Source organism: Phallusia mammillata, chromosome 7 (assembly GCF_965637545.1).
Source record: "Phallusia mammillata chromosome 7, kaPhaMamm4.hap1.1, whole genome shotgun sequence".
Classification (NCBI taxonomy): domain Eukaryota; kingdom Metazoa; phylum Chordata; class Ascidiacea; order Phlebobranchia; family Ascidiidae; genus Phallusia; species Phallusia mammillata.
Genome location: NC_137258.1, coordinates 8,414,989 through 8,555,559, shown reverse-complemented (window position 1 = coordinate 8,555,559; position 140,571 = coordinate 8,414,989). Strand labels below are relative to the sequence as shown.

At 41.5% G+C, this 140,571-nt stretch overlaps 10 protein-coding genes across 12 annotated transcripts in view; 6 read left to right on the top strand and 4 right to left on the bottom strand.

Moving 5' to 3' along the window:
* The window catches only part of LOC145239651 (protocadherin Fat 1-like), a 47,122-nt gene extending 4,792 nt beyond the window's left edge, over window positions 1-42,330 (top strand). Inside the window, exons 3-52 of the mRNA XM_080103019.1 lie at window positions 2,706-2,880; window positions 2,961-3,088; window positions 14,342-14,409; window positions 18,507-18,664; window positions 18,735-18,891; window positions 19,043-19,292; window positions 20,186-20,325; window positions 20,630-20,846; window positions 21,046-21,143; window positions 21,385-21,592; window positions 25,303-25,552; window positions 25,623-25,856; window positions 26,048-26,318; window positions 26,394-26,843; window positions 26,912-27,073; window positions 27,158-27,316; window positions 27,400-27,583; window positions 27,796-28,023; window positions 28,501-28,712; window positions 28,789-29,052; window positions 29,118-29,274; window positions 29,364-29,575; window positions 29,689-29,890; window positions 29,965-30,095; window positions 30,187-30,328; window positions 30,760-30,935; window positions 31,034-31,118; window positions 31,206-31,351; window positions 31,422-31,579; window positions 31,694-31,942; window positions 32,018-32,189; window positions 32,253-32,390; window positions 32,466-32,619; window positions 32,678-32,778; window positions 33,027-33,159; window positions 33,238-33,374; window positions 33,448-33,549; window positions 33,714-33,864; window positions 33,934-34,103; window positions 34,192-34,681; window positions 34,761-35,003; window positions 35,339-36,785; window positions 36,929-37,132; window positions 37,318-37,580; window positions 37,778-38,005; window positions 38,124-38,245; window positions 38,417-38,542; window positions 39,120-39,198; window positions 40,230-40,480; window positions 40,647-42,330. Of these exons, the coding sequence (XP_079959145.1) occupies window positions 2,706-2,880; window positions 2,961-3,088; window positions 14,342-14,409; window positions 18,507-18,664; window positions 18,735-18,891; window positions 19,043-19,292; window positions 20,186-20,325; window positions 20,630-20,846; window positions 21,046-21,143; window positions 21,385-21,592; window positions 25,303-25,552; window positions 25,623-25,856; window positions 26,048-26,318; window positions 26,394-26,843; window positions 26,912-27,073; window positions 27,158-27,316; window positions 27,400-27,583; window positions 27,796-28,023; window positions 28,501-28,712; window positions 28,789-29,052; window positions 29,118-29,274; window positions 29,364-29,575; window positions 29,689-29,890; window positions 29,965-30,095; window positions 30,187-30,328; window positions 30,760-30,935; window positions 31,034-31,118; window positions 31,206-31,351; window positions 31,422-31,579; window positions 31,694-31,942; window positions 32,018-32,189; window positions 32,253-32,390; window positions 32,466-32,619; window positions 32,678-32,778; window positions 33,027-33,159; window positions 33,238-33,374; window positions 33,448-33,549; window positions 33,714-33,864; window positions 33,934-34,103; window positions 34,192-34,681; window positions 34,761-35,003; window positions 35,339-36,785; window positions 36,929-37,132; window positions 37,318-37,580; window positions 37,778-38,005; window positions 38,124-38,245; window positions 38,417-38,542; window positions 39,120-39,198; window positions 40,230-40,480; window positions 40,647-41,654 (11,390 nt within the window). The 3' untranslated portion in view covers window positions 41,655-42,330. The remainder of the gene's footprint in view (window positions 1-2,705; window positions 2,881-2,960; window positions 3,089-14,341; window positions 14,410-18,506; window positions 18,665-18,734; window positions 18,892-19,042; window positions 19,293-20,185; window positions 20,326-20,629; window positions 20,847-21,045; window positions 21,144-21,384; window positions 21,593-25,302; window positions 25,553-25,622; window positions 25,857-26,047; window positions 26,319-26,393; window positions 26,844-26,911; window positions 27,074-27,157; window positions 27,317-27,399; window positions 27,584-27,795; window positions 28,024-28,500; window positions 28,713-28,788; window positions 29,053-29,117; window positions 29,275-29,363; window positions 29,576-29,688; window positions 29,891-29,964; window positions 30,096-30,186; window positions 30,329-30,759; window positions 30,936-31,033; window positions 31,119-31,205; window positions 31,352-31,421; window positions 31,580-31,693; window positions 31,943-32,017; window positions 32,190-32,252; window positions 32,391-32,465; window positions 32,620-32,677; window positions 32,779-33,026; window positions 33,160-33,237; window positions 33,375-33,447; window positions 33,550-33,713; window positions 33,865-33,933; window positions 34,104-34,191; window positions 34,682-34,760; window positions 35,004-35,338; window positions 36,786-36,928; window positions 37,133-37,317; window positions 37,581-37,777; window positions 38,006-38,123; window positions 38,246-38,416; window positions 38,543-39,119; window positions 39,199-40,229; window positions 40,481-40,646) is intronic.
* A 29,238-nt stretch (window positions 42,331-71,568) lies between these two features.
* On the bottom strand, window positions 71,569-81,923 carry LOC145238762 (uncharacterized). The gene is made up of 6 exons (XM_080102023.1): window positions 81,645-81,923; window positions 80,160-80,415; window positions 76,728-76,923; window positions 75,432-76,655; window positions 74,009-74,068; window positions 71,569-73,260 (listed from the first exon to the last, which is right to left on the bottom strand). Exons 2-6 carry the CDS (start codon window positions 80,340-80,342, stop codon window positions 73,082-73,084), a joined length of 1,842 nt encoding a protein of 613 aa, XP_079958149.1. The 5' UTR covers window positions 80,343-80,415; window positions 81,645-81,923; the 3' UTR covers window positions 71,569-73,081.
* A 17,045-nt stretch (window positions 81,924-98,968) lies between these two features.
* LOC145238284 (testis-expressed protein 26-like) lies at window positions 98,969-103,490 on the top strand. Its single transcript, XM_080101408.1, has 7 exons — window positions 98,969-100,611; window positions 100,796-101,210; window positions 101,391-101,641; window positions 102,202-102,364; window positions 102,796-102,972; window positions 103,035-103,205; window positions 103,376-103,490. The coding sequence occupies exons 1-7, from the start codon at window positions 100,531-100,533 to the stop codon at window positions 103,417-103,419; spliced, it is 1,302 nt and encodes a 433-aa protein (XP_079957534.1). The 5' UTR covers window positions 98,969-100,530; the 3' UTR covers window positions 103,420-103,490.
* Window positions 103,491-104,359: 869 nt separating this feature from the next.
* On the bottom strand, window positions 104,360-108,337 carry LOC145238286 (mediator of RNA polymerase II transcription subunit 7-A-like). 2 transcript variants are annotated; one of them, XM_080101411.1, is made up of 5 exons: window positions 108,130-108,337; window positions 105,517-105,654; window positions 105,270-105,463; window positions 104,915-105,071; window positions 104,360-104,792 (listed from the first exon to the last, which is right to left on the bottom strand). In XM_080101411.1, the coding sequence occupies exons 1-5, from the start codon at window positions 108,202-108,204 to the stop codon at window positions 104,604-104,606; spliced, it is 753 nt and encodes a 250-aa protein (XP_079957537.1). In that variant the 5' UTR covers window positions 108,205-108,337; the 3' UTR covers window positions 104,360-104,603. The 2 variants fall into 2 exon arrangements, with proteins under 2 accessions (XP_079957537.1, XP_079957538.1); XM_080101412.1 differs by lacking the exon at window positions 108,130-108,337 and adding an exon at window positions 105,839-106,034.
* LOC145238285 (galactose-1-phosphate uridylyltransferase-like) lies at window positions 106,105-107,775 on the top strand. The gene is made up of 2 exons (XM_080101409.1): window positions 106,105-106,381; window positions 106,487-107,775. Exon 2 carries the CDS (start codon window positions 106,490-106,492, stop codon window positions 107,534-107,536), a length of 1,047 nt encoding a protein of 348 aa, XP_079957535.1. The 5' UTR covers window positions 106,105-106,381; window positions 106,487-106,489; the 3' UTR covers window positions 107,537-107,775.
* A 1,013-nt stretch (window positions 108,338-109,350) lies between the features above and the next one.
* On the top strand, window positions 109,351-110,352 carry LOC145239743 (gamma-secretase subunit Aph-1b-like). Its single transcript, XM_080103139.1, has one exon. It carries the CDS (start codon window positions 109,351-109,353, stop codon window positions 110,068-110,070), a length of 720 nt encoding a protein of 239 aa, XP_079959265.1. The 3' UTR covers window positions 110,071-110,352.
* A 19-nt stretch (window positions 110,353-110,371) lies between these two features.
* On the top strand, window positions 110,372-113,855 carry LOC145239740 (uncharacterized). The gene is made up of 2 exons (XM_080103136.1): window positions 110,372-111,843; window positions 112,330-113,855. The coding sequence occupies exons 1-2, from the start codon at window positions 110,622-110,624 to the stop codon at window positions 113,376-113,378; spliced, it is 2,271 nt and encodes a 756-aa protein (XP_079959262.1). The 5' UTR covers window positions 110,372-110,621; the 3' UTR covers window positions 113,379-113,855.
* Window positions 113,850-123,214, bottom strand: LOC145239741 (protein-glutamine gamma-glutamyltransferase K-like). Its single transcript, XM_080103137.1, has 16 exons — window positions 122,979-123,214; window positions 122,678-122,851; window positions 122,443-122,544; window positions 121,688-121,840; window positions 118,498-118,616; window positions 118,320-118,439; window positions 117,479-117,638; window positions 117,285-117,417; window positions 116,990-117,137; window positions 116,363-116,453; window positions 116,168-116,278; window positions 115,536-115,687; window positions 115,387-115,456; window positions 115,100-115,317; window positions 114,471-114,611; window positions 113,850-114,405 (listed from the first exon to the last, which is right to left on the bottom strand). The coding sequence occupies exons 1-16, from the start codon at window positions 123,097-123,099 to the stop codon at window positions 114,271-114,273; spliced, it is 2,148 nt and encodes a 715-aa protein (XP_079959263.1). The 5' UTR covers window positions 123,100-123,214; the 3' UTR covers window positions 113,850-114,270.
* Window positions 123,215-123,789: 575 nt separating this feature from the next.
* Window positions 123,790-135,829, bottom strand: LOC145239742 (translation initiation factor eIF2B subunit epsilon-like). Its single transcript, XM_080103138.1, has 16 exons — window positions 135,076-135,829; window positions 134,775-134,920; window positions 134,376-134,540; window positions 132,765-132,942; window positions 132,547-132,705; window positions 132,322-132,481; window positions 129,655-129,837; window positions 126,394-126,518; window positions 126,240-126,320; window positions 125,567-125,666; window positions 125,350-125,493; window positions 125,012-125,088; window positions 124,586-124,714; window positions 124,207-124,332; window positions 124,023-124,136; window positions 123,790-123,897 (listed from the first exon to the last, which is right to left on the bottom strand). Exons 1-16 carry the CDS (start codon window positions 135,268-135,270, stop codon window positions 123,841-123,843), a joined length of 2,139 nt encoding a protein of 712 aa, XP_079959264.1. The 5' UTR covers window positions 135,271-135,829; the 3' UTR covers window positions 123,790-123,840.
* Window positions 135,830-136,742: 913 nt separating this feature from the next.
* On the top strand, window positions 136,743-138,028 carry LOC145239744 (deoxycytidylate deaminase-like). 2 transcript variants are annotated; one of them, XM_080075624.1, is made up of 5 exons: window positions 136,743-136,866; window positions 136,939-137,038; window positions 137,099-137,234; window positions 137,307-137,423; window positions 137,497-138,028. In XM_080075624.1, exons 1-5 carry the CDS (start codon window positions 136,835-136,837, stop codon window positions 137,673-137,675), a joined length of 564 nt encoding a protein of 187 aa, XP_079931750.1. In that variant the 5' UTR covers window positions 136,743-136,834; the 3' UTR covers window positions 137,676-138,028. The 2 variants fall into 2 exon arrangements, with proteins under 2 accessions (XP_079931750.1, XP_079931749.1); XM_080075623.1 differs by having other exon boundaries at window positions 136,933-137,038.
* The last annotated feature ends 2,543 nt before the right edge of the window (window positions 138,029-140,571 follow it).

Sequence of the window (140,571 nt, the reverse complement as noted above, 5' to 3'; positions counted from 1 at the left end):
ATCGAACAAGAGCCCAGCAAAATCGCAGTGCGCGTTAATCAGGCGCGTTCTGTACCAATCAATGGATTGACAGTGACTCTGCCAACATTATCGATTACTTTTCAAGTGTTAATCGTCAGGTTTTCGCTGATTGAACACGCTTCGTGAATGTGCCACTATGTAGGCAAACGTACCGCAGTGGCGTTTTAGAACCCGAAAGTTTTCAAAAAGCAATGGCTTGAGTCATCGTGATTTCAGTGCTATAGATAACCACACGTTTGCACACGCCTGTGTTTAATCACTCTGCGTCGTTGTCGTCTAATTGAATGATAAAGACGCGACCACTTTGTCCGAACAAAATTTTTCCAGTGCAGATGTAGACTCGCGTGAGGTATGCTATCGCATAATCGCGTCCCGATATAATTGCTAGCCACCAATTGCAATGTCCAGCGTTATACATCACAAATTTGCAATACCGTACTTGTTTCAACAAGCACCGAAACCCTCCACTGGCGATCCCACGGTTCTCTAAACGCTGCTGTTATGATAAACTTTTACAAGAGGTCGTCTTTATCCTAGCACAGAGGGTTGGGTAGTGCCAGACCTACACACAATGCTCTTGATCACCCTTCAGCCTGATAAGCTTACGCGGCCTCGTTGTGAAGAGACACAGCGCGCGCTCTTTCAACCGCTTGCCTATAAACTATACCTCACTGTTTCGAAACGAGATTGTTTGATTTTTGTTGTGTCCATTTTTGATGCAACAGTCAGTTTGGGCAACATTGCGTGATAGCAGGCTTGGTGGAATGCGCCGCTAAAGAAATGCGAAAATATTGTTGACGTCACGCGCCTCGAAGCGTTACTCCAAATCCCCAACTAATTGAATGGTCCGTATATTTAACGCTAACGCCAACAGTTGGCAATGATAGGTACGGGGATCTTTTTTACCTCTCCTACAATGTGTTGATCCTCCTAGTGACGCGTTGGAATAGTTGGTTATCAATTATTAAAACGTCTGCAAACCGTTGCTCCTTTCCGCTTATTAGTTTACATCTTACAGTTGCACCTTGCCCTTTACACTAGTTTGTAAAATTTAAGCGCATGATATTAGATATGCAGTGTGTAGTATAGTCGCCCAATTCGCACAAATCTAGTGAAAAAGAATGTGTAACTATATTTTAGCCGCCGTTGTGCTTTCGGGGTTGCACGCATCGCTTCACCGCCACGTCTATTGTCGCTGCGATCTACATGACCTTTGGCGAAGTCCTTGGGTCGCTTATTGGCGCTTTAGATCGAGACGTACTCAGTCAGTGGAATTCCATTGCGGGCTCTGCCAAAACACTGCCCTTCGGGACCACGGATTCCGTTATATTGTGTCCATGTACCCAACGCAAACACGGTCTTTTCAGATGGACTTAAGCCGCGGGTTGATTTTAGTCAGCCATTCTGGGCTGGGCGTTGGTCTCAACTCTCAATCATTGTGCAGAGTTCTAACCTGGGCGCTTGTGCGAGTAACACTGCCCGGCGGCCAAATCTCGTGTTTGTCTAAGACCATGATCGCTTGCTTATGGGTAGCAGCGCAGGGGAACGCGCAAAACTGTTCGGGTAATTGCATCGTTTCAACTTTCATGTCTCGGCCGCAAGATGCGGGTGGCTCCCCGTGTTTACATGTAGGATTTGACCGGTATCCGTTTACTAAATCCCCGCTGTCCATCTGATCGATATTGATGATTCCCCTTACCCGCATATATCAGCCATCAACAGGCCCATCACCCGCTGTTCAATTTTGCACCTTTATTCGGCGCAACCAGGATTGCCATCAGCAAGTGGGCCACACAGGCTGCTCTGCCACTTGGTCAGTCAATTGATCGGACGACGGCTGTTTACCTTTCCATTGTGGACGCCCAATGCTTTTCGATACGACGGTCAGCGCTAAGCAAATAGATGATTGTTCTGCTTTTTGGTTGTCATTTTATCAGTTAAGTTGTTCTGTGTGGTTAACAGAAGAAACGTTAAGAAATTAAGCCATTCCTTCAAAACGATGCGCAAAATGGGTTTAGTCTGTTAGTATTCAAACTTAGTCAGGAAACCGCGTCCCCAATTAACATACAAAAGATGCGAATCAAGCACATGGTCTTATTCCACCCCATTCTTTGACCAGGTGTGTTTGCCTTGGTTATCAAGTACCCTATTCAAAATACGTGTAAAATTAGCATGACGATGATTATATGGCAGTCAGGAATGTGGAGTTAACAATAGTGGGCATGTTCCATATCGCTTATCGTAAAACACTTTTCCTTGTAAAAACAACTGTTTCATGACTTTCATCAATATAGGTTAGTTCGCAGAACTAGCTTTGGTGGGTATGGATGATCTAGTTAGGTGCTTGGGGTCTTCCTTCTTGCCTGATACTTATATCGTGCTGTTATCTTTGCGCTTAACCAAAACGAAAATGTAATGTGACTCGCGTTGTTTTCTTTCGGCGGCTTACAGCCGATTTGGCTTGTTACGTACTCTCAGAATGTCTCTCCCAAATTGCAACCGGCAATTTTTAGAACGCGTATTGCTTGCAGACGTTCACCTGTCTGTCGTCACATAATTATAAGCCCCACTCGCTGTTAGGTATGTTTATGCTAGTGTTCTTAGGCAAAAAGGGTCTTTGTAACTTTGTTATTGCTTCATTTCTGCTGAAGACAAAAATGTTTATGTATGCTTTTGCAACTCAGGTTCCATTTATACCACCCAGTCTTTGGATCGAGAAAGTCAACGTTATTACTGGCTGAACGTTTTGGCCAAAGACCGAGCAACTATTCCTCTGTCTGGTCACGCCTTTGTGCTGGTGGAAGTAACTGACATAAACGACAATGCACCTTTGCCCGACCAGCCGGTTTACTTTGCAAGGTATGTCCTTCAATGAAGTTATTGTTGAATGTATGTTGTACACTTAGAACATAAAGATACTTAAGTATAAATTTTAACAGAATTCAAGAGAACAGCCCACAAGGCAGCGAGGTGGTTCAAATCAATGCTACGGACAAAGATGGCGACGAAGAACTTATGTTTACATTCACGACGCCGAACAGTTATTTTACGATCGATGAACGTACAGGTAGGCTTTGTCTGATGTACAACTGATTTTTTCAGAACAAAAAAATATATTGTACAATACCTATTGTGGTTTCATCATACGCAATAATCTCATTTTCTGCTCCGGTTCGCTGTCCAAGCGCAACATTGCTTTGCACTGCCAGCTGTGCTAAGTTGCTACGATTAAGGACGACATTCCCTTGCGGCAATTCTAATCCGCCCTTATTTTCTTTAAGCTTTTCAGTGCACCCGTTTGTATTTGGGTTGGTCATTTTCAGGTTAGATTTGTGGGTTTGTGTGTTCCAATATCTTGGGAACGGCCAAGTTGCCATGTCTGCTTTGTCAGTGTTAGTCAAACACCTTTTCTTTCATCTCCGTTGAACTTGTTCGTTGGGCTTCGCCGGCGGCAAGTATAATATTACCGAGTCTGGGGTGGCTTCACGGGGCGGCGATAATCCATTCGTGCCTTAGTTGATTTGGCGTAATTCCGCTTCAAGTGAGATTTCACGCTGTTGCTTATACCGACTCGAACGCGTTTGCGTGCTTTGGAATTCAAGCACCGTTTCCTTATTACGTCCAGGTCAAACTGTGATTTGCGGGTAGAAAAATATGTTAACATTTTGCTCATAAATGACTGGAATTGAACTCAGTGAATTGAGAACTACTTTCTTTGTCGCAAATTTCAACATATACTTTGATTTAACATCAAAAATATTCCATTTTTACATATTACATTTACCATAGCCGTGTGGCCGCAAGTGTCATCTGTTTATTTTGGCTCCGGCAATATTTGGAAACATATCAAATTGCGCCAGGCTCCATACCTCCTGTGAATCGATCTTCTTATTTATATCAGTGGTGATTTTAATTAGGTCCCGTCGCTTTCTAGGCACAGCCTCTCGACACAGGTTGACATATCTTTTATTGACATGGTTCACTTCTCGTCAAATTAAAGCCTTTGTCGCGATTCATAGAGTCTTGCCATTGTCCGCAGCCGGTAACATAATCCGTCAACAACGCACATATATATGACTGGAAATTATCGCGCGCGGATATGAAGGCGGGCATCCGGCCTGTGTTATCTGATTCAACCAAGCTTGTACTATTGTACCCACACACGTTTACAAGATTGTCGGCTCCTCCTATTGACTTGTACGCAGCTTGTTTGTTGATGCGAACCCTGAGCGTAAATCTGCCCCCAAGCCCGGCTTTGCAGCGAACATGAACTTGTGCCTGGCGCTTTTAACGCGTTGCTTCCGACGCGGCCCGTTTTAAGTTTCGCGCGCAATAAATTCTTCCCACGCTCAAGGCGGCAACCGGAACCGATGGACTTGCTGCGATTGGGACGCGGCACATTTGATTAGCAGCAGCCACGTGTTTTAATCATAACAACGCGTAAAGTTCGACCGAGTTCAAGGTCATTGCGGTGACGCGCTGCTATGTTGGTGAAGGTGAAGTTATGGTCAACCAAACCTAACCCTTGTGTCTCAACTATTTCCATTTCCATACACGATATATTTCAGTGTTAATTGAATGTGTTTTAAAATGGAGGTTGTCACAATAAAAAAGTCATGTAACATCACAAAACAATATCGTTGTACAACTGTTACAGTTGTCGTTTTCCAATGTTACCATGTAAATAATGTTCGGATTTTCTTACCTATAAATAAATCGGAACTGGCCTGCTTTATGTCGAAGGCAAACAGGTGCTTGGTCGGGTTGTTTGGCGAGCACCTCCTAACGCGCTTCACATACCAGACAAATTAATATTTTCCCGGGCCCAGCTGCTGTCGAAACAAACAGATCCGCTAGGCTTTGGCACATCCCGACGTGGTAATAATCCAACCCCATCCCTCACCAGCAAACGCGACCGGGGCTCGTTTCGTCGCGTTTTTGTTTGAAAGCTTCAGGTTGATAGATGGCTAAAAAATCGTGGTCTGTTCTGGTATTTTTTGTCTCGGGAACACCGATGCTCAATTTCAGGGACCGCCAGAACAATTTAAATGTCATCGGTTCGACACAGTTCCGTTTGTCATTTATGCGCGTCGCTAACCTGCGCAAAGCAAACTTGCGTTTTCGTTTATGTGCGAAACCTATTGTTCACCCCACCTCGAGACGATCGGGCAAAGGGGTTTTCGAGGAAAAACCAATATTTGCCCGACGCTAGTTACGTGGGCGGATCATGCATTTGTGGAGTGCAAGGAAGCGAGTGTTAATGGTTTAAGCACATATCAAAGCATACAAGGCCAACGGGCCATCACTGCACAATTCCCAAGTGGGGAGCTGGGCTATCGGTCGCTTCCTAATACACGTTCACGTCTGCCTCGTATCGTGTAATCTGCGCTGTGTTTGGTGCGCGATATCTTACGCAAACATTTAATTCGGTGTTGCTTGGCTCGTCAGCTGATATTACCACACAGCCGTCTGTTGTCTTAGCGCCTGTGAGCCCTGTAAGCAAACTTTTTATAGAGCGGTGAAACATACCGTTGCTCGTCGCGCTTTGGTACAGATTTTGTAACGTGCATGTATGAAGTGAACACTGATATAATCCGCCATGTTACACCAAGTCATTGCGTCATAAAGTCTAAAACTCGGCCGCACTTAATTTACAGCGGCAAACGCATTTTTCCGACCGCAGGTAGTTACCTCACCGATTTTGACACATCGATTTGCGGCGCATCAAGCGACCATTGATCCAGAGTCTATAACGCTTGCGCAGAATCGTCTACAGTCCTTACGTAATGGGTTAAATATATGCGGCTTGGAATCTGCCCGGCTGCCCCTCGTCTGCTATCACTTTGTCTTTTACGGGCGATTAGTCACTGCTGCTTAGCCTTTTCGCAGCAGTCTAGCCAGGTGCGTATAACGCCGACTTGTGGTAAGCAGTTACTTGTCAAAGGCTTGCCAAAGAACTTTCGTTGACATTTTCAAAAGGACTGCTATCTCATGTTTGTGTTTTGGGAGATTTTTATTGTTGGGTTTGGTAATGGCCCGGTTTCCTATTGTTTACGTTTAAAAACATGCTCGCTTGTGTATGCCTAACACACGTTTTGCTAAATTTGTTTCACAAATGCGTTGCAGACAATTATCTGTCTGATAAATAAAACAAAAAACATTAAATTTTACCCCAGTTTCCTTGCAGAGAAAAACAATTCAGTTTAGTTTAACGACCAATAGTGGAAACTGTTTACGCGACTGCGCACGGAAAAGCACAAAGAATTTTGTGCCCCGATGAAGATTTATAGCCCCCAAGATGTTTTGTTGCAATGTTAACAAATTTCCTTTGATCTCGCCTCCACACGGACAGTGACAAAGCCGATGTTTTATGAGTTTGTTAAAATATATCCTTGCCCTCGGAGGAATAAATGTATTCGTATAAAATAAAGATATGGTTTTTACTTTGGTTAGTTCAAACTCTGTATAAACCATTTCATCATAACCTTTCATGGGCGGTTTAATCAGTAAGTTATTGCTAAGTGCAAAAAGTAAGGGTTTTATTTTGCGATAGGCCGCGTGTGGTAAGATGTTCAAACAAAGCGTGTTAACACGGTGTTGAAGGGTAATGAACGATGACATGGCAAATGGTTTGTTTGCACTTTAGGTTGCGCAATTTTCTGTGCAAAAGTCCCGTGTTGAAAAACATCTTTACGGCCACATAATAATCTGTCGTATGACTTATACCAATAAGTCGTCAGGAATTTTGATGTTCGTCTCCAGTTTGCCTGCATGGACTTTGCTTTTAATTGACGGCAATCACGTGAGTTACGTCATCACAACTCGGGTATGCGTCGAGTGGGGATGGTACCCACTTTATGTTGGGACTAGTGTCACTGCTGAGTGTACGGCAGTAGCATGGCAAGAGATTACGGACAGCTTCGTTGGTTTGCTAACAGGAAAACCAGTTGTATTTTCCTTGCTTGCCGTGCGACGGCCCGTGACGACAAACGTCCCAACGAGTGGCTATCAAGGGCCCTTATCGTCGTTGTACGGTCCCTGTTCTCCACGAGCTTGTATAGGAACGGTTTTGTGCGACAAGTTTGTCGTGTGCTATTATTTTTGTTGGTCGTTGTAAACTTAATTGTCAAGGCTGCACTGCTAGCAGCATGTTTAGGCATCAGTTTCGTTGTAAAATAAAAATTTTCAATCGGTAATTGTTTTGGATAAGTCATCGTTCCACAAAGCAGAAAGCAATAATTGTAAAAAAGGGTGCGAATTTTGATTACTGTTGTCTACCTATTCACACTCTGTCGGGTAGCACACAGATAAAAGACATCTGAACGAGTTATACCTGTTCAAATAAACGCGAATAAAAGTGGATTCCTTGTCTAAGCAAATTTCAAACGCACCACTGAAGTTGTTAGCATTTAGCTTAAATGCTTCAGGCAATAGCTTGGTCTTTCTAGATGAATATCGTTTTGACGGTCTTAATCTAATTACGCCCTGGTGCCATTGTACTGCTCTCTTGCATAATCACAAGCTGCAGATGTAATCGCGCACGTGGGGTCGTGTTTGTATGGGCCTCTTCAACTCCGCCATTGTTCGTTGTCGCACCACTTCTGGCTTCGTACAGGAAGTGCTTCTGGCGAGCCCCGCGTCAACAGATTCACTCTATTCACACTTTCGGTTGGACGCTGCTGGGGGTGCAACCTTGGCAATCTTTAACCCACCGCAGAACCATATTACTCTTGGTTCTGTAGACCTATTTGATAAATGTTTCTCCTTATGGATGGTCTATCCTCGCACTATCGTGTTTGGTTGGTGCTGCGTATTGTGCAGAAATCCTGATTTATAGACTTCAACCATTTGATAAATAGACAAATGACCATGCGTTAAAGCGGTTTGGTAGTAATTTCTTCATGTTGCATTTATAATTGTACACGGTTACTGTTTGAAGTTACTTAAACTGTTCAGTTCAGAGTACAGTAGGGGCTAAAATATTAGCTGTAACTTCTTAGAACATTTGAAATTGAAGTACCTTATTAAGGATTCAAAAATATAACACGCGTTTGGGTCCATCAATCAAACTTATACGGTTTTGTCGACATAAAAAGCAAATCACCACAAATCGGATTTGCTCCACCGCGATTTTAACTTGGTCTTCATCGGCCAACTCGCCTTGCACCACACCGACAATTATCCACTAATGGGATCAAATCGCTCTACGACTGGCACTTTGATGAGGTCCTCTGCAAAGGCTGTTTGATTTAAGGTGGCCCAACAACGTCAACCTGCGTTTAGTTTGTTTGTTTCCTCTATTAACGTATTGAATTCTAATTGGTTAAGGCTGGTTCAATCCTCCTGCACTTTCTTTACATATAATTGTATTTGTACCCCAAGGGAATAGCAAGAAACATTTGAATATGCGGTGTAAAAGGACACGGCATATAAATAGTAAACGCGTGTTTTTACATTTCCAACTTTAACCCTAAGGCATCGGTTTTTACAGTTCTGTCAGTAACTTTCCAAACTGCCCTCGAACAAATGTATAATTAATTACACGCCTTGTCAAAATTATTTCCGCTGATTATATTTTTGTGGTTCAACAATTTACCCCAATTACAATGATTGGGTAACATATGAACGCAAAGGCCAACTGCAGGGTAAGATTAACCGGGGTCAATTTCCTTTCAATGATTCAACTGTCGTGTAGTTTTCGCGTTCCAGCGAACTTGAATCGCTTCGCTCGGTCGTACAGCTTTCCGTGGATTTTTCTGTCGTCGCAGCCCTGTTCGTAAGAGGTAATTCAACTGCCTCATTTCCTGAGATGCCAACACCATTGTCGTTGCCAGAGAAATGCGATTAGACGCCCTTACACGCTAATTCGTGCATACGCCACCTTAGATACGCATTTCTGTCGGGAATTTTAATCAATCCCTTGTGTGCACTGGGCTGGTTCAGTCTCGGTTAGACTTGATATTGCGAAATGCATTGGTAACCTTCGTTCGTGTTGTTGATTCATAGACTTGGGGAAGACTGTTTATCTTTCTACAGCTAAGAACGCTTTCAGTGGTCGTATTATAAAGCACTTAGCTGTGCCTAAAGCGACAAATGGTTGCAACCCAGCGGTTTAGTATCTGTTTGTCTTGTGCCCGGGTACCTGTTATCGGCGTTTTTGCTAACGCTTTTCGTTTGTGTTTTGCGTATGGTGCAATAAAGCGTAGGGCAAAACGGCGAAAGAATTGCCTGATGTGACTTTTGTATAGTTGTGTGCACTTGCTTTGTAATTGGTTCGTGGGTTAAATACACTTTTTCTATTAGCCACAAACATTAACGCAAATCGTAATTTAAAAAGCACTTGGGCAAAGGGAAATCCCCCGAAGCCTGTCCAAACTCATAATAAACCGTTCAACGTTTTCCGAACGCCCGGAGTGTTGTGATAGCTGTGTATCATTCAGCGAAGGTCGCACGCGGCCGTTTCGAGGGCCCTGCTAGCGCGCGAGGTGCCATTGCGGTGATCATAAAATTCCACATGATAACTCGTCGGGCCGGAACCCAAACGGGAGAAAGTCGTCTGCGCCGTGCCAGGGAGACCCATTGTTTGTTAGCCGAGCGGGTCCGGGGTGTTTTCGGCCTTTGTTGCGTTTAGACGCACAACTGTGCTGTAGGCATTGGCGAAACGACGGATCATTGCTTGCCGACGAATAGAAAACATCACCCACCCAGGCTTTCAATGTCGGCGCAACTGGCTTTCATTCTGCCAAAATGGCCGCATTGACGACATTATGTTGCGCGGGGAAGCTATCCAATATCCCGGCGTGAGAAGAGACCGGCGATAAACGAAAGCAAACATGACAATTAACCGCGGTACGCTAATTCGCGTGCTGATTGATGGCGCTACACACAACGGACATAAGAGTCCCGCGACAGCTCACTTTGCCCCTGATATATTTATTAACGGCCTGGCATCTTTGAAAGTGATACGTCCCTAGGGCGTTCCCATGGACAAAATGAAAGTTGAATGTAGCGTCCGCTTTTGCGGTTTCCCATCATGGCTGCCGTCGCAGTAAAAACACACTAACGATTAAATATCACCTAAGCTAATCCCCGTAACACGTCTTAGGTTGTTTCTCGACATGAAACGCGCGACGAAGCTAAGTAAACTTGTTGTGAAACTTCGAGCTTAAATTGCAGACGTGAAAATCGCTTGCGACGGTTTGAGTTAAACGAGCACCCCTGGCAAATAAAAGCCTTGAAGTGAGTCACTGAGCAAACGGTGCGCAGCGAAGTGGCCTGTTTACAACCCTTTGGACCTAAACCACAAGGTGCGAAGCCAGCATAATACCATTTCCTATGAGGTCTTAACAATCAAGTTTCTTACCATAAAACACAATTGATTTTATGTTAGGAGTTGTAGCGACTTAGAAGTCTGATAGACCTTGGCCCCATATATCTTTTGTTATTGGCACGTCCGTCGATTCAATACAGTCAAGTGGATGTGTAGGGACGAAAGCACACACGAGACTTGGTAAATATCCAAATCCCCTCTGCGCACGAATGGCACAAATCATTTCCACCTTTGTCCGACGATGACATTTCGTCGAGTGCCTATAAAATACAGTTAAGTATAACGGCGAGGCAGTCTGTTCAGAGTTAACTAGAAAACACTTGGTGAGCAATTTGTGAAAATTGAGCGTTCGCTCGCGGTCAATTTGAAGTCGTGCCCCATTTCCGTTTCGCGGCGCTTCGGACTTTGTTTGTTTACATGGAAGGTCGGAAAAGTGTGAGCGGTGCAATTAAGATCGGCAGTTTTACCGCGTCGTTAGCTTTTCTAAAATAGTGGATTAAATTCGTCTGCAACTGGGCGAACATTTTATGAGCCTTTTCCTCTTCAAACGACGCTGTTCTGATTTCACGCCAACGCCTGTGTGTTGCCCATCGCCACTAATTCCAATCAAATATACACAGCTGGAAGGTACAGGCCTTCTGGCTGGCAGAAGTTTTGGCGATTAAACGCCGTTGTGTGCATGTTTGGGTCTTGTTGGTGGACCCACAACACCGCTGTTTGTCGCTAAACTATAAAACACGGCACCATCATTTTGCGCGTTAGGCTGATGAGATCGTCAGTGCGATTTCACTTCTCCAGGGCACAGATTTGCAGCGAAATGTCGAATCGTTTGAAGTGGAGCGACAGTTCTTCGCAATTGCCACCTATATCGGGTATAAGTAGAGGCGGCTCCTCAGTAAACTGCGCCACACGACCGCGCGGGTTTGACTATCCTTGTATAAACGCTCAACAGGATAAATAAATGTTTTTGATTTTTTCAGGCTGCTTTAAATTGTCACGCTGGTTGATGCTTTCTCCGATTGTGAAAAAATGTGAGCACAATGTTGTTTTAAGGTTGACTTGGGCCACTTGGGTCAAGTCGTCTGTTTATTGCCATTACAAATTACCCGCACTAATCCCGGGTCGTAGTTTTGGCACCAAAGTCGGTGTTTCGCGAACGCAGACCTTAACTTGATCCGGAAATCAAAATGTCTCGATCCCATCGCCTGTGACGACAATGGAGTGTGATTCCTTGGTGTATCGAATTCATTGCGAGTTGATCGTCAAGAAAAAACACGTGGGCGCCAACAATGAATGCCTTTTCTCGCAATGATGACCGTATGGGCGCGGCCTGATTGGCGATCGCGTAACAATGGATCTATCATTCGAAACAATAGCTTATATGTCATCCTATAATGACAGAACAACTCATTTGCCCACTCATCAAAGTGCATTGTTCCAAAATCTCGGGCACCGATGTTCAGAATATACCCTCGTCTTTCGTGTAAGCTTGGGGCTGGGCGGTTGGTTTATTTTCACAACAGGGCTACTGAGACGTTCGATTGTATTCTATGAACAACAAGTCTGCGGCGCTACAAATTGGTCGGGCTTTAGACCACCGTGCTCGACCCTTTCCCACCAATGATCGGCCGTCGGTCGCAAGCTCGACAGCGCATCAGTATCAACTCACGATAAGTTTCTTCTCTGGAAGCGGATACGTTCCCAAGAAGGCGCGATGTGTCGAATCGATAAATGTTGACGGTTTAACACAGAGCGACTGCGGCGTCACTTCGTTTTTTGTCTGTCTTTCATCACCGTCTCGCGGTCATTCTTGGCGCGTGGTTAAACAACTTCAAATTTCGTCTACGTTTGCTGACGTCTTTTTTGTTTTTAGTGCCCAAAATAACCTGCACATTTTTAAGTGCTCCTTAACCTTTTGAAAAGATTAAAAAGCTACTGCACAACCAGCAATAGTTGGTTAGTTTGACTCGAAAAATCGGTGGACCATCTTGAGTCGGCAACAAGATTAGCGTTTGTGTTGCGAATGTTGTGGCAACACTCTCCCATCAAAGCGCGTCTAAATTGCTTGGCGTTACGGCGCAAGCGACAACTTTACCGCATCCTGATCTCCCCGTGAAATTGTGGACTGGTTATCACGGCGTTTTAGGCAGATATATTATAAACCTACTCATACGCTTTGTGCTTAGGAGAGAGCGTGAAACAATTTAGCCGGAATGCGAAGTGCCGTGTTATCTTTTAAGAAAGAGCGATTGCGAGTGTGACCGCAGACGCGGGATTCCTTTTCATCGTGTATCACACTGAATGGCAGGACCCTTCACACTTCGTCTGCTCCCCCGTTATGCTGAGTAGCTGTGATAGCGGGGGTCCGATAGAATCTGGCGTCTTCATCGGACATCGAGTGCTCCCGAAATTTCGGAAAGCTTGTGCGCCCGCCAGCCTTCATAGATTATAATAGAATGGCCTTTGATGTATTCCAGAAGCGTAAAATTGCCTGTAAGCGCGATGATAGGAAACTGCTGTCGAGTTTAAAAGTGATTTTGCACTTTTGGTAGTTTATTGGTCTTAAGTATAACTTGTTTTTAAGCACTACGTTCAGTTTCGGGCTTACGCTGGTTAACGTGTATCATTTTTTCCATAAATAAATCACTTTTTGTTGATTGCCGTAAACCATGCTTCCTATTTTCAACGAGAAATGAAAAGTTGCGACACATACACTTGATGAAGTCCATACAAAAGCTCATTGTCCTGCGCTGTCGTACACACATAATTTATCGGCGTGTTGACGCTACGTCAGCGAGACCGGTTGTCTGGTAAATCAAGATAAGGGCCGCTGTCTGCATTCAAGGCCGATGTGACCCACAACACAGGGAAACATCCGCGAGCTAAAGCATCAATCAAATGGCCGAGTCGCGTGGCACAGGACATCCACTCATTGCCGCCTCATTACGCCAGTCTGTGGTCCGGATTAAGATGTAACAGTCCGCCGCAGTTAACTGTTGTTAGCGTCCACATACATTTGTTTAGAGCGATATTTGCTTCTGATAACAAGGCGCATTTGAATCGCTATCACCCGGTGAATGGTTCTACAGCGGTAGACCAACTCACCGGAGAGCTTCCGCATACCGCCCAAATCAAATATAATCATGATGTTCGTCGCCACTTCATGGGAGTCGCGGCAACTAAACCGCGATAAGACACAAGTGCAATGCACACATAAACTCGCCGAGTTAGCTGTTTCGCAATTTAGCGCCCTAACTAGGTCTTGCAGTTTATGTTATGCCGAGAATATGCAATTTCCTTTGCCGAGGGTGACGGCGCCGCGCTGGGATTAGCCAAAGTGGCTTTGACCGCGCAGGGAAATATGTTTCTGGCATCCGTCTTCATATGGTGCAACTAACGCTTGACGGCTTCGATAAATTTGCGGATGATAAACTAGGCTGTGGTTTTGCTAATGCCATAACAAAACCGGTTACTGGCACTTAAAAATGCGATCAATAAAATTTAACCCCATTGCTTAAAACATTTTTTTGCGAAGGGTGTTTATGAAAAGTTTTCGAAAAGAAATTTATGAGGTAAATATATGGAACTCGTTTGTCGTCTATTTCCCATGGGTTGTGTGGCAAGTATTGCTTGTTGGAAATGACTCGTATAAGTTTGATAGCAAGTATATGTTTGATGTCTGATAGCATGACTTGATATTGATCCAGATTTACCGGTTTATTTGAAAATTTAGGGCGAGGATTGAAACAAACTTTATTGTATGACTTGATTTTTGTCCAAATTTATCTTCCATGTTCAACTTTTGTTAGGACATCATTTTTGAACAATCATTGGTGTTTTAGCGTTTTATGTGCCATTTGGTCATGTCATTGATCCAGCTAAACGTATAATCAAATCATTTTTGGCCTTTTATGTGTCACCAACTTGCGTGCCATCCTTTACCACACACAACATTAAACATATGTCTAACGATCCCATAATTGTTCCCAGGTGTCATAACGACCACAAGAAAACGACTGGACAGGGAGAAAGCCAACGCTGGAAGCCTCACATTGGAGGTAAGACCCCGGTTTAACTGACACTTTCACACAAAGGACAGGACAACCTGTTAAGTCCTACCGCTTGGGAGTTTTACCAAAATCGTGCGCTAAATGTGTTAACAAGGCAAGTGGCCACCTGATGGTGGGATCTTTCTCTCGCTTCCGATTCACATAGAAATCGGCGTCTTTCAAGCCTAGAAAACGTCATTTGCGCTTCAATTACGCTGATTGTGGAGCGGCGTGAATTGGGTTGTAACGAGTTCCCGGCGACGGAGTGGACAAAACGAGGTCGACTGCAAACAAAGGTGCGCTCTCCGGGTTTTCGGTTTATGAAAGATCGACGGTAATTTGGCCAACCGATGTGGTTTCCTTAATACGCATGCAGACGTTTGTTTAGGACCAGGAGATGTTCACGCCTCGCTGCTTCAATACGTACATATTTCCAAGCTGTCACCGTATTTTGCGGCAAGTCAAAAGTAGCACTCATCCACTCGTGTAGGCACGGGCGTTTAAAGGCAATTTTGCGTTACGAAACTGAACTCTGAGCCACGGCCGGCGTAATCGGCTTCATTTTGTGTCGCCGAAATGATATTGGCGCGCGTTCTCACGCGGACTGCAAGACCTGAGACTAATAGTGCGTTTTGGTAAAGCCGAAAATAGACGCTTGCTCGCCCGCCACCTTGAAACTAACTACCGAGTATCGAACAGGCAGTCATCACTGCAGGCCCCACAGCAGAAAATTGGCGCGTAGTTGAAATAAACTGTGTCTAACGGCAAAGCTTGGAATGATGCACCTTTTGTGAGTAAGGGCAATTCAAGGGAATGCCACTGCACCGCTGTAGCGATAATTGGACTGGAGATTGTGCCTATATGCCTTGTTACCGCGTGGGTGTAGGTTCTTGCGGTTTAGAAAAGTGTTTACTATCGACCCTGTGTGCTGTATATTATAGTGAGTAATGTATAATAGTTAAAAATACACCTGTGTAGCGTACACTTTGGGAATATACTAGTCAAAAAACAAAGCTTTTGACTTACTGTCATAAAAATGGTTTGCTGACGAAACAAAATCAATACCCTCTACTGTATTATAGCAATAGTTATTTCCCGGGCGGCAGATCACTTAAGAAATCTTAAACAGGCGCAACGCTGTCAAAACACACAAGAGTCGTATCAATATATATTAGCGTTGGAATAATGTAGCTGAATCCATCGCAACGAGTTCTTTGTGTGTCGCGGCTTGGCTGATACACAAAGTCGTACGTAAAAGCGATATAATGGACTTTCAACCCTTCCTATCCTAATGCTAACATAAACATTAGATCTCCGAATGGGTTTGTGCCATTCCGTTGAAAAGAGTTGATTTAGAGGCATTACGGCGATTTGGCATTGTCAAAAAAGCATTGTGTTGACGCTTCTTTTGCACAGATACGGGTGGTCTGCCCCGCCGGGTCGTGTTTGGGGTAAAAGCCGAGGAACGCATGCCTTTGTGAGTTTTTAAGTCAACGTTGACCAGGGAGCGGCCCATGGCCTGCTCGTATTGCCGAAATCAACACTGTAACATTGCGCTGATGAATACTTTTGGCCGGCGGCCCGTATGTAGTGCGATAGCCCAGCGCCCGGCAATCGGAGAATTTTGTACATCGCTAATCAGTTGATTAGTGCGTTACCGCGGCGAGCCAGCGTGGCGGGGGCTTTGCACTTGCTCGTATTCATTTCAAAGTCATTGTTTTCCCAACCGGTATATCCGACAGCCCGTGTTACAAAGTGTTCAGTTATGACCTACATAGGAGACATACCGACGTCTGACGATTAATGGCGTATCACAAGAATTATTTGAGCGACGGTTAGCTGAAGAGCAAAATGAAGCAACCGTTTATAGCAACGTTTGTTTGCTTGTCTTATTTATCAGAAGACGAATAGTACTAATGAGCGAAACATAACGCCTGTCAAACATACCTCGGTCTGGAATGTGTTAATGTGCGTTTTAACTGTGTAGACCTTTACAGACACGGATTTGGTCTAAAATCATCAACCGTTCATCGCGCAGTCGTTACTTTTCCAATTTGCGTCCAGTCCAACCCGTCAACATGCCAATTTGCGGTGCATTATGATAAATTCCCATCCTAATGGCCTTGAATTTCGCGCAATCGCCGCAAGCATGCTAAAAATGTGTTTCACAGCCCACACTCTTCATTGCATAAAAGCCTTAGTCATTTCAATTTACGTAATCCATTAAAGGCGCCACCAAGGGCGTTGTTGCCACAATACGGAATGTCCTTTCGGCTCTCAGACCTGTTAACGGGACGGGTAAAAGACCCGCGACACTTTCTCTTGCATTTGGGCGTGGAGAGGGACGCGGTAATGACTGCCCGCCGTCACCCATCAATAAAAGAGCACCCTGGGACCCAAGGTCGTACCCCATAACGAAGCACAGTGTTTCTATCATCGCCTGGGACATCACCCGGACGCAAAACATTGAATGTTGCCACCCACGGCGGATAGTAAAATCTGTTAGGCCTTCCGCCTAATGAAAAGCCGCTGAAAGGTTTGGCCGGTTAACATCTTAACATCGGTGTCGCACTTGCTTAAAGCGTCGCGAGCTGTGTACAAAAACACGGTATGAAAGATAAGCCGGTGAAGTATAACATACAGCCAGCGGATGCCGAAAGAAGACTGATTTAAAGTCTCTATAATCCGCAAAGCATAACATCCCTGGCTCGGTGTTGATTTAACTATGTAAGCTGTCCCTGTCTAAGGGATTTTTGCTCGAATCAATATTCATGGCGAGTGGATATATTTGTCACCCATTGCCATGAGCCCTCGACAAAACTTAAGTAAGGCAGTGGGTTATTACAACAAAAGCTGGCTTTGCGTTTCGATCCACCCGTCTTGGAGCAAAAAAATCTCTGTAGATTTTAGGAAAACATCGCGTGCCACGTAAAACCTCGGATTGTTTATCAATTCCCTCTTGGGTAATGTTTAGATTTCATAGTAGATTCGTGAAAATTCGCAATGTGATGTGTACAACTGAATCCTCTGGAAAAATTGAAGTAACCTTTGTAGCAAGTGCATGTAATGGTATACTGGGAATGCATGTCAATCAACACATGATTCATAAGAGTTAAGAGGCACCGTTACGTGCCAATGCGCCTTTTGTTCGTTGTACAAGTGGCAGAAGACCGTAACGGCGCGTGCAGGTTCGCAGTTGCAGCAACACACAGCTCCCGACGTTACTACCTTGTTTTCCGGTTCATTAGATGCTAAGCATTTTCTTTGGGGCCTGTAGACCCGGTGCCAGGAGGCTCATTACGTAATCGCCCCAAGCTACTTACCCCGTTTGCGGTGACGTCGAATGCAAGTGTGGTGTGCTGTCGGGCGACAGGAGCATGTGCCCCTTTGTTTTGACTTTCAGCACAAGACATGTTTAAACCACATCTCGTGCAAGTGTTTCAACCACATAGCCTCAATGCTCGGATTGTAATTGGGTTTGTGGTGTAAGGCAAACAGGCTAAGTGTACTCAGGGAGTTTTGCAGTTAGGGTTGTGGGATCTTTAGACTATTTATTACTGTTCGATTTTTACCTCGTAATATTTCTCTGGTAGTCTTTACGAAAATTCTACAAGTTAAACCATTCGAGGATTAACCGCCATTGATTTGTGTGTAACCCCTTTGCGGATCTTTTACGCGCTGCAGTAAATACTTTGCGTTTCAACCTTTCAACACAATTATTTCACCCGGCACGGTGCTGTTGCAGTGCTGTTTCTATTGTTGATGTCAGGTCGAAGCACGCGTGCCTATACTTAAGTGTCTTGCTGCAAATGGCGCGTGAAAAGATTAAAGAGGCCGCACAGATTTTGTTGAACTTCTCTCCCTGCCTTTGAACCTCTTGCAGCGCGGTCTTGATTCAAACCCGAATTATGTCAAAGGGCTCAGGCCCATTGTAAAGTTAAGCTCCTTTAGTCACAGTAATTCGAAACCTTACTACCGCGAGCTAAGCGGATCCGCAGTTTTGAGGGCCGACGTTAAAATCGACCAATAACATTTACAGCGTTTGCTGTTTTTTTGCAGTTGTCTATAGTTTGTGATTTAACGGTTTGTTTACATTCGCTTTTCAGGTCAAAATCGACGATTCCGGGTCTCCACCGCTCTCCTCGTGGGTGCAAGTAGTTGTCACTATAACAGATGTAAATGACAATCCTCCAGCGTTTCTGATTTACGTTGCCCGTCAAATATCACTTCCTGGACGAAACCGCTCAAGAACATCGTCTATTCTGTAAGTCTTAACTATTTTGGATAACCAAGGCCGTATAAGTTGTGTAATAAACATGGTCGTATATTTTTAGCACGCGAGTTATTGCAAGCGATCGAGACAGTGGGAGTTCCGCTGACATCGACTACAAACTAAAGGAAGATAACATGCGAAGGTTCTCTATTCACCCCAAGACTGGCGAGATTAGCAGCAGTGCTGGGTTCAGCGCTGGTACGCAGAGTGCGATAAGGGTAAGTTCACCTCTTTAGACATGCTTGACACTAACATGGGAATTGGGAACTTAAATCAAAGCAAATTATATTGGCAGCAATTTAAGTCATCTTTTCCATGTATGCAGGACAACGACAAAGAGGGTAAATTAAGTGTATTTTTTGTCCGTAGGTCAGAGCATTTGATGGTGGAAAGCCCCAGCGTCAGTCAAGAATCCATCGACTACAAATCAAGTGGATTTCAATCGGGACTCGTTCACCCAACCCACCTCGCTTCATGCAAGAAACCGGCCAAATGCAACACTACCCAGAGCACATCGATATCGACATCGCACAAACCAACACAGATCGTGACAGTCTGGTGAAACTAATGAGGGCCTTTGATGAAGACCCACAACAAAACTTGTGGTTTTCTATAGTTGGTAAGTTGCCACATTGGCGCCAAATTCCTAAGGGCGTGACCACGCGTAAAGAAAACGTGCCTCAGTGTTTATCAGTAGAATATGTATTTTAGTTTTGCTGTTGCGTTTTGTATAACTACACGTCTGTGAGCAAAATTCTGTACTACTTTGTATCTGAGCATACAAAGATGTGTATGGTTGAAAAGTGGGCGTTATTATTCGTCGCTTTGGGTTGACCTTTACTCGAGCCCTGGAGACCGATGACTGGACGTCAAATCGCCGTCATTCAACGCCAACAGGCGACGTTTGAGTGAGAATCAGATACCGGGCCGCTGACAAGTTCTATCGGCTTAAACAGTCGGTGGCCAGTGCTTAGGGATTGACCACACCGGATCTGACTCTACGTTAGCCTTGCCCAAGTCCCATGTCTGTATATATCATGTTACAAAACCGCTGCCAAATGAGGGACATTAAGGGCGATCTTGTACGATGATGTACATATCAATGATGTGGTAACCATGTGCCCAGTCCCCACATTGTTGAATTCCTGTGGCATCGTACCATGGCAGTTAGCTTATCTTGCCACAGCTCGCAAGGCCAAGCGTCGTTAGTATCAGATTATAGCGATTAAAGTACATCCGATGCGACGGATTACCGACGAGCCGATACAGATTAGCAGGTTTAGGATCGTTTGTGGTTTTCTGTGTATGTTTTCGTATTATTGCGTCGATAACTCATTGGTGACTTGATACTTGTCGTTTTCCTGGCATTAGCACAGGATTATTTTCTTTTCTTACTCACTTTAAATAAGCTAAGCCACTTTAGGTACTTGCCTTTATGTCCCACCGACTTGATTTGAATGCATCGCTACCTACATGTTACAAGTTGACTCATGTTGATTTTTGTATGTTTAGGTGGAAATAAAGACTTAATGTTTCACATCAATACGAATCAAGGTGACCTGCTAGTTGTTGGAACTCCTGATGCTGAGACCAAGGATTTCTACAATCTCACCATTCAAGTCAGCGACGGTTACAACACCGCTCAAACACACGTACGCCAGTTATATCTTTGTCATTGCGTTTGACAACGTCAAGTGTTTACCAAAAGGGCGCCAGTAGAACATATAGTTTTCCAAGTCACCTCCAATTTGGACAATACACTATATAAGTTTTATAGTTGGACACACCTAATTTGTGTTTTGTATACTACTTTCTTGCCGTTCCGCTCCTTAACATTGGGTAACTACTCATCTTTATCGCACAATAAGCGAACCATTGTGACAAATTTATTTTGAGGGCCAAAAAAGTCATTCACAAGGGTATTTCTCCTTTTCACTGCGTCTGGCTTTCGCACAGGTTCCCATTGTCATCGATGACGTCAACGACCATCGGCCAACTTTCGATCGATCGACTTACCGCGTCACAATCGGCGAAGACGCTTCACCCAATACCGAAGTTCTAACCCTTGAGGCGACCGATGGAGATGTGAGCACTAAAAACCGAAACCTTGTCTACAGAATTGTAGGGTCTGCAGATCCTAACAGTTTGCACAAGTTCAAGATTACCTCCGGAGGTACGAATTTGCTTCGCCGTTAAGAATGATTTATCACCAAAGTCCTTTACAGTTGGAAGTTTACCAACTCAACCCACTTACAGAGTTAATAATTGTCTATCGATGAAAGAGTGTAATTGCGTCTGCGACATATGTTTGCTGTGTGATATGCTGATGGTGGGAAATTTGATGTTTACTTGTGTGATGTTTATTGGCACAGGTGTAATCGTCACTAAAGCGCGACTGGATCGTGAAACACAGCGTGAACATGTTCTAACTGTAGAAGTGGACGATCAGGGCGTCACTGGCCCTTTGCAGGTACAGCACTAAATCAGTATTTTTCCAACAATCGACTCATTTACACTAATAAGCTTGTTTTATGTACCCCTGTTAACTATACAGGCAAACCTGGTACGATAAATGTATCGCAATTAGGTCCTACGTGGAAATAAAGCGTTTGATGGCGACAAATAAGAGACTATTAAATCAACGTTACAATTTCAATAATGCAATAACACTTTACAGCTTAAGTAATATGAGCCAATTCAATTTACCACAGGGCTACTGTCGCGTCATCATCACAGTATCTGACGTTAATGAGCACGCCCCACGTTTCACTGCGTCCTCATACTCAGCCAAGGTCACCGTGAGCGGGGCAAGCAGCGTAATAGGCGCAGATGACACCCTGGGTGCCACAGTCGCAACTGTTCATGCCACAGACCAGGATTCGGGTGACAACGCAAGAGTCGTATATTCCATAACCAACGGTAAGTGTGTGTTAGTGTGGATCTGTGCCAAGTCGGCGCGTGACGCAGTTAGTCCGCATTTGTCTTCCTATTCGTCTCTCGAGCGTTCGTGTGGCCTGACCCGGTGCTATGTACAGCGATGTTTTAAGTGCCGAATCGTCACCTTAATCTCTTGGGAGAGTACATATGGGCCTTGATGTGGACATACTAATCGTATTTGGTGTTATATGCCTGGGTGATGTCAGTTTTTAACCACAGAGTGTGGCAATAACTTGATAAATTAGAAAACACCGAAGCCATTAAGTACAATTATACATTAATGCAAAGTTTGTGATGATAAAAATGCCAGTTTTGTTGTATCAATGCAAATATTTTCCCTTATAATCAATTAACAGGCAATACTTATTGTCATGCCAAATCGAAAAAGGGTGTATTGTAGTTCACTTGGTTATTCATTTTCCAAAAAACGGGAACAATTTATGCATGGGCGTTTGCTCAAGCATCTGGCCGGTTCGATCGAAAGGTCATTGTTCAAAGCGTTTGTGTCCAGCGCCAATGCGATTCCCTACAGGAAAAGCACACACAGCTGGCCAGTCGTCTGCACAGAGCCCAGTGATTTTATCTTAGCCGAATGCAGGGAACAAATTCCGAATCGTAAAATAAGAGTCGCTTGCCAGTGCTGGTGATGGGCGGATATCAGCAAAATGGTTAGCATTCCCCAGTGACTGGTGATCTCAAATACGTTTCCTTTCCACGTCTATACTACTCATTACAGAGCACTTTCATCGTCGCGGCCGTGAAAATTAACTTTTGCAGTCCCTTTAGTAGCCAAACTTTAGTCCTATACTGTGGTGCCAGTCGATTTTTGTTGCAAATACCTTCGAAATACCCCGGCGCGTTGTAGTAAACTTTAAATCCTCCCAATAGGGCTCTATTGTGGTAAATAGCAGTTGGGCCTTAACAACTACACCTCTTCAACATCTCAAAGCATTATAGCGGCCAACAACTGTCCGTAGCCATTAATACCAAGTCCCAAACTGTTGTAGGTCGAGTGGGGCGTGGGACTTTGACTTGATCGTCAGTGTTTAAGTCGGATGAAGTCCTTGGCAAATTGTTGTCTGCCTGTTCGGTCGTTTCCCTTGTAATCCCTCGACCGGTTAACCGCGCCCGCAGTCTAATTGGCAATGTGACCGAATACCAGACTTTTACAATCACTGGCCGAAACGAAAGTGAATGCGAACTTGCCCGCGACAACATCTTCGCCTCACGGGTGTGTCTGTATGACTATACGAAAGCAAGTGTTTCGAGTCACATAACCGCACCGTTAGCACCGCACCTCAAATTATTTTCAAAGAAGCTACATTCTGACGTAAGCAAAGCGTTTGAGAGAAACCATACATTTTGTGAACCGTGTTTTAGCACAAACGGGTGACGTGAAATGCTTTGGGCTGTCACAGCTCCGTAAAAACGTTCCATCCACCATGTTATATCTATATGACCATAATTTGTCAAACACGACTACCAATATCACGTTGCGTCAACAGTTACTACGTGATGTCACAATAGCAGTAAAGTTTCCACGTGTGTATGTCACCTTGTTTTTGTTTGAATTGGCAGAAGGCCTCAAAAAGTACATACGTTTCAGTTTATATCATATCACTTAGAAAAAGAAACTAATTTTTGCTTGACTAAACCGCGGAATTCACTTCAGTGGCTGCAGAACAGCGCCAACGTGTCGCAACACCGTCGTCTCACCTTCCCCATTAAGGTGCGGTTTCCATCACAAATCTTTACATCTGTCAAGGGACGTGTTGACACTTTCAAAGCGTTTCCGTCTTAGCGGCAGTCACGCCCGATCTCCAAGCCACGCTCTTTCTGTGCCTTGGCATCTCCACTTCACCCTCACTCGGCCTAATTGTCCCTACTTATCGCGTGACCTGGCAGCCGAAGTCGTCCTTTGTCGTCCGTTTGGCAACTTTCATTCTTACTTCCTATGTAGCGAATCGACTTTCATGTGGTAACCTCTAGGGATCAGTGAATGTGGAATGCGGCTGGGACCCTTCAAAAGTTGGGCAGGTTCCCGATTCTGGGCGCAACCTCGAATCAATGCACAAAAGGGTTAAGGGGTTGAGCGTTACGGTAGCAACGACCTTGAACAGGAGCCAATACAAAATCTTTTTCGTGGGCTTTTAGGGAGGGTACATATTGTATTTGTATCATCGACAAGCAATTGCGCCTGTTGAGATGACTCAGCTTGGTAGGATGCCATACAAAAATCTCGACATACCAAGTCTAATGTTTGGCCATCGCCAGAAAACTCAAACTTTGGTTGCGCGTTGACTTGGGTCATATATGCACACATGTAAGTAGCCCATAAAACTGGCGCTTTATTGGCCAAAAGGCAAACACTCGGGCGCCTGGTAAAAAACAGCTTATTTGGGAACAAACTCTGGACCAATAATAATCTCTTAGCGAACCCGATATCATGGTGCGATGATCATGTGTGCGGACAAAAAACAAATATTGACCATCGGCTTAAGGCGCTGCGTGTCCAAGGGTCAGCTCGGATTTTTGACCCTTGTCATGCCCTGTTGACCATGTCACGGCACGCAAATGGGCCACTGGTATTATAACGCTTCAAAAATTGTAATATTTCCTAATAATATTGGGTAATTTGCTTTGAATCATCAAATGTGTTTTTTGCAAAACTGCTATTCTGTTGGTCCAGCTTTCGAGCTAAGCCTCTCTGTCTAGCGAAACCAGTTTTGCACCTTGTGTTGATTCAGCCTTCTAGGCTTTCTATTGATTTTATCCCTTGTCGATTCAAGTGCTCGTTACGGGGCAACTCAGTGGCGATTACTAACCGCAGCTACGTAGGAACACTTCACATCTATTTGGTCGTGATTTTGACAAATTTGACAGGCCGACCTATAGCAACGCGTCCATCCGCGGCTGGCAACAATACCACGTTGGCGTATACACAATAAAATTCCGATCTGCAACCACTAGCATAAACCATTGGCCCTCAAGCGGCAGTTTCGCTTTGTTTATCGTCTTTTTGTGGGCACTCGAGCCGTTACGGGCGACGGAACCGTCCCACCAGCTGTTTTATGCTGTTTAGTTTGTGCCAAGACGCTGGGCAGTGCTGTGTACACTAGCCTGTATGAACGAAAGGGTATTGTTTATGTAAGTCAACCAAAATCGCGTGCGGCCGAATCGTAGCTGCTGTTCCAGTGCTGCGTGAGCTCAATTTATGGAATTCCATTTCCTTGTGTCGCTGTGGTTTTATTCGGCTCGTCTCGTCTCGGATGATCAGGCATTCGACATCACCCATCGGTTCAGATTGCCTCCGACCTGCCGCCTGTGTTTGTGTGCGGGTCCCTATGCTCAATTGACCACGCGAAGGCGTCCGACGCGAGGCGCCTGTCATCGGTAGTTGCTAAGCTCAAGTGTTAACGCGAGGCTGTAAACATGACGGTCGACAGGAAAGTGTCGTCCCCGTCTCCGCTGAATTCCCTCCCGACATATTGAACTGTGTTTTATTGCCTCTGTCCACAAGGCGCCGCGCCTAATAACGGTCGTGTAGAAATGCTTCAAAGGCCTTTTCATTAAGTGATTGGCGATAGCAAACATTTACGGGATATAATAGCTCATGTGGCGCAATATGGCAATACTTTATAAGGCACCCTCTGCCCTTTTGCCTTTACAAGAAATCGGCATTCCTTTCACAGGAAACGGTGACGGGTTATGGCGAATTAACCCCAGCAGTGGAGAGATCTCCGCGACTCGTAGACTTAATCAACATGATGACAGCGCCACCCAGCGATGGTCGCTTACAGTACAAGCTGCCGATTCATCTCGTCACCCTTTGACCACAGACGCACGAGTGGTCATTCAAGCACAACCTGACCATGATGACCCGCCGCAGTTTCAAGTTGATCATTACTCGGTGCAGATCAAGGAAAATGCTCCAGTCGGCAGGTAAAGATATTTACCGTATTTTGGTGGCTAGGTTAAGCACTTGGATTATTCAATTGCATTTTGTTTGCAGTTTTATTACCACTGTGGAGGCCCGTGCTTCATCTGGAATCACATTCGAGATAACAGCAGGAAACGAAGAAGGTCGATTTGCCATCAATGCACATTCCGGGGTTGTATCTCTCGCCACAAAGCTTGATCGCGAATTCTCCGCCTCGTATGACGTTACTGTGACGTCAAGCACCGTCGAAGGCAAATCTTCCGAAGTCAGTTTGCTGGTGGAAGTCACTGATATTAACGACAACAGGTAATAGTATTGTAACAAACAAGACAACAGATATTTGTCTCTTAAAGCGAAGCGTTTGACTGTGCCTTTAATAGGAGGTTATTGTAAATTTATGTGGTAAAATCCTATCAAAATTATTACGTGCCACGCATAGCTGTTTATACACTGCCTTGTTTTTTTGCCTCGTAAACTTTTAACATGATGCTTTACAGGCCTGTGTTTGAGAAACACAACTATGTTGGTGAGATGTCGGAAAGTCCTCAATTAACTTCCAGTGTGATGGACGTCAGCAGCAAGCAGCCGTTAGTGGTACGCGCGTCCGATGCAGACCAAGGTTACAACTCTCAAGTCTCTTACAGCATCGTTGACTTGTCGGGAGCAGCCAGCGACTATTTCGAGGTTGACGCAAACACAGGCGCCGTGCGAGCCCTGACGGAAACCCATCTCTTTCACTACAGCACACCTAGCCAGTTCACCTTTGAGGTTTGTGGCTTTTGTCCAAGACCTAATACCTGCAGTTGCTTGCGGTGTTGAATCTTACATCATGTTTACTCTTAGGTGAGAGCTGTCGACTTGGGTCGGCCATCGCTTCCAGCGAACCGGAATGCTCATGTGACAATTCACGTGGTCAAGTCGGTCGAGTATCCACCAGAATTTTCCACATCACACTACAGCATCGAGGTCCGCCTTCCCACCTGCCGAGGTGTGGTTGTCAGCCGAAACATCGTCGCAAAAAATCCTGTTCCCTTTGCTCCGAGCAAAATTACTTACTCGATTTCGGGAGGCAACGAGGGTTCTGCTTTCGCCATGGATCCAGTTTCAGGCGTGATTTCAGTTTCAGATTCCTTGCCCATCGAGGATGGCAAAGAGTTTACTCTGCGCTTGCGCGCCTCCGATGGACGAAGATCGACCGCAGCGGTTGCAACTATAACCGTGATGCGTAAGCCAAGTTCTTTGCGGTTTTCTGCCGGTCCCTACAGGACAGCTGTCATTGAAAACTCAACAGAGGTATTTAGTTTGATAAGCTTGACTAGTCTATGCACAACATATAGTATAAAGCTGTTTTCCTCGATTAGGTAAGATCATTGGCGGTTGTCACCGTGGTTGGAACATCGTTGGAAGACAATGTACAATTCTCGATTCTTAACGAAAACCCCAGCTTTCATATTGGTGAAACATCTGGCGTTGTGAGTACGACCGGTATCCCTGTAGACAGAGAGACCAGCAATAGCCAGGAGGTAAACGATTGTATTACAACTTGAAATCATATTTTTTCTCACTAATGTTATTTCTATTGTAAGCAAATACATTTTGTTTGCCAGCTTTTGGTGGAGGCTACCAGTCACAACGGGACAAGAATGGGACGCTGCGTTGTTCACGTGACCGTGAATGACGTCAACGACAACCAGCCTAAATTTGTCGGTCTGCCGTATTACGCGTCCGTTCAAGTCGATGCAACAATCAATACCGTTGTTAAACAGGTACACTTATGCTCCATGTAAAAGTCGGATATCCCTTAGTGTAATAAATAGGGCGTGATTGGTTGACACAAACTATGACGTAGGTTACCGCCATTGATCGCGACGATGGGGCAAACGGGGAGGTTTCTTACGGTCTGGAAGGAAAACATTCATCTTTGTTTGCAATCAATCTAGCAAACGGAAGTATCACTGTGCGAAGAAGTTTGGAAACAACTTTCCCATCCGGAAACGTAAAGTTCAATCTCACGGTGGTCGCTACTGACTCGGGTAAAGGTTTTTACTTTACTTGTGAAATGTGTGTTGTTATCTTTTTTAAGTGAACATTTTACGTTTTTAAACCTTACGTTTAAAAGCATACCAAATAGGTTAACGATAGTCCCATACAGTGCACATAAAAAACAACCACGATTGAAATACACCATCTTGTGGTTTTCCTTGCATCAAAGTGAATGCCAATCTGAACTAATGAATTATTTCAGGTTCCCCTGCGTTGTCTGGCCGTGCCATTCTTCGCGTATCAGTGATCAACCGAGCCACACCAGTCTTCACCTCACCATTCTACGGTGGAATTTCGATCCAGGAAGACGCCCAGAGTCATACAGTTGTAACCGCCGAAGTGAAAGCAGCGAGTCCGGACGCATCAGAGGTCTTCTATTCTATCGAGGAAGGCGATCCACTCCAGCAGTTCGACATTGACTTCGCACGTGGTGGGTTGTTCGCTCTATTGAACATATTGCTGTTGTCAACACACGTTCAATTATCTCTGTAAAGGTGCTGTGTTAGGATTTTAAGTGTTAGAAGGGTTAGTTTATGGCCTGGGTATCTTAAACTTTGCGTAACACCTGGTAGGCGATGTTCACTTTCTAAAAATGCTATAATACAGCAGATTTCCCCATGCTTCATACTTATGATTTTTTAATAAAAAAAATTACAACTACAAGTCATATTCTCCATACGAATTAGCAAGTTATTGCGATTCCACTTCCTCGTGTTTGTTTACTTACAAGCTACAACGCCATGGCGCAACCTGACATAGCTTTGTAATGTTTGTTGATATTTCGTCACCTGTTGTGAAATTCAGATTTTTATTTTTGAGAAAGGACACACTGATGATATTTGCTCATAGTTTCACTTGCATATACTGCATGTGTTTTAATTTAAATGTAAATACTTTTAATTTCCAGGAACTATCACGACACTCGGAAACCTGGATTACGAAGCCACACGACGTTATCGGCTGCGCGTGAGGTCAAGTGATGCTTGGTCACGTGCTCAGGCGGACGTCGAGGTTGAGATCGAGGTGGTTGACGTCAACGACAACTCACCGATCTTTGCTGCCAAACAGTACGAAGAAAATCTACCAGAAACCGTCTCCGTCGGAAGCGAAGTTGTCAAGGTATAGAAACAAATGACCAATCACTAATTAGTATAACTGAGCCTGGCGTTATGTCAAGTAAACATTTTATTTCAAGATTGTTGCCACTGATGCTGATAGCGGCCCGAACGGATATGTGACCTACGCCATCTTGGAAGAGCCTTGGGTTGATGGGAAAAATTTCCTCATTGATTCCGATACTGGTATGATTTGGACTGCAAGAGGTTTGGATCGAGAAACCAGCGCTGTTTTGCGATTCGTTGTACGCGCAAGTGACTCTGGTGTCCCACCCCGACATGCTGACGTCCTAGTGACGATACATGTTGACGATATCAATGATAATCCACCAGTGTTGGGAAAGGTATACCTATAACTTAGGCTGATACTGTTGAACTGACACTTAACATGAGTAATGTGATATTTCAGAAAATGTATGAGTTTATTGTGAGCAAAGAAGCAGAGGCGAATCAAATAGTAGGAAAAGTGGATGCTTCGGATCCAGATTTGTCTGACCAAGGAAAGCTAACATTTGTATTGCGGCAACCTGAACCATCGCCGCCCTTGCTGATTGACTCAAAAACAGGTACTGATTAGGTTTTATCGTCTTTTTACCCGTTCCTGTTTAAGATATCGCATAATGAACACCCAATATTTGTATATTTTGCATTTTAGGTCTTGTTACTCTTGGCCCAAGTCGAACGGCCCTTTTGTCTCCCACTATTACATCACAAGTGTCTGTATCAGACGGAGTATCTGAGGTAGTGGGCACTTTGCTTGTCCATATTGTTTCAAATGACACTCACGTGCTTCCTATCGACTTCGTTCAACCGGTTTACAACTTCTCAATTACTGAAAACACTTCGCCTCAAAAAAGAATCGGAAAGGTAGAAACAATTTTATTCCAAAGTATATTAGAAATTATGTTTTTAAATGGCATTAAACTTCATAAGGATTTTTTAACTTTTTTGTATTTAATGAATATTTCTTGTTATTTAAGATTGAAGCTCGCACAACGGGTGCCGTTATCTACCAAATAGCGACGGACACCTGGTTCTCTGATTTATTCCGCGTCGACAGAGAAAGCGGAAACATTTACGTCCAATCCGCACTAGACAGGGAGGAGTTGGCAAGACGCCAGGAATTGGCTAGCGATTCTGACATCACTGTTGAATTGGAAGCCATAGCAGTAGATCAAAGAGGTGCCTTTGCGTCTTATTTGTTCACGCCCTGTTTGTGGACAAATAAGAATAAAAATCGATTGTGGTTTATGCAGGTCGAATTGCGCGATGCCTGGTGCGCGTGCGCGTCGATGACGTCAACGACAATGCGCCGGTTTTTACGCAGGCGGCTTACGTTACCACCGTGCTTATGGACGAATCTGAGATCGACGATCACGTGATCACGGTACATGCCTATATTCTACTATTTAAAGCCGCTTTGACAGGTTAAAGATTTTCTGAAAAATCAAGTGTTAATTATTTTTGTTCTTTAACAGGTGACCGCCACTGACCTAGACAGCGGTGAAAACGGCCGTGTGAAGTATGCATGGGACGAAGATCCATCCAATGCGAAAGTTTACTTTAACCTAATTACCGACACTGGCGAAATCACCGTCCGCGATCGCCTGAACAGGCTCGGTGCGTATTAAAAAGTGGCCCTCCACTCTTTTATCGCTCCGCCCAAGCGACTGGGCTCCCGGCCCATGCAAATATTTGACTCCTCATTCTGCACCAATTGACCGGGCAAAACGGATTGAAAAAAATGAGACAATTCGATTTGTGTTTGGTGGTCCGGTTTGCGATCGCGCATTACCTGTGTGCAAACAAAGTGGCGCAATTGGGTGCTTTGTACATTGGCATCTTAGCCAGGCGGCGTGTTGACTCGCGGTTTCGGCGTAATGTTTTTAAAGCTGAGGCGCGCCTTTGATGTGGTCACCCGAGAAAGAAACATGGTTGGGTCTCGCTTAATAGCAAAAGCCTTAATATTACAACATCCCCTTGTACATTAATGTATAGATGTAAATCGTGTCGTGTTTAACCATAAAATTAAGCTGTTTGTTTTTCAACAGGTGATTCGCAAGCCTTGACGTTCTTCGTGCGAGCAAGTGATCATAACGAAACCAACCCGCGTTCAAACGTGGTCAGTGTTTCGATCTTTGTCACAAACAACCGAAACATGGTACCGGTTTTTGATCAAACAAATCTTAATGTCCACGTGAGTGAAGATATCACTGTCGGCTCAGAGGTGAGGAAACATGTCAGAAATAAAGTAGTTTTCCGTATTCTATGTATTTGCCTGCTACAAGTTTCTATTTTAAACAACAATGCTTTGCTTATCGTTAGGTAACCACCGTTCGTGCAACCACAAGCGGAGACAACACCGTGTTGTACGATCTTGCTCCAGCGTATGTAGCTACTGGCGAAGAAAGTACGTTATTCGATCAATCTGCAGAATATTTTTTTTTTGACTTAAAGCTTGGTCGTATTCCTGTAACATATTTTTCTACTTTGCCAGAATCTGAAACTGGAATGTTCTCGATTGATCCGGAAACTGGAGTTATATCAGTGGTGCAGCCGCTCGACAGAGAGACGGAATCTCAACATAAACTTACTGTACTCGCATACGCATCTACGGCTCGTGAACTCGTCTCATCAGTTCAGGTAGGATTAGAGAATCGCATTACTTTGTTTCAATATGTTATTTTATTTTGAATTGCTTGTCGGTTCCCAGGTTACGGTTGTTATTGACGACGTAAACGACAATGATCCGGAATTTTCGACTAGCAACTACTTGGCTTCCGTGGTAGAGAATTCACCATCCGGAACATACGTGACTCGTGTCCAAGCGACAGACAAAGACGAAGGAGCGAACGGCATTGTTACATATAGGTATAATGCTCAGACTGTACGGTTTTCAACGTAATTAACCAAATATGCCATACTTATAAAAGGAAACAAAAATAGTTGCTCGGATTAGGTAAAGCAACTTTCATACTTTAACAGTTTCGATGATCCAACTGATGAACTTTCGTCCCTTTTTGCAATTGATAACCGTACTGGTCTCGTCACCACCCGTGCACCTATTGACCGTGAGACAAACAGCGCCATCCAGATCACTGTGAAAGCGACCGACGGCGCTGGACAAAACACCACGCGAACCGCCATTAGTCACGTGACTGTTCAGCTGGTTGACGTAAACGACGTTGCCCCGGTTTTTGCAACACCTCCAAACACAGTTGCTATTTCGGAAAGGTAACTCTTTTGTTTGGTGCTTTTTTGCAACTTAATAGGATAAAACTGTAGCTAAAAACGTGTTGATGATTACAGTGCGCCGCTCGGTTACACAACTGCCAAGTCAATTCTGATATTGGATGAAGACTCACTCGACTGCACAAACCTTCAGGTATTTATAACAAACGGAGACGAGGATAACCAGTTCGAGGTTGTCTGGAAACGTATTCGAAGTGATGAGGGTTCGAACTTTAAAGTGGGCTTAAAGGTTAGTAAAAAAAATATTTTGCCAAATTTTCTGAATCCAACGCATTTATATTATATTTTGTAGGTCATCAAGAGCCTCGACCGCGAAACAAAATCCTCTTACGACTTGACGCTAGTCGTAACTGACGGTCTGTACACCAACAGCACGCAAGTGACTGTAGAAGTAACGGATAGCAACGACAACGCACCGATCTGTGAACAGGTGTTTACAACTGACAAATCTGAGTTATTTAAAAATTTACGACTCGAATATTTACAAAAACGATTTTTGCCACAGTTGAGTTACCGAATCGTTATTTCGGAAGATGCTAACCGAAACACAATGCTTCTACAAGTGAAGGCTTTTGACCCCGACGCTGCAATAAATGGAGTTCGTTCTTACACCCTCACCGGTGAAGGAACTGATTCATTTCGATTGGATCGCAAAACAGGTATTTTAGTTCAGTTTTCAGATCTGGCAGTTTTTTATGCATTGACCTTTTTGTACAGGAAAACTATTTACCGCTGGGAACTTGGATCGTGAAACGGTGGCCGAATACAGACTTGCAGCAACGTGTGCCGATGCTGCTGGTCAAAGTTGCACTAGTCAGGTACTGTCAAATTTGAATAGTATATTTCAGTCATAGGCAACTTTATTCTCACAGATCATTGCGAATTGAAGTAGTTGATGTTAATTGCGTAGTAGCTCCTCGATATTAGGAGCTAAACGAGTTCTAAAAATGAAGACTAAAAAACGACGAATAAGGGTGATACATTTCAGTGAATTTATGGGAGCAGTTTAGTCCAACGATGCACAAAGCCCCTATTCTCAACAAAGTTTTTTACCGTTGCTTTTTAGATCCACGTGATTGTGACTGACGTAAATGACAACGCACCGACTTTCGACGCTTCCTCCTTGCGTGCCTCGGCTCAGGAAAACACTCCAATAAATTCCTTGCTCCATCGGGTGATTGCGTACGACGACGATCAAGGTGAATAAACACAAAAATTCCAAACCCACGTAACTCATACCCGGTTCCAAGACTTGACCATGCGTTATATCTGCACAGGTGCAAATGGCACGATACGATATGAGTTGAGCGACGATGTAGACGGACAATTTTACATCGAACCAACATCAGGGATCATTACCCTGCTCAAGGCCTTGGACCGTGAAACCGTGTCTTCTTACCAGCTGCAAGTTGTGGTGGGTATTATTTGGGATGTTGGAGAAAGCTTTGCGTAGGCGTAAACACTTTACATTTTATTTTTCGTGTTAGGCGATGGATCACGACACCAAGCGTCGCTTAAGAAGCACAGCAACGCTTTTCCTGCAGGTTCTCGACGTTAACGACAACCCGCCAATATTTGAACACACTCAGGTAGAATTTTGACTGTTTGTTTTATCTCAAGCAACTTAACCATGTTTTCTTTCCGACGAAACTGCTTTTTTGAAGAATAAATTTACCCAATATTTCAGATACATAACTTATAGTAGTAATAAGATGAGCCTTTGTAAACTGATTTGTGTATATTTACTTTTCAGTATAACGCGAGCGTTTACGAAGATGCTTCTCTTGGCCTCGAGGTGGTGCAAGTGAGCGCGGAAAGTTTAGATGCTGGTGCCAATGCCAACCTTCGGTATACAATCACACACGGTAACAAGCATGGGAAGTTTTCTATGGACGAAAACTCAGGTAAGTTACAAGCAACACACCGACCTTAAACCGACCAGATAGTCTTGAGAATACGAACTTATTTTTCAGGTTTGGTCACCTTAATATCGGCTGTGGATTATGAGAGCGATGTGAGCTACGTACTGACTGTCTCAGCTTCTGACCGCAGTGACACACCACTTTCTAGCGAATGCACAGTTGTAGTTGAGATTGTTGACGTCAACGATAATTCTCCTGTGTTTGCGAGCCCATCCCACCAGGTAACAAAGACTCTCAATTATTGCTGCCTCAGTGTGGCTTACTACGCTTATAGCAAGTTGTGTAATGCGTTTGTCTCTGATGATTCAGGTTTCTATTCCCGAGGATGCAGAGGAAGGTCGCGTGATCGTCAGCGTAAAAGCCACAGACCGTGACAGCGGGGCGGCTGGAAACGTGACGTACTCGCTCCAAATGCACGACTCACCCTTTGCTGTCGACCCCACTTCTGGGGATATCTCCGTCGCGCCACCTGGCGTCGATTATGAGACACGACGCTCGTTTTCTGTGGTCGTGATTGCAACTGACGGTGGTGACCCCTCGCGCTCGAGCGAAACTGAGGTGTTTGTGGCGGTGATGGACGTGAATGATGTTCGACCGCGTTTTGTGGTAACAGCGCCTCGCAATGGCAACGCAGAACTGGTTGTATGCTCGCCAGAGGGCGCTAACTGCACAGTTCATGTACATGAAAGTGCGAGCGACTCCGTGGTTCATGGCCTTGTGAGTTTAAACGCGACTGACGAAGACGGCGCAGAAAATGGGGCACCCTTCTACTTTCGCATTGTAAAAGGAAATGAAAGAAGTAAGAACATTTTAAGAACATCACATAAACTTATTCCATGTTTCATTGCTTTCGAGTGTCCTAATTTCAATCTTAATAGATCTTTTCTTCATCGACGACCAAAACAACCTAAAGTCCCGCAAGCCGTTACGTCTCAGTGACGTCACAGGAGAGCGCAGCAACCACCGTGCAGTGCACCACCTGGTGGTGGATGTTCGAGACTCTGGCACACCAGTAGCACTTAACGCACAACCGTCGCTGTCTCTTCGTGTTGTGGTGCTGAAGGAAAGCCAATATCCGCCAATACTGACTCCACATCACGTTGTTATATCAACAACCGATGGTAAATGATTGTTCTCAACAATTATTCTATGTGGTATACAATACAAAACCCAGTGTACAAAATAGAATTCAGTTCCTGTGAATTAAGATGCCAAAAAACTTTGGTGAAATATATATTCTTTGCAAACATTGTGATGTCGATTGATTCTGTTTGGCATTTTTTGTACACTATGTTTTGGATTACTTTTATATAGACTACAGTTATCACCGGAAAACTGCGACTGTTGGGTTTGATTTCAATTAAACCGTACTTCATACAATACAATTTAAAATTTGTACATACTAAACAAGCTGATATTTTGACATAATGGTTTTAACTTAATATTATGTTTGCAGCAACATTTGATGGAGGAAAAATCGTAGATCGACTTCATGCTACAGATCGTGATTTGTTTGACGCCGAGCGCCTTCAGTTCTCCCTTGCTTCGCCCGATGACTTTGAACGCTTCGTGGTCATTCCCAAAACCGGTACAATCAACGCAGTTCGGCCAATCTCTGCCGGGGAACGTAACATATCAGTGAGAGTCAGCGATGGAAGCAGGTACAGCATTTCTCAAATTCCGGTACGAATCGTCGAAGTGACACAACAAGCGTTGGAAAACAGCGTATCCATTACATTCCGTAACATTGAGAGCATGGAGCGTTATATCTCACTCCACCATTCATTGTTTGTTTCCAAGCTGGGTGATATTCTTCCACCAGGATTCAATGGCGATCGCGACCTCGTTATCATTTCACTCGTCCAACACGAACGTTTAGTTGAACTTCTATTTAGCGTACGAAAACCATCGAAAAATGGTGTCTCATCTGGATTTTACCTATCCACTATGCTCAAGCTCCATATTGAACAGAGTCTCACTCTTATTGAGGACAAACTACGCACGGAGGTGGACAGCGTTGAGTCGACCGAATGCCGTCGCGCCAAGTGTCAATTTATGTGCCAGCAGGTACCTGTGTTGGTAGATTGGTCAGAGGACGAACGTCCAGCCCCTGTAAGTTCAGATTCGTGGAGTTTGGTCACGCAGAAATTCCACCGAACTCAAGCTTGTGTTTGCCCGCTCGGTCGAGTGGGACCTTCGTGCGAGTCGATTTGCACTGATGCCAACAACCCGTGCCAGCTGGGCCAGGAATGCGTTTTAGACGAAAGTGAGGTCGGAGGTTATCGCTGCAGCAGCGCGGCCGATGAACCGGCAATTCTTGCTTTCGGCGGTCAGGGCCACGCAACGTTCAGACTGAGCAGTTCACTGCGCAAGGAGCCTTTCCACATCAACTTTCGACTTCGGACATTCCAATCAAATGCTACTGTATTTTACGCAAATGGGGCTGAAGACTTCGCCCGTCTTGAAACCGTTAACGGATTACTGCGTTACACTTACAATTGTGGCAGCGGTCCGCAAACCATGGTTCGTGACCTAGTGCACGTGAACGATGGAAAATGGCATGACGTTGATATCCAGCCTCTGCACGACAACTTGGAGGGATCGTGTGCTTTCAAACTTACCCTGAACCACAGATATGTGGCGTCGTCCCAGGCAACCAGCGGCCACAACCATCTCGATCTTTCCACGGTAACCGTCGGTGGTATGCTGGATCGGGGCAGATCAAAGCGCGAGGCGGCGACTGAGGGCACGAAGAGAGAATCCAGATCAGCTCGCGGTTTGCGCTATGGATTTAGAGGTTGCATGGAAAACGTGGAGATTAACGAAACTCCGGTACCTAGTCTGGCTAAGAGCGGCGCACGATCACCAATTACTGTTCAGTCAAAACATAATGCCGAGGACACGTAAGTTCAGCTTTCTTAATAAATTCCTGCTAAATTACTTTTTGATAGCCAAAAATTGCATAGAATTCCTTTTTTTGTCCATTTTAATTTTGTTTGCCAATTATTATGTAATAAGATTTCTATTCATATGTTTGTGACGGCAGATGCGTGGATGATATGATTTCGATGAAAGCATGTGCTGGGCGTCCTTGCAGCAACGGAGGCACATGCATGCCTGTTGCCGATGGTGGCTACATCTGTCAGTGTTTGCCTGAATTTACTGGGGAAACATGTGAACTCCTTGAGCCGTGTGGTCACCTGCCCTGTCAAAATGAAGGGGTTTGTTTGTCTGCTGGTCCAAACATAAGGTACACGGATTTTTATTTCATTCTTGTACAGTAAACCAACGTTTTTTTCAGTTATTTAAATAAAACGCAGACACTTTTTACTTGATATTGGGATGTAGACAATAAATACAGAATTGTAACCTTGACTAATCACATTCATTCTGTTCCTATACAGTCCCAAAACTAATAATATTTTGTATTTTCAGGTGTAACTGCCCAAAGGGTTTCACTGGCAGTCGTTGTGAGGTCTCGGCTGTATGTAGTGCAGTGGATTGTAAGAACGGAGCCACTTGTGTAGTGCGGGGTGGAAAACCGGCTTGTCTTTGCCCAATTGGATGGACGGGATCAATGTGTGAATCGGCAGTTGATTTTTGCCAATTAGAAGAGGCAAAAAGAGAGTGCGGAAGCGCGGAAAAATGTTTTGTCTTACCTGATGGATTTGCCTGCAACTGCACGGATATCATACAAGGTGAATAAAGCATTAAGGTGTCATTTATGTTACTTCTGTTGCAGCAACAAATACCAACGAAACACTTTTTAATTGAAGAAATCACAACAGACTTGAAGTAATTGCAGAGTATTTGCTTTTGTGTAACAGGTTGTTAAAAGGCTCATCATTGCAATATTTAAGAATCAACTCATTTAAAAATGTCTTTTTTTGCACAGATCCGCGTTGCAAGCAGCTTCCATACTCTGTCGACCCATCGGATGGAAAGCCACCGGTTCAGATTGGCCAATTCCCAGTTGTGCCAGTTGTGGTTGCGATTGTGGTTCTTCTGCTGATAGTTGTGATCATAGCTGTAATTATTCTATTCCGGAGACGGCGACGCAACGTCAAGTATGGACAGGGAAGTCGACACAGTGAAGATATTCAACCTGTCAATCGGTTTGGAGGTGAATAATCAAGCAAACCAACAAGTCATACAAAAGTCTAGAATTTTTCATATGCTGACTTGTGAAGAATCTGTGTATAAGTTTTTAACACACGTAAAAATGAATTTGATTTATACAGATTACTTAACAAGATCGCCTCGCGGTAGCAACAGTGGCCCTCCTCGTGTTCCACAAAGACCAGCAGTATACCAAAGAAGTTCACATGGCTCTTTTCACGTTGACCCGGCCAACGAGGACCAGGTACCCATGTTTGTTTCAGTATATGGTCGTTGTATGGAGTTCTATATATCGTTGCTTTGCTACATCTCATTATCATACGCATTACTCAAAGCGCTTAATTCCTTTCCCAAAGCGTAGTAAAATGATTGGGTCAAGGTAAACTCATCTAACTTACTCACGGTCCCCACGCAGGAGCAGAGAGTTCCTCTGTGCTATGTTCGACCTCAGCTTCCCCCAGTCACCCCATCCATGTCAACTTCAGACAACGATTCCATCAAAAAACCGCCTGCATCGTGGCAAGATTACGAGGCGAGCAAGGTAAAGTATTTGTTGAAAATTTACCCAAAAACCTCATACCTCTATTTGCCCGGAGCTGTTACTAGTTGGCGATTGTGTGCTGTGATGCAATCCACTAATCAACCGTAATTGGAAATGCCAAACACGTTGCAGTCGAGGTCCTTTCTCACTTTTGTTGACAACTTTATCGCAAACCCGCAAAAGTCAGCGTGGTTGTCCTGGCGCGAACAGGCACCGCTGATATCAGAAGGTCGTGTCATTTTTTTACCGTAATAGCGCCATTATTGGACTCACGATATTTTGCACCTGTAAATAGTTTGCTGTGCGTGAAACCAAATATGTAACCATCCGACTATCATATTTGTGCAAATTTAAGGTATTAACCTTTACGTGCAACGCAACGTTATATGGTAAGCGTAAAAGTTTTCGGCAATTTTTAATCCCGAGAAAATTTCAATGTTGACGCGACACTACAAACATCTTTGGCGACTTGCTGTGTTGAATGACTAACTTGTGACCTTAACTCTAAACAACTATAGTAAAAAGTACTTCCTTGTGGCCGAATCTAACTAACGAATATTGCTACTAACCTCTGCAGTACAACGACTCGGCGTCATCTTCGGGACGACATTATCCATCGGATCACAAGCACAGCGCCTACTCGATCAATGACCAAAGTAGGTTGTTTGAACCTGATTCAGTAGTTGTCAGTGCATGTTAAACTGAATTGGTGTATTATTGCTATATTAACAGTTACTACGGTGAAACAGTCCTACCAAATGCAGGAAACCTCGGTTAATCTGGACCCGTTTGGGCCGACAATTTGTCCGGATCAGTCGAAAATCCGGATTAACCGAACCCGGTTTAACCGAGGTTTACTGTACGTTTTTTTGCGTAGCAAACTTGGCTGTTGTCTAATACTAAAACGCTTAGTTATGGATGCGCTTATTTAATACAGCGCTACTCCAAAGAAATGTTGAAAAACCCTGCTGGTATAGGAGTGTATTGCAAAACTTTCAGTTTAGGATTATGTCATTTGGTATTTTAGTGCCAAATTATTCTCCATTCCGTCAATCCCCACTGTTTTACCCCTCCGCCGAGCGAGAGAGACCCCGCTCTGAGCAGTGGAGTTATCCCCGAAGAGGTGAATGGCATCACACAGTGTAAATTCGCTGCGTGCACCTGGCTAAGGTCGCTCGTGCTTTGCTCCAAAACACAACGTTTTCGGCCTTTCATTGCCTGCCAGTTACTCGCATGCGCAAGGTTGCTCCAACTTGCACGACAAAATGTTTTTCTGAAACCATTGCTTGTCGGTTGCGCTACCTACATTGGCAAATATGTGCAAACTAGCGTTTTTCATGTCACGCCCACGGTATTCCGGCTATTCAGGTCATTGCACGGTGTCACTCTTCTTTTGTTTCTGTTAAGTTTGTAACTGTAGTTCTTGTTTAAAAACGTAAGAAATTGATGTTTTTTTCCATAATGGAAGCAAACCGTTTTGATGTAAATTGCAGTTGGAAAATTATTGACTAGGTGTTAACACTACATGGACTAACAGTTTATGTCAGGATAAGCCTGGAAAACAAATGGTGTAATCACTGTTTATTTTCATTGTCACAATTATCCATCAGTGAGTGTCGTATGTCAAAGCTTCCTTAGTCATTTTCCAGAGTACTATATGCAATTAACGCTTTCTCTCGTTGCATAGGTTATGACTGGGATGTCACCGACTGGAAACCCGGCGGTTCAGGAATTGTCCCAAGCTGTGTTGCCAGTGTCGCGTGTCGTCGGGCGTACAGCGACCAACCGAGCTCGCCCGAGTCGCGTCGAAGCGTCAGCAGCATCGCCACCAATCGCAGTCGTCGCAGCAACCGCTCAGACGCGCTTCCCGGACACTACGCAAGCAATAAGATGAGACGTCGCGAAAAACAGTTGCTGCAGCTTGTGCGACAAGAAGAGGTAGAAAAATGTTTAGGGGCTTGCTTTGCAACTTGATACTGATTTTATGTCTTTAATGTTTCGTACATGTCTCCTTTAACAATATCATTATGGGAATATCTTTTTAATGATGACTGTTTTTTTTGCACATGCAATACAAAAAAATAACCATATTTAAACCATACAGAGTATTCCGGAGGAGGACCGAATCTGCATCGAACAACTCATCCTTAAATCATCCCACAACCGTGACAGCCGGAACAGCAGTATGAGGAGCGTAGCCTCATCCCAGTGTCGACCTCCGCTGAGCAGAATCAATCATTTACCTGCCGCGCCACCTCTGCCCTCAATTTCAAGTCGGTTGGACGGCAACTACACAGAGAGGTACGATTGCGAAGAAGAGGATATTGCTGACGTAGTACGCACGTCACCATCGGCCGCGGTGACAAGCGACGAACCCGAATCCTCCTCTTCATCTGCACGTCCTGACTCCGACGGTGGTATTAAATCCTCATCAGAATCCGAGCATCTGCCTCCACCTCCATCAGACTACGAGCTCAGAGTACTACGTGAAGACGAGGAGGTGATGGACGAAAAGCTTCCACCCGCTATTGCCAACAACTCCTACTCGTCGTTGCTGAACGACCCATACGAAATGAATATGCCCACGCCAAGTGTGATACGAAGCAATAAGTTTCATCCCGACCAGTACCTCATCAACCATCAGCACCGCCATGGCTCCGATGTGAGTGAGGTGTCGCCACCAGGCAGCTCTGTGAGTCTAGAACTCCCAGCTGGTGAGTCGGCACGACGCTACGAACAGCGACTTGCCCTCGAGCGCGCCAACCTGCCCAAACCAGGCGGTTCTTTGCACGTGCCGTCTCCTCAACCACCCACTCGACATGAAAGCGAGCACTTGGATCTTTCTTCGTTATCAGAGGCAGAAGAAGAAGACGACTTGATCCTTGACCAGCACAAGGCTCGTGTGAAACGGCGTCAAGCGGGAAACGGAAGACCGCCACTCGACCCTAGCAGATCGCGCGGACCTCGTCGCACGAAAAAACACGGCACTAAACCGCAGGTCCCGGTACACGATGCTCGCCAGTATTCACAGGAAATGCAGCCACTGTTCAAAGAACATGGTCTTGATGATTCCACAGCGGGCGCCCTGGACCATAACAACACCAATGTTTAATAATTACGAATTTGCTACGGTTACAGATGTAAAAACTCATGCTTCCAAACCAAACCGCTGCTGAACTATTTGTTGTTTTCTCGCATCACTGTGGTTTATCTTCACCACAACCATCGCGCTGTAAAAAAGACGTACTCGCTTAAAACCGTACCAGCGATAATTCTGCGCACACATTTTATTTTTGTGGTGACTCTGGCGAAAAACCGCAAAACCAAATCCGCGCTCGAAGTTTCAGGCGTTTTTTGTTGCTTTTTACCCGCAAGTTTTAGTTCAAATTTATATGTGCACATGGCGCGTACTATTACGTTTCCGCTGCGTACATTTAATCCCTATTTATAGCGAATTGTGCAACGTTATTGGTGTCAGTGCTGATGTGCTATATATATTCCCGTGTTCACTCTGTAGAATTACGTGGTTGCTTTTTACGTTCTGTCGTTACTTGAATCTGTTGCACCGCACTAAGTTCGCCACCTTTGCGCGGTTTTACAAGACGTATCTGAATATTTGTATAATTCGCTTTTATTTGTCGCACAACCGCTAGTTATTTTGTTTTCATTTGCGTTTATTTTCGTGTACGCGTTTTAAGTTGCAACGTCTTCATTACGTTTTTCCGAGTCGCAACCCAAATGCACCGTCGCCCTGTTCTGTTGCGCTCAATAAACTATTTCGCGATTTATTCAAACCGTTTCATTCTTTTCGCAGGTTTGTAGTTTTTCTAGGCCATTTTAAGGACGAAATACATTCTCTTTCAAATCACTTCAATGGACGTTCTTCAGCCCCTCCAGTAAGCAAGTGGTAAAAACTTTTCTGGTTTCTGCATCCTACCGAACCTCCAAACCGGTTCAAACCGGAATCGCAAAACCAAAATTTTGACCCCGTTTCAGAAAAATCCCTGAGGCTATAGCCTTTCAGTTTTTTCGATATTCGGGGGCAGAATATTTCTAGAAAAATCCGGTTTTGGGTGGGTTTTCACCGAAATAATCCAGTTTCAAACTGGTTTAGACCGGTTTCTGCATGCTACCGAACCTTCAAACAGGTTTAAACCTGAATCGGAGAACCAAAATTTTGACCCCGTTTCGGAAAAATTCCTAAGGCTATAGCCTTTCAGTTTTTTCGATTCTCGGGGGTCTAAAAATAAATAAAAAACGGTTTAGGTGGGTTTTCACCGCAATATTCCAGTTTCAAACTGGTTTAGACTGGTTTCTGCATCCTACCGAACCTCCAACCTGGTTTAAACCGGAATCGGAGAACCAAAATTTTGACCCCGTTTAAGAAAAATCCCTGAGGCTATAGCCTTTCCGTTTTTTCGATTTTCGGGGGTGAAAAAATTCTAGAAAAATGCGGTTTTGGGTGGGTTTTCACCGAAATATTCCAGTTTCAAACTGGTTTAGACTAGTTTCTGCATCCTACCGAACCTCCAACCCGGTTTAAACCGGAATCGGAGAGCCAAAATTTTGACTTGGTTTTTGGAAAACCCTAAGGATATAGCCTTTCCGTTTTTTCGATTTTCGGGGAACAAAAAACCCAGAAAACTCCGGTTTTGGCAAGGTTTTCACCGAAATATTCCAGTTTCAAACTGGTTCAGACTGGTTTCTGCATCCTACCGAACCTCCAACCTGGTTTAAACCGGAATCGGAGAACCAAAATTTTGACCCCGTTTCGGAAAAATCCCTGAGGCTATAGCCTTTCCGTTTTTTCGATTTTCGGGGGTCAAAAAATTCAAGAAAAATTCGGTTTTGGGTGGGTTTTCACCGGAATATTCCAGTTTCAAACTGGTTTAGACCGGTTTCTGCATTCTACCGACCCTCCAAACCGGTTTAAACCGGAATCGCAGAGACATAATTATGACTCGGTTTTTGGAAAACCCTAAGGCTATAGCCTTTCAGTTTTTTCGATTCTCGGGGGGTCTAATAATTCTAGAAAAATCCGGATTTGGTTGGGTTTTCACCAGAGTATTCCAGTTTCAAACTGGTTTAAACCGGTTTCTGCTCACTACCGAACCTCCAAACCGGTTTAAACCGGAATCGCAGACACAAAATTATGACTCGGTTTTAGGAAAACCCTAAGGTATATAGCCTTTCCGTTTTTGCGATTCTCGGGGGTCTAAAAATTAAAAAAAAACGGTTTTGGGTGGGTTTTCACCGAAATATTTCAGTTTCAAACTGGTTCAGAGCAATTTCTGCAACCTACCGAACCTACAACCCGGTTTAAACCGGAATCGGTGAGACATAATGTTGACCTGGTTTTTGGAAAAACCCTAAGACTATAGTCTTTCAGTTTTTTTGATTTTCAGGGGCTAATAATTCAAGAAAAATCCGGTTTTGGTCGGGGTTTCACCGGAATATTCCAGTTTCAAACTGGTTTAGACTGGTTTCTGCATCCTACCGAACCTCCAACCAGCTTAAACCGTAATCGGAGAGACAAAATTATGACTCGGTTTTCGGAAAACCCAAAGGCTATAGCCTCTCCGTTTTTTCGATTCTCGGGGGTCTAAAAATTAAAAAACAAACGGTTTTGGGTGGGTTTTCACCGAAATATTGCAGTTTGAAACTGGTTTAAACCGGTTTTCAGCATGCTACCGAACCTTTAAACAGGTTTGATCCTGAATCGGAGAGCCACAATTTTGACTCCGTTTCGGAAAAATCCCGTTTTAAACCGGAATCGCAGAGACAAAATTATGACCCGGTTTTTGGGAAAACCCTAAGGCTACAGCCTTTCCGGTTTTTCGATTTTCGGGTGTCAAAACATTCAAGAAAAATTCGGTTTTGGTTGGGGTTTCACCGGAATATTCCAGTTTCAAACTGGTTTAGACTGGTTTCTGCATCCTACCGAACCTCCAAACCGGTTTAAACCGGAACCGGTGAGACAAAATTTTGACACCGTTTTTGGAAAAACCCTAAGGCTACAGCCTTTCCGGTTTTTCGATTTTCGGGGGTCAAAACATTCAAGAAAAATCCGGTTTTGGTTGGGGTTTCACCGGAATATTCCAGTTTCAAACTGGTTTAGACTGGTTTCTGCATCCTACCGAACCTCCAACCAGCTTAAACCGTAATCGGAGAGACAAAATTATGACTCGGTTTTAGGAAAACCCTAAGGCTATAGCCTCTCCGTTTTTTCGATTCTCGGGGGTCTAAAAATTAAAAAACAAACGGTTTAGGGTGGGTTTTCACCGAAATATTGCAGTTTGAAACTGGTTCAAACCGGTTTTCTGCATGCTACCGAACCTTTAAACAGGTTTGATCCTGAATCGGAGAGCCACAATTTTGACTCCGTTTCGGAAAAATCCCGTTTTAAACCGGAATCGCAGAGACAAAATTATGACCCGGTTTTTGGGAAAACCCTAAGGCTACAGCCTTTCCGGTTTTTCGATTTTCGGGGGTCAAAACATTCAAGAAAAATCCGGTTTTGGTTGGGGTTTCACCGGAATATTCCAGTTTCAAACTGGTTTAGACTGGTTTCTGCATCATACCGAACCTCCAAACCGGTTTAAACCGTAATCGGAGAGACAAAATTATGACTCGGTTTTAGGAAAACCCTAAGGCTATAGCCTCTCCGTTTTTTCGATTCTCGGGGGTCTAAAAATTAAAAAACAAACGGTTTAGGGTGGGTTTTCACCGAAATATTGCAGTTTGAAACTGGTTCAAACCGGTTTTCTGCATGCTACCGAACCTTTAAACAGGTTTGATCCTGAATCGGAGAGCCGCAATTTTGACCCCGTTTCGGAAAAATCCCGTTTTAAACCGGAATTGCAGAGACAAAATTATGACCCTGTTTTTGGGAAAACCCTAAGGCTATCGCCTTTCCGTTTTTTCGATTCTCGGGGGTCTAAACATAAACAAAACGGTTTGGGGTGGGTTTTCACCGAAATATTCCAGTTTCAAACTGGTTCAGACCAATTTCTGCATCCTACCGAACCTTTAAACCGGTTCAAACCGGAATCGCAAAACCAAAATTTTGAACCCGTTTTGGAAAACCCTAAGGTTATAGGCTTTCCGTTTTTTCGATTTTCGGGGGTCTAAAAATTAAAGAAAAATCCGGTTTTGTGTGGGTTTTCACCGGAATATTCCAGTTTCAAACTGGTTTAGACTGGTTTCTGCATCCTACCGAACCTCCAAACCGGTTTAAACCGGAATCGCAGAGACAAGATTATGACCCGGTTTTTCGAAAACTCTGAGGTTATAGCCTTTCCGTTTTTTTCGATTCTCGGCGTTCTATAAATTCAAGAAACATCCGGTTTTGGTTGGGGATTCACCGGAATATTCTAGTTTCAAACTGGTTTAGACTGGTTTCTGCATGCTACCGAACCTCCAACCGGTTTGAACCGGAATCGCAGAGACAAAATTATGACCCGGTTTTTGGAAAACTCTAAGGTCCGTTTTTTCGATTCTCGGGGTCTAAAAATTCAAGAAAACGGTTTTGGGTGGGCTTTCACCGCAATATTCCAATTTCAAACTGGTTTATTCCGGTTTCTACCTCCTACCGAACCTCCAAACCGGTTCAAACGGGAATCGGAGAGACAAAATTTCGACACCGTTTTTGGAAAATCCCTAAGGCTATAGCCTTTCCGTTTTTTCGATTTTCGGGGGTCAAAACATTCAAGAAAAATCCGGTTTTGGTTGGGGTTTCACCGGAATATTCCAGTTTCAAACTGGTTTAGACTGGTTTCTGCAACCTACCGAACCTCCAACCAGCTTAAACCGTAATCGGAGAGACAAAATTATGACTCGGTTTTAGGAAAACCCTAAGGCTATAGCCTCTCCGTTTTTTCGATTCTCGGGGGTCTAAAAATTAAAAAACAAACGGTTTAGGGTGGGTTTTCACCGAAATATTGCAGTTTGAAACTGGTTCAAACCGGTTTTCTGCATGCTACCGAACCTTTAAACAGGTTTGATCCTGAATCGGAGAGCCACAATTTTGACTCCGTTTCGGAAAAATCCCGTTTTAAACCGGAATCGCAGAGACAAAATTATGACCCGGTTTTTGGGAAAACCCTAAGGCTACAGCCTTTCCGGTTTTTCGATTTTCGGGGGTCAAAACATTCAAGAAAAATCCGGTTTTGGTTGGGGTTTCACCGGAATATTCCAGTTTCAAACTGGTTTAGACTGGTTTCTGCATCCTACCGAACCTCCAAACCGGTTTGAACCGGAATCGGAGAGACAAAATTATGACTCCGTTTTGGAACAATCCCTAAGGCTACAGCCTTTAGGTTTTTTCGATTTTCGGGGTCAAAAAATTCAAGAAAATCCGGTTTGGGTGGGTTTTCACCGGAATATTCCAGTTTCAAACTGGTTTAGACCGGTTTCTGCCTACTACCGAACCTCCAAACCGGTTGAAACCGGTATCTAAACCGGTTTCTGCATCCTACTGAAGTTCGAAACCGGTTTAAACCGGAATCGGAGAACCACAATTTTGACACCGTTTTGAAAAAATCCACAAGGCTTGCCTTTCCTTTGATTCGATTTTCGGGGTCTGAAAATTCCAGAAAAATCCGGTTTTGTGTGGGTTTTCACCGCAATATTCCAATTTCAAACTGGTTTAGACCGGTTTCTGCATCCTACAGAACCTCCAAACCGGTTTAAACCGGAATCGCAGAGACAAGATTATGACCCGGTTTTTCGAAAACTCTGAGGTTATAGCCTTTCCGTTTTTTCGATTCTCGGGGTCTACAAATTAATGAAAAATCCGGTTTTGGGTGGGTTTTCACCGGAATATTCCAGTTTCAAACTGGTTTAGACCGGTTTCTGCATCCTACCGAAGTTCCAAACCGGTTTGAACCGGAATCGGAGAACCACAATTTTGACACCGTTTTGGAAAAATCAACAAGGCTTGCCTTTCCGTTTTTTCGATTTTCGGGCGTCTACAAATTCAAGAAAAAACCGGTTTTGGGTGGGCTTTCACCGGAATATTGTAGTTTCAAACTGGTTTGGACCGGTTTTTGCATCCTACCGAACCTCCAAACCGGTTTAGACCGCTATTGGAGAACCAATGTTTTGACTCCGTTTTGGAATAATCCCTAAGGCTATAGCCTTTCCGTTTTTTCGATTTTTGGGGGTCAAAAAATTCAAGAAAACTCTGGTTTTGGATGGGTTTTCACCGGAATATTCCAGTTTCAAACTGGTTTAGACCGGTTTCTGCATCATACCGAACCTCACAACCGGTTTAAACCGGAATCCGAGAGACAAAATTATGACCCGGTTTTTGGAAAAATCCTAAGGCTGTAACCTATTCGTTTTTTCGATTCTCGGGGGTCTGAAAATTAAAGAAAAATCAGGTTTTGGTGGGTTTTCACCGGGGTATTCCAATTTCAAACTGGTTTAGACCGGTTTCTGCCTACTACCGAACCTCCAAACCGGTTTAAACCGGCATCTAAGCCGGTTTCTGCATCCTACCGAAGTTCCAAACCGGTTTAAGCCGGAATCGGAGAACCACAATTTTGACACCGTTTTGAAAAAATCCCCAAGGCTGGCCTTTCCGCTTTTTTCGATTTCGGGCGTCAAAAAATTCAAGAAAAATCCGGTTTTGGGTGGGTTTTCACCGAAATATTCCAGTTTCAAACTGGTTAAGGCCGATTTCTGCATCCTACCGAACCTACAAACCGGTTTAAACCGGAATAGCAAAGACAAGATTATGACTCGGTTTTTGGAAAACTCTAAGGTTATAGCCTTTAGGTTTTTTCGATTTTCGGGGTCAAAAAATTCAAGAAAAATCCGGTTTTGGGTGGGCTTTCACCGGAATATTGTAGTTCCAAACTGGTTTGGACCGGTTTCTGCATCCTACCGAAACTCCAAACCGATTTAGACCGGAATCGGAGACCCAATATTTTGACTCCGTTTTGGAACAATCCCTAAGGCTATAGCCTTTCCGTTTTTTCGATTTTCGGGGTCAAAAAATGCAAGAAAATCCGGTTTTGGGTGGGTTTTCACCGCAATATTCCAGTTTCAAACTGGTTTAGACTCGTTTCTGCATCCTACCGAACCTCCAAACCGGTTTAAACCGGAATCGGAGAGACAAAATTATGACCCGGTTTTTGGAAAACCCTAATGCTATAGCCTATTCGTTTTTTCGATTCTCGGGGGTCTGAAAATTAAAGAAAAATCCGGTTTTGGTGGGTTTTCAACGGGGTATTCCAGTTTCAAACTGGTTTAGACCGGTTTCAGCATCCTACCGAACCTCCAAACCGATTTAGACCGGAATCGGAGAACCAATATTTTGACTCCGTTTTGGAACAATCCCTAAGGCTATAGCCTTTCCGTTTTTTCGATTTTCGGGGTCAAAAATTTTAGAAAATCCGGTTTTGGTTGGTTTTCACCGTGGTATTCCTGTTTCAAACTGGTTTAGACCGGTTTCTGCCTACTACCGAACCTCCAAACCGGTTTAAACCGGAATCGCAGAGACAAAATTATGACCCGGTTTTTGGAAAACCCTAATGCTATAGCCTATTCGTTTTTTCGATTCTCGGGGGTCTGAAAATTAAAGAAAAATCCGGTTTTGGTGGGTTTTCACCGGGGTATTCCAGTTTCAAACTGGTTTAGACCGGTTTCTGCATCCTACCGAAGTTCCAAACCGGTTTGAACCGGAATCGGAGAACCACAATTTTGACACCGTTTTGAAAAAATCCCCAAGGCTGGCCTTTCCGCTTTTTTGATTTTCGGGCGTCAAAAAATTCAAGAAAAATCCGGTTTTGGGTGGGTTTTCACCGAAATATTCCAGTTTCAAACTGGTTTAGACCGGTTTCTGCATCCTACCGAACCTCCAAACCGATTTAGACCGGAATCGGAGACCCAATATTTTGACTCCGTTTTTTGGAAAACCCTAATGCTATAGCCTATTCGTTTTTTCGATTCTCGGGGGTCTGAAAATTAAAGAAAAATCCGGTTTTGGTGGGTTTTCACCGGGGTATTCCAGTTTCAAACTGGTTTAGACTGGTTTCTGCATCCTACCGAAGTTCCAAACCGGTTTGAACCGGAATCGGAGAACCACAATTTTGACACCGTTTTGAAAAAATCCCCAAGGCTGGCCTTTCCGCTTTTTTGATTTTCGGGCGTCAAAAAATTCAAGAAAAATCCGGTTTTGGGTGGGTTTTCACCGAAATATTCCAGTTTCAAACTGGTTTAGACCGGTTTCTGCATCCTACCGAACCTCCAAACCGCTTTAAACCGGAATAGCAGAGACAAAATTATGACCCGGTTTTTGGAAAACCCTAAGGCTATAGCCTTCCCGTTTTTTCGATTTTCAGGCGTCAAAAAATTCAAGAAAAATCCGGTTTTGGGTGGGTTTTCACCGGAGTATTCTAGTTTCAAACTGGTTTAGACCGGTTTCTGCCTACTACCGAACCTCCAAACCGGTTTAAACCGGAATCGGAAAAACAAAAATTATGACTCCGATTTGGAACAATCCCTAAGGCCTTTCCGTTTTTTCGATTTTCGGGGTTCAAAAAATTCTAGAAAAATCCGGTTTTTGGTGGGTTTTCACCGGAACATTCCGGTTTCAATCTAGTTTAGACAGGTTTCTGCCTCCTACCGAACCCCCAAACCGGTTTAGACCGGAATCGGAGAACCAATATTTTGAAACCGTTTTTGGAAAATCCCTAAAACTATAGCCTTTCCGTTTTTTCGATTTTCGGGGGTCAAATAATTCTAGAAAAATCCGGTTTTGGGTGGGTTTTCAACGGAATATTTCAGTTTCAAACTGGTTTAGACCGGTTTCTGCTTCCCACCGAACCTCCAAACCAGTTTAAACCGGAATCGGAGAGACAAAACTTTGACCATGTTTTTGGAAAAATCCTAAGGCCTAAACCTATAGCCTTTCTGTTTTTCGATTTTCGGGGGTCAAAAAATTCAAGAAAAATCCGGTTTTGGGTGGTGTTTCCCAGGAGTATTCCAGTTTCAAACTGGTTTAGACCGGTTTCTGCCTACTACCGAACCTCCAAACCGGTTTAAACCGGAATCGCAGAGACAAAATTATGACCCGCTTTTTCGAAAACCCTAAGGCTATAGCCTTTCCGCTTTTTTCGATTCTCGGGGTCTAAAAATTCAAGAAAAATCCGGTTTTGGGTGGGTTTTTACCGCAATATTCCAGTTTCAAACTGGTTTAGACTGGTTTCTGCACCCTACCGAACATCCAAACCGGTTTAAACGGGAATCGGAGAGACAAAATTATGACCCGGTTTTTGGAAAACTCTAAGTTTATAGCCTTTTGGTTTTTTCGATTTTCGGGGTCAAAAAATTCAAGAGAAATCCGGTTTTGGGTGGGCTTTCACCGGAATATTGTAGTTCCAAACTGGTTTGGACCGGTTTCTGCATCCTACCGAACCTCCAAACCGGTTTAGACCGGAATCGGAGACCCAATATTTTGACTCCGTTTTGGAACAATCCCTAAGGCTATAGCCTATTCGTTTTTTCGATTCTCGGGGGTCTGAAAATTAAAGAAAAATCCGGTTTTGGGTGGGGTTTTCACCGGGGTATTCCAGTTTCAAACTGGTTTAGACCGGTTTCTGCCTACTACCGAACCTCCAAACCGGTTTAAACCGGCATCTAAACCGGTTTCTGCATCCTACCGAAGTTCCAAACCGGTTTGAACCGGAATCGGAGAACCACAATTTTGAGACCGTTTTGTAAAAATCCCCAAGGCTGGCCTTTCCGCTTTTTTGATTTCCTGGCGTCAAAAAATTCAAGAAAAATCCGGTTTTGGGTGGGTTTTCACCGAAAAATTCCAGTTTCAAACTGGTTTAGACCGGTTTCTGCATCCTACCGAACCTCCAAACCGCTTTAAACCGGAATCGCAGAGACAAAATTATGACCCGGTTTTTGGAAAACCCTAAGGCATCCTACCGAACCTCCAAACCGCTTTAAACCGGAATCGCAGAGACAAAATTATGACCCGGTTTTTGGAAAACCCTAAGGCTATAGCCATTCCGTTTTTTCGATTTTCAGGCCTCAAAAAATTCAAGAAAAATCCGGTTTTGGGAGGGTTTTCACCGGAGTATTCCGGTTTCAAACTGGTTTAGACCGGGTTCTTCCTACTACCGAACCTCCAAACCGGTTTGAACCGGAATCGGAGAGACAAAATTATGACTCCGTTTTGGAACAATCCCTAAGGCTATAGCCTTTCCGTTTTTTCGATTTTCGGGGTTCAAAAAATTCTAGAAAAATCCGGTTTTTGGTGGGTTTTCAACGGAACATTCCGGTTTCAATCTAGTTTAGACAGGTTTCTGCATCCTACCGAACCCCCAAACCGGTTTAGACCGGAATGGGAGAACCAATATTTTGAAACCGTTTTTGGAAAATCCCTAAAACTATAGCCTTTCCGTTTTTTCGATTTTCGGGGGTCAAATAATTCTAGAAAAATCCGGTTTTGGGTGGGTTTTCAACGGAATATTGCAGTTTCAAACTGGTTTAGACCGGTTTCTGCTTCCCACCGAACCTCCAAACCAGTTTAAACCGGAATCGGAGAGACAAAACTTTGACCATGTTTTTGGAAAAATCCTAAGGCCTAAACCTATAGCCTTTCTGTTTTTTCGATTTTCGGGGGTCAAAAAATTCAAGAAAAATCCGGTTTTGGGTGGTGTTTCCCAGGAGTATTCCAGTTTCAAACTGGTTTAGACCGGTTTCTGCCTACTACCGAACCTCCAAACCGGTTTAAACCGGAATCGCAGAGACAAAATTATGACCCGGTTTTTCGAAAACACTAAGGCTATAGCCTTTTCGTTTTTTCGATTCTCGGGGGACTGAAAATTAAAGAAAAATCCGGTTTTGGTGGGTTTTCACCGGTGTATTCCAGTTTCAAACTGGTTTAGACCGGTTTCTGCCTGCTACCGAACCTCCAAACCGGTTTAAACCGGCATCTAAACCGGTTTCTGCATCCTACCGAAGTTCCAAACCGGTTTAAGCCGGAATCGGAGAACCACAATTTTGACACCGTTTTGAAAAAATCCCCAAGGCTGGCCTTTCCGCTTTTTTCGATTTTCTGGCGTCAAAAAATTCAAGAAAAATCCGGTTTTGGGTGGGTTTTCACCGAAATATTCCAGTTTCAAACGGGTTAAGACCGGTTTTTGCATCCTACCGAACCTCCAAACCGGTTTAAACCGGAATAGCAGAGACAAGATTATGACTCGGTTTTTGGAAAACTCTAATGTTATAGCCTTTAGGTTTTTTCGATTTTCGGGGTCAAAAAATTCAAGAAAAATCCGGTTTTGGGTGGGCTTTCACCGGAATATTGTAGTTCCAAACTGGTTTGGACCGGTTTCTGCATCCTACCGAACCTCCAAACCGGTTTAGACCGGAATCGGAGACCCAATATTTTGACTCCGTTTTGGAACAATCCCTAAGGCTATAGCCTTTCCGTTTTTTCGATTTTCGGGGTCAAAAAATTCAAGAAAATCCGGTTTTGGGTGGGTTTTCAACGCAATATTCCAGTTTCAAACTGGTTTAGACTGGTTTCTGCATCCTACCGAACCTCCAAACCGGTTTAAACCGGAATCGGAGAGACAAAATTATGACCCGGTTTTTGGAAAACCCTAATGCTATAGCCTATTCGTTTTTTCGATTCTCGGGGGTCTGAAAATTAAAGAAAAATCCGGTTTTGGGTGGGGTTTTCACCGGGGTATTCCAGTTTCAAACTGGTTTAGACCGGTTTCTGCCTACTACCGCACCTCCAAACCGGTTTAAACCGGGATCTAAACCGGTTTCTGCATCCTACCGAAGTTCCAAACCGGTTTGAACCGGAATCGGAGAACCACAATTTTGACACCGTTTTGAAAAAATCCCCAAGGCTGGCCTTTCCGCTTTTTTGATTTTCTGGCGTCTAAAAATTCAAGAAAAATCCGGTTTTGGGTGGGTTTTCACCGAAATATTCCAGTTTCAAACTGGTTTAGACCGGTTTCTGCCTCCTACCGAACCTCCAAACCGGTTTAAACCGGCATCTAAACCGGTTTCTGCATCCTACCGAAGTTCCAAACCGGTTTGAACCGGAATCGGAGAACCACAATTTTGACACCGTTTTGAAAAAATCCCCAAGGCTGGCCTTTCCGCTTTTTTCGATTTTCTGGCGTCAAAAAGTTCAAGAAAAATCCGGTTTTGGGTGGGTTTTCACCGAAATATTCCAGTTTCAAACTGGTTTAGACCGGTTTCTGCATCCTACCGAACCTCCAAACCGCTTTAAACCGGAATCGCAGAGACAAAATTATGACCCGGTTTTTGGAAAACCCTAAGGCATCCTACCGAACCTCCAAACCGCTTTAAACCGGAATCGCAGAGACAAAATTATGACCCGGTTTTTGGAAAACCCTAAGGCTATAGCCATTCCGTTTTTTCGATTTTCAGGCCTCAAAAAATTCAAGAAAAATCCGGTTTTGGGAGGGTTTTCACCGGAGTATTCCGGTTTCAAACTGGTTTAGACCAGGTTCTTCCTACTACCGAACCTCCAAACCGGTTTGAACCGGAATCGGAGAGACAAAATTATGACTCCGTTTTGGAACAATCCCTAAGGCTATAGCCTTTCCGTTTTTTCGATTTTCGGGGTTCAAAAAATTCTAGAAAAATCCGGTTTTTGGTGGGTTTTCAACGGAACATTCCGGTTTCAATCTAGTTTAGACAGGTTTCTGCATCCTACCGAACCCCCAAACCGGTTTAGACCGGAATGGGAGAACCAATATTTTGAAACCGTTTTTGGAAAATCCCTAAAACTATAGCCTTTCCGTTTTTTCGATTTTCGGGGGTCAAATAATTCTAGAAAAATCCGGTTTTGGGTGGGTTTTCAACGGAATATTGCAGTTTCAAACTGGTTTAGACCGGTTTCTGCTTCCCACCGAACCTCCAAACCAGTTTAAACCGGAATCGGAGAGACAAAACTTTGACCATGTTTTTGGAAAAATCCTAAGGCCTAAACCTATAGCCTTTCTGTTTTTTCGATTTTCGGGGGTCAAAAAATTCAAGAAAAATCCGGTTTTGGGTGGTGTTTCCCAGGAGTATTCCAGTTTCAAACTGGTTTAGACCGGTTTCTGCCTACTACCGAACCTCCAAACCGGTTTAAACCGGAATCGCAGAGACAAAATTATGACCCGGTTTTTCGAAAACACTAAGGCTATAGCCTTTTCGTTTTTTCGATTCTCGGGGGTCTGAAAATTAAAGAAAAATCCGGTTTTGGTGGGTTTTCACCGGTGTATTCCAGTTTCAAACTGGTTTAGACCGGTTTCTGCCTGCTACCGAACCTCCAAACCGGTTTAAACCGGCATCTAAACCGGTTTCTGCATCCTACCGAAGTTCCAAACCGGTTTAAGCCGGAATCGGAGAACCACAATTTTGACACCGTTTTGAAAAAATCCCCAAGGCTGGCCTTTCCGCTTTTTTCGATTTTCTGGCGTCAAAAAATTCAAGAAAAATCCGGTTTTGGGTGGGTTTTCACCGAAATATTCCAGTTTCAAACGGGTTAAGACCGGTTTTTGCATCCTACCGAACCTCCAAACCGGTTTAAACCGGAATAGCAGAGACAAGATTATGACTCGGTTTTTGGAAAACTCTAATGTTATAGCCTTTAGGTTTTTTCGATTTTCGGGGTCAAAACATTCAAGAAAAATCCGGTTTTGGGTGGGCTTTCACCGGAATATTGTAGTTCCAAACTGGTTTGGACCGGTTTCTGCATCCTACCGAACCTCCAAACCGGTTTAGACCGGAATCGGAGACCCAATATTTTGACTCCGTTTTGGAACAATCCCTAAGGCTATAGCCTTTCCGTTTTTTCGATTTTCGGGGTCAAAAAATTCAAGAAAATCCGGTTTTGGGTGGGTTTTCACCGCAATATTCCAGTTTCAAACTGGTTTAGACTGGTTTCTGCATCCTACCGAACCTCCAAACCGGTTTAAACCGGAATCGGAGAGACAAAATTATGACCATGTTTTTGGAAAACCCTAATGCTATAGCCTATTCGTTTTTTCGATTCTCGGGGGTCTGAAAATTAAAGAAAAATCCGGTTTTGGGTGGGGTTTTCACCGGGGTATTCCAGTTTCAAACTGGTTTAGACCGGTTTCTGCCTACTACCGAACCTCCAAACCGGTTTAAACCGGGATCTAAACCGGTTTCTGCATCCTACCGAAGTTCCAAACCGGTTTGAACCGGAATCGGAGAACCACAATTTTGACACCGTTTTGAAAAAATCCCCAAGGCTGGCCTTTCCGCTTTTTTGATTTTCTGGCGTCTAAAAATTCAAGAAAAATCCGGTTTTGGGTGGGTTTTCACCGAAATATTCCAGTTTCAAACTGGTTTAGACCGGTTTCTGCCTCCTACCGAACCTCCAAACCGGTTTAAACCGGCATCTAAACCGGTTTCTGCATCCTACCGAAGTTCCAAACCGGTTTGAACCGGAATCGGAGAACCACAATTTTGACACCGTTTTGAAAAAATCCCCAAGGCTGGCCTTTCCGCTTTTTTCGATTTTCTGGCGTCAAAAAGTTCAAGAAAAATCCGGTTTTGGGTGGGTTTTCACCGAAATATTCCAGTTTCAAACTGGTTTAGACCGGTTTCTGCATCCTACCGAACCTCCAAACCGCTTTAAACCGGAATCGCAGAGACAAAATTATGACCCGGTTTTGGAACAATCCCTAAGGCTACAGCCTTTCCGTTTTTTCGATTTTCGGGGTTCAAATAATTCTAGAAAAATCCGGTTTTTGGTGGGTTTTCACCGGAACATTCCGGTTTCAATCTAGTTTAGACAGGTTTCTGCATCCTACCGAACCCCCAAACCGGTTTAGACCGAAATCGGAGAACCAATATTTTGACACCGTTTTTGGAAAATCCCTAAAACTATAGCCTTTCCGTTTTTTCGATTTTCGGGGGTCAAATAATTCTAGAAAAATCCGGTTTTGGGTGGGTTTTCAACGGAATATTTCAGTTTCAAACTGGTTTAGACCGGTTTCTGCTTCCCACCGAACCTCCAAACCAGTTTAAACCGGAATCGGAGAGACAAAACTTTGACCATGTTTTTGGAAAAATCCTAAGGCCTAAAACTATAGCCTTTCTGTTTTTTCGATTTTCGGGGGTCAAAAAATTCAAGAAAAATCCGGTTTTGGGTGGTGTTTCCCAGGAGTATTCCAGTTTCAAACTGGTTTAGACCCGTTTCTGCCTACTACCGAACCTCCAAACCGGTTAAAACCGGAATCGCAGAGACAAAATTATGACCCGCTTTTTCGAAAACCCTAAGGCTATAGCCTTTCCGTTTTTTCGATTTTCGGGGTCTAATAATTCAAGAAAAATCCGGTTTTGGGTGGGTTTTTACCGCAATATTCCAGTTTCAAACTGGTTTAGACTGATTTCTGCACCCTACCGAACCTCCAAACCGGTTTAAACGGGAATCGGAGAGACAAAATTATGACCCGGTTTTTGGAAAACCCTAAGGCTATAGCCTTTTCGTTTTTTCGATTCTCGGGGGTCTGAAAATTATAGAAAAATCCGGTTTTGGTGGGTTTTCACCGGGGTATTCCAGTTTCAAACTGGTTTAGACCGGTTTTTGCATCCTACCGAATCTCCAAACCGGTTTAAATCGGAATAGCGGAGACAAGATTATGACTCGGTTTTTGGAAAACTCTAAGGTTATAGCCTTTAGGTTTTTTCGATTCTCGGGGTCAAAAAATTCAAGAAAAATCCGGTTTTGGGTGGGCTTTCACCGGAATATTGTAGTTCCAAACTGGTTTGGACCGGTTTCTGCTTCCTACCGAACCTCCAAACCGGTTTAGACCGGAATCGGAGACCCAATATTTTGACTCCGTTTTGGAACAATCCCTAAGGCTATAGCCTTTCCGTTTTTTCGATTTTCGGGGTCAAAAAATTCAAGAAAATCCGGTTTTGGGTGGGTTTTCAACGCAATATTCCAGTTTCAAACTGGTTTAGACTGGTTTCTGCATCCTACCGAACCTCCAAACCGGTTTAAACCGGAATCCGAGAGACAAAATTATGACCCGGTTTTTGGAAAACCCTAATGCTATAGCCTATTCGTTTTTTCGATTCTCGGGGGTCTGAAAATTCAAGAAAAATCCGGTTTTGGGTGGGGTTTTCACCGGGGTATTCCAGTTTCAAACTGGTTTAGACCGGTTTCTGCCTACTACCGAACCTCCAACCCGGTTTAAACCGGCATCTAAACCGGTTTCTGCATCCTACCGAAGTTCCAAACCGGTTTGAACCGGAATCGGAGAACCACAATTTTGACACCGTTTTGAAAAAATCCCCAAGGCTGGCCTTTCCGCTTTTTTGATTTTCAGGCGTCAAAAATTCAAGAAAAATCCGGTTTTGGGTAGGTTTTCCCCGGAGTATTCCGGTTTCAAACTGGTTTAGACCGGTTTCTGCCTACTACCGAACCTCCAAACCGGTTTGAACCGGAATCGGAGAGACAAAATTATGACTCCGTTTTGGAACAATCCCTAAGGCTATAGCCTTTAGGTTTTTTCGATTTTCGGGGTCAAATAATTCTAGAAAAATCCGGTTTTTGGTGGGTTTTCACCGGAACATTCCGGTTTCAATCTAGTTTAGACAGGTTTCTGCATCCTACCGAACCCCCAAACCGGTTTAGACCGAAATCGGAGAACCAATATTTTGGCACCGTTTTTGGAAAATCCCTAAAACTATAGCCTTTCCGTTTTTTCGATTTTCGGGGGTCAAATAATTCTAGAAAAATCCGGTTTTGGGTGGGTTTTCAACGGAATATTGCAGTTTCAAACTGGTTTAGACCGGTTTCTGCTTCCCACCGAACCTCCAAACCAGTTTAAACCGGAATCGGAGAGACAAAACTTTGACCATGTTTTTGGAAAAATCCTAAGGCCTAAACCTATAGCCTTTCTGTTTTTTCGATTTTCGGGGGTCAAAAAATTCAAGAAAAATCCGGTTGTGGGTGGTGTTTCCCAGGAGTATTCCAGTTTCAAACTGGTTTAGACCCGTTTCTGCCTACTACCGAACATCCAAACCGGTTTAAACCGGAATCGGAGAGACAAAATTATGACCCGCTTTTTCGAAAACCCTAAGGCTATAGCCTTTCCGTTTTTTCGATTCTCGGGGTCTAAAAATTCAAGAAAAATCCGGTTTTGGGTGGGTTTTTACCGCAATATTCCAGTTTCAAACTGGTTTAGACTGGTTTCTGCACCCTACCGAACCTCCAAACCGGTTTAAACGGGAATCGGAGAGACAAAATTATGACCCGGTTTTTGGAAAACCCTATGGCTATAGCCTTTTCGTTTTTTCGATTCTCGGGGGTCTGAAAATTAAAGAAAAATCCGGTTTTGGTGGGTTTTCACCGGGGTATTCCAGTTTCAAACTGGTTTAGACCGGTTTCTGCATCCTACCGAAGTTCCAAACCGGTTTAAGCCAGAATCGGAGAACCAAAATTTTGACACCGTTTTGAAAAAATCCCCAAGGCTGGCCTTTCCGCTTTTCGATTTTCTGGGGTCAAAAAATTCAAGAAAAATCCGGTTTTGGGTGGGTTTTCACCGAAATATTCCAGTTTCAAACGGGTTTAGACAGGTTTCTGCCTACTACCGAACCTCCACACCGGTTTAAACGGGAATCGGAGAGACAAAATTATGACCCGGTTTTTGGAAAACCCTATGGCTATAGCCTTTTCGTTTTTTCGATTCTCGGGGGTCTGAAAATTAAAGAAAAATCCGGTTTTGGTGGGTTTTCACCGGGGTATTCCAGTTTCAAACTGGTTTAGACCGGTTTCTGCATCCTACCGAAGTTCCAAACCGGTTTAAGCCAGAATCGGAGAACCACAATTTTGACACCGTTTTGAAAAAATCCCCAAGGCTGGCCTTTCCGCTTTTCGATTTTCTGGGGTCAAAAAATTCAAGAAAAATCCGGTTTTGGGTGGGTTTTCACCGAAATATTCCAGTTTCAAACGGGTTTAGACAGGTTTCTGCCTACTACCGAACCTCCACACCGGTTTAAACCGGAATAGCGGAGACAAGATTATGACTCGGTTTTAGGAAAACTCTAAGTTTATAGCCTTTCCGTTTTTTCGATTCTCGGGGTCTAAAAATTCAAGAAAAATCCGGTTTTGGGTGGGTTTTTACCGCAATATTCCAGTTTCAAACTGGTTTAGACTGGTTTCTGCATCCTACCGAACATCCAAACCGGTTTAAACGGGAATCGGAGAGACAAAATTATGACCCGGTTTTTGGAAAACTCTAAGGTTATAGCCTTTAGGTTTTTTCGATTTTCGGGGTCAAAAAATTCAAGAGAAATCCGGTTTTGGGTGGGTTTTCACCGGAATATTGTAGTTCCAAACTGGTTTGGACCGGTTTCTGCATCCTACCGAACCTCCAAACCGGTTTAAACCGGAATCGGAGAGACAAAATTATGACCCGGTTTTTGGAAAACCCTAATGCTATAGCCTATTCGTTTTTTCGATTCTCGGGGGTCTGAAAATTAAAGAAAAATCAGGTTTTGGTGGGTTTTCACCGGGGTATTCCAGTTTCAAACTGGTTTAGACCGGTTTCTGCCTACTACCGAACCTCCAAACCGGTTTGAACCGGAATCGGAGAGACAAAATTATGACTCCGTTTTGGAACAATCCCTAAGGCTATAGCCTTTAGGTTTTTTCGATTTTCGGGGTCAAATAATTCTAGAAAAATCCGGTTTTTGGTGGGTTTTCACCGGAACATTCCGGTTTCAATCTAGTTTAGACAGGTTTCTGCATCCTACCGAACCCCCAAACCGGTTTAGACCGAAATCGGAGAACCAATATTTTGACACCGTTTTTGGAAAATCCCTAAAACTATAGCCTTTCCGTTTTTTCGATTTTCGGGGGTCAAATAATTCTAGAAAAATCCGGTTTTGGGTGGGTTTTCAACGGAATATTGCAGTTTCAAACTGGTTTAGACCGGTTTCTGCTTCCCACCGAACCTCCAAACCAGTTTAAACCGGAATCGGAGAGACAAAACTTTGACCATGTTTTTGGAAAAATCCTAAGGCTATAGCCTTTCCGTTTTTTCGATTCTCGGGGGTCAAAAAATTCAAGAAAAATCCGGTTTTGGGTGGTGTTTCCCAGGAGTATTCCAGTTTCAAACTGGTTTAGACCGGTTTCTGCCTACTACCGAACATCCAAACCTGTTTAAACCGGAATCGGAGAGACAAAATTATGACCCGCTTTTTCGAAAACCCTAAGGCTATAGCCTTTCCGTTTTTTCGATTCTCGGGGTCTAATAATTCAAGAAAAATCCGGTTTTGGGTGGGTTTTCACCGCAATATTCCAGTTTCAAACTGGTTTAGACTGGTTTCTGCACACTACCGAACCTCCAAACCGGTTTAAACCGGAATAGCGGAGACAAGATTATGACTCGGTTTTTGGAAAACTCTAAGGTTATAGCCTTTCCGTTTTTTCAATTCTCGGGGTCTAAAAATTCAAGAAAAATCCGGTTTTGGGTGGGTTTTTACCGCAATATTCCAGTTTCAAACTGGTTTAGACTGGTTTCTGCACCCTACCGAACATCCAAACCGGTTTAAACGGGAATCGGAGAGACAAAATTATGACCCGGTTTTTGGAAAACTCTAAGGTTATAGCCTTTAGGTTTTTTCGATTTTCGGGGTCAAAAAATTCAAGAGAAATCCGGTTTTGGGTGGGCTTTCACCGGAATATTGTAGTTCCAAACTGGTTTGGACCGGTTTCTGCATCCTACTGAACCTCCAAACCGGTTTAGACCGGAATCGGAGACCCAATATTTTGACTCCGTTTTGGAACAATCCCTAAGGCTATAGCCTTTCCGTTTTTTCGATTTTCGGGGTCAAAAAATTCAAGAAAATCCGGTTTTGGTGGGTTTTCACCGCAATATTCCAGTTTCAAACTGGTTTAGACTCGTTTCTGCATCCTACCGAACCTCCAAACCGGTTTAAACGGGAATCGGAGAGACAAAATTATGACCCGGTTTTTGGAAAACTCTAAGGTTATAGCCTTTAGGTTTTTTCGATTTTCGGGGTTCAAAAAATTCAAGAGAAATCCGGTTTTGGGTGGGTTTTCACCGGAATATTGTAGTTCCAAACTGGTTTGGACCGGTTTCTGCATCCTACCGAACATCCAAATCGGTTTAAACCGGAATCGGAGAGACAAAATTATGACCCGGTTTTTGGAAAACCCTAATGCTATAGCCTATTCGTTTTTTCGATTCTCGGTGGTCTGAAAATTAAAGAAAAATCCGGTTTTGGTGGGTTTTCACCGGGGTATTCCAGTTTCAAACTGGTTTAGACCGGTTTCTGCCTACTACCGAACCTCCAACCCGGTTTAAACCGGAATCGGAGAACCACAATTTTGACACCGTTTTGAAAAAATCCCCAAGGCTGGCCTTTCCGCTTTTTTGATTTTCAGGCGTCAAAAAATTCAAGAAAAATCCGGTTTTGGGTGGGTTTTCCCCGGAGTATTCCGGTTTCAAACTGGTTTAGACCGGTTTCTGCCTACTACCGAACCTCCAAACCGGTTTGAACCGGAATCGGAGAGACAAAATTATGACTCCGTTTTGGAACAATCCCTAAGGCTATAGCCTTGAGGTTTTTTCGATTTTCGGGGTCAAATAATTCTAGAAAAATCCGGTTTTTGGTGGGTTTTCACCGGAACATTCCGGTTTCAATCTAGTTTAGACAGGTTTCTGCATCCTACCGAACCCCCAAACCGGTTTAGACCGAAATCGGAGAACCAATATTTTGACACCGTTTTTGGAAAATCCCTAAAACTATAGCCTTTCCGTTTTTTCGATTTTCGGGGGTCAAATAATTCTAGAAAAATCCGGTTTTGGGTGGGTTTTCAACGGAATATTGCAGTTTCAAACTGGTTTAGACTGGTTTCTGCTTCCCACCGAACCTCCAAACCAGTTTAAACCGGAATCGGAGAGACAAAACTTTGACCATGTTTTTGGAAAAATCCTAAGGCTATAGCCTTTCTGTTTTTTCGATTTTCGGGGGTCAAAAAATTCAAGAAAAATCCGGTTTTGGGTGGTGTTTCCCAGGAGTATTCCAGTTTCAAACTGGTTTAGACCGGTTTCTGCCTACTACCGAACATCCAAACCGGTTTAAACCGGAATCGGAGAGACAAAATTATGACCCGGTTTTTGGAAAACCCTAAGGCTATAGCCTTTCCGTTTTTTCGATTCTCGGGGTCTAATAATTCAAGAAAAATCCGGTTTTGGGTGGGTTTTTACCGCAATATTCCAGTTTCAAACTGGTTTAGACTGGTTTCTGCACACTACCGAACCTCCAAACCGGTTTAAACCGGAATAGCGGAGACAAGATTATGACTCGGTTTTTGGAAAACTCTAAGGTTATAGCCTTTAGGTTTTTTCGATTTTCGGGGTCAAAAAATTCAAGAGAAATCCGGTTTTGGGTGGGCTTTCACCGGAATATTGTAGTTCCAAACTGGTTTGGACCGGTTTCTGCATCCTACCGAACCTCCAAACCGGTTTAAACCGGAATCGGAGACCCAATATTTTGACTCCGTTTTGGAACAATCCCTAAGGCTATAGCCTTTCCGTTTTTTCGATTTTCGGGGTCAAAAAATTCAAGAAAATCCGGTTTTGGGTGGGTTTTCAACGCAATATTCCAGTTTCAAACTGGTTTAGACTGGTTTCTGCATCCTACCGAACCTCCAAACCGGTTTAAACCGGAATCGGAGAGACAAAATTATGACCCGGTTTTTGGAAAACCCTAATGCTATAGCCTATTCGTTTTTTCGATTCTCGGGGGTCTGAAAATTAAAGAAAAATCCGGTTTTGGGTGGGGTTTTCACCGGGGTATTCCAGTTTCAAACTGGTTTAGACCGGTTTCTGCCTACTACCGAACCTCCAAACCGGTTTAAACCGGCATCTAAACCGGTTTCTGCATCCTACCGAAGTTCCAAACCGGTTTGAACCGGAATCGGAGAACCACAATTTTGACACCGTTTTGAAAAAATCCCCAAGGCTGGCCTTTCCGCTTTTTTGATTTTCTGGCGTCTAAAAATTCAAGAAAAATCCGGTTTTGGGTGGGTTTTCACCGAAATATTCCAGTTTCAAACTGGCTTAGACCGGTTTCTGCCTCCTACCGAACCTCCAAACCGCTTTAAACCGGAATCGGAGAGACAAAATTATGACCCGGTTTTGGAACAATCCCTAAGGCTACAGCCTTTCCGTTTTTTCGATTTTCGGGGTTCAAAAAATTCTAGAAAAATCCGGTTTTTGGTGGGTTTTCACCGGAACATTCCGATTTCAATCTAGTTTAGACAGGTTTCTGCATCCTACCGAACCCCCAAACCGGTTTAGACCGAAATCGGAGAACCAATATTTTGACATCGCTTTTGGAAAATCCCTAAAACTATAGCCTTTCCGTTTTTTCGATTTTCGGGGGTCAAATAATTCTAGAAAAGTCCGGTTTTGGGTGGGTTTTCAACGGAATATTGCAGTTTCAAACTGGTTTAGACCGGTTTCTGCTTCCCACCGAACCTCCAAACCAGTTTAAACCGGAATCGGAGAGACAAAACTTTGACCATGTTTTTGGAAAAATCCTAAGGCTATAGCCTTTCCGTTTTTTCGATTCTCGGGGTCTAAAAATTCAAGAAAAATCCGGTTTTGGGTGGGTTTTTACCGGAATATTCCAGTTTCAAACTGGTTTAGACTGGTTTCTGCACCCTACCGAACCTCCAAACCGGTTTAAACGGGAATCGGAGAGACAAAATTATGACCCGGTTTTTGGAAAACCCTATGGCTATAGCCTTTTCGTTTTTTCGATTCTCGGGGGTCTGAAAATTAAAGAAAAATCCGGTTTTGGTGGGTTTTCACCGGGGTATTCCAGTTTCAAACTGGTTTAGACCGGTTTCTGCCTACTACCGAACCTCCAAACCGGTTTAAACCGGAATCTAAACCGGTTTCTGCATCCTACCGAAGTTCCAAACCGGTTTAAGCCAGAATCGGAGAACCAAAATTTTGACACCGTTTTGAAAAAATCCCCAAGGCTGGCCTTTCCGCTTTTCGATTTTCTGGGGTCAAAAAATTCAAGAAAAATCCGGTTTTGGGTGGGTTTTCACCGAAATATTCCAGTTTCAAACGGGTTTAGACCGGTTTCTGCATCCTACCGAACCTCCAAACCGGTTTAAACCGGAATCGGAGAGACAAAACTTTGACCCTGTTTTTGGAAAACTCTAAGGTTATAGCCTTTAGGTTTTTTCGATTTTCGGGGTCAAAAAATTCAAGAGAAATCCGGTTTTGGGTGTGCTTTTACCGGAATATTGTGGTTCCAAACTGGTTTGGAACGGTTTCTGCATCCTACCGAACCTCCAAACCGGTTTAAACCGGAATCGGAGACCCAATATTTTGACTCCGTTTTGGAACAATCCCTAAGGCTATAGCCTTTCCGTTTTTTCGATTTTCGGGGTCAAAGAATTCAAGAAAATCCGGTTTTGGGTGGGTTTTCACCGCAATATTCCAGTTTCAAACTGGTTTAGACTGGTTTCTGCATCCTACCGAACCTCCAAACCGCTTTAAACCGGAATCGCAGAGACAAAATTATGACCCGGTTTTTGGAAAACCCTAAGGCTATAGCCTTTCCGTTTTTTCGATTCTCGGGGGTCTGAAAATTAAAGAAAAATCCGGTTTTGGTGGGTTTTCACCGGGGTATTCCAGTTTCAAACTGGTTTAGACAGGTTTCTGCCTACTACCGAACCTCCAAACCGGTTTAAACCGACATCTAAACCGGTTTCTGCATCCTACCGAAGTTCCAAACCGGTTTGAACCGGAATCGGAGAACCACAATTTTGAAACCGTTTTGAAAAAATCCCCAAGGCTGGCCTTTCCGCTTTTTCGATTTTCTGGCGTCAAAAAATTCAAGAAAAATCCGGTTTTGGGTGGGTTTTCACCGAAATATTCCAGTTTCAAACGGGTTTAGACCGGTTTCTGCATCCTACCGAACCTCCAAACCGGTTTAAACCGGAATAGCGGAGACAAGATTATGACTCGGTTTTTGGAAAACGCTAAGGTTATAGCCTTTAGGTTTTTTCGATTTTCGGGGTTCAAAAAATTCAAGAAAAATCCGGTTTTGGTGGGTTTTCACCGGAATATTGTAGTTCCAAACTGGTTTAGACCGGTTTCTGCATCCTACCGAACCTTCAAACCGGTTTAAACCGGAATCGCAGAGACAAAATTATGACCCGGTTTTTGGAAAACCCTAAGGATATAGCCTTTTTGTTTTTTCGATTCTCGGGGGTCTGAATATTAAAGTAAAATCCGTTTTTGTGTGGGTTTTCACCGGGGTATTCCAGTTTCAAACTGGTTTAGACCCGTTTCTGCCTACTACCGAACCTCCAAACCGGTTTAAACCGTAATCGGAGAGACAAGATTATGACTCGGTTTTTGGAAAACTCTAAGGTACCCTTTCCTTTTTTTGATTTTCAGGCGTCAAAAAATTCAAGAAAAATCCGGTTTTGGGTGGGTTTTCATCGGAATATTCCAGTTTCAAACTGATTTAGAGCGGTTTCTACATGCTACCGAACCTTCAAACCGGTTTAAATTGGAATCGGAGAACCAAAATTTTGACCCGGTTTTTGGAAAATCCCTTTCGATTTTCGGGGGTTAAAAAATTCAAGAAAAAAAACGGTTTTGAGTGGGTTTTCACTGAAATTTTCCAGTTTCAAATTGGTTTGGACCGTTTCCTGCATCCTACCGAACCTCAAAACCGGTTTGAACCGAAAATTTTGACCCGAATTTTGAAAAATCCTTAAGGCTGTAGCCTTTCCGTTTTTTTTGATTTTTTGGCGTCGAAAAGTTAAAGAAAATTCAGTTTTGGGTGATTTTCCGCAGGAATATTCCCGGGTCAAACTGGTTACAGTCGGTTTCTGCCTCCTACCGAATCTCCATACCGGTTTGAACCGGAATCGGAAACTGAAAATTTAGACCCGATTTTCGAAAAATCTCTGTGGCTATATCCCAGCGATTGTCAACTTTTTGTGGACCCTTTGCAATTATTTTGATTTTTCGCGGCCCTATAAAAATCAAAGAATGCTAGAAGAAAAGTGCAAAACCCATGTTTCTTATAGTACATTAGTGCAGTCACAATTCTTTCTTAAATAACAACTTTCTAACTAATGCGAACGATTCACTGATAGCTGGTCGTGCAGCATAATATATGCTTAATTATGTCACAAGAGACATCCTAAAACATATATTATCGAATAATAAAGCATAATTTTTTTTCTCGTATAGCATAATAGTACAGCTATAATGTTGAAAACATTCGCTAACTAAAGACCATGGGCGCCGCCACGTAGGGGCAAGAGGGGGCACTTGACCCCCCTGGAATTTCAAAGTACCACAAAATTACAACATTATTTTTTGGAAAACGTGATGACTGAAAAACGATAATGCTCTAAGAAGGGAAGTTGAGATAGTCAAAGCAAATGTCTAAACAAGCGACTTTAACGATGTCTGCGTTGTTTACGTATCTGGTGGTGTTTTCATAGCCTCTGCCCCTTTTGTGTTTTTGAAACGGACAAAATGGTACACAGTTGCGGGACTGTACGGGGATTTTTTATCGTTGATGCAAATCCACGGCATATATTTTATGCCATGTATACATAATCTATTCGTGCAAGTGTGTTTTTGTCAAAAATTTTGACCCCCCCGGTGCTATAGCCCTTCCGTTATTTCGATTTTTAGTTTATTTCAAAAAATTTCAAAAAAAAGCTGGTATTTCAAAAATCCAATTGGAGTCTTGCCATTTTAGGTGGAAATTGGTGAATGGAAACACAGTTCGCGGACTTATTGATGCAGTTTTAAACTGTGACTTTGTATCTTTTTTTCGTTTCTGATCGACGTCTGAAATTGTTTCGTGGAGAATCGAACAAAACGCTTCCGATTACAATTTTGTAAAATTCCAAAATCTTATATGGCTTTGCGTTGTTTGCTTTTGCGAGGTCAAAAAATGAACAAGCATTAAAAAGCCTGTTATAGATTTTTTGTGGAAATATTTCATTTGATTCTCAAAATCAAATTTCAATTTTTTTGATGTATTTGTTTCATGAAAAACAGCATTTTGTTTCTCCCAACATACCGTTGATTAAACGTGATCGTTTCGACGGTGCAACGTGATGTCGCAAAGGTAGCAATTTGACATAAATGTATCTTTGTTGTATCCTCTCCAGACAGTGACCAGTTATCGGCTGGTGGGATGATTGTTAGTTTCAGGGTAGTCGTATTGCGCGCGGGCTGGCATAATCACACACTACTCCTGCCAATACATAAATAGCCAGGCCTATTTGCATGCAAAACAGTGCGTTTGATTTCCTGTCTAAAGTCTGTGATCGTAAATGTAATATATTATATTTTAAAAGTGGTTGAATCGTGTTGTCAATGTCTTGGTTATTCCAAAAAAGCATGTTTACTTATCCAATTTACCAAAGGTTAGTTGAGTTATCATCAAGTTAGCTTTACAATTTTAGTAGTTTACAAAAGACATCTTTTTGTGTTTCATTGAAAGACCATCACCATCATTGTTCGCCAAAACGGCGATAACGGGCATTTCCGTTTCCCCTTCAGTCCCTGTCCACACTCACTCTCCCCACATCCTGTCTATGCAGCAGTCTAGGAAACATTTGTATTTATGGATCTTTTGGGCCACTTAGCCGTACACCTGGGCCCTGCAATCGCAATATCGGGTCATTGATTCATCCAGGATGCCAAGGACCCGTGGCCGGAGATGACAGCCTTGGAACCGCACGAGCGTCGTGAAATGCACGGTGCTGACCGCCTATTTGTTATTGGAATCTGCCGGCCAAGCAGGATGTACCTCAAGTGGGAACATCAAGAAAATCTCACCGCTGACCTGATTTAACTAGTATAGGATTTTAATGCGAAGTTTGCTTTCTCGCCAGTTTTAACTCCTTATTGCGCCTTGCCTGAAACACACACTTTTGTAGGATAGCTTTAAGCCAGCATTGATGGAGAATATCCAATGATTATTGGTTCTCCCAAATCGCAATACTCAAATGTACAACGTTGTGTTTACCGAAGGTCTAAAAATGATATGTTTTAAAATGTCTGTCGCATTAATAAGTTTTAAATTCACTGTTTTAATATGTTAAAAATAGATATCAATACACTATTAAAAGGGGAATACAACATGTACTAGGCCGTTGTTTGGCATAAATCAATTACCCAAATTTAAATCGCAGTTTCGCGCAATAATTTCACTATATTCCGAGATTACCTAATTGCATGTAGTACAAAATATGTGATGCCAAAACTTCAAATATCTGCACACAATCTGTCGCAAAACAGTGCTAAAATGAAATAAAAAGATTAACCGTCAGATTTGACTGCTCTCACTACAATTTACAGGATGTTTTCGTGAATATAAACCTGCGCATTGGTTTGATCTGGGTTTAGTGTTGTGTGGTAGTTTGCATTCCACGCGTGTTATTGCTACCGGAACGAGCGCGTTCGGTCAGAGTGCCCTACTGCAAATTACATGGCAACCACGCTAAGTGATAGTGTTTTTCAACAAATCAAAGATGAACCTGTTGTCGTGTGCCGTCGGGCGGAAAGGTTCTTGCAAACCCTGAGAAAAACAGGTTGTTGCGACATTTTGACGGGTTTGAAAGAATATTCTCGCATATGGTATGCTTTGTTTTTTTTCTTCGCAAGGCGTTATGCACATGTTTCGCGTTTTTGTGTGGTGCATATGTCGTCTGTTAGGCTGATCCCTAAAGGTCCGACCGCAACACGCATTTTAAATAGCTTTCATTATGGTTAAAATATGTTCGAGGTGTCAAACGTTGTATAAAGGTCGATTTGTGGGCACGGGATATTTCTGGCAGATTTGATTCCGTGCAAATGTCCCCTTTGCGTGTATCGTCACGTCGCTAGTGTTGTGTTGGGCAATCTCTTTGCAAACCGCAAAAAACACAAGAATATCGACCACGGGAACCGTTTCTCTCACTCTCACGAAAGCGCCACGCTCGACATCTTCTGTATACCGGTCTGCTGCTAAGTTAAAACAAATTCAAGAGATATCAGCCAGTGAAACGGCTATTTTTGGCCGCGTGGGTGCGGGGTGGGGCGTCGCGAATTCTCTTTGCTCTCGTGACTTTTTCTATTTCAAGATGAGCGGGCAAATATATCGCAACCAGCAGATAAGGTCGAGGCGCCACTGGAAGACGCACTGTGTCATTTCTAATGGACCATAACCCGCGCAGTTTCGCCTTCAAATCTTCAATTGCATTTCAACTTTGGCGAAATAGTGAAGCGCAATTGACTTTACGCTTTTAGCGTCTTTATAGGATGCCAACAGACGCCAAATGCCATCGCGATAACTAAGCGAAATTAAAACGCACTTGGCTCGCTTCGCTGGCTTCGAAGGCGAGAAATTGCTTCACAACTTTTCAGAATGCCGTCACATGTTGCAAGCCGCTTAATTACTGGCAAACGCGCCGCAACAAGCCGTAGAGTTTCACCTCGAGCTATGAAGACAAACCACCACCGGCTTCTACGAAACGACACTCGGACGCAGCTATTTTATGCCGATTTACGTCAGAGGCGTCATGGCAACCGAGGCTAAGTACGAGTTTGAAAGTTAGTAATTAAGAGCAAGTTCGCTCCTTGTTTGGCGCCAGGCTGCGACTGACATTAGCGGTGTGCAGTAAAAAATCGTTCCAACGTTAGCTTTATTCCCTAAATAGATACGACTTTTGGCGACGAAAATCAAGTAATCGCGTGCTTAGCCGAAGTTGTGGGAGATAATTTAAGTCGATCGGATTGGTTGATCACAAATACGATTTTTGGTGTTGGGTTTTTCAATTTGCTATTTTTGGATCGGGAAAGTGCGTACAGGTGAATATGGGGGACGGTCCCATTCGGGTGCTTACAGTTTCGACGCCCCGTGGCTGCAGCGAGAAAGTCAATAATTTTTACCCCGAGTTTTTGCCACATACAGATGCTTATCGCAAACCTGAAAATTGCCGATTTGTATCGAAGGAGAATTGACCAAACTGTTAACGGCAAAAAGTGAAAAAATCATTTACATACTGTTCAAACGATACCACCAATATACGGCTTAAACAAAGCAATTTAGCATTTTTTTGTGTGGCGTGGTGATAACAATTGCCATCAGGAAGGACCAAATCAAAGGCCGCTATTGTGCTTGGGACTAAATTGGACTTGTTAGCGGCGAATGTAAATTTGTAATTCCCACAATTGAATGTAGAAATTTCTGCCTAATTGCGGGAAGTATTTAACCTCTGCTCGCACTAGAACTAATATTCACCCCAGCTGCCAACTATAGTACATCGACGCATTATGCCCTAACACGACGTTCTGCGTAACATCAAGTAGTACATGAACTCTCCGTCTATTTTAGGGAAATGCTGTAATACGGTGTCCGCGCTGCCCGAAATACTATTGGCGTAATAGTGAGAATCCAATTTGACATTGTGCCGTTCCGATAGCGAAGATGCGCCGCCGTTGCCGGTCAGAACAAGCGCTGCGCCCATCTTAAGCGTAAATAACGTCTATCCCGTCGCACTATTTTCGGCCTGCGTTCCTTGTTTAACGTTTCAACACAAGTATATGTTACGATCGCTCGACTGTCACATTGATCGGAACTACGGATTGGACCATATTTGGTTGTGGCGCAAATATAGATTCTGCTGTTTACGTTTCATTAAATCTTTGCAAGCCTCAAAGTCTCAAACTTTTCGCTTTCCTGCCCAGCTTTCGGTTGCTTAATCTTGTTGTGTTTATTTTAGCAAACTGCAGTACAAAAGCGCCGAATCATTGTCCTTGGATTCTTTATTCCGTAACTTTCACGTCACAGTTCACATTCGACGGGCATCTCAAACAATTTCACAACTTTTTTTACGGACCCCGGCCACAGCGCACCGGGGTTTAGCTTGGCAACTTGGAACAGGCCGTGTAAACAATATATAGAGTGATATGTACGAGAAAATATTCTTTGTTCGTTTAACTGCAATATAACAATGCTCAGCGGAACGGTTGAAGACAATATAAAACGCGATCATTTGGCAACAGAGCACACGAGCTTACAAAGTAAAGCAAGCCACGTAATTCTCGTAATTAGTACAGAAAGTCAGGGTACAACCGCGGCCTTAACCGAACCAGTGGTCCGGTGTTTGGCGCACACGGCGAGTTGATTTGTTAGTAGGATTCGTAGACGTGCAAATGAGCATCGACTCAAAAGTGCTTCACGAAACGAAAAAATTAAAGCAGAAAAACCGCGACGGTGCCGAGTTGGCACCGGGCGATTCCCCTTGTCGGATATAAGGCATCTCTTCGTAAAAAATAGTAAACGTTTTTTAAATAAAAATAATGTGATAAAAATTGCGCGCGAAACGTGAGCGATTTTAGCGGTGGCAGAGCACCGCAGTCGTGGGTTTTTGCGCAATGTACAAAAGCAGGATTAACGAGCACATACGTACAACTTATGTAAGGCACACACGCATGTTAAAATAAACGCACCAAAGTGAAGCAGCAGTGGATTCACAAGGCATTTACATACGAAGGCAGCTACCAAGCAATTAGTACAATATGCCACTAAGAATGGATAAGAGATTCGGTTATTGGAATCAGTTGAATGTTGTTGCAACGTATTTTAAACTGCTGAAAATTGACAGCAGGGCAGCAGCCTGAAATATGATTGGTGCACTACAAGCTTATTGAATGCTCACCGATACCGTACGGGCGAGTAACTTAAGTGCAATGGGCTCTCCTGTGGAACATATAAACTGTACACGGTGTGTGCGGAACATAAAAAAAACACAACAACATGGGTCAGGTACGGGACTTGCAAAACGAGCGCGTCATGGGGCGTGCACAACAGACAAGCACGGCTCAAATCGGTTGTTAGAATTCTCCAAGCGAGTTTCTCGGCCTCTCGGTGCGCAGTTGCTGTAAACCCCAAGCGGTTGACATTTTCTGATGGGAGTTAAAGCGCAATGGCCCGTGGCGACCGAGATCGCGTGACAACAACTGAGCTCCGAGAAGTTCGAGAACCGCGCGTTGGTTGCGATTCGCGCATGCGTGATGGGAATCGGGTCGGGTTGTGGATTAGCTTCACTTTCGTGGATTTTGAAGAACAGCAACGGTTGAAGAAAGCGTTCATTTGTCTTTCGCAATCAGATTGGCTGCGTTCGAGTGAGGTGCAAGCACTGTGGTTCGGTGCACAAAAAACGCACACTCTGGTTAAATTCATCGTGGATGGCAAGTGCTTCCCGTTCAGGTGCGAAGATTCGGCACTCGGCATTTTTTTGGCGACAGCGGAACGATGGCGCAGACGCAACCGCCTTGGTCGATTTCGTTGCGTTTGGTATAAGGGCGTGAAAACGATACAGCAGGGTTAGTGCAGTTCTTCCTGAGATTTTTCAGTTCCACAAAGCCTGTACACAGCAGCACCAAAACAATGCCGTGCTATAGAACTGTGACGTCAGGATCTCTATGCCTGATGACGCTTCATGTGCAGGGAGAGGTGGTCCGATCGTGAAAAGCAGCGTCCGCAAACCAGGCACTTGAAGGGTTTTGCTCCTGTGTGTTTTCGCATATGGCGAGTGAGCTCATCGGATCTTGCGAACCTCCAGTCGCATCCCTGCCAGTTGCAAGTGTAAGGCTTCTCTCCTGAAAAACCAAGGAAAAAACTTTCGAATTTGCCGTAACGAACCCACACAGAACGGGTTTTTAATGACTGTCGCTCATCGTTACTCAATCCCAACTAACGGAGTTCACCGGTCGCTATTCACTTGCTTCAGGCGCAACGACCGTTGACGTCACAGCATTGGTTTTGTTAACCTTACGACGAAGCGACAAGAGGTTTTCGGCACACGTCAACGCGGCAAATACGTGCAATCCAGCGGAACTTGGCCCAGTGTCAATAAACGCATCAGGACCAAAAACGTGTGGGTATGCGAGTCGCTTTTTTGGCAACAAGACTTGTGTCTTTTGTTTGAGTCGAAGCAAACACTAAGGGATTTCGAGTATTTTGTTTTTCTGTCATCCCGGTGTTTTCGTTGCTCAAAGGACGACATTTAAGATGTATTTACCAGAGCGAATGAAAAACACTATAACATGACTGGACTATGACTGGATATGGGTAAAGCTCCGGCGAAATACGCATTTGTCTGAAATGACATTTAAATGAGGGAATATTATGTATTTCAGTGCGGCTGCCAAATCTATGTCACACAATGCGTTAACCTTGCAGTGAATACAACGATATATGTCATTTAAATTGGCCAGAACGCAATTGTGGTTATTGGCGGACAGTGTGACTTCCTAATCAGCGCTGTAACTAAGCGTTTTGATCACTGGACAATTAATTTCGGGTCAAGTGGTCCTGGATGTCACAAAAATATTTTCCCATGCTCACCTGTATGTGTTCGTTGATGCGCCTTCAGATGCGAGCTTTTCGTGTAGGCCTTGGTACACCCTAAATGGATAAAAACAAGACGGTTAGGACATTTTTAAGGGGCGCAAAATTACGGTTTTCCACACCCTTAATGCAATAACTAGCAGGCGGGCCTAAAAATAGCGCCCATAATGTCGGCTACCAATAATCGCGCCCAATCATGCACAAATGCGATGAACACAGCACTCTGGCGGTGTTCCTATCTGCTACCAGTTATTTTGTTTACGCTACGAAGCTTGTGCGATGACGCAAACCCAGCATGATAGGTATATTTTCGTAAAGGTGCGATATCTTATCGCCCGGCCAAAGGCATTCGGCAATTGTGCCTAAAATTGCGCGTGAATAAACAAAGATAGCGCTAATTGCGAGCTGCTAGATTCGCGGCAAACATCTTTCAGCGGAACAAAAGCTTAAGTGATGTGTTCTGGGAAAACACCGCAAAACGGCGACGCAAAAACTTGTGGCGTTTTATCAACAAACAAGCGAGGCCGTGTCAAATGTTTAGCCAACGCCGACCGGTATTTATGTAACCAGGCGAAAAATCGGCAGGAAAACAAACACGCTGGGCCGATGTATCGCGATTTTAACTTTATGGCGAACGAGGTTTTCGAGACTAAGAGCCGCAAAGTTCGACGCCTTTTTTGCAATATCGCCGGATCGTGACTTGCACGGAGATATTTCCGTATCGCTTCCATCAACAAACATTCCGCTATCGATGTTTTCTGTTTACATCAAAGACCCGGGGAGATTTTTCGTATTTGTTTACCCAAAGACAGTGGAAAGGTGACATAATCTGACAGTACAAAAGCGACTAACCGGGCGTTGTCCAATCGCGTTTGTACAACTAGATGACGTTTGCCACTGAAAATTCCCGTTGCCCCTGGGTACCGTGACCCGAACATCGAGTTGAAAACCGTGCAGCAAAATTAATAACGCCTGCACTCGAGTGGAGTGTTTACACTACACGACTGGCACACCCCAGCTACTGCAAAACTGTTGGTTTAGAAAGTGTCCCCCACAGCACCTTCAGCTAATCGAATCCCAAGTCCTCACCCTTCGGTTGTTGTTTTGCTGCACGCTATTTGACGCATGGCTGGGTTTGGCAACAGGCACGAGGGGCTGATGCCGCTGACACCAAAACAGAGGCACACTTTCGCGTGCGACCGCGCGCCTCGCAGTATAACGCTTAAATTTCAAGCCTGTTTTTTCGCTAAGAAGGGGCAACTGGGTCGTGGGCGAAACTGCTCAAGTTTGGCCCTGAGCGAAGCGGGGCGTAACGACAAACGGTTCCCGGTTCAACGATTTTTCTTATCCTAAAGTCGTTATGCGATGTTTCGGGTTTTGCGCTCATGTTTCCAGAGATAGTCATTGAGTTATCACTTACCCGCGTGATTGCACTTGTGGACGCGCTTCTTCTCCAACTCTGGGTTGTTCCTACGACTGTAGCGTGGTCGGTACGGGATTGTGCCGTTGACTGCCATGGTGTACGAGGGTGGAACAGACATTCCCATGTATGGGTGGGGCCTCCTGTGTTGCTGTGCCAACTCGCTTCTCTGGTGAAGAAGCTCGTTGTGATGGTGATGGTGAGCTTGTGCATGTTGCTGCTGTTGTTGGTGGTGCATTTGGTGATGATGGATATGGCTTTGGTGATGGGCCATTGCTTCCGAATCTGTTTCGAGAATGGAGGGAAAGTTAATTTGGTGGGGAGGAAAGATTGGTTGATGATTTTGTGGGTAGCCGTTGTGTGCCTCGTTGTAGGTCATGCCGTTTGTGTATTGGCCATCAACAAATGGTTTCTCTTGCTTCGGCACAAGGTGTTGTTGGTTGTTAACTTGTGGACACATGATGTCGTTCACCTCGCTGCTGCATCGTCTGCCATCTTGGTATTGGGTGACAGGGGTGTTGTCGTATGGAATTTGTTGCTGGTTTTCCCAGCCTCCAGTCATGGCAGGGACGCATTCGGCGATTTCGGTCTTGACGCCGTACTGGTTCTGTTGGTGCTTGGTCATCAAGTTGATGGGTGAACACGGTTGCTGCGGCATGTGGTTGGGCGACATTGATGGGTTGGGTGATGTTGATGGTAATGAGCAGCGGTCAGTTGTCAAGCTTGTCGATCTTGTGCGTTGGTAGAAGGCCATCTGGTCTGTGTCGTCGTGTGTGGCGATGGATGGCATAGACGTGTGTCGGCGGGGGTCGTACATTGTACCCATGTCGGACTCAGAGTTGAGTCTTGGCCGGCTGGTGTACATCGCCTCCTGGCCGTTGAACATCGGCGAATGGGCAGGGGATGTGCAGTTTGGGTTTGGGGAGGACGGATGCAGGACGGCATCTGACGTTTTAATAAAGCTTGATACTGGTGGAATGTTGTTCATGTTGGGGCTTCCCGGCGAGGCAACGCCTGTGTTCGGGGCGACCGAGGATGCAACCTCGTGACTGGGTGAGTGCTGGGGCGAGGAATTGTGAAAATGTTGTGTATTGTTTTGCTTGACAACAACGTTGAAGTTAAGGTTCACGCATGGCATGTTGTCGACTGTGTTTTCTGCTGTGTTGTAGCAATTAGCTTGTTGGTAAATAGAGTTGGCCGGTGGGCACATATTGCTCGGAAATCCTGCAATTAAAAAAAACAAGTTACTTTACGGTTTTTGCAACTAACAAATTTTTGTTTACGTTCTGTTCTCACCGTTGCTAACAGTTTTTGAACAGCTCAGTATGTCGTGAATGTCAGAAGCACTTTCTCGTCGGAACGCGCTTGGATCTGAAGCAAAAGTAGGGACTGCCTGCATGGGTGGGGGCATGGAAACATCGGCGTTCTTCATCGAAGTTGCTGTCGTGTTATTGATTGCTGGTGCGTTCACGTAATAATCGCTCATGGAACCCTGAATGATAAAATCCCACGGTTCCATTACGCTGCCACCGGACAAACAACAATGATAATGCGGACTATGTGGGTACAACGGTGCATAGAAGACATGAAATGAACCAGAAGTTTATGCCACTGTTTGGAGTGCTTCAAAATCGTAAAGACCCTTTGATTTATCACGAACAACGTGCGGCGTGTGTGCTTAGCACCGGTCCGACTTGACAAAATACAACGCGATGCTGTTATGAATGGAGAAGGGCCGAAATCTGTTTAAACACGCGGCGTGTTTGTCCTGGTGGCAATGTTATTGCTCTCTGCCTGATCAAAGCGACACAGGGCACCCAACTGGAATATTAGGAATTGATGATTTGGACAAGTGAGTCGCCTGAACAATACGTGCTCGGAAAACGGACTGTTTGTTAGTCGCCGCCGGGAAAATATGATAGTCCGTGTGTGTCTCTGGGTGCTGGGGGTAAAGTAAATTAATACCAAGTCACCAATCGACTCTCAATTGATCATAAAGCTCGCAGACTAATACATAGAACATATGAATGCCCAATTTATATTTTATGGTGTTTGAGCACACAGCGCAAGATTGTCATTCAAAGCAACTTGTTTTCCGCCAGGCCTATCCATGTTCAAAACACTAATCTAATAACCCACTCGGGCGCAAAAATTGATGTCTTGTTATGTTTGGCTGGAGCAAATCAAACAGAATCGAGTTAACTTTAGGATATCTCTAAAAATACAAATTAGATTCTATGGAGAAACAAGGCAGCATGTTTATGCCCTAATTCGATTACACTTCTGTATTGTGTTGTTTTGCAATTATGCGAACGATACATGCGTGGGTGGCGGCACGTCGCCATTGTGACCAGTGGACTTGAAATGCGTCTACCGTTTGGCATTCCTCACGCGTTTTCGTGACGGAACAGTCACGTGAGTTACCACGTCGGTGGCCGCAAAACTTTGCTTGTTTGAACCCCGTTACAAAGGACGCTTTCACTTTTAACTTTAGAGGCCGTATCCCCTGCAGTGGCGTAAGTACGTTTTCGTGTATCTATTCGTCGCAACAAGAAAGTTTGTGAACATAGTTAAGTTGATGTGACATTTAGGAATGGCCTTGACGTCAGGCGTTTATTGGTCGACTTGCGTGCGCTCATAAAACAAATACGCGGCGGCCCGATTACCAAAACTTGAAGCCTTTGCGAGGTTCTCATAAGCGAATCGCTCATTTTTTCGTTCGAAAACCGCCAGCACTGAAGCTGTATGCGGCGTATTGAGTCGAAAATAGAAAATTGACTTTCAAACAATACCCAGACCCTTACGGGAACCCGCCACTACAATGGTGCAGGGAATTATGATGGGCACCGTCTGGGTGCTTTAGCACTTGCTCGGTCGTCAAGCGCGGAAGAAAACAAGAAAAATTGTTTGGCCAGGCGATCCGAACCCCGCCGCACTACATGCTTCACTTGAGCGGTTAAGTTGTGTTCTACAGTCCTGGGACGAGCCGTGATCTTCCTACGAATGTCGCTGATCGCGTTCCAAGCCAGCGCACAAGGCATCGCGGAAAGATACAGAAACTTGTCAACTGCGGCGGTACGCGGTTGTACAAACAAGAGTCAAAAACGTCAAATCTGATTAACCCGCGTAATGTCGGCAAAAAACAGACGTCAAAAACGTCAAATCTGATTAACCCGCGTAATGTCGGCAAAAAAACGATGACTGGCGGGCTGGTTTATTTGGATCGTAACCAAAGCAAGTTTCTTGGCATTGACAATCGCTTAATCCTTACAAACGACGTCACCAGCCGAGACGAAATCCCGATACCGATATTTTTGGGCTTGGTTGACGTAATCGTAAAATTGGGCGCCGTTTTTGTTGTAAATCTTCTTTGGTCGGTGATATTTGGTTTGCCCTCCTGATATTTTATATTATTTTTGTCTTACGAGAGATATGGAAACCTTGCTAAGGATACGCCTAGAGATCGTATGTGAATCGCGTGATTCTTCAATAGACATTTATTTGCTTCTCGCAACTTTTTTTAATAGTTAGGAACACGGATTTTTAATATTGCGACCAGAAGGCGTGAAGTATGAAATATCATTTAGGCGTGATATTAAATCGTCGACAGCCATGGGATATAAATTCCCAAGTAACACGCTGGAAAATGTGACAACCTAGCCCTTTTTAAAAGGTCACTGCCCAAAATACAACATAGCGTTAATTTACAGCAAAAAATATTCACGTTCTTAAACCACACAAAGAGTTCATAACCCGAGAAGAGAAAAACTCTTCTCTTGTACGTTACATCATATTGACTGATTAGGCCGCGTTTAATAAAACTCAAGGTGACCCTTTGTGCTTGCTTATTTCCGTGCAAATTAAACGCTAGCTCGCAGGAAATGAAACGCCGATTGTGCGCAGAACGTTTCAAACCAGCTTCAATTTGCTTCCGACCAAGCGAGTCAGGACTCCGACGACAATTAGAAGTGTCAGCGGCCGCGAAGAAAAGGAGAAGCGCCGGATCAAAGGCCGAGAAACTCAACTTTTGCTCATGTACAAAGGGGGGTTAGTTTTAGTCTTTCAATTATTGCACTTGGCCGGAGATACACTACAGCACGCTATATATGTTGAATCAGTGCCGTGTTTTATGTATCATAGGGCCGCAAAATCAAAGTTCAATAGTGTTTTAAGTGAATAAACACTTGCGCATTTCCGATTTACTTCGATTATCGTCATTAAGGAGCACCACCAATATTTACACAAAACATCATAACTGTTTACATTTGATTACAGTTCGCGAGACAAAATATTTCGACCCCAAGTGAAATGCTTCGGTGGTTTGATAGGCGCCAATAGCAAAGTACAGGGACCTAGAATTCGGTTAGTCACACGAAAACAGGACGAAGCAAAAATCGGCCGTTCGAGTGTATTTGCACCGTCGCTGAGCAATTTCCTGTCATTCCGCGTCACTGCCTCTTTGACCCCTGTCGCTGCCGCGCGGGGATAGAGGTGACTTAATTCGTCACCCATAAACCCTGCTCGGCGAGTGATGCGGGGTAAAAGTTGGGGCACAATAAGAGACGCTTCAAAGCGGACCGAAGAAGCTAATAACGACGCATCGGATATCACTTGCTACGCTCAAACCACGGTAAGCAAAATCCCTATACTGCAAGCGTGTGGCCCTGTCTAGGTGTAAAGCGCTAAGGCGACCAACCAGAAACAAACAAAATGCAAAAGCGCTGTTACCTCGATACTGTCGACGCTCGTAGGTTCGAAGTAGAACTCAGGCGACGAGACCGGAGAGAAGGTTGACGAGCTATCGGAAACCGACGCGGCTTGCTCCAGAGATTGGTTGATGAAGCGGCTTTCGGCGGAGGAGTGTGCGTTGAAGTTCGGCGAGAGATAATTCACAGCCACTGCAGTAGCCATTGGTACAGAGCTTTCCTACAGGTGCGTGGTAATACCAGGCACTCTTGGTCAAATTTTCAGAAATGTCTCGAAGCTGAAGAAAATTATCAAAGGATAAATTTTCTAATCTCATAAAATTTTATATGTAACAAATAAAATAATATTCACTTTGCTGCATCTAAAACTTGAGATACATTCTCATTTGTGACTAACTCTGTATAATCTCAAGTACCTGTCTGAAGACCTGGCGTAACATGAATGCATGTTGGATGGATCATTATGAATGAACCGGGCGAGTGTGACATATCTATATAAACGGCCGGAGGGAAGAGAGGGTCTTAATTACACGCGCTCGCCACAAACTCTTTTTTCTCCGTTGTCATTATTTGCGTAAGACCCTCGCGCGCCGCGGATCTACTTAAGACACCTAGGCATAAGGGACGGTGCGAAAAACGGAAAAAAGGCGACACCGCAATTATAGAGAAACTTTATCGCGACGTGGCGACATAGAAATTTCCGGAAACATAGTATGGTCCTCTACCCGAGCATTACAGCGATTCGCCGCCTCCTTATTCTGGGGTCCCATACGGCTTACCGGAGGCTTCGAAGGATCATAAACAACACGGGAACATGTGTGGCACAATAGATATGGCGGTTGGAATCAGGAAAAATATGTGCCAGTCCTTTCCGCTGCGCAAATACGTTAAACAAAACAAACAGGTTTGCGGCGAAACTCCACGCAACGGCCTTTGTGCGACTTCGACAAATATTAACATTCCGCAGTCCAACTTCGGCGCACGGCACGCAATGCATTATGTGGCGATGGCAAGCGAGCCAACGAGGAGTTTGTTGCCGTGATGGAATTATCGTGGGCGCACGCACAGCCGCCATATCTCATTATTAAAACAGGCAAATGCGATTAACAATCGTCAGCGAATATAGGGAGAGAGAGATGGCGAGAGTGTGCGCGCGCTCGCGGGCCCAACGTTACCGATGAATTGAAGCCATTTACCAGGAAGTTATTATTTGTCGGGAACAATAACGCGTAACAAGAAGCATGCTATTGTTCTGTCCGCGGTTACAACACAACAAATGCATTTTAGACGCGCGCTTCTACGTGATTTGCAGCCCCTCTCATTAGCTGCCACCGCCTGAGCGGCATAACATGTGTCAAATATCACTGCATTGTGTAGGGTTTCACGCGCTCGCGGTTTGGGAATCGCAAATCGCTCGATTGTCTGCGAAACCCGATGTCCCGGCCATCAGCTCGCTGCGGTCGCAACTAGAATGCTACAAACTACACAGTAATGCACAATTTCATACCTGAAACTAGAAAGACTCTTTCGTCGGTTGAGATGCACTTTTTGATGCAGAAACAGATATCGCAAAGTTGGTCGTCGTCGGGATATCACGGTTATTCGTCAACCGGGTTTTGTAACTCTTGCGTGTTCAGCCCGCTAAGGTGAGGGCTTCGTTGTAAAATATGGCGACGAATGACGAATACTGCGTTTACTTCGTGTTTGCCCTTTGGCAGTTATATCTTTGCGATGGCTTCGGCGATTTCTACGCCACTAGCCTGTCTTGTATGCGTTTCTGTCTCTGTATGAAAACAAAACGCAACTGGTCAAATCGATGAAACGAGCGTGTTTTAAACAACAAATACAAAATTACAACTCACTATACTGCCTTGACTACTTTTAGTACAATATGGGGAAAAAACGTGTTGATTAAAGACAAATGGAAACAGGTAATTTAGCCACCTGTTCAAACTTTGTGACATATTATTTGCATACAAAGTGCACTTCATGTTTCTGATATAATTAACAACATCTTACAACTAAATTCAGTTTGCTTTACCTAAACTATAATTTATTTTTTCCATACAAAATATTTAAATTGGTTGCTAATTTATCTTCTCAAATTAACAAAATATATTGTTATCCTGATCAGCGGAGCCACAATAATTTCAATCCCTTTTCATGGTAGTTCTCAAGGCAATAAACAACGAAAAATGCGCCTTAGCTATCAAGCGCCCTCCGCTAATCTACATGCGTCGTCGGCCTTGCTCACGAGCCCGAACTGCCACCAACTTCAAAAACAAGATGCGATATCCTTTTTCATGCCCCCGCTAACGACTGGTGACGCAGTCCAGAGGAGCCGCGAGATAAGAGAGTAAGGAGTCTTTCAACGACTCGCGTTTTTTTCGTCAAATTTTACACGCAAGCAGCTCCTCTGCCTGCACCAGGCGGCAGCACCAAGCGTTTACGGATGGGCGCCGAGCGAAAACACCGAACACGAGTCGTCAGACTGTTGCAATCTACCTTGGCTTTTGTCCTAAGCGTGCTGTACACTTTAACCCGACAACAAAAATATGTCCTTGGGTTAATTTTCTAAAACCATGCATCGTCTCTGAATCGTATTAACCACGGAACAAAACATGTAAAGACTAGACAAGCCTGCGGTATACATCGGTCGTTCCAATCAAAAGCTAATGTACGTTATAAATATCGCTCTTCTGCGGTCGAATGAATTTGAAGGCACCCTGGCAGTCACTGTGTCGTACATTCCACCCCAAAGCCGACACGCTTCAACGACACCGCCCCCGTTACTGCTATTGTGACGTAAGGAGGTTTGTCACGCAATTGTGCGTGGTGCGTCCTGTTGTGACGACGGAAGACACCAGCAATCTGAGGCCGATGTCGATCCAGTGAAGTATTGTTTCTATGGGGCCGTGGCGTTATCTGTACTCCGCCCCTAAATATGTTTCCCTTGCATTTCGCAAAAGTAGCTGGGCGATAAACTCTGTCCGATTTGCATTTGTTCTCTCCGATATACTCCTTTTGTGTTTCAACAAACGTCTGTTTTCTTCGACAGGCCAGGAAGTTCGCTTTTAATGTTGGCCTGACGTTATTGCTTTCCCGATGGCTTGTGCCATGTCATGTTACGCTAACATGCCTCTGGAGTTCTTTGTTAACGTAAATTGATCACATGCTTGTTCCATGTAGATTTGCGACTGTACAGCAGACCTTATCGTCTCCTGTAACATGTCATTTTTTATTGCAATGCTGCAAAGCGAGCACGTATATCTTAAGTGTGGTTTGTTTTTGATCGAATTGTTCACCTTAAAATGGACGTGATTCACCAAAATAGGGCAAGAAAGAAACACATCATAAGTTAATTTCGAGGCCAAATTTTTTTGACTTTGACCGTTTTGTTTGTGGATAATAGCGTTACATATATGTATACTATCCTTATTTGGTGATTTTCAAAAATTAAACTCGTAGTTTTAATCGAGGATTTTACTTGTCGATCACTATACGTACTCACATCATCACCCAGATTTAACACACAAGCTAGGTCAAGGGGCGGTGTCGTGTGAATGAAACACATCCGTTGTATAACGGACTTACGTTGTGTCTATTCCGTCGCTGGAAGACATAAACAATTTCCATGTTCGACCAAATATATCAAATATGCCGAAAGTGCGGTCATCACCGGCGTAAGTCTGTCCAACTCCTGGATCGAATCCACGCAGCTCACGATCTGCCCTTGAATTAGACGTATTGACTCACAAAGCAGTCATCAAGGCCATTTCTCACTACTCTATAGCTCTTGTGAAGCATAGGGAACACCAACAATGCATCAACATGTTCCCTTTTTGACACCGTGGCTAGGTATACGTCAGGAAAATTTTTGTGGTCATTACAACATCTTGTTTATTTGCGTATCCCCTTGTTTATCTATTCACGCTTCTCAATTTTCTCCACCACGTCCGGGCTCTCGTATTGGTAACCTCTTCGCTAAACCCTTCAATATAGCACCTGACTCATAAGGAAAAACCAAACAAAGTCAAGTTCGGGAATGTTTTACCATAAATCACAGAGGCTTGTTTGTAAACATCGTCAGTGCGTTCAACAAAGGAATATCGTTAGAACACGGTTCATTGTGCTTGACGTGTGTTTGTATTGTAGGCCTTCATTTACAGCTCGTCGCCTAATTCCTACTCAACCGCAACACTTTGCAAGTCATTTGTCTGAGTTCGGAAAACAACGAACCGCATTCATGCAACAGAAATAAATCGCTTTCGCAAAGCGACATGGGGGACATATTTGGCAAAACGTGCGCCAAGTGTTAGTTAAGTAAGGTGTGCATATGATACAGACTCGTCGAGCAAACCGAAACAAGAAACGCACCATGACCTGTGGCTGAGATCAACTGAGGGTAAGATGCATTGAGACATATAAGGTTGCAAGCAGGAATCCTAGGAAGGTTTATAGGTGTTCGACGGAGCGGATGCACATGGAGCGTCAACTGTATTGCTATATAAAGCAAACGTATGTCATATATGACGCGTTGACCTACACAGTGGCCACTGAACCTGGTTTTGCTTAAAAGTTCGAATTTAACCGAAACAACCGGTTTAAAAACTGATGTCATGGTTTTATTGGACGATCGGGACGCGGCACTCCGCGCAAGTGACACTTATAAGTGTCAGGCGGGATCTTTAGTGCGTGTGAATTTACTCAGCTTTTACGCGATTCAAGCCCGCACACTCCACCTCCGAGTGATGACAACATATATATGCCTCGTTTCGTGTTTGGCGTCGTGACTTGCAAATAACATACAGTTGGCGGGGGATGACAGAAGGCCAGGCGGTTTCACGTCTCTTAACCGGATTAACCATCACACCCACACTTCGGAGAAAGTTCGAGAAAGAGCGGCAATACCCGTCCACTTTTTCGCCCGTTTGTTTCCATGCACCGGATCGCAAAGTGCGCGATCGTGATTGCAAAATATACCTTGCGGTATCGTTAATCAACTTGGTCACGCGAGCTCGTGTGTGAACTTGCAAACCGGCAGTGACATCCACGAGCTTACCTGGAAATTCATGCCCAGGCCGAAGGCAAAGTGCAAATTTTGTGTGCTAGACCGTTGTCAAGATTGCCACATAACGCCGATGTAAAAGATTAGGTTCCCTCAATTAGGTGTCTTTAAAATTTTCGAGCAACCTGATTGTTAACGATATATATTTTAAAAAGCGAATTGTTTGCAAATAAATGGCAACCTTACTTAAAAAGTAAACAGTCATGGTTCTACATGCTGGTATATAAACCATGCAAATTCGCGATTGAAAACAAAAAACTCAGAAGGGAGACCAGTTTGAGTTTGAGTGACCTTCGCACTCGTGACGTCACCAGTGCGACCGTGTAACCACCAACATGTGTTACAGGTAACTTAGAAGTTACTGTTAAAATGTTCATCCCCGCAATTACGGCCAATCGACGTGCGAAAGTCGCTGTCGCGAATAGACAAATTGGCAAAATAGACATGTTGTGCACTGGCTTCAAGATGTTGGCGGTTTACCGCAGGTGTGGCTTCCAATGACACAATTCCAAATCGGTTACACCTGAATGGTTATTCTTACATATGCGCATGAACAGACTTTACAAAGTAGTTGTGGATTACTTTTTGTTCCCACTAGGTTAACGGCATGTAGGTTAACGTCAATGTTACGCTTTCATATGTGTAATCGCATTACCTGTGTAGTTGACGACCAACTGACGCCTCTGCAAACATGACGGTTTATCGCGAAGAACTAATGGCATCGATGTTGTACATCAACCTGTCTTCTGGGACGTGTTAGCACGCTGCGGTCGCTTTATCTATATTACACTGCTAGTTTTGCCACCAGCGGTGCCTACGCAATTAAGTTGTCTTCATGATAAGTAAGACATCGAATACTTGCCAACGCGTGACAAACTTGGGCACTTTGACCTAAATATAAGCATATTTCGAACATCAGGTCAAGGGATCATGAACAAGACAACTTGACCCTATAGGAGTCTTGCTATAGACCCACGTGGGATCGAGGTAGTATATACGCTAGTCGAGTCAATAAAAGAGCATTGAAGCCAAAACGTTAACGAGAAATGCTGAAATTAAGTAAAATGGTGATGAAGGCCCATCTAAGGAAAGAATCAAATTGCAATTATGCAGAACCGTAAAGGTTTATTAGAAGTATTGCAAAATAAAAATTATTTTCAAATTTACTACACCCGTTGTTCCTGCGTCAAACCTATTGGTCTCCTCTGTGTGATATGTCAAAAATGGCTATACAATCACACGGTCAAATTTTAATGTTCAGTTCTTTTAGTTTCAAAATTCCATGATAGTAATTTGGTCTTCGATAATTTTTTTGAATCCTCTATGCGGCAAATATTTTCTGTAAAAGTAAAATTCTACGGATTAAGTATTTCACATCAGATAAAAATCACCCAACACAGCGGGTCTATTTAAATACCCAAATACGTCGCCATGTCAAGATGCCAGGTCAAAAATTGTGACCTGCAGGTGAAAGGTCAAAATCGTTTGCATAAAAAAGATTACGAACTGATTAATCATAATCTTATGTGATGTAGACTTTAGTGCAGGATAGCCACGTGATCGCGCGGTTTACAGACGCAACAAACTTCCGCCGACTCGCGCGAAAAGTGTTCAGAAATCGTGAGTTGGTCGAACTTCGGATTCGTCAGAAAGTGCCTAAATATCGCCGGGATCGTGACAGAACACGCTGATCGCGTACAATCGCCGCCATTCTCGAAGGAGCACTAAGAAAAAATCGCTTGAGTCACGACTCGTCGGGTTTACTGCCTTGTATGCGAAAATGGTTTCGTCGCCTAGATAAAAACCCGCAAACACCAAACTAAAATCGTTAGCAAGCGCTGCGACCGTCCCTCACGTCCACGACTTGTTTGGTAAGACAGATTGCAATTCACACGCGACTTAGCACTGTCAGCTTGGACGTGATTCATTGTTTATCGGTTAAGCTGCGTATAACAAGCCAGAATCCGCGAGAGTCTTGGAAAACGCAGCGCACGGATTGTGTAGTGAATTCCATAGCCCGCAGGGTCTCTTCTGGACATATACGGATGGCCGTGCACTTGACAAAACAAACATTTTATTTAATGCAAAATCCGGTGTCTCGATCGGCAATTGAAATATAGAGAACATCGCGACTTTTGAACGTGATGTCACATCAAGGGAACGTGACTGAGAAGTGTGATGAAACATTGGACTGTTTTGGGGAGTGTTCCGGTGGTGACAACCGGGGTATCGTCTCGCGATTGCGGAATAACGTGACCAAAATCGCGCAAATAATCGTGCGCGGCGCGCGACCTGCAAATCGTTTATAGCCGATTATCTTGAGCGTGCATCGCCCATTGCCTTCAGCTAAGGCTTCCTAATTTAGCGCATGACGTCGCTGCGTTGATGACGATGCTCGCGCCTAGAAGCATCATCATTGTCAATGATCATTTGTTACACTTGGGTCGAACAATCTTTATCGAAATGCCGTGACTATGCATAAGATATGCTGGCTTCCTTTCCCTGCAAATCAACTTGCTTTCGGCGCCGTGCATTCTGCACATGCCGCTGTCCTGATACCTGGCCACTCAGCCATCCTGCAGTGTCATTCCGCCAATGTACAAATAAATAGAATCTGTGTGGGTAAATCTGGGACATTTTTGGACATTACGAAGCCTGAATGATAAAAGGACGACACTGCTATATTTACGCGGGTTCCTATAATTGGCAAACTCAATTTTACTGTTGCTGATATTCAAAAGCTTACCAACAAACAGAACAATATAGGCGCGTATCTTGTGATATTGTCTATTTTAAAACCAAGTAAGTGGCCAACAATTCTGCTTATATAAGCAATAATTATAGTCCACCGAGACAAACCAAATTAGACGTCAATGCAACGCATTATTCAGAGCTCACCTTGATTAGTGAACCTCCGAAGAGATAGTTTAAAAAAGTGTACTTTTTACGGTAGAATTAACTGGTGATAAATTGCAAACAGTCCATCAGATTCATTTTACTAATAACCACTTGTTTTGGATGCTGGATTCGTAAAATTGCTTTGCACTCACACCAACCTTAACAACTCGCTTTAGCAACCGACGCACGATAAAAGTATTTGTTTGATGTCATGTTTTTGTAACCTCGTTAAAATTTATGATTCATTGAAACGGCGTAACTCGTTGACGCAAAAAGGTGTCTGGAGCAACACAACAACATAATTTTGCTCAGCTTGGCTATTATAGGTCATTTACGTTGCCTAAACAGGTAAAGATACATGTCTCCAAACCTGTTGGTATTTGATGATGCTTCTACGCTTTGCAGTGTCGAGATTGCGTCGCGTGATTTCTAGGCACAAACTTCTGACGTTGCCATGGCGACGTCGTCCAGTGCCGCCCGCTTTTGTCCCGGAGCCGAAGTCAAACACGGAGTTCTTTTGTCGGTGCGTACACAGCGTGGGCGAAGTGCGGGTGATTGGTCGCAGGCGACAAACACTCGACGCATCACGCTCACGTGATCACTCAATCGCCGTCCGTCCGTTTGTAAGCACCTCCAATATTTGCCCGCGCCGAGCGTGACTATTTACTATCGTCGTGCGGATGGTTAATCTTGAATCCGGAATCTGCGGAGTCATGGAACCACTTGGGGCTTGTAACGTTGGCAACAAGGTAAATCGCAGACGTCATCGTCGTATGTGGGCCAAAGGTCGAATCGCGAAAATAGAGTTTGCCTTTAAATTTTACCACATAAAAAAGGATATATATATGGGAACAACTTTTGTTTAAATATGGGATTCATCACCAGTACACATTTATTTTTCATTGCTATAAGATTTTTTCTAAAACCTTCTCGGAGATCATAAAAACCGCCCGGTGCATGAGAAAAAATGGATAACTCTGTTTTGCAATTATCGATACATCCAAATCGCATTAATCCGCAATTCCAACCGACCAGTCCATAATACGCGCGACATGTCATTTAGGTAAAGGTTAAGGTCCGTTAAAGTTACGCTCAAGTGACGTGTTTCCGTATATTTGTTTGTGTACGAAAAAGGAACGCCTATATATAAGATTGGTGCGTCGATCGGCGACGTAACGGTCAACCCACGCATCTGATGGCAGTCCCACCCAGTGACATGGACGCCACACTCTCTGGCGCAAACCACGATATGCGACGCAAAAACCCTAAATTGGGACCCGACTGAAATCAGATGGCTGTAACACAAGAAGGTAATTCCTGGGGTAGACATCCTATGACGTAACAGGAATTTCAGCTTCAGGGTGGTTGCAGGCTGCCGCGTAAAAATAACGCTGATGACCCCTAAAGATGAAACGGTGGCGATTAGCAGCGGTGAGAAGGGGCGAAACCGGACTGTGGGGATAAACGTGCTTCGTGCTGTTATTCCTGTACAAAAATGGGAATGATATTCGACTTTGCGCATCTAGGACCAATTATAAGGCGCCCGTTTCAAACTGATACGTAAAAACGAGATAGATCAGACAAATTAGTTACCTTTAAACAACAAAGCAAACACCGCAGTATATTTAGGGAAAGCCAATGCAACGGCATATATACGTCAGGGAAAGTTTTTTCGAAGACTCGAATCTGAACAAAAACAGTTCAAACCTCATAGAAAGACGAACCTTGTTATTGAATTGCTACGTTTAGCGACAACGTGACCCTTTCAAGGTCGAAAGTCTGTTGTTAGACAAACAGGCTCACGTCCTAGCAAATAGACGTTGCCACGACTTCTTTCACAATTCCACAGTTTGCTGAACCTCGTTGGAACTGTTAAAAGTGGAAGAGGTGAGAAAGGCCACGCGCTGTCCGCAAACTTGCGTGTTTGTTAATGGAACTCTGTCACGTATTGTCACGAATCCAGCAGGCAATATATCCTATGGATGAAATAGTTTTTTCCTTCATCTGCCCCGAGGATATTATTGAGAGCATTAAGAATGAAATGCGTTAAAAGACTGAAATATACGTCAATTTAATTGACTTTAAGTGTATTCTGGCGCCGTAAGTTTAAAACAAAACTCAGAGCAAAATTTCCACCAGAATTTGGGCCTACATAAATTGAGAAAAGTCGGCTTGTCGGCCAATAATTTCACATTTCTCAGCTTGTGGGTGAAGAAATTCACAAAACGTTACTGTGTCAGGAAAACGTTTAAAACTATTCCATTAGATCAGTTTCTCCTTGGCTGTCCGTGCCTGTACGCTCCATCGAAAGCGAATAGAAGTCACCCACAATTCCTTTCAACACATGCAAACCCAAATAGCATTGAGACATAAATTCCATGGCAATTTATCAGATGTTAGGAGAACGGTATATCAGAAACCCCATGATAATGGGTGAGCAACTTCATCCTGTATCCGCACGCTTGGTTTTATTTAAGACCGCAACGAAGCGTTTGGACGTGGATAGTGCGTGAGAAGCGTCATACTATTTTAGCATTTCCTACGCCGTCGGTAACGGTAAGTTTCGAAGGATACGTTGCGCAATTTTTTAGATGTTCACGCGACCCCTTGTAATGCTCTCGTTTAACCTTCGTTTACCCAACGCGTTTTTGTAGGGGCGTTTCATTCGATTGCGTGAACGCGTTTCTTGTTTGCTGGCTTAAGCTGCCCGTGCACACTTGTCACGCAATCCGACATGACTCGGCTGATATATGCGAGTCAATATTTGAACGAAAACGTATTTGCCCAGTTTGCTTGCCAGTCCATTGTGCGGAGTTCGCTTGGTCTATTTTTGGGGCAACCTGGGAGGCAATTAATTGGCTATTTAGCGCCGGTGCGGGGTGCTTGATCACGGACGCATAATCACCCCAAACGAAAACTGGGGGATGAGGAGAAGAGCGTTAACTTCTTACCCAGATTTGCCTTGTCTCTGCATACGTTAAAAGTGGCACTTTTTCACTATATGACTAAAAGCAAGATAAAGAGCGTTTGTTAGATTTACAAAAGTGTACTAACAAGCTTTGTGACAACAGTTGTGGCAAAAAAAGTTTTGTTGAAAAATATTAGATAAAGCAAAAAGCTAAATTTTAATCTGTGATTACACATTTTGTTAAAAGTGTTACAAATATTTTTCAAATTTCAATAAGACACAGGTAAAATATCGCATTTTATCTTTTCACCCTATTTTTCCACTTTGTTAAAAGGGTTTTTTCGAAAAACATTTGATTGACATCGGAAAACCATCGCGAGCCAATGATCAAGTTTTGTAACCAAGTGCTTTTGGGTCACATTACTGATGTCGCACTATAACCTATTTCGTGGTTACTAACACCCACGACGTCAAAAAACCTAAAAAATAATCCCAAACTGTAACGACCGCACACGTAGAACGGTGCAAGCTCCGCACGAAAGCAGTCTTTTAAAGATTCTTTTTGTATGAAGTGCGGGAAAGTTTTCGTTTTCCATCATGCGTTGCATAAACTCGACACAAACCTTTCATCAGCTGAACGCGGTCGAAAGGCAATTTGGTGAGACAAAAAAATCACAATGAAACAAGCGTACGTAGGCCTATGTGTAATAAAAGATAATTTTTTTTAGGTATTTCAAGGTAAATGTACGTTTTATTTTCAAACCAATTAAAACGGACATGTACAGAAAATTAAAAAAATACAGTTTAAAACTATATATCGTTTAATCCAGATACTTTCTTAAAATTATAACCCGCTTCTTTGTACATTTTTGTAAAGAACAAAAATAACTGTGTGCTTACACCGAACATGCCCTACCCTCGTTGTATTTAAAACACATACTGCGTGGGACACTGATAAAATTGAACTCTATTCAATTTCTTTACTAGAATTACCGAATGATCAGTTGCGATATAACGTGATCATATACCTATATTTTTAGAAAGGCCCACACAATACACCGTTGTGACCATGACCCCCATTCTCCATCGTAAAACCGTGTTTACAAGTGCGGGATAAGCCCCAGATCACAAAGAAAGTAAGAGGACCGACTGGACCCAGGTCCTTAGGAGAAACTTCCCGTTAGAAACAATGGCACACCTACTTTCTCCCTATGACCGGAAAAGTGCGGCCATGCAACCATCCGTAAGATATCAAAAAGCATCGCTTGTCAGATGTCGGTAAGAAAAGGAAGATTTGTCGCAAGGGAGAAAATACTCGGATTCTGTATGGCCTCATGTACCCACGCTGTCATGCATGATTCTTTTCAATAGATTGGGGATGTCACAAGACATGCTTTTTCGATAAAGCATCATTTTATCTTTATTAGTTTTTCGCAATCTTTTTAAATTATTGTGCAAGTATGGGAAAAGAGAAAAGTTTTTTTAGCACAAGCAAGTTTGTGCATTAAAATGACTCAGGATATTGTATATGGTTTTCTCGTGTGGTTATACTGTGGCTTGTTTATAATGTTTGCATTCTTTTAGTTTTGTAATATCGTAATATCTGCTTTAGTAATGAAATTGTCAAAAACTCAACGGAAATTTTTTTTTCTGCTCAAAGTTTAAAACAGAAAAGTTTTTTTTTGTGAATAAAATAAGTAATAATAAGTTTGATCGTCAATATACAAAAATTGTACAGGATTTGCTTGAAAAGCAAAACAATAATTCCTCTTAATTCTCGGAATTTCGCCAGCACTTTTCCTGATCGGATCTTTGCCCTTAATGTGTAACGCTAAGTCAAACACTATGAGGTGTCGATTTTACGACAATGTTTCGCCAGGTGACCAAAAACAAACAAGGCACGGGCAGTTGTGACGTGAGCTGGCATGAAATCGGCATTACTCTAGCATGAAACACCAAGGCAGGTATCAGAGTGCAAACACGCTGCTTCCTATGCCTTGTGCGTCCCGAGAAACTGTCGAGAGCTCGGGTGTGTTTGCGTTCAGTTGGGAATCAACAATTGCCAGTCTCACTTCAAAGTCGCGGCGCGTTTTTAATGAAGTCACTAATCGACAGTGCGGAGATAAGACCGCGGTGGACGGAAGTGCTTGAAGTCGTAACCTCCGCTGATTTAACCACTCAATGGCGCAAACAGAAATCCAAACATCCCCCGCGTGCAGGACTGCGACAATTTATATCAACGGGCTATGTATTTTGTACATAAGTTTGATATAGAATAGACAAACCCGACCACATCAATCCCGGCATATAAGCTGTCTTGCCTTCAAGCGTCGAGGTTTTCCAAGGAGAAACGTCTGTTTATCTAATGATATGTAAAGTATCATCTCCTTTAGAGTTCATCTGCCATTTGAAAGTAAATACAGCCTGAAATTATAGCCTTTTATAAAACGTAATATCCACGAGCTTAAAAGTAAAGTGCTCAATTGTCGTCGAACAAATTTTTGGAACCGCAAACTCATTGAAAATATTAATAGAAAAATATTTCTAGCCATTGTTGTGTTAAAATTTAATTTGACTTCCACACAGTCTATCGCAGGAGAAATCCCTTCAGCATGTGGACTTCGTATTGTTTGCAACAAATACAACGACAACATTTTGTGGAAACATTAATCAATATCATCCACATTCGGTCGAAAGTATGTTATCAAAAAGCGGAAGCTTAACCAAATAATGCTGAACCTAAAGGGCAGCTGACGCCCTTCGCGTGACAGCCCAACCACTTGTCGCCACGTTGCATAAATGTCAAGCCTCGAACTTGCCTCCTTCCAAGCAAACATCGCACTGTTTACTTGCAAGCACTTCGCCACCAATTAGATGCGTGCAGACGCTATAAGGAATCCATGCGCAAACTCACAACGCTTCGTTCCGCATCCGCACCTCAGATAATCCAATCGCAAAAACAGTGAACATCGTGATACGACGTTTATCATACTCGCTAGCAATGGCGAGGGTTATACCCTGGGAAACGGCTTTTGCAAAGTTTGTCAACGTTAATGAACCGGACTGCAGTCACGAAAGCAAAATGTTCAAATTTTGCGTGGGCAACATTTAGCTTTCCGACAAGAGCAAGTAAAACTGCATGCAACAAATCACGCCCTCTAATTGCTGGATTAATATTTATGATTCTCTCACGTGTTGCTTTATACGTGCTGGTATGTAACTCAGTGGGCGATATGTGGTTTAGAGAAAAATGGTGAAAATCGGGAAATTGTTGAGATGTGCCACCACGGCACCAAGTGGTATATATTTGTGGCTATGGTTAGATATCGAAGAAAGGTTTTGTAGACTCGTAAAAGGAGAAGCAAACCGTCATGCAAAATATATCATTCCTTTTTTGTACAAAACGGTTGGTCTAAAACAAAAAGTCCGAGACCACCCAACGAGGCAGCCATAAGAGTCAGTCCATAAATTCCTGCAGTGACCTCTTTCAAAAACTTCGAAGAGCTTCAATCAAGGATGTTGTGGGGATAATTTGCTCTAATTAGTGGCAAAGGCAAAAATTACGTATAGTCCAGCTAGCCGGTTCGCATCGTGCAAGCGCCAATTCATTTCAATTAACGATCGGTGCAAGTTCCTGTCCACCGATTGACACCGTGCCCAATACAAATCCCCAGTGGCATCTGTGCCTTTACGTGTCATCGACACTGCGTCCACGTGCAATTAAACAGGCAGTGCGGCGTGTCATCTAACAAAAATACCTCACAACAAATTGACACGTGAAGAGCACGACTTCCTGGCAGCGGCAGCGCCATGGCGACTTGCACATGACTCAAAAATTGCGAAACGCGAATCCAGATTGCTAGTTGCGAACACTTGCATTTGTCTTCACTAAGCTATGGCGACAAGCAGACGCGTAAATTGCGTGTTTCGCTCAACAGCGCCCGCTTGTGGAAGTTAATGACACCTTATCGATAACAAAAAAGTGTCCATAGTTTGTTCGTCTGCTGTTCGACCGTAAAACAACTTCAATTTAATACATGTGACTATTTAGGTTTCCCTCTAGAGAAATACAGCCCTTTCCAGTAGTTGAACTCCTTTATGTCGTGTGCAAATCTTTTTCCAGTGGACTTTAATTAATAAGTAGTTTAATTGACATATGGGTTAGATTAATTGGCCACATTTACAACATACGCGCTAATTTTACCCTATATTGCCTACCTACAAAACATTTAGTGCTGTATTAGCTGTCACATGTATCGTTTTTCGTTCAAGTCTATTTTATAACCGCTAAAGTATGGATTAAAAGGTAATTCTTAATTTGAAACAACCCAACCAGGTGCATCAATTATATCGGAATAGTAATTCGTATCAACACAAAACTGCTCGGAATACAGGCTTTTTAGCCAGGAGCATATGTGCAAGTAACAAGATTTTAAAGTTTATTAAAATGCTGTTCCTAAACTTCGTTTGGCTCATTCGTCTGTGTAAATAGAGGATTTAACAACTTCCCCAAACACCACTTAAAACCTCAGTAAACACTTGTTTGCGCTTTTCCGTTCAATAAGTCAAAGTCATTTGCACATACACAAACACAGCAGGGGATTCATAAAACATGTTGGAGACTTTTACTGGCGAACGGCGTTATTGAGCATGTTTAATGAAGAGACAGAGAGATCGACAACCAGCTGGACTATTTGCCGATGAACGAATGATGTTACGAGCGCGAACACAGCGTGAAATGTTGTTTCCTCGGTTTATTGCTCATTCCAGGGTCGTAATTGACAGGCTGGGGTAATATCGTTTCTGCAAACCCTAGTGTGGCGAATTTGTTAGATAATGGTCAATGGAAAGAGCACGTAACAGAACTGAAAACGTATTACAAGGAGCATCATTAGATAAGAAGACGTACATTCAAGTTTGCCACTCTATGACCGCATTGTAATATACATGAGCGAACTATGAGCTAAACAAGGTTTAATGAGATAACTGGCACGGTCATCCTGGCGTAAATAATGAAGGGCGGGGGCAGCACAATGGGCAGAAAAATTGAAGAGCATACGGATGAATCTGAGCAAACAAATAGTGAATGGAATGCTATTAGCTGTGACACAGCTTTCGTCGTCATAGCGACTATCTTGCAGTGTAAAGTTGGGCTTGGCACGTTGGACCACAGCAGTATAGTGCAGGGTTTTGGTCGAAAGCCCAGTTTAGGCCTATGCAATTCTACTAAGGCGAAGGATAAAGATAACGGATGGGGTATTGAAACCATTAGTAAACAATTGCTGCTAGTATGGTGATTTTGGATAGAAATTCAATCGCGTTTCAATTTCGAGAGCGTAAAGCACCAGCTTACCGCTGTTTCGGTATAATACGTCAGAACGAAAGCTGCAGCTTGTTATGTATTTGCGGCCGAAAATGTCAAAACTAATTTAATAAATCGTGTTGATGAGCGGATCGGACGTGTTGGAGAACCGCTGATTATTGAGTGCCATTCACCAAAGAGCGCTTGTGCGCGCACTTAATTGCTGTGTTATTAAATAATTATGTCCGAGTCGAATCAATGTGTAACATAACAGCGCCGATGGTACGGTTGCGTACACAAGGATAAGCAACTATAAACGCGCTGTAATTGGTCATTTCAGGGCGGCTTAGACAAAGAGGCTTTGTTTTAATCACAAATTCCTGCTGAACTTGGCGTTGCCGACGACAACGAGAACAGGACCTCGGCTGTCTTAATCTCAGCTAACTAACAGGTAAGAGGTGGCGGATTACCAATAATCCGGTGTTTGCCGCGATTTGTCAAATAAACAAACACAGTGACGCAGCAATTAGCCCGCACAGTGTAGCAAAGTCCAGAGGACCCATGCGAGGAAACTGACACCATACGAGTACCGCCTATGGCATTTCACTGCATAAATCTACTAAATTCACTACTACACGATGAAAGTGGACGATAAAGTAAAACTGCTGTTTGAGACCAGTGGTCTAGACACCTGGCCACAAGGCTACTTAAAACGGTTTCATTAATCGCATTTAAACATTTCATACGCATTTCATTCTTCCAGAATAAAATTTTGAAAGAATCGAAAATTAAACGCGTTTTGAATTTATTACATTGAAAGTTTCGTTTATGGAGTATAAGTGACATATTATGTTCGTTGCCACAAAATGTTGAGGAAAGCGATACAAAAATAGAGGAGCTGTGACAGGTACCGGAAAACCTAATTGAAGCACAATTACGCGTACCATAAGTTCAAGTTTAAATTTAAAACATGAAAGTAAGGTTAGGAAGTACAAGAAATATTGCTCCCAAAATGCTTCGATATGGATTTTACAATGTAACATTGGTCTCATTCAGCCGCAGATACGCAACTACTTACGATTGTCGGTTTGACCAGACGGTGCCAAGATGCTCAGGACTATAAGACCACAAAGTTCGCATCTTGTTCCGTCCATTTGCATTCTGTCACGGCCAAGCGCCACCGCAAAATGCGTCATAATCGGGTATCATTTTGCCATGACCAGGTTTTAGACCGGAATCACAAGCGGCAATTTATTCGCTGACAACCAGTACGAAAGGCAACAGTACTTCATTATCGACAGTGTATGATAGTTTTACAAAAGATTGGGTCGCGGAAACACCAGGGAGAGGTCGGTACTTTACGACAACTGAAACAAACACTAAAAATCCAAAGCAACAAAAAGGCGTGCACAAAAGCAAACCTGAGACGAAATGAAAGTTTTTGAATATAGCATCAACGTACGTTATACAAGTTAGTGAAACTTCGACAACCAAACAACCTCAGGCAAAACGTACCGGAAATATTATCCAGACATGGGGTCGAATACACGCGTCCTGTATTCGAATACTTACGAATACCTGCAAGATTGTATTCGAATTCATGAATACTTTGGTAATTTTTGAGTGACAGCAATTCGAATGGTATTCGAATAAAACGAGTCAAGTATTTGTATTCATGAATTGTTGACCAAACTACAATGACAAGTAATTCGAATACTATTCGAATAAACCAAGGCATGTATTCGTATTCATGAATACTTCGTACTTTTTGAGATGAAGCAATCCGAATTGTATTCGAATTAATAGTTGTAGTTATTTGTATTCACGAATTGTTCAGTTGTTGTAAGAAGCAAACAATTCGAATGCACCGATTCGGATATTTGTAGTTGCGGAAAATAAAAGAAATAAAATGCCCCGAAACTTAAAAGGTTTTCGATCAAAAAGTAACATGGGTTTATGAATTGCAAATTTGTTAGTAAAAATGTAAACAAACGAGCTTTTTTGCCACATTAGCTTGACTGATTTAAGTCTCCGTTATAAAAATTTCACCAAATTTACATGAAATGTTTGCTTCATGAACACGCTATAGCACCTGTCATGTGCTGAGAACAACCCAATGCAAGCTTTGTAACACAATTCCATTTATGTAACATCACAATTAAACTTCTATATGTCATTGTTTCGTAACATAAACAAAAACTTGTCAAATCAGGTCACATTCACTGCCAATTTGAATTGTATTCGAATCTATTTGGCAAAAATATGTAGCAAAATATTCCCGACTGTTTCTAGTCTGGAGGTAATCGACAATTCGAATTGTATTCGTAAAAATGTAGTCATGTATTCGATTTTACGTATCTTACGTTGCCAATGGCTGACAACAATTCGAATTGTATTCGTAAAAATGTAGTCATGTATTCGATTTTGCGAATTGTTATGTAGCCACAGGCTGACAACGATTCGAATGGTATTCGTACTAATGTAGTCATGTATTCGATTTTACGAATTGTTACCTTGCCAAAGGCCGACAACAATTCGAATTGTATTCGTAAAAAATCTCATGTATTCGAATTTGCAAATTCTTAGGTTGGCAAAAACCTACAACAATTCGTATTCGAATAAATTTACTCAAGTTTTTGTATTCATGAATTGTTGGTTCAAAAGTTAACTTCAACTATTTGAATTGTGTTCATGCACTATCGAACGAAATCCAAAATCATTCGAATACAGCACGAAGGTGGCAAAACCTGTATTCGAATGCATTCGAATACAAATGACGAATACGAATGGCCCCATGTCTGATTATTACATCATTTGAATGTTGTTTGGTTTCCCCAAGTTCACTGACAAAGGCTTTACAGAGTCACACGCCACACGCTCAACCCGGGGTTATGAAAAAGAAATACTCCTCGTAAGGGTTCCAACTATAAATATCTTTAACGGTCAAATATTCATCTGCTACGTAGTGGCGTGTGAAAATTTATCTGTAGGGTCGAGTCAATCACGATGTCCACGTCACATTTGTCAAAAACAAAGACAACTGGCGGTAGGCAACGTTTTGCCAAACGAGCAATTAGCCATGTGAATATCGATAATTTCTAATCTAGTTAACGTCAATTTTCTCGAGAACTTTCCTCGCTAATAACAGTGATTGTTTATTGAGCTACAAGCAAGCCGCGGTGCCATGCACCTATAATAACCAGCCCTGTCGGCCACAAATGACATGGAATTCGCGATTGAAAACCGCTCATTGGCGCCCGCAGACTAATTTCTTCAAGCATTATTCCCACGGCTGGGAATAGTCATCACCGATACTGACCAAACCTTTTGATGATGACAATTGACAAGGTTTTTGCTTGAATGTCAGTGCTATGAACTTTGTGTATTATTGGGTTCAGATGCAAATAACCGGTCACACGAGCAGTTGCGGGAAACAAAGAAGCGAACCCTCCCGTATTTAAAAGCCTATTAAATACTCAGTCGAAAGTATTAGTTGGAAATTCCATACACACATCACGTCCGTCACCTTTACAGTAATCCACATATATTTGTATAATTAATCTACCCATTTTGACCATCTATAAATAAAGGTTTTAAGTTTAACCCACGTTAGGTTCAAAAAACACCCCCAATTTTCTAACAATGAATCTACTAATCGTAGAATTGTCCCTCAAAAAATGCAGTTAATATACTAAAACAATAGATTATTACAGGTAATAATTAACGCCACCAAATTAAGTCAGTTTCTCGTTTGTTCTGCTTGAATAACCATCCAGCGGTGGCGCTGTTGCAGCCGTGGCAACTGTCAAGAGCTTCGCTTAGTTACGCGGCTCGAGAGTGCTCAGCCGTTTGGAACGCGATCGTCATATCATTGTTACGTCACAATGAAGCTCGCCGCCTTGTAGAACGAGGGTTCTTTGACGTACAACGTGGTTTCTTTGGATCGCGTTTACAAAGCAAACACTCAGTGGCAAAGGCAACAGAGGCGGAATGCCACCGACCAGCCCGGTTGTTAACACGATAAAGAATTCATTACCGGAAAGCCGAGGGAGAGAAAGTCGCTGATATTTACAAAAGCATCGTCACTCAGCAAAAAATCCGTATGGCGGCATAGCCCAAATAGAGGGAAGGTTCATACCGCACTACCAGTTTACAACTAGCGTTAGTATATCAGCAAGCGATATAGTTCTACATTAGTTACACCGAGTTGCTTAAGAATGCCGAGCGTTGTGGAAACTCCCTGGGGCCACTGGGGTCAGCCCAGTCCCACACCTGCTTGGATAGAAAGCTCACCCAAGGTATACTATTCGATCAAACAATGTCGAGAAAAGCAATAATTTCACTCGTTTTTAAGATCTTGAAACCTAAAATGTACGTGACAATGCGAATGGTGACGTCATAATACTCTATTAGTTTTGGTTGGTGAACAGTATATCAATGTAATTTGTTGTGTTTATTGTGCTGTAATAACCCTATTTTCAGCTGCATTGTGAAACCGGGGGCGTCCTCAAACCAAAATTCGCTGAAACCCTCAGGTGGTATTACCCCAGAGCAAAGAACCAACAAGACAAGGAGCACTGCATTAAGTTGCTGGCAAAGTTCGAAATTCAAAAAGATCAAAAGACCCCAACACGGCCCAGAACTGCCCAAGGACTGTCTCGCAAATCTGCGGCTAGTCGATATAACGAAACAAAACGACAAGCCAATCAGCCAACGTCAAAACCTCAACACAGCCCAGCAGCGTATACAACAGCATACCAACGCCAAGTGGATTCCATTAACCGCTTGTCACGACCAAAAACAGCAAGGCCCAGTTCCTCCCGACAACCGGTCGTAACAGAGAGATCCAAAGAATACAAAACTTGCCCGAGACCAAAATCAGCAATGGCAGATATAGGTTTGTTTTGATGACTTTTGTGTGCCAAGTTCCCAATACAATAGGCTACATGTTTTGAGTATTTTTACAACAAGTATTGATATCAGAAACAGATATATTTCTGCTTAAAACCTGTGTCGATACAATGTTCTTTTTTACATCATTTATTAGCAACATGCATTTGCAAATGTTTCTTCAAAGGGAGACGAAGAGCAACCGACCCCTACTTGACAACACATGAGCTGGAGTTCCCAGGCTACCCTACTGGCCTTTACGCTGAAGCGACAAGGCCCATGTCATCGAAAGGTTTTACAGCCCCCTATAACATATCTGACCCTGTGGGTGAAACGACATGTGAGGACGAATTCGCCTGGAAGTCGGCACCAAGGATCGACCCAATCAGATCAGGCACGTCGTCAGGAAACAGGAAAAACAATCCGCATCCACACGAGGTAAGTATATGTACTTTGCAGTGATTGTGTCAATACAGCGTTTGTTTGCCTGGTTATTGAACTCGAATTAGTAATGTTGGGGACACAAAGGCTAACATTGGCGCCGTTCCATATCACATTGCCTGTGTTGTGAGGTGGTAATTAAAAATGAAGCTACTTTACCAGGAATCAACCTACACGACAAATTTAACTACCCTCGAATGTTACTTGTGAATTTGTTCAGGTTAAAAAACCTCTTGGGTTACAAATTCGCCATGTTGTGTAATCGATATGAGCAGACCAGCTTGCGAACAATGTGGCTGGCTGGGACTGACATGGGTACTTTAATTTTCGCGTGTGCCTCAAATTTGCTCTTAGTACGCCATATCAATCAACGCGATTTTTTCTAACAACTGATTAAATTATTTGGCAACAACATCTCCTTAATTTCTCACCGAAGGTCACTTCGTTTTTCATCAACGACATTGCATTGTTCTTGTGTTTGTGACAACATACAAAGTAATATGAAGTAGGTATTTCATAAGCTGTATATTATACAGTGCTGTCATACTGTATTTTAGTCCTTCATGATATGGCGACTTCCAAACAAGACAGCAGAAGGTATGATGACTGCTCCTGCCAAACATCTTGGCTACAGAGAGCTGTCGGGCGGGGTCATGGATCAGATACTAAAAGATCAACTAAAGTCGACTTATCAGAACGATTATCTTGGAATTCCGCAAGGTAATTTTAAGTTAGCTTGATTGTATTTGGCGAATGTTTCAAGGTTTAAAATTGCAGTCCAGTACTGTAATAGCAAAAGAGTTTTACTTTTTGTTAGCATGCATAGTTCTATCTTAGTGCACAACAAATCCGACGAGAGGGTTGGCCGATATGCCACCGATATGAGAATATCAAAGTTTCGAAATAGACAATTACGCATGACTTTTTATGGTTGCTTTGAAGCTGATATATTGTTGAATATAGCATTTTGTATTTATTATATCGGTGAGATCTAGATATCATAGAATAGACAACCAAAACTGTCTCGCACATGCACATTAGTCTCTCGTACACAAACACCGCGGTTACAACGTGTATTTTGGGGGGACTAATGAATACCTTAATTGAAGAAAATATTGCTGCATTTTACATTGCGCTTAAAATCTTATCAGGGTACCAGGTTAAAGATGCGATTGATGCCCCGGATGATTGGCGAACCCAGGTTCACAGACCAAAGCACACAACTGTGCGACATTCATATACCAAACCTGAACAACAACCCGAACTTGCAGGCAACACTTCTCGATATGGATGCAACAAGAATAAAGGAATAGCAGCGCTTGGTGCTGGTACGCAACACTCGCTTTTAACGTTTCGAAACATGCTCATATATATCAATTTCTATTTTCAGTACCAACCGTTACTAAGGACCACGTGAAAAACCAGGAGTTGATCAAAGGCAAGACGTCTTATGAAACAGAATTTCGCAACCGATACAGCCAACCGGATCTGCTCAAGTTGCTTAATGAACAGACCAACAAAAAAGTGATTGACAGCTTTCTCCGCTATTCTAAAGTGATGGGTCAGTAAAGTGTACAGTAACAATGAATGGGTTTAATGTTTACACTGTCTTGATAGCCCAGTCGCTTAACTGTGAATAAAATCACCCAATCCTAGTCAACACCACCATAGAAATGTGGAACTGTGGACATATATATTACGTTAGAATTTTTTGTTTGTGTTTTTGTGCAGAACAAGGAAAGGACAAGGACGTGGAGAATATCCGAAGCAAATAGACAAACCGTCAACACGTATCATGCTGCACCTTTTTATACCAAAAACATGAGATTAAACTTATTTTAGCGAATGCGTATAATTTTATGTATGACAGGAAAATCGTGGTATCCGGTAGGGATGTGCCAAAATTGCAAATGTTCTGTTTGGTCGAGCACCGAGCATCTCACTTTAATGCTCGGTGCATTATGACGTCACAAAAAATCCCCTTTCTACGTTTTAGCTCTACAAGGTCTCTTACGTCACCGGCGGTGTTTTATTAAGCTGTACATGCCCTTTAAGTACGCGTTTTCCCACAATCTAATACATTTGAAAAATCATTCGTTTTTGTTCATAGACACCCTTTAGAACGCTAGTTTCGTATGTTAGCAGGGCATGAATATGCAAATTTAACGCTCGGGTCAGTTTTTGTAACTGCTCCGCCGAGCACCGAGCATTAAAAACAGCGATGCTCGGTACCGAGTACTCGGGTTCTGGCTCGGCTCGGCCCATCCCTAGTATCCGGTTTAAGTGTCAAACAATAGATGAAAACTGTTGACTAGATACATATAATGTTTGAATCGATCTTTTCTGTTAAAATTATAACTTGAGGTTACTTTTGGACCTCCTGCATAGTAATTGTTATCACTTGTCCCCGAAAAGTACATTCACAGTAACCAGTAATGCGAACCGGTTCGCTGATCTCATAAAAGTTCGTGAGACCTGTTCTATAGAACCGGGTCGAACTGGCTGAATCCAACTACTGCTTGTCCCCACAACTAAAAACATAACGTTGTTTGGATCTGTACTGTTTTGGCATTTCTTTTTGTTGGCCAACTTTGTATTCTGACACCGTATTTTTAATAGAATATACACTGTTATTATGTTCAGTAGCTATTAGTAATGTGTGATGACTAATTTCCATGCACATCTCACACACTGCTGCAATATAAAACTCTCAGATGAAACTTGCTTTAAATTTCTTGTTTTGTTCATACAAGTAAACATGCTTTTGGGGAAACGTTTAGGTATTTTGTACCAGACTTTCCATTCAGAATTCCAAAGCAGAAGTTACAGCCAATGTTGAAAAACTTCTTCCCCTTGGCTCTGATACAGTAGCAGGTGCCTACTTACCACGGCACAGACCAGTTAGGATGTAACACCTTTGTGATTGGTAAAAAAACAGGGAACAAAATGTACATTGCCATCAGTCATTGATTCCATCAACCATGTTACACATTATCACATCCTTATCATCTTGATTGGAGTCAACATGGTTGGTATGTCTTGCAGCATTGCCTGTTCCATCTTTTCCCATGACTGGCAATGATGAGGCAAGAAGGTTGTCAATTTCCATTGGAGTGTCTTCAACACTTCCTACTGTGCTTGCATTGTTCTTAAAGTTAAAGTGTTTATATATATATATATATATATATATATATATATATAGCTTAAATTATTACTTTGAACAAAATGTAGCACAATGCAGTGAATAAAAAGCTAATTGAAAAAACTTACAGAAGGCTTAAGCAGTACATGTACTAAGTCTTCAGAACATTGCCTTAAAATTTCGGAAGCCTTTTCAATGTGTTTACACAACTTTTCTCCAGCATCCACCATTTGTTTCTTTTGCATGTTCATCATTACTTTAAGTGTCTCCCTTGCTTGGTGAGGTCTATATAGAAAAAGTAGTAATAACTAAATCAAGAAATCCAATCCATGTCTAAAAGTTGCATAACAGAGGATATGGAAAAAACTATTTCAGACATTACAGCCGTATAAGACAAAATTAGTCTAAATCAGAACAACTGCATTTTTGTACAGGGTTATTAAGGCTTATCACAAAAAGAAAATACACACTTTTAATACAAACCTAAATTCATTAATCAAGTGGTGCATGTGTATAAATAAGAGATTTAGGTCCTCAATTTTTTGATCCCTTCCAGGAGTGGTTCCTGATTTTACCAAAATATCCAGAAGGTCAAGAAAGTTGCACAAAATAGAAACAGTCATCTTTTTTAATTCTTCACGCTTGCTGTATGGCTCCGGGTGTAGCCGAAGCAACCCCTTTACAACACTTTTAAATATCACATCTGTCAACAGTTTATAGAACGACCTACCTGTGCCTCTAATGGTCGAATAATAATGTCATCTTGATGGCAAGTTTGTCCAAACATTTGATATGATTCTTTGATGGGAACAGGAGGTTTAGGAGTGACTTTCCTTTTAACAGCATCATCAGTATATTGGTTGACATACTAAAAATAGGGTTTGGTTTTCTCAGTTCGAAAAAATACAAAAACATATACAGTGTAGATTGCAGAACAGAACAAACTCACATTTGACACATAACATCAAAACCAGACACACAATAAGTAATGTACACGTACAGTACAGTTAATGACAATTCTATAAGAATCATGTTCAGAAAAAAAGACAAACCTTCATAACTGGAAGGGGCATAGCGCTTTGTATCTGAGCCTCCATGTTCGGTTGAGTGATGTTACTCATTGTTTTAACTTTTCTGTAAATTTAACCGTTCTTTCCAACGCTATTTCCGTAAAGTAACGGTTAGTTCACTGAAAACTTGCAAAGACGCGCTATCATGCACTCCATGTTATGTCAAGTAACGCTTGACTGCTCATGCGGAGAGAAGTTTTACACAGATAACTTATTTTACGATCATTTAAAACTGATCAAAGACAAAGTTAATGTAAAAACTTACTAACCCGAACATAACGAATTTGGCATGTGAAACTAATTGTAGCTTTATTTTTGTTAGTGTTTTAGTTTCGTCGCCACCTTTAAGCAACAGTTTTGTCACTGATACACAGCAGCATTGTTGCAAGTTGGTGAAAATACAAACATGCGTTTGTGTGCTTTGCACTTAACCTACTTGTGATTAATGAGTTGCAGTATCATACAAACAGCAAGGTTGCCTAATGATGAGACCACTTCCACTATAGGGAGTAATTATCGAAACCGGTAAGTTTGCAATAAAAAGCTATATACTTTACTTCTAAGTTTATTTGTTAATTTTGTATATTATTTGGGAAGTGTTAGTATTAACAGTACACATTCTAATTTTAGAAAATGGCTTTTGATCCCAGTAACCACCAACATAGAAGGTACAACCCTTTGAAAGATGAATGGGTTCTTGTGTCACCTCATCGAATGAAAAGACCATGGTCTGGTCAGATAGAAAAACCTGTGGAAGAAACTATTCTCCCATATGATCCAAAGAATCCATTGTGTCCAGGAAATTTGAGATCTAGTGGCATTAAAAATGATGATTATGAAAGTACCTATGTATTTACAAATGACTTTCCTGCATTGGAAAAAGATACATTATCGCCACCCGAGAGCACTGACCCCTTGTTTCAAATGGCTGAGGCTTCTGGCGAGTGCAAAGTTATGTGCTTTCACCCATTATCAAACGTTACCCTACCTGTCATGTCAAAAAGTGAAGTACTGAAAGTGATTGACTCCTGGATTGTATTGTTTAAGGAAATGTGTACCAAATACAGATGGGTACAAATTTTCGAAAACAAAGGTGCAATTATGGGCTGTTCCAATCCACACCCTCACTGTCAAATATGGGCAAGTTCATTTCTACCCAATTACCCAAAAGTTGCTGATCACACCCAAAGGCAGTACTATTTGAAGCATGGTGTCCCAATGTTGCTAGATTATGTGATGAAAGAGTCCAAATCTGGACAGCGAACTGTGGTGGAAAATGATTTTTGGTTAGCAGTTGTTCCATTCTGGGCTACATGGCCCTTTCAAACACTTCTTATTCCAAAACGACATGTAAAAAGAATCACAGAACTCTCCAAGCAAGAAAAAGAAGGGTTGGTTGATGCTATGCAATTGCTGTTGACAAAATATGACAACCTTTTTCAAACTTCCTTCCCATACTCAATGGGCTGGCATGGTGCTCCAACTGGAGAGGATCAGAATAAAGATGCAAACCACTGGCAACTACATGCTCATTATTACCCCCCACTGCTTCGATCGGCAACAGTAAAAAAGTTTATGGTCGGCTATGAAATGTTGGCTGAATCACAGAGAGACTTGACTGCCGAACAAGCTGCTAAGCGTTTGAGGATTGTAGATAATGTGCACTATAGTAAAAAGTGATCTTCAAGCAGCTTGAAAGTGAATGCAATAGTTTTGTATTTTGATTTATTGTGTGAATTTGATTTTATTTATCCATGAAAATCTTTTAAATGTAGCACTGTTGAGTAAATATGATTTTTTTGTAATTTGTGATTATCTTCTTATTTCTGTGTTGCACACCCTTTCTTCAAATTTTGTGTTCCCGTGATTAGACAAGTGAAAAACAATAATGCATTTAAATAAAACGTGTTGTAATGGAAGTTTGGTTTGAATTTCAAGCAAACAGTGTAGGTAATGCATTAAAAATGTGATTGAAGACATGCCCCTGCTTTGGGTTTGGTAGGGGGCTAATGTTTTGGTGGGCAAAATTACGGTTTTAATATATGTTGTGACTTTTTTGACTGCGACACCAAACTATGCGCTATATGACATGTTATTAAATTCTACCAACCCGAACAGTAATTTCTATCATAATGCAAAAAGCACAGTGTATTTTCTTCATTTCAGCTACAAAACAGAAAGCTTGACAACAAAGACTAATGGACATAGTTTTGGGCGATCCAGTCTTTTTAGCAGGGGTCCGGTATCTTATGAGACGCAAAAAACAACCTTACCATAGCAAAAGCGCAAACCTTCGAGTTGCTCCACGAAAAGGAATTTCGCCCACTTCCGCTAAAAATTTCGGACATAAAAACGGCTTTTTAAAAAAATTCACACACGCATTTAACGCCAAAGTTTCGGACCTAACCGGGAAGTTCTGAACATCTGGTATCCATATAGGCCATGGGCCCATAGAAATTTTCTGAAACTGGAGCACAAACCACACTACCACAGACCACAGTTGTGGTGCGGCTTAAAGATTTCGCAAATGGAATAGGCTGCCTATTACGTAACAATGGCACAGAAAATTTAGGTTGTTTCGCAACATAGATCATAGTCTTCACAGCACGTTCAGTATGTAAAGACTATGATAGAAATAATTTGGTGTACACTGAGCACAGGCAACATGGAAATATGGGATAGTGTCTCAAGTTTAGGAAGTTATTATCTCGTATATAGTAATGGTGAACGGTGAAAGTCAAGCTTATGCGACAAAACAACAATCGTTTAGCTATAAAGTAGCATTTCACAAACATAAATGTTAATGTTTTGTTCCGACACTAAAGTTTTGGGCGCTGGGCGTTATGTTACAACAACAGAGCAAGGGTTTGTAGTTAGTTTGCTAAAAAAAGGTTGTACCTCTTTTTTTGCGTTGATGTAGTGTTGCACGCCAATTTCAAATTTATAATTTAAAGCAGGTGAATGAGGTGGGACACCACTGTCAGTGTCAATTATACAAGATACAATCAAAAGGATCGTAGTCGTAGATGACGTGGGGTGTCACTTTGTGCAATGATACTATACATATAGTATCATTGTTTTGTGGGACAACAATCGTGCTCTAGCGCCACCATTGAACAAGATGTTGTTTCAGTGCCTATCATATCTGTTATCTAATCTGTTTCCAAACTTCGTGTTCTGGGTTGTGGCTACTGACCACTGAACAATAATTAAATGGTAATAGCTTGACTTATTTACCATTTGGTGCAGATAGAGATAAATTTCAAATTGGTTCATATGCCTTATTGCTTGTGTGCAGTATGCACTGTTCTGTCAGACTCAGAGCCGCCCACAACAGCTTTTTTATTTTTAGACAACCTTTCAAATATTTCAAGAAGTAAGAAAATTGTGGCCTAATTGATGATTTTATTTACAGATCATTGAGGTTCAGTAGAAAACAATATAAATAAGTTTGTTACATTTTCTGTGTACCAGCATATCAATTGGAGATAATCATGACTTTGATGGTGTTTTTCGGATGTGTGTTTATTGCTTTTGGTCCCTCAATGGCAATATTTGTGTTTACTGTTATGAAACATCCACTCCGGATCATACTTTTGGTGATTGGTGCTTTCTTTTGGCTTTTATCCCTGCTGTTTTCTGCGTTACTGTGGTTAGCTGTGGTCCCATTGAAGCAGGAACTTGCTTTTTCTTTGGTCTTCAGTGTTATATTTCAAGAGGCTTTTCGCTTTGCCCTGTTCAAGCTGTTAAATAAAGCAGAAAGTGGTTTGGATGAAGCTCTCACAGATGAAGAAAAACATTCCATTTCGGGACATAAATTGCCTTATGTGTCAGGATTCGGATTTGGACTGATGTATGGACTATTCTCTATTGTCAATGTACTGTCAAGCTCTATTGGTCCAGGGAATGTTGGAAAATCTGAACATTTTTTTCTGATTTCAGCTTTTTTAACCAACTGTTTTATTTTGCTTCACCTGTTTTGGAATATTATTGCATTTCATGCATTGAAGCATAACTCATATTATAAGGCATTTTTGGTTTTGCTCTGCCACATGTTTACATCTTGTTTGAGCCTCCTTAATCTGCAGCAAAATACAAGTTTTGTTGCTGTGTTAATTGACCATGTTGTTTTGGTTGTAGTTGCGCTATGGGCATTTTTCACTGTTGGTGGGTCATTTCGAAATGTAAAAACTAGTTTCAGTTGTCAGTCATAAAGCTTAAAAAGTGAAAACTTTGATCATTGTTATGTTTTCATAAGAATTCATTGTGTTTATATTTTGTTGGTTTTAGTCCAGTTTGCTTGTTTTTAAACGGCATGTGTCAACTTTTTCTGAAGATCACATACATGTGAATATGGTTTTATCTTTTTTACATTAGGAAATGGTATTTTTGGGTTTGTGCATTGTTGTATTTTTTTTCTTTGACCATGGTTGTGAATATGGACATGTTTTTGCATGGTGTAACAACTTTCATTTAATTTTGACCTTATTTTATAGTTTATATAACTATTTGCATGGCTAAGAATATTACAACACCAATTCAACTGTATAAGTATTTGATGAGATGTTGTGACAAACTGCCAAGGGGCCCACAGAAGCATTATAGACACTTTGTTAGACAAGAGTTTAAGAGTCATTCAGATGAAACTGACCAGACCAGGATTAAAGAAATAATAACAAGAGCAATTGAAGATGCTGAATGGATTTCTGCCAAGTATGGACAAAAAAGTTAGACTTAATTTTTGCTAACAACCTGTTCATCAATCATGGCAATGTATGATAGCTCGTGGTTAGAATATTGCTTGAGAGAACTTGATTTACCAGGAAGCCCATGGCATGAGGTGAAAGACCTAATTTCGAAGCGGTTGGCAGAACGAATTCGCCTTGAAGGGCTAACATATACACAACTTACTAATGTCTCTAAGTTTGTTGGAAAAGACTTTATTAAAAGTCACAACCTGTATGAATCTGTGAAACAAAGAAATGACTCTCATGATGAATTTAGAAGATTGCAAACTGATCGCGAAGTCCAAATTTTTCTTAAGGAACTCACAGTAAAAGCAGCCAAAGATGCTGCTTGTCCAATGAGACAAGATAAACAAGTTGCTTACCCCAAAACATTCCAGGACTTTACAGACTTGACATCAACGATTGTATCTTTGAATATCGATAAAAAAAGAAAAGCTAGTTCACGAAAGCACTTACATGCTGACTTTGGATCACTTCTTGATTTGGGAAAAGATGTCAATGCCACAGATGAAATCATTGTGAATATACTCCAGGTTGATCCTCAGCAAATTGAGACAGTAATCATAAGAATGAAGGGAAAAGTGTTACCTGTACAGTTGAGAAAATACTTGTACCGCTTACAGTTGCTTAAAGCAAAAAAGTTGTCCACTGGTGATTCCCGTGATAGCCCAGGGATCTTTCAAGTTGAAGATGAAATGACGCAACAGAAGATCAGGAAACAGTTTGCCCAAAAGGTTAAGCTTGGTTTACAAGAACTAAAACTGCAACAGCCTACAAAAAGTCCTCTCAAGCAAGTTATAAAATCCTCTGTGGTGGAAGCTTTTAATACATGTGTTGGGTTGAAGGAGTTTTCTCAAAACATAAATCTACAGCTTGAGACAAGTCATGTTCTTAACATATTGTACACTCACAGTCGGAAGTTTGAATATTATTATGTTCTGTGGGTATTGCCTCTGCAAGCAAGTGTTTATACAGACATGCCAAGTAGGGAACATGAATATGATTTGGCAATGTGGGCTCACTTACTGATAACAGAACTCCTTCCAGGTTGGCCTGTAATCAATGAAATTGCATTATCTGTTTGGAGTCAGCTCGCAGCAGTTAACAAACTGTTTGATGATAAACTTAAGAACCACCTTTGGACACTTGGTATTCGGTCCACTACGGGTGACTTGCATGCAGCCCTTGGTACTGAAAAATTTTCACAGAGATCCTTTGATGGTCTAGGATCATTGCAAAGTAGGTTGGAAAATACAAAACCTGTTCATCCAGTTTTGTGCATCAGAGATTGGATAATGCACCTGTTTGTGGGCCACCTTCAAATGAATGTCACACTGTTTCTATGGGATCAGTTGTTCCTTAACAATTGGGTTACTGCATGTTTTAAAAAATCGTGTATTTCTTTATTTATCTGCATGTCAGATGAAGTGTTTGCATGCCAAGAAAAGTCTGAACTGTTCTCAATTTTTACAAGCCACTTGCATGCTTTAAGTTTGTCGGATGTTATCAAAGTTTGGAATGAGTGTGAATTATGACTTTGATTCTTTTGGTTAAGTCATAAAGTACCTTTTCATTGCTCTTGGTATCAAAAATTTATCATCTATGGTGTAAATATTTGTTAATTGCTTTGAAACAATATAAATGTTCAAACATGATATTTTGTGTTTTGAATTTGTGACTTTAAGTGAAGATTATGTTTCTCATTTTTCAACATCTGTTTTGCAGCATTGTACCAAGCTATTCACAGTTTCACCATGATAACAAAAAGAAAAATAGTGCACCTTCTGCGCAGAAACCCAACCACTGCTGCATTGTGTGCTGTGTTGGTCCTCCTATTGTTGTACACTTTTTTCACAAGACTTGATCAGGGAAAACAAATTGAGGAAAAAGAAAAGAGACTTTGGATTTCACAAAATGGCGAAAGAAGCACAATAGATGTATTTTTGATGGTGTTGGTAATGACGGGACCAAACAACATTGATCGAAGAAATGCGATAAGAAACACTTGGCTTGCAGCACATGTTGGTGAAAAGCAAGACGGATATTCGGAAATCCGTTATCGCTTTGTTATTGGAGTAAAAAATTTACCTCAATCAATAACAGATAAACTTTCATCAGAAAACAAAGAGTATGGGGATTTGCTGCTCTTGGAAGAATTGGAAGACTCATATAAAAAGCTTTCTACAAAACTTGGTCTTATGTGTGAATGGTTGCAAAACAATATTAAATTTGCGTTCATGCTTAAAGTTGATGATGACACATTTGTTCGCCTTGATAAAGTGCAGTGGGATCTAAAAATGGATCCGTATAAGTATGTGCCTACTCTATACTGGGGTTACTTTTATGGAAAAGCCACTGTAAAGCAATCCGGACAGTGGAAAGAGACTGAATGGAAATTATGTGACTATTACTTACCGTATGCAAGGGGTGGTGGCTATGTAATTGCCTTTGATTTGGTAAAGTTTGTTGGAAATAATTGGAGAATGTTTCAAACATACCTAAGTGAAGATGTTACCCTTGGTGCTTGGCTTGCACCACTAAAGTTAACTCGCGTGCATGACTTTAGATTTGACACCGAGTACAAAACAAGAGGGTGTAAAAATCAGTTTATTATCAGTCACAAACAAAGCATTGATGACATGAACCTAAAGCACCAAAGCTTGCAAAGTACTGGTGATTTATGTGAAAAAGAAGTCAGCTTTTTTAATGGTTATGAATATAACTGGAATGTACCTCCCTCAAAATGTTGTGTCAGATCTGATGGTGTTCCATAAACTGTAAACCAGTTTTTTTAACTGGAAGGTATACACATTGACCATGTCCGAACTTGCACTGTGACAAATGCACTGTTTGGGTTAGTCACCACTAAAAACTTTTATTGGTTGATAATCAAGGTTGTAAATTCCTGTTGTTTGAACAAGTTTATATTTTTTGTTTTGATATATAGGATTAAGTATTGAAACAACAGTATTTTCATAAAACATGCAATTATCTGTACTGGAGGTGATTTTTCTGTACTAGTGAATTGCCATAGTTCAATTTAGAATTGTAATGTTACTCAACCAGAGGGCTGCTTATCGTGAGACTCTTATGATGGGGCTAATGTTTGATGTGGGCAGAAACACATTTTGGTAGTTTCATATGTGTTTAGGGGTCACATCAGAAAAATTAAAACCACTGATATACTGTGTGCTGTAATACATGTTTTCATTTCCTTGCTTTTATTAACATATACACAAGAGAAGTGTGAATGAGTGATGATATTTTATTTTCCAACTACGCAGGCAAGCAGTTTAAGGTAACGATTAAAATCGACTAAAATTTCCAGTAAGCCAAACGATTTAAGGTAAAATATCGAAACAACACAGCACGATTACACAGATTTTCCATGGCAAAAGCAAACTAAATGGTGATCTACTAAAAACTATATAGTGCATAAAATCAAACTAATGCTGTACAGTGATCGAAACAGGAGGGGTGTCTAGTTAAAAAATGCATATGTTTGGACTGCACATGGTTTTCTATAAAAGTCAAGCGTATGCAATAATTGGAAAGACATATTCAACATGAAGCAATATTTTTGCAACAACACAGGCGTGATATTAAATGCTGTTTAAAATCATTCTGGTGCAAAATAGTTCAAAACCTGAAATTGGGACGGACATTTTATGATACATTAATCTCTGTTGAACCTTGTACTCCCTGAAGATTTTTTGACGAAAATCCAACAATCAACCTTCTGATACCCAACTTACGTGGCTGAATAGACACTTCTGCACTGCATAAGCCTTTTGGTTTCACCTACATAACATAAAAAATTGCTAACATTGTTTCTAATTTAACATTGGCTGAAAGCTTAAACAAACCTTTCCAACAGTTTTGGTGACAGCATCCTTTACACCTGCTCCCTCAAAAGTGAAAACACCTCCATCCAGTGCAATAGACAAGGGGTTTGTAAATGAAACCTTCACCTTAACTGGTTTACCCAGCTTGGCTGAAGATGGTACCTGTAAGTTACAGAAAATGTTATTGAGCTGAGCATTATGGACAGTTATTGTGTTGGGATACAGTGAAAAATGATGTCTACAGTTTACTGTTAAAAGTTTTTTTTTGGCAATCACACCAAGTTTAGGCAATTTATTGTCCACTTTGCATGGAAAGGCATACACAAATTAAATAGTGTGCCACTGACTAAATACAATATGTGTAAAGACCCTACTGCCCAGACCTAACATAACTGAGTGATTAATTTTCAATAGGCAATCTAACGATCCCCATTGGGACTTCTGCTTTAAACATGATTCATTAAGAAACAAACAAGTCAATATATTTGTACAACTAAGCATGCTGCTTCGACACCAAAAGCCGTGAAATTGTGTACCTATGTTATTTTTCATTTTTTAAACTGCATTTTCCAGTGAAATTACAGCAAAATTCTACTTTTGTGTTAAGCTAAAACTTGTTGAAACTTATGTTCAGTTTATGTTACATTCACCTCAATTTTCAATGCAGGCTTAGTGAAATCCACCACCTCCTGATGGGCAATGCTTTGTGTGCCGGTAACCCCACCCATTAAGAAGAATTTGACACTGTTGTTTTCTTTTACACTTCCTAAGTACTTGCTAACTGGCAGTGAAATTGTGAATTGATGTGATTTTGAGGCTGGTAATGTAGCAGTGAAGTCCTGGTCCATAATTTGTGCCACAATAGAACCTACAAAAAACGATTACCAATTAAATTTAAATTAATAGATATACAGTAGGCAAAAAAACAAATACTGACCATTGTATTGCATAGTTTTTCCAACAGCACTTAAGAAAATGCTCTGTGAGGATTTTGTCAGGTTCTCAAACTGTAAATAAATTCAATTTGTAATTAAGTGCAGTTGTATATGACATGTTCATGTTAAGAGCATGGGGCAATATTTATACCTTCACAGTAAAATTGATATCCTTGCCAAATTCTACTGCTTCAGGAAGATCTGTTGAAAACTTTACAAGCGGTTTTGTCTCTTTTTTGGCAATATACTCAAACTTTCCGAATTTGCGAGCAATTTTAAAGGACAGTTCCTCTTCCTTGGAGCCTACACAATGTAATAACAACATTTGAATATATACTAGTGATGGTATGATACCAGGTTTTGAAGCGAGTACCGATACCGAGTACCACATGTATATACCTTCGAAACCGAGTACTTAAGTGTAGTGTTGTACTTATTTGTATTATCACTGTCTAATTTATCTGCCATGGTCGGGGTACAGGCGTGCACACACACATGCCGAAAAATTTAATCTCCATGTGATAGCGAAAAAGATATACATAAACTGGCAGAACTTTTTCCAATTTTGTGCTGTCCGAAGCAAATATTGGCTTAACGTTGCCTGTATTCTGGTGTAAATCGGCCTTCGGTACTCGCATGTTGGTATTGAAAACTGAGACAAAATATTTCGATACCGAGTAATCGATACCACTGAAATCGTTCCATACCGAGTACCGGGTACTCGTCCCATCACTAATATATACCAATCCTAATTGGTCTTAAACAAGGCTTTTTGTTCAATACCCTCTTTGTATTTGTATTGGCTAGTGACATCTTCCCTTGTAAATCCATTTAAAGCTTTGGTGCTTATATTTTTTCCAATGCTGTGTGTATCAGCCCCAAGATCTTCCCATTCTGCAATATACAAGAGAAATCAGAATATACATTTAAAGCATGTAAAATGTAACTGACATATTAAGCCGCACAGAACACCCTTACCATCTGGAGTGTCAGTCTGTTGCCAGTACCGTTTGGAGCCATTTACTTCCGCATAGATGAAGAGTCCATCATAATTATAACCAAGTTCACCCTGTGGCAAATACACTTGTGCGTTAATATGTAAAACAAAAACTTGATACTGTATAATCTATGTTATGTAAAAGCAAAGCTTTATTATTAATAACTGTTAAATTGGAGATAAATGGTTTTCATGATGCATAAATAGAAACAAGACTTTGATTATAAGAGATTTGTTTCTACTTCGTTTGCAAACTCTATCACTTTTATCAATTACATGTTTTCCTAAATCAACCAACTTTATTCTCAAACAAAAATGCTGATATTCTATTCAGTCAATTACACATTGGAAAGGGTAAAACAAATATTAAGTGCTAAGAAACGCAACAAACAAAAACAAACTTGAAGGTGTTAAAAAAGAAAATAGGATTTAGTTTTCTGGATTCCAAGAACTACAATGGTATACTTTTCTGAATTGTCATTATCTAAGTGAGTAATAAAACCTAGAAAGTTAAGTCAAACACAACTGTTGTCAGAATGGCAGCAAAGAAATGGTTTTTCACAAACAGAAGAAATGGTAATTGTGTGTAGGGCAATAAAATGTTATACCTCTTTAATTGCATGTAAAGGCATTGGTCCACATTGAAATTTCCTGTCACTGACTTCTTGTGGTGTAGCATCAAGAGCTTGCCAACCACCGTAACCCTCTGGCAGATCTTCCCTGGCCATCCACACATCATTCCATACATGAAAGTTCCTATAAAAGTTTCTTCAATCAATAATCTCAAACTAAATAAAACATATCTTTACTTTTTTAGGTTACCTAATATTTTATTATTTTCGTACTATCTGATATTTGCAATTGAACAACTCCAGTAAAAAAACAGAAAAATTGCATGTTTACCATATAGAGTCATCATTATCAAGAGATTTGCCACTCTTGTCAAACCGATAGTCCACGGCCAGGTTACTGTCTGTATCGTGAGCTGATTCAAAGTTGGTTACACTTCTGGCCGGCATACCGAAACAGCGCAAAACTAAAAAAAGCATGTTTCATTAGGATACAATGGCTGTTGTTCAATTAAATCAAACACAAACCTGTTGTAAGAACTCCCGAAAATACCCAGCACTGACCATATTTGACAGGACCAGTTTCCAAATATTGTTTCAAAATTGCCACACTTCCCACCCAGTCCCCTGGACTTTTGCCATCTTCATAATCACCACTCCAGTTACCAATTAATACTCCTGCATCATCCTTAACAAAGCACAATAAAAATGGGAATTATTCCCTAGACCAGGGGTGGAAAACCACCTTGAGGAACTATCAAAACATTTGTTACAGTGTTAGATGACCAAAAATAAAATTGCACGATAAAAAAGTAAAATGCCCATTTGTAATAAAAAACAAACATATATACAGTGTAGTAGTGTGAAAGAACCAACTGGTGCTTTATCACTTTGTGTGAACACAATGGCATGCAATAACACAACAATCACAATGGCTGATTCTAAAGATGGATTATTTTGATCATCTAATTTAAACATTACATATCCCACTAATAGGGAATTATTGTATCATGTGAACTCAGTGGTATGATAGGGTATTCCGCCTGAGTAAACACATAAAAGCTACTTCATGGGCTGCACAAAACTCTTGAAGGGTAGTATACATCCTGCAGTCCTCGTGTTTGATACTCTTGTACTAGACAACTTTGCTTTATTTGAGTGCAATAGACCAAAAACAACACAGTTATTTGGTTTAAAAACCAGAGCACCCCAAATGCTATGCTTTGCTTTGCTTCACTTGTTTGTCAGAATATGCACTACCTAAAGCATTTTAATAGTTTCTGAAGTTTGATCTAGTGAGTTTTCGCTGCTGCAAGTTAACCTGTTTTAAATATTTATACAACATATTTATTATTAAAATTTTACTTACATTGCTGTTAACAAGTGCAGACATGTGTCTTGATAATTCTACCGGATCGCTATGATCTCTGTAACGAATGGCACGACTTTCAAGAAGTTTAAGGCAGGCCTTCATCACAACTGCCTCAAACTGCAAAGTTTTTAAAGTTAGTCTTGAAACACTTAGGCTTTAGTGTTAAAGAACTCACCTGTCCAAAGTACCAATCCATTTGGCCAATACGTCTAGCATTTCCATAAAACTGCAGGCCTTGTTCATTCAAGACATATTCCTCTCTCCATGATTCGTTTCCAAGATAAACTGGATCATCTGCATTTAAACAAAGGCAAAAATATTTTACCTTGGGTTAATACTTAACCTTTTTTAACAGTCATACTTTGTGTGCAACATCAACGTCTGTATATGCTCAACAGGCCTACATATTTTTACTAAGTTTTAGGGATGTGCCAAAACTGCAAATGTTCTGTTTGGTCGAGCATCGAACATCTCAAGTTGATGCTCAGTGTTCGGCCGAGCACGCTCCGTGGATTGTGACGTCACAAACATTGCTAATTCAATGCTAGTTTTGAAGCTTTCCAAGGCCCCTTACGCCACCAGCGATGTGTTAAGTTGTTCAGACCCCAGAAATACACCTTATTCCAAGATTTAACGCATTTAATAAAACTGTCATTTATCTTCTTGGATACCCTTTCGAACACTGGTTTCGTATACACGGGGCATGAATATGCAAATTTAATGCTCTGGTCAGTTTATGCAACTGCTCGGCTGAGCACTGCGCATCCAAAATAGCGATGCTCGGTACTGAGTACTCGGGTTTTGGCTCGGCTCGACCCATCCCTACTAAGTTTGTTTTATTAAAGGGTAAACATGACATATACAGATATACCTGAGAAATCAATATCTCTTAGTGCACACAGATCACAAAACAAATGTGCTCAACCACTTAAATAATAAAATATATTTCTCAAGTTTATAGAGTTCTTCTGGCAAATGTAATTTTATTCCGATGTTTCGACATCCTATACAGGTCGTCTTCATCAGGGTTAATAACACTGAATGCGACAAGTACAGTGCACAATAAACAAAGGAAAAAAGAATGGAACGCAAGCACGTCACAATGCAACGAAAACACATAACGAATGATTTCCTTTGTTTATCATGCACTGTAATAGTCCATTCAGTGTTATTTACCCTGATGAAGACGACCTGCATAGGATGTCGAAACATCGGAATAAAATTACATTTGGCAGACAAGCTCTATAAACTTAATACTAGAATAGCGGTTTTCCTATATATTGCTGGGTTATATATACTACATCATATTTAATGATGTATCACATATTCCATTTACTATATTTATAATGGATATATATTTGGCACCTACATTTCATTGGGTCCCTATCTTTTTCCTGGCACTTTATAACCTAATTGTTTCTGCAAGCATAATCTAATGGGTCCCCACACATGTGCATATGCGATTTGGTAACAGTAAAAATAGGGCACAATCACTGTTAGATATTTACCAATTTACTATACACATCATTTGATCTACATATATGATTGTTTTTGCAAGCAAAAACGAATGGGTCCCCATATGCGCGTTTGTGCGGATTTATGGTAAACAAACATCCTGGTTATTTTTAGATTTTTAAGGACAAGCTTAACCAACTTTAGCCTTAACCCAAAAAGTCCATATTGTTTTTGCATTATTATTGTCATATAATTACAAAAAAACAGTAAATAGGAAAAAATAACAGGAAATACTTTCAATTTATTCTCATGCTTTGACCTTGATATTGTCGTTCAAGGTCAGTTTTTAAACACAATTTTCCAAAACTTAAAATGTGCTTGATAACTTAATAAAACGACATAGCATAGCTGCGCAAAAACAGCTGATTTCTAATCACCGACACACTGCCTCATAAAACGTCGGTCCGGACGTCAAGCTGAGCACTCCCGCTGCATTCACCCGCCTTAATCGTAAACAAGTGAATTACTCCCTTGAGAGTTGATACTTCTATCTGACTGAGAAAATGGTCACGTAACGACTGCGTTCATGCGTGAAGCAGAGTCATTTTTTTCTATGCGCCACTATGGTCAATCACTCCCATTGTGTCAGCTGTGCACTGAGCGACAGGCAAATACGGTCATGACGTCATACGCATCGCCTGTCCCTGCCGTGACCCCGCAGCGTTAACGTTTACAGCGCAATATCACTAACACCGTATCATCTCAATTCCAACCAGAGAGAAAATGGTCAAGTGACGACTGCGTTCATGCGTGAAGCAGAGGCATTTTTCCATGTGCCACTATCGTCAATCACTCCCATTGCGTCAGCTGTGCACTGAGCGAGCACAAATATGACAGAAGACAGCATGTAAAAACATACTTTTACTATTACTGAGCCGATTTCACTGAAATTTTTACCAGCCAACAAGGAGCACCCTATCCACAGCTGTTAAAAATTTCAGCAGGTTAAGTCTTGTATTTCTGGCCTCAATAACATGTGAACAAACAAACAAATATTTGGGGGTAAAGGGGTGAAAATGGATATATACAACTTCAAGTTACAAAATAGTTTAAAATACGCTGCAATGTACCAATCAAAAAGTATGAAACTCCAGAAACATCTGCTTTAGCAAGTATAGCCGTTTCAAAAATTTCACGTTTTGGGGGGCTGTGGGTGAACCGAGGGGTCAAACGGGGTCAAAATTCACATGGACCATCGTTTGACCAATATCTATAATAAGAGTAAATTTGAGAAAGTTTGAACCATTCTTTCTTGACCAAAACGTGGGAACAAATCTGCGTTAAAAAATTCACGTTTTGGGGGGCTGTGGGTGAACTGAGGGATCAAATGAGGTCAAAATTCACATGGACCATCTTTAGACCAATATCTATAATGTGTGTAAATATGAAAAAGTTTGAACCATTCTTTCTTGATCAAAACGTGGGAACAAATCCGCGTTAAAAATTTCACGTTTTGGGGGGCTGTGTGTGAACCGAGGGATCAAACGGGGTCAAAATTCACATGGACCATCTTTAGACCAATATCTGTAATGTGCGCAAATTTGAAAAAGTTTGAACCATTCTTTCTTGACCAAAACGTGGGAACAAATCCGCAAAAAAAAGAAAAAGAAAAAAAAATATAGACAAAAACAATATGTGTCCCCTTCAGGGAAGGGGACCCATAATTATGCCTGGCAGCAATAGCTTATAAAATATATTTCTGTTTATCATTTTGATGTTTGCATAGGTCTTATTGAAAATTGACTTCATAGAACAAACAAACAGTGGATACATAATGAGTTTGTTCAATAAGTCATTATATATGTGCACAAAAACTATATTGCAAGTTGCAACATTAACAACAGACTTACATTTTGACCATGGGTTAAAGATGGCAATAATGTCATTAGTCACTGACACCAAAGGCAACCTTCTTCTTCCATCATAGGGTCTCATTGCTAGCAGCCATTGTCCAACACCAGTAGTTTTAGCCGAGGTGTGAATCTCAACAGTTATGATGTCACCTAAACAGACACCGCACATTACATTAATCAGATTAAAAAACATAATTCTACCAAACATAAACACAATGCACGCAAAGAACATGACTTTAGGTCTATAAAAGTGCCAACCCCTCAACAAAACAAAATGTTCAAATTATAAGGTAAAGCTAATAATGTTGTCCAAAGTTGTACAAAAGCCTTTCATACAGTCATTAGAAACACCACGAGAAGCAATGTTATTGCGACATGGTTGCAAACAGCACCACATAATGGGAAAACATTTCCTGTCGTCTTTAACATGTTATGAAGAAACATCACATACACGACATTGATAAGTATCAAATGCACCATGCTGTCTCGTAGTTGAATGCCACCGTAACAAGCTAGGTAAGCTACGGCGAATAGATTTATACTTATATGAACTGTGGAAATGGGCAATCACAATCAAATGCAGGAAGTAATAGCTCGCATAATATACTGCCAAAGTAGCAAACAACTTCAATGTAATTGCTGCTGGTCATCCGTACCAGTTATAATAATTTGCTGCAAAACATGTTCACAGTGGTAACATGATTTTCACGTTAACCCTTTGTTATTTTACAACTTCAAAACTTGTTGCATACCAACAGAAGCTAACAGATTGTGACCAACATTGTCTTCATCAGGTTTGGGATCTATACGGGGCAGACGAATCAGTGAACCATGATGAACCATTGGCCTTCCACCTCCACAATAATAAAAAAAAACATCTTAAAGTACATCACATTTTATCTTTGAACTAAGAAAACATTGATAAATTTTATTCACTGGTACATTTTACCACTTTTTTGTTTTGGAAACTTAAGGTTTGATATTTACCCATTCTTAGCTCAAATTCAACTGTTTCTGTAGCCTTCAACTCCCGGGACAAAGTAATCATCATTTTAAAAGGAAATCCCCTTCTGAACACCATTTCTTGAGTCTCATAGTCAGATGTGAAATGCTTTTTTGTTGTTTCATCTTTGAAGAGCTCTACCGACTTGACCAGCAGGTCTAGAAATATTAGGAAATATTTAACAGTTTGACACAGAATGGAAATTTTTAAAATACCAATTTTCGTTTTTGCTAGTGTTTAAAAACATCCAGTACAGCAAGCATCAAATACATATTACAAATATACCTGAACTTGATGATCTTCTTGACATTGCAATATTGCTTACAATAAAGTGACAGGAAGCAGGCAATTTTCTGTAAGTAATGAAGTGTGCAAGCTTTGTACAATTAAGAAACTTAAGAAGCATGAAGTATAAACAGCCAAAGCTAAAAACATTTGCATAGACAAATTCAAACCTTGCGTTTTGCCCTGCAGTCCTATTTGGCTCCAAGCCATTGTATTAAAACGGACAAACTACATATGCGTTCAATGCAGCATTTTTAAGCGCTTTTAATGCAATTCTGCTCTTTTAACCTTCCTATCGAAACAATTGAATTTAAACACGACTTGCTCGGAAAAGTTGTATCTTAAAAAACTGGCCTTAAAAACGGAAAACAAACCCTGCCTAACATTTTGAAACGACTAATTAGCAACCATTGTATCATCGTGCGCTTAAGGCATGATTCACCATCGTTTCCGCACTTTCATTCCTTTCTCTGGTTTGCCGCCGGCACGCATCATTACAGCATTTAGTTCGTGACGTCACTCACGTTGAAAATTTCCCGCCGGGACAAGCTGGCGTTCACTTGTGTTTGTTATTGTTTTAATCTGGTCTTATTGGCAAATATAAGTAAACTCTAGTTCTACAGCGACTTCGTTTAGAGCGCTCGACTGTCACTTCAGTTGTGCAGTTGATGTTCTGTTTAAAACCGGCAACCGGCAAAACAGGAAACAGGTCCATTGAATTGTGCAGACGCTGCGGGACGCCCCTGTCTATATAATATTCCAATCTGACAGATCAGAAAATTTTGAGCCCTTGCAATTTCAACAGCAGGAGACGTATTTCAATCTCTTTATTTCCAAAAGCCATTGCACCAAAAACACATTACTATTCATCTGAGTCTTCTTCTTCAGCTTCAAGCAACCATTGAATAAATATTTCAACCTATACAAAAGCAAAACAGTTTTGGTAGTATAAAAAAAAACACGTACCTTGTTGATAATTATTTTTTGCTTGGTAGTAACAAACAGTACATATTGCTTTTAAATTCCCACAAAACTATATTATACCTTTTTTCGAATTGGTTGTGCAAATAAATCACCCGCAAGACCTTTCGGGTTTGAGTTCCAATGAAGTATAACCTCTTCACAAACTACATCATTTTCATAAAGAAACATTAAAATCTGTAACAGAACAGATGTGGGTCACAGATACAATATTCTCATAATATGTGGTGCACGCCAAAATACTCACCTTAACCATCACGTTTGCAGTTTGTTCATGCTGGGATGCAAATTCCTCCAAGGTATAAAGATAGTCTAACTGAGAGGAACTGCTTTTGTTGTATTTGCATAGGAGTGGAGTAAGGTAAAGAAGAATCTACACACATATTGTAGTAACACCAAAGTGATTACACCCAGTGGTGAGATTACTTTTTTTTTTTCGGTTCTATCACCCAAGTCATATTTTTCAGCCGGTTCTGTTACATAAAGTCCATTGACAGTAACCAGTAATGCTACCCGGTTCAGTGATCTCATAAATTTTTGTACGACGGTTCTATAGAACCTGTGCAAACTGGGTGAATCCCACCACTTATTACACCTCATCAAAACATTTACACAAATTTCAATACCGATTTAAGACATGGAAAGAAGTCCTTGTCGCTTGTCTTTCTAAGATCTGCAATCTCTAAACTGGCCCGCATGACAGTTTGTACAACATCTTTTACAGACATGTTGTAGGCATATTTGGAAGAATTGATCTGAAAACAATAATTATTTTTGATAAGAAACTGGATGTTTCAATAGCTACTGGATATTTTTCAGCACTTTTTACTACATTTGACGCCTGATAATCTTAAAAAATTAAAACAGACAAATTGCAACATCAGAATTTAAAACGCTACCTAGGTCTGTTGAGTCACAGAAACAATATACATGACCATTGTGTTTATGTTATATTAAACTTAAAATCGACATAAAATGCTCATTTGAACAGGATCCTCACTATTTTGGTTCAACTCTACACAAACCAATGATAAAAATACACAACACAATACCTCCAAAATAAGATTATCACAGTCAATTTTTTCTTCAAATCCCCCCAAAAGGCTTTCCTTAACTTCTCGTTGAAAGACTGCAAATAAAAAGAAGTAAATTAGGTCCATTATTTTTTAACATAATGTTGTGGTGCTTTTCATGGTTAGAACCAATTGATTTTTAAAATATAATATGGACTAACAACTAAGGCAGTCTCAAGCGGCTGGTACTTGTATCCAAATGAATCACATACACCACAAACCTTTTTAACTTAATTTTTAAAAAGAATAATTTTCTTTCATGGCTTAATGTTGTAACTTATAATAAGTTAGAAGGGTAAAGCATTGCAAACATATACTTGTAAGGTCATCATCAATGGTTAGAAGCTCCAAGTTTTCAGCATCATCCTCATCGTCAGAAAGAAGATCTGAATCTGCGTCTGATTCTTCCTCTTCTATTTGACTTTCACTGACTGTGTTGTGGTAGTCTTGCAAAGACATGCCTAATAAAACAAAACAAAATGTGGTAGCTCAAGCACAAAAATACCAATTTTGTCATATATTTTAATATTTTACCCCAAAACGCTTGTTCAAGATCATTTATGTCATCATTATCTTCAGTTTTCCAAACATAACCTTGACCCTCATTTCCAACTTCACCAACATCAAAACTTTTCTGAAAGTGTTATTATATTTTCATAACAAACACACAGGTAAAAGTCTTTGAATAGCAAGTTTGTTTATGACTCCAACTCCTAGCAATTGGTGAGTTAGTCTCTCCTAAGGTTGTTATTTTGGTTTAGTGGAGAGGGAAAACGGGACAAAAACACATATCTGTAGCTTTTATTGCCCAAGTAAAGGGCTTGAAAGTGTTAGTTTAATAACAAAAAAGTCTTCATTGTATTATAAGCAGGGTTGTTGAGTCAGAAGATGATTTTAAAAATATTGTGGAGTTGGAGCAATATTTTTTTCAATATTTTTCGGCCAATCAAAAAAATCAGCAATGAACCAAGCAAGGGTACGATAAGGTTTGCACTAAAGGTTAACAATAACAAGGTAAAATGGCATTAAATGCAACGGACATGAAAATTGCTTTTTTGTTTGAGTCAAAGTTGTTTTTTTAAATCAAGTGGAGTCAGATATTTTTTTAAGTTTGGAGTTAAATTTGTTTAACTAACCCCAAAACCCTCATGGTAAGGAGTAGTAATTATCACTAAAAATCCATAACTCAGTAGGTATGAAATTATACCTTGATGGATTCTTCATCATTATTCATTTGTAGATAAATGGTTGTTCCCCTTTGTAGCGTACAATTTGGGCCAATTTTAACCTAAACAAAAAATACTTTTAGTTTTTATACGCATTAAGTTTTTATTCCTGAGGATTAACCATTTATTATTTACTTTTTCACATAATGCACAATGAGCTTCTAGAGTAACCTTCTCCAACATATGAACATTGTTGCAAATGACAGATTTGTTAAGTGTGCAGCAGTTTCCTATTTCCACATTGTCCCAAATGTAACAATCTGTCAAAAATATTTGTCAAACTTTAAAAACTTCTTAAATATTTTCCAACAAAATGCATACACAACAAACTCATTTTACAGCAGTTTTGGTGCAGTAAAAAGGTATAGTAATATTAATTGCACTGAAAATTAAACTAGTTAAAACAACGAGTGTAATTTATGCTTATGAGATAAAAACATAGTAGAATATGTTTTTGTAACATTTTACCAGGTTTGCAGTCTGAAGGTATAAGATCCGACTTTGACTTGTCTATGTAGCATTTTTTAAGTACACATGTTTTTTGGTTTTCTTGTTAGCTATCAAGTCAATTATTGTCTGCATAGCAATTTACCTTTTTATTTATTAGCCTATATTTTTTATGTTGCCTGTAAATACAGTAGCTTACTTTTTTTAATTTTTTACTGTTTATAGAAAGCGTTGATGAGCCCAGTAAAAAGGCAAACAAACTCCCAGAGGGTCACAACCCACACATTAAAGCCACTGATACATATGTTTAAAAAATGCCAACAGCTTTCTAATGCACCGTAGTGCACTAAAGTTTACTCCAAAACATTTTTTCAAGCATTGCAAAGATGTATGCTTTGGGGCTTGTTCATTGTCCCAAGCAGGTTTTTTTTTAAGGTTTGGTTTGGGTGACCGCTAAGTAGTTTTAAGAGACCGCAAGTGTTTCATTTAAATACCAAAAACTGTAGTTGTAGTTGCAAGTCCAAATTTTGGGAAACCGCTGGAGAAATTGAAAAAAAAAATTTCAAAACACCTTAAAAACTAGAAAGGTGGCTTTCTGATATACTTCCATTTTATATATTCTATATGATATTTACAAATTTACTATACACATCATTTTATCTACACATATGATTGTTTTTGCAAGCAAAAACTAATGGGTCCCCACACACGCGTTTGTTCAGTTTTACGGTAAACAAACGTCCTGGTTATTTTAAGATTCTTAAGAAAAAACTTAACCAACTTTAGCAATAACCCAACTTTAAAAGTTTTGTCCGTATTTTTTTGCATCATTATTGTCATATAATTACAAAAACAGTAAAAAAGAACGGAAAAAATACTTTTAATTTAATCTCATGCTTTGACCTTGATATTGTCGTTTAAGGTCAGTTTTTAAACACAATTTTCCACAACTGAAAATGTGCTTGACAACTTAATAAAACGACATAGCATAGCTGCGCAAAAACAGCTGATTTCTAATCACCGACATGACTGTCTCGTAAGACGTCCATCCGGATGTCAAGCTGAGCACTCCCGCTGCATTCACCCGCCTTAATCGTAAACAAGTGAATTACTCCCTTGAGAGTTCAGACTTCTATCTGACTGACAGTGTACACATATTATGGGCTGTAAAAATAACTATTTGACCGATTAAGGCAAAATTTTAAATACTGAACGAATAACCTACTGCAAACGATTGTTTAACATTTCAGCACATTAGGGTTGTATTTTTGGCCTAAATCTTATTATTTTGGGGTTTAAGGGGTAAAATGGGTGAATCCAATAAAAGGTTACAAAATTCTTTAGAATACCTTACATTGCACCAACCAAAAAAGCATGAAACTCTCAGATTATGTACTTTAGTCAGTACGGCCATTGTAATTTTTTTCGTTTTGGGGGCCTGTGGGTGAACCGCTGGGTTGTTTGGGGTCAAACTTCAGGAGGATCAAATTTGGATTAATAACTAACATCTGTCCCAATTTGAATAAATTTAAAGCACTCTTTCTTGATCAAATGCATTTAACAAACCAGCGTTAGACAGAAATGAATATTTGGGGGTTTGAGGGGTGAAAATGGGTGAATCGAAAAAAAAAAGATACAAAATTCTTTGAAATACCTTATTTTGCACTAAACAACAAAGCATATCACTCAGAGATGCTGTACTTTAATAAGTATAGCCGTTGTTAAAAAAAATACGTTTTGGGGTTCCTGTGTGTGAACCGCTGGGTCAATCGGGGTCAAACTTCAGGAGGATCAAATTTGGATTATTAACTAACATCTCTGTAAATTTGAATAAATTTAAAGCACTCTTTCTTGACCAAACGCGTCTCACAAACCAGCGTTAGACAGAAAAAAGAAATAAGAAAAAAAAAATACGGACAAAAACAATATGTGTCCCCTTCAGGGAAGGGGACCCATAAAAACACTGGTCCCAAGTACAGGGTATTTTTTTGCTGTTTGTGTGGACAACTGGTATTGGACTGTATGAGTAGAAATCAGAAAAAAAATAACTTTTTGTATCATATAGAGCAAGGGTGTCAAACTCGTGGGGGTTTGAGGGCCACATTGCAGTTTGAAATGTATGCCAAGGGCTGCATGTGATTTTTAATCTAGTTTTATACATTTAAACCAGGGGTGCACAACCTTTTCGCTATGACGGCCGCATTGCAGATCCTTATTTCACCAACAGCCGCCAACTACCTGCTGGTTTTTGTTTTAAAATTACAGATGTAAAGAAACTGGTTTATATCATATGCATATACCATCTATTAGCGCCCAAAAATCCCAGATTAATTTCTAACTTGATTTACAGATTGAGCTGCACAGTGTGAAGATCAGTCTTAACTATGATGTCACATTGTTTGTACACCATAGGCGTACAAAAAATTCTTTTCAGTACCACAAAATCTGTTTAGAGCAGTATGAAAATCAATATATTTGGAAAAGGATTTTTAATTACATCATGGCCGCCAGGAAATATATTTTTTGAAATATGTTTAATGCCGCACAATCTCGTCTCTGTGGCCATACGGCTGAAGGTTGTGAGCTTAACGCTTATTTTTAGTTACAGGAACGGTTTTACTAACGTTTTAATCCATAACATATGAGTTTTTATTTATAATTACATTTCTGCAAATGTCTGTTTATAACAGCTTTCACTTGGAAAAGTGAGAGAAAAAATATTATATTTAGATAAAAATCTGTCAAAATACTACTATTGTTGTTAAGTGTTTAAGGGCCGCATTAAAGGGCTCCATGGGCCGCATGCGGCCCGCGGGCCGCACGTTTGACACCCCTGATATAGCGTTCAACTTCAACTCCCAACAACTACCACTTTGCAATCCTGCTTACAACAAACCACCTACAGTGCAAAAAGAAAAGAAAATGTAAACAAGCCATGACTGCACTTACTATCTATACAACAATCATCAGCAATTTTGCAGCCAGCACCAATAACTGAATTTGTAATTTGGCACCGATTTCCTATTCTTGTTTTAGGCCCAATTATACAATTGTCTCTCACAACGGTATCATGCTCCAATGAGCAGTCTTGGTGAATGTACACATTATGTCGAAGCAAGGTGTATCTTCCCTCTATAATAAAAATACAATGTAATGTTACAAAACAAAACAGCATTGCATTTCCATTTTTAAACCATTGACAACACATTAGGGACAGGCCGAGCCGAGTCAGAACCCGAGTACTTGGTACTGAGCATTGCTGTTTTTAATGCTCGGTGCTCGCCTGAGCAGTTGCCCAAACTGACCAGAGCATTAAATTTGCATATTTATGTCCTGCTAACGTATGAAACTAATGTTTAAAAGGGTATCCAAGAGCAACCACGATTTTAAATGAGTGAGATAGGGGGAACACATGCACTACCGGGGCCTGTACAGCCTAATACACCACTAGTGACTTAAGTCTTCTTGGATAGCTACAAATCTAGCGTAGAATGCGGAATGTTTGTGACGTCTACGAGATGCTCGGTGTTCGACCAAACAGAACATTGGCAGTTTTGGCCCATTCTGACAACACATCCACAGTCATTTGATCAGTTGACAAAAAAACTAGAATAGTGGTTATCCTATATATTGCCAGTTTATATATACTGCATCATATTTAACGATGTATCACGTATACCATTTACTATATTAATAATGGATATATATTTGGCACCTACATTTCATTAGGTCCCTATCTTTTTCCTGGCGCTTTATAACATAATTGTTTCTGCAAGCATAATCTAATGGGTCCCCACACATATGCATATGCGATTTCGTAACAGTAAAAATAGGGCACAATCATTGTTAAAGTGGAATACTGGTGTTCCTATATATTCCATTTTACAGAAACTGTGCCATATTTATGCACCATCCATCATTGTAAGGGATATATATTTGATTGATACATTCAGTATGGTACCAATATTTTTGTGGCCTGTTATAACATAATTGTTTTTGCAAGCAAAAACCAATGGGTCCCCACACACACATATATTTTGAATTCGTAACAGGATGAATGGTGCATGCATATGGTAGGTAATAATTTAGGGTCAATGCAAAGCTCCAGACAACAGTGGTTAGCGTCGATTTTTCACAGTTTCATTTCCGTCAGCGATCATTGTCTCGCGGCGTGCGAATGTTGTTGGATAAAGATATGGCGCCGATCGTGGCAGGAGGGGCCTGCCGTTAACCGCCATAAGACGCAAAACTGTGTTATACAACAATTGCATAACTAACGTTTTTAAATGATCTACAAACATATCTTAATTGCACAGTGCAAAAAGACTGCCTTTTTGCATGCTGTTTTCACAAGGTAGACAATGGATGAGTCCAACTATTTAAACTTTTAACAAAGTTTCAACATTTTTTTTCCTTAATAGCCCTTTGTTTGTTGAATTATGATTTTTAATCCGCACATAGTGTTTCCTGGCGCCATTAGGTTTCTACATACCAACAATACGATTGCTTACCTAGGCTTTTTATGTCTAAAACTGGTTCTGAAACAGTTTTATTAACGCTTTCAGTTTGGGAAGTCACGTTACACAAGTGTAACAAACCGTGCTGCGTTGTCGCTCTGCATTTCAAAACACGAATAAGTTGACCTACATAATGTATGTAGGCTACATTAACGTTTACAGCGCAATATAACTAACATCGTAACATCTTAATTCCAACCAGTGAGAAAATAGTCAAGTGACGACTGCGTTCATGCATGAAGCAGAGGCATTTTTCCATGCGCCACTATCGTCAATCACCTCCATTGCGTCAGCTGTTGTACACTGAGAGAGCACAAATTTGACAAAAGACAGCATGTAAAAACATATTTGGGGCTGTAAAAGTGATTACTGAGCTTATTGCACTGAAATTTTTAACAGCCAACAAGGAGCACCCTATCAGTTGTTTAAAATTTCAGCAGGTTAAGTCTTGTATTTCTGACCTAATTAACATGTGAACAAACAAACAAACAAATATTTGGGGTAAATGGGTGAAAATGGACATATGCAACTTCAAGTTACAAAATACTTTAAAATACGCTGCAATGTACCAATCAAAAAAGTATGAAACTCCAGAATCATCTGCTTTAGCAAGTATAGCCGTAAAAATTTCACGTTTTGGGGGCTGTGGGTGAACCGAGGGATCAAATGGGGCCAAAATTCACATGGATCATCTTTAGATCAATATCTATAATGTGTGTAAATTTGAAAAAGTTTGAATCATTCTTTCTTGACCAAAACGTGGGAACAAATCCGCGTTAGATGGGAAAAAAGAAAGAAAGAAAAAACAAAAAAGGCAAAAACAATGTGTCCCCTTCCCGACCCATAAAACCCCCAAATACTACTGGAAAGATTACCAGTAACCCAGTAAACTTGACAGCATTTTATCATTTAACCCATTTAGGGGGCTAGTGGGATAACTTGTGAGAAAGTAGCATCAAATAAAGTAAATTACACACCACAGTGGCATGACAAACTGACCAAGTCCATAAAAAAAGTAAAATCAAACTGTGTCGATCTAAAAAACACACAATATAAAACACTTTAACTTAAAAAAATTGTCTTAAACTGTAGCACAGACCTGACTTGGAATCCAAATCATCATAGCAAAAGTCAGGAACAAATGGATAAGTCCACCTGGAGACTACATTTTTACTAACAACATCAAAAGTATGCAAATTGTTTACTCTTGCACAATACTGAGAATCAATAACATGCATGTGGATTTGATTTCCTAAAAACTAAAAAACATATTTTTTTAAAACTGAATAAATTATCCAGCAAATAACACTATTTATGTACTTACTTCCTCATTAATTAAAATTCCTTTGACAAAGTCCAGTTGTGTCTGATAATCAAAATTGTCTGTAAACAGGGTGGGAACTTGAGGAGCACAAATCCATATTCCGGAATCAATTAAATCATACCTTATCTCAACTTTGTGTAGAGGATTTTCAAAAATACTCTAAAACAAAATATGATTTGTGTTTTATGCAGCGTACAACAATGGGTTACCAGTCCTACCATGGGAAACATGACTTTTTTTTGTTCACAGCCTTTATGATAGTGAAGAACCCTTTTGGTAATTGAATCTGAAGCAATTACTACAGTGTCTTCCTGTGATCTAAGACGATGTTTCGGTGAAGACTTTGACATCAAAAGTGTCATAAGTGGCACATTTTTATCCTTTTCTCTTCGTATTCTAAAAAAAAAACAATTTTCCAAGCAAGTAAAAATAGGAGCTAGCACAAAAACAAACTTTCATTGGTGCCTTTTAAGCTTCAGCTGTATTTGTATGGGATTTACTACAGTAATGTAATGGACTAAGTTGGCCTAAACCAGTGGTTTGCAACCTGGGTTTTGACCGCTGTGGGGGTCATTTGCCATTTTACTGGGGGGTGAAGGCATTTATAAACAATAAAAAGTATATATAATTTGATGCAAGTGCCACAGCACTGTGTGGGCAAACCAAAACTGGATAATACATGATTGCTCGTACCAGGTGAAGCCTATCAGTGGTGTCTAAGCGCAAGCCCAACAAGCTTGGCCCCTTTCCATTGCCCACCGTGAGAGTTTCATCTGGATTGTAAAACAAATCGGGAAATTTTTGAAAGGGGGCTCACATGTAACATTTGGTTGCTTGAATGAGTGGCATTTAACAACCTACATGTTTCTGCAAGGAGGAACAAATGGGTCCCTCACAACTAACATACGTAGGTATATAAATGGTGAGCAGTTTAAATAAACAGTAATACACTTGATGCTAAAATACTATTTTCATAGACCTTTAAAAGCGCTGAGGGTTAGAGCTATTCAGGTGGAGGTGAAGGTTTTGATTTAAAATGCTAATCTGTTTTGCAGGTAGTCTTTTGACCAATGCGGTTTACTATGCGGTCTCATGGGATAACATGGAGTATTTAGTATCACCTATTGTTAACATGCAACTGCACAACAATGAAATACAGAAAATAGCAGGCCAGTAGCAAGACAAAACCACAATTGGAACAACCACTATTCCTTACAGCATGACACTAATATCTAAAATGTAACAGCTAGTTCACAGCCTGGAAACTTTGCCCATTTCAGTCAAACCACTTTGCATGTATGGTCATGCCTAAAGTAAAGGCCATTCCAAATTCCAAACCAATCATTCACTCCCATCCTATTTTATACGGTCAGATCACCCAGCAAGAGCACAGTAGCATTTTGACATATGTAAGGGACTGTAACGTAATCATTGGCCCGATCAGACCCCAACTTTATGCAACAAACAAGTAACTTTATGTGACACCTTATGAACAACGATTTAAAATTTCAGCACATAAGGAGTTGTATTACTGACCTATAGGACCCACAAACCTATGAGAAAAAATTGAAAAGCTATAAAAGAATATGCAACGCACCAACAAAGTATAAAACTCATTAGCCATGCACTTCAGTAAATACAACTGTTGTAAAATTTCACTTTCGGGTTAAACTTATGGAATTAAACTTTGGGATGATTAATTTGAAGCACTCTTTCTTTACAAACAGGTAAAACAAACTAACATTGGGCAGATAAAATCGATAAATAAAAGGGCTCAAATAATAAGCGTCTCTCTATAATGGTAACCCATAAAAAAGCAGAACCAATACCTATGCTCTTCCAAAGGAATTTTTAGTTGAACATTTGACACAATATCACCAGGAACAACCAAAAAATCAGATTCAAAGAGGGATTTTTGATCAACGTCACGCATAACATCACCAAGAGATGTAAAATCAGCAGAAACTATTGGAGTAACTTTGCAAGGTGATGATCTGTTGAAATAAAGTGTAAATATATAACTAGGTTTGTAAAGATAAAATGACCTCAAATTCTAGATTTTTATAAACTTTAAAGCCATTCCGGTTTGGCCGTTAAATAATGTTATTTTGACAAAATAGTGAACCAATAGCCTATAAACAACCTAAGAGCAGAATATTTTTGTTGACTATATGTACTGGCAGTCTGACACAAATTTACATGTTTGGTAAAAAAAGTACACAACTTACTCCTTCATCCACTTGCTTTTGGACAAGTAATCCTTAACTTGACCAGCAAGATGGCAGCAATATACATACACATGTTTTACTTCACAAGATGCTAAGAACTCCAAGGTGTATGACAAAAGTGGTCGATTTGCAAGAGGAAAAAGACACTGCACAAAAGTATATTTGTATGGTTTATAATCAATATACATAAAAACTTATATATATATATTTACTGTTGTAGCTGTATTTGCTAAACAATAAAACACAACAAAATATGAAACATAACACCCACAATAACCATCATATTATAAATCCAACTTACTCTTGGTTGTGTGGCTGACATGGGATGGAACTGCTGGTCAAAACTGTCAGCTATTACCACAGCTTCCAGAGCTTTTTCTTGTTGTATGCTTGCATTTTGACTGTCAGACTTTTTACTTGGCATACTGTGCTTTACAAGTGTGCTATATTTTAGAGGACTAATAAAGCCACTAAATAATAAAAGAGTTTGATACATTTCACTAGAATAACACCATTGCGTAATGCATTACGAAAGAAAAACAACGGCAACCGATTATTCAATAATTTGTCTTTAAATTCGCAAGTGTTTGATAAATTTGACTAGATAATACCATTACGAAAGAAAAACAACGACAACCGATTATTCAATAGTTTGTCTTTAAATTCGACAACTTGCAATAACAATGTGATACTGTGTATCCAAAGTAGGCGAAATAAGCAAAGGTGTTGTATATGTTTTGCACGTGTTGATGCTTGGAAATTCCTGTCAGCAGTCAGCACATTTGTAGTCGAGGTTATTCAAGCGGAATGAACCATAGCCAACGTATGGTTAAAGGTTACATTTGGCGCGAAATACTTGAGGTCTCAAAAGCTTCATTCATTATGCTGTTTTGTTGGATTGATAGATCGAATTCGAATTTAGTTGCTTTGGGTGTCATTCCATTCAACTAACGCAAAATAAAAACGGTTACGAGGTGTTGACCTGTGTGGTAACGTGACATTGCAGTTCAAGGGTCACACTAAAAGCAGAAAAAGAGAAAAGAGGGAAAAGCAGGAAGTCAGCACTAAAAGCAGAAAAGAAAGGAAAAGCAGAAAAAGGGGAAATTTGTGTTTTCTAAAACAGGGAAAAAATAATTGCAGAAAAACAGGAAAAGAGTAAAATTTCTTGTTTCATAAGATTTTGAAATACGAAAAGCAGAAAAACGGGAAATGTTTCTTTATTTGTTTTTTATATCTTTCTAATGGGCTACTCTAAAATACGCAATCTACGGCTATAAGGGTCAAGGTGAGGGATTGTAATACAAATAACTTTATAATTTAATTTAGATACCTTTGGACCTAATTTTCTTAGTGTTAACATGTACCATACAGTGCTTAGTACCACTCTCAACACATGAGAATATTAAGTCCAAACTGGGAATCTAAAACTAAAATATAGTGTTATTTTTATTATAAACCTTTACCCAGACCCTAAAAGCCCTAACCATCGACATTTTATACATTGCGTATTTTGGAGGAGCCCCTTTCTAACTCGTAAAAATCATTTGAATGTGATCTATTAGCGTTCGCCGTTCTACATCGATTGTGTATTGTGTCCAATACTGAAAAACAAGAAATGTTTTTTATTTGTTTATTTCCTGTCTTTTCTGTATTTTGACACAATCAATGTAGAACGCTATTAGAACAATTTCGAATGGTGTTTACGAGCTAGAACAGCAAAAAAACAAATAAAGAAACATTTCCCATTTTTCTGCTTTTCGTATTTTAAAATCTTATGAAACAAGAAATTTTACTCTTTTTCTGTTTTTCTGGAATTATTTTTTCCCTCTTTTAGAAAACACAATTTTCCCTTGTTTCTGCTTTTCCTTTCTTTTCTGCTTTTAGTGTTGATTTCTGCTTTTCCCGCTTTTATGTTTTTCTGCTTTTAGTGTTACCCGCAGTTCAAAGGTAAAGAAATTGTTAAGGTAAAGACAGTTTTCTTTTTTGCAGTGCAATAGTTGTGCTAGGTGTTTTACTTATTAACAGAGCTTTTACCTTTTTATGTATTTATTTCTGTAAGAATGGAGAGCGGAAAAACACATAACATACATAAGTAAGTCTTATAGCGTTGTTATATGTATCACATGTGTTAGTACTGCAAAACATTACTTCTGTAAAGCAACAGGGACCTCAACAGTAAAAGAGAAGATAATTTGGAATGGAGAGATTACTTTATGGCTGTTGCATTTCTTTCAGCGCAAAGAAGTAAAGATCCAAGCACACAAGTAAGTAACATAAATGTTCTTTTACATTTTCCAAAAAACAAACTTTTTTAAACAATACAGGTGGGTGCTTGCATTGTTAATGATGAAAACAAAATTGTTGGCATTGGGTACAATGGAATGCCAAATGGATGCAGTGATAACGAATTACCCTGGAGAAGGGAGGCAGATGATTGGTTGGATACCAAGTACCCATATGGTTTGTAAATGTTACATTCTGGAATTAAAACATTAAATTGTAATATGTGATCTTAATTTTTGTTGGTGACAGTTTGCCATGCTGAAATGAATGCAATAATGAACAAAAATTGTTCAAGTGTAAAAGGCTGTACCATCTATGTGGCATTGTTTCCTTGCAATGAATGTGCCAAAATAATTGTGCAATCAGGTATTTAATTTAAACATTAAATTGTGTTTTAACTTTGCCTAACAGTACTTAAAAGTTTGACTTCTGTTATCAGGTATTAAGCATGTGATATATTTTTCTGACAAACACAAAGAAGAAGAAAAAACGATTGCGTCTAGAAAATTGTTGGATCTTGCTGGGGTGCCTTGCACTCAACATAAACCAAAACAAAACGAAATTGTAATAAATTTTGATCAAATAGACATTCGAGGAACTAAAAAAGTGAAACTTTAGTTCCGAGTTCTGTTTAAAAACTTTGACACTGGGCTCTACTTTGCATGGTATGTCTGTTAACTAATTAAGACAGGCTGCCATTTTTGTTAACCTACTGTTTACTGTTAACCAAAGTTACAATAACTTAAAAATATATTTCAATTTTCTAGTGTTCTAGTGCAACTGGTGTAATTAAAAAAAATATTAAAGTAAAACTGTAGTTTTAACTTTGTCACTTCACACAAAAGGTAAATATTGTGCTTTTGTGTTCTTGGTTTCTAACGAATACCTTTTTATCCGTTGTTATCATTGTGTTCGTTTTATGCTGCAAAAATTTTCATGGACATAGTGTAATAAATAAGCAGTTTTTTTGACATTTGTTAACACGTAAAACGTTTATTGCAACCTCCGTTGTATAACGTTCAGAATATAGCAGTGCCGAATAGAGATAAAAGCCCAGGTACCTGACTCCAGGACCGAAAAAGTAATTGCGTTTTTTCGAAGCACCACCTTCTTTACTGTGGAAAATATTTGGTTGTTTAGTGTTAGCATTAACGAAAAAGGCTAAATGTAATACCGCATCTGCACGTTACAGTAAGTAAGTTAGTGGTTTGTTTTTGCTCGAATCAGTGGTTGTCTCATTCGCAACTTTTTTATTCTGTGGCCACCGTGCAGGCCAAAGACACTTGAGTATCAAAGCTGTCGAAAACGTCAATTTGCAACGTATTGTGATGGGTGGGCATATATAAAGTTTATTTTCATGACAAATAACAAACATATATTTTAAATGTTGTCAGGCACGTCCACATTTTGTTATTGAGTCGTTAAACACCAAAGAATATTTCCACGTTTAAAATAGCAAATATTTCGCGGCACTTTTGGAAATCTGTCACTCAGTTTTATATTTAGGCTACGGTCTAAATCAGTGGTTCTCAACCGCCGGTCCGCGTCAACTTTTCTGGCGGTCCGCCAAATATATTACAATTTTATATCTCAATTGCAAAATGCAAGATGTTGGAAGTCAACGCTCTACTTCCTTGCAGAAACATCATAAACTGCATTTAACACGCATGACATCAAACAGACAGCAGCAAACTTCTCATTAAATTGAATTTTTCATACTTCTTTTGAATTGCATAATTTTGTCGTGATTACATTTTGGGTTGATTTTAAAAGTCCACCGGTCCGCAAACTTTGTTTTGCAAGTTTACCGGTCAGCAAACTTAAAGGTTGAGAACCACTGGTCTAAATAACGATTTGGAGAGATGACTAGAGTTCTGGTAAAATGCAAATAAGTGACAAAATTTAGCAGTAGCCTACACATAGTGCCTATCCAAAACAATGTTGACATTACATCGATGTCAAAAACAGTTTTTAATAGTGATGCACCAAAGTTTCGGTTGGCCGAAACATTTCGGCCGAATACGCTGTTTTTTGATGTTTCGGTTTCGGCCCGAACTTTTTTTTTAATTCGGCCGAAACCGAACTTTTTGATTGCATGGAATTAATGCCTAAACTATCATTTTCACCAATACAAAACGTCATTTTAATTGTTGTTCACTAAAAATCTATAAAATACGAGACACACTGTCTGCATAACATTGCAAGTTTAGTAAAGCTTCTGCATTGTGAAAGTGATTTTGGTGTGTCATAATTCACTTCACTCACATCAACGACACAAGGTTCCGTTGAAAACATCCACAGAAACTTAAATTTCAGGTTCGGCCTGATTCGGCCGAAATTATTCGGCCTCGTGGCCGAATATTCAGTTTCGGCCCGAACCTTTTTAGGCGGTTTCGGTGCATCACTAGTTTTTAACAAGGACACTTTCATAACACCAAATGTGCGAATTCATAAAGAGAATATGCTTACAAGCGTTTTTTATGTGTTTTACAACCCGTGGTGTTAATAAGTTATTTGTCATTACAAATTGTTTTTGTTTTTTCTATTTTCTACAACAAAATACTGTTACAAACTTTTTTTCTGATTCTTGCGCTATGTAGCCTAATTGGCAATGACATTGGATACAATTTGAGAGTCTGATTTTGTAGTCTATTTTACATTTTACTGTAAACTTTACGCCAGAGGGCGGAAAAGTGCTACACAAATTTTAGTCAATATTTTCGAAAAAAATTGTGACACCTCGAGCTATCATGCAAATTTTATGTTGTACCTTGAAGTAAACGCTTTTTATAACAAACCCTTTCTACAAAAGTGCAAGATATTACCTGACCCTAGGCTATATATAGTGACGCAGGCTACAGCTTTTGCGGGCTGGTTTGTTAGTAAACTGTTAACCATAGACAAGTTAAACAAAGTACAACATTCTGCACTGCAGTATTTTAACAGCTGTTGATGCCCTGTGATTGCTTACCTATATTTTGCTTTAGTCCAGTTAAGTTGATGATTTACACAGCCAACGCTGCAATGACAACATGCACTTAATAAATAATCGGGAATACATTTTCGCCTAATTTATTTTTGAAGTAAAAAAATACTTGCAGCAAAAGCATTACAATAAGTAGTCTTGCTTTGCTGGAAGGTCGTGCCAGCCTCATCCCATTATGGATTTCCGTTTACTTTTCACCTTACGCGGCTCGAAAGGTGTTCGATAAATCTTTGCCTTCGCAGCTCGACAAATTGTCGATGGGCGGGCAAGGCATTTTGAGCGTCCGCAGCTTGACGCGCGAGAATCGTTTATTCCGGGATTGTTTTAATTGCGCTTATCTCCCATTCCCAGTTTAATGGCTGCGCGGGCCTAAATCGTAGACTGCCATAATCCAATCAGGGGCAATTCCCGGCGGAGCGTTTCATTCCCGCGCCCCGCAATGACAACCTGGCTGAGCGAAGTCATTTGTCTAATGGTTTTTCTTGCGTGCGCGGTGACGACGAGAAGGCAAACGCATGCCGAAAATGA

Coding starts and splice junctions, on each gene's coding strand:
- LOC145238762 (XM_080102023.1), bottom strand. CDS start 80,342: ATGGCTACTGCAGTGGCTGTGAATTATCTCTCGCCGAACTTCAACGCA. Junction 76,656..76,727: donor TTCAAAAACTGTTAGCAACG/GTGAGAACAGAA, acceptor TTTTAATTGCAG/GATTTCCGAGCAATATGTGC. Junction 74,069..75,431: donor CCACAAGTGCAATCACGCGG/GTAAGTGATAAC, acceptor TTATCCATTTAG/GGTGTACCAAGGCCTACACG.
- LOC145238284 (XM_080101408.1), top strand. CDS start 100,531: ATGCCGAGCGTTGTGGAAACTCCCTGGGGCCACTGGGGTCAGCCCAGT. Junction 100,612..100,795: donor GGATAGAAAGCTCACCCAAG/GTATACTATTCG, acceptor CCCTATTTTCAG/CTGCATTGTGAAACCGGGGG. Junction 101,211..101,390: donor ATCAGCAATGGCAGATATAG/GTTTGTTTTGAT, acceptor GTTTCTTCAAAG/GGAGACGAAGAGCAACCGAC.
- LOC145238285 (XM_080101409.1), top strand. CDS start 106,490: ATGGCTTTTGATCCCAGTAACCACCAACATAGAAGGTACAACCCTTTG.
- LOC145238286 (XM_080101411.1), bottom strand. CDS start 108,204: ATGTCCGAAATTTTTAGCGGAAGTGGGCGAAATTCCTTTTCGTGGAGC. Junction 105,655..108,129: donor AGGTTTGCGCTTTTGCTATG/GTAAGGTTGTTT, acceptor CCCTATTTTTAG/TATGTCAACCAATATACTGA. Junction 104,793..104,914: donor ATGTACTGCTTAAGCCTTCT/GTAAGTTTTTTC, acceptor TTTAACTTTAAG/AACAATGCAAGCACAGTAGG.
- LOC145239743 (XM_080103139.1), top strand. CDS start 109,351: ATGACTTTGATGGTGTTTTTCGGATGTGTGTTTATTGCTTTTGGTCCC.
- LOC145239740 (XM_080103136.1), top strand. CDS start 110,622: ATGGCAATGTATGATAGCTCGTGGTTAGAATATTGCTTGAGAGAACTT. Junction 111,844..112,329: donor TGGTCTAGGATCATTGCAAA/GTAGGTTGGAAA, acceptor TCTGTTTTGCAG/CATTGTACCAAGCTATTCAC.
- LOC145239741 (XM_080103137.1), bottom strand. CDS start 123,099: ATGCTTCTTAAGTTTCTTAATTGTACAAAGCTTGCACACTTCATTACT. Junction 116,454..116,989: donor CTTTACATGCAATTAAAGAG/GTATAACATTTT, acceptor TATTTGCCACAG/GGTGAACTTGGTTATAATTA. Junction 116,279..116,362: donor ACAGACTGACACTCCAGATG/GTAAGGGTGTTC, acceptor TGTATATTGCAG/AATGGGAAGATCTTGGGGCT.
- LOC145239742 (XM_080103138.1), bottom strand. CDS start 135,270: ATGTATCAAACTCTTTTATTATTTAGTGGCTTTATTAGTCCTCTAAAA. Junction 134,921..135,075: donor TGTCAGCCACACAACCAAGA/GTAAGTTGGATT, acceptor ACTTTTGTGCAG/TGTCTTTTTCCTCTTGCAAA. Junction 124,333..124,585: donor TCTTTCCATGTCTTAAATCG/GTATTGAAATTT, acceptor ATATGTGTGTAG/ATTCTTCTTTACCTTACTCC.
- LOC145239744 (XM_080075623.1), top strand. CDS start 136,835: ATGGAGAGCGGAAAAACACATAACATACATAA. Junction 136,867..136,932: donor AAAACACATAACATACATAA/GTAAGTCTTATA, acceptor ACTTCTGTAAAG/CAACAGGGACCTCAACAGTA. Junction 137,424..137,496: donor CAAAATAATTGTGCAATCAG/GTATTTAATTTA, acceptor TTCTGTTATCAG/GTATTAAGCATGTGATATAT.